Below are 141,689 nucleotides of genomic sequence, written 5' to 3' on the forward strand. Positions count from 1 at the left end.
TTCCAGGACACTGTACAGATGGCCTCTGGGAGCAACCCCTGCCTTATACGGCAGGGCCTGTCTGGAGAGCTAGCCTCTGAAAAAATACTGGGTACTGGGAATTGCTGGAACAAAAAAGATGAGTGCCAGACAAAGGTCTATGGGGACCTGCTTCAAATATTGAAGCTCTCTCCTGGAGAAAACAGAGGACAGGAGTGGCCAGGATGAATGACAGACTTCTCCACTGGAAAAGAAAGTGCTCAGAAGCTGGAGCCGAGGGCATAGCTAACGGGGTGAGTGGAGCGCCTGTGGTGGTATCAGGGTCTTCCTTCACAGGTTCACATCACCCCAGGGGTTTCAGGAAAAAGGTGTTGCCTGTGTCATCCATGTCCTGCAGTCCCTGCCTCCCCTGGCAGTTACCCTGGAGACCTGGGTTTCAGCTCAGGACCTCTCACTTTCCTCTCTGTGGGCCCTGCTTTCCTCACCTACACAAGAGTGGTCCTTGTCTGGGCTCTCTTCAGGTGCAAAGTCAGGTTGAAGCTGAAATTACCTTTAAAGAAATGTAAATCTCTGCCCCTTGTTCAGGCCCCAGCTATTTTCTGCAACACTGGAGGGCTCTTTATGCCCCCGCCCTCGCCCCCTGGTCCTTTCCTAGCCCTGACATGCACATTAGCAGCTGGCCAGCATTTACCTAAACACTACGTGCCCCGCACACCTAGGCTTCTTCCACAGGATGCCTCCAGCTCCAGAGAACCACACGCTCAGCCCTGAGCAGGTGTTAGTGGAAGGAGGCCCAGCAGGCTCAGCTAGGAGCTCCAAACCCGTGTCCAGGTGGAAGCCGGCCCAGCCAGCAGGAAGGGGCCTTGCCTAGGAGAGATGTGGGTTGTAGACCTGTGCTGACCACGGGACTGGGACAATATGCTCAGCCAGACGACTGTTAGTTCCTTCTAAAGCTGGGGACTGTCTTGTTCATCGTGCTCTCCCTCCAGTACATATCATGGTTGGGACCCAAAGTATCTTAGCTGAGTAAATTAATCAATGAATGGTACTGTGTCTGGACTTGCCTGAAGATAAGTATCACCTGGGGTGTATGTTAAACTACTGATTCCTGAGTACCAATCCAGGCCTTTAGCATTCGAATTTGGAGAGAGACCTTGGTAATCTACATATTTAACCAGTACCCCTGTGATTCTTATTAGACAACTTTGAGAACCTGGGTGAGCTAGGGTCTAGTTGCAGTTTGGAACCCACCTCTCTGCGTTCAGTTTCCTCATCTGTAAACCATGACTGGAGATACTTCCTTCCATGAAGATTAAATAAAACAAATGCTAAAATGCTTTGCAAGCGCTTAAAACCTGCTGTTTTTGTAAAGCCTTAAGCATACAGATTATTATGGGTGCTCTGTGGTTGTCATTCAACTTCCCTAGCCTGGGGGCTTGCAGCCTGGGGCTTGTCAGTCCCGGCCCTCTGCATCAGACCCCTCCCCAGAGGCAGAAGGTGCCCTCACCCAGGTTATGAATATATAAGTAAAAAACAATGAGAGATTGTGGTCAGACAGAGGTATAGGGGTCAGCCTTCCCCCAAACCTACAGGTCCTAGAATCCAGGGGGTCCCTGTTTAAACAGGGGCATTCAGAACGTAGTAGTCTTATCCACCAGGATTGGGGAAGGAACAAAACAGATGATCTCCTTTCCGTGCTGGACCAGAAGCTTCTTGAAATTCAGCTTTATTCATTCTGTGTCCCTCGTACTATGTGGCATATAGTAGGAGCTCAGTAAATATTGCAATTAAAATGACATAATAACGCTTATTGAGCACCTAATGCAGTAGGCATTCTGGTAATCACTGCATTGATTTTATTATCATCCCCACTTCGGGGATGAGAAAACAGAGGCTCAGAGGGAACCTGGTAACTTGCTCAAGGCCACACATTTACAAGTGAAAACAGCCAGGATGTGAAGGATACTGCTTGTTACCCAAACCCATGCCTATAGCCTTGTGGCTTCCCCATAGATGAGAGGGTCGACATGGGCCTTGTCCTAAGACTTAAAAAAAAACAACTCTCAAAGTCTTGCTTTTCCCAGGGTCCGGGAGCAGCAGACACAACTCATTTCTGATGTGTATTGGCCCAAAGCCCTGTGGGGACCTGCTCTCTGACCAGCAAGAGGGACTCTGTCAAAGCCCATTCATCACTGAACTTTCTCCAGCTGCGGCACTTTTCAGGACAGAGGCTAACAGTCATTCTTCTCATTTTTAAAAGGTACTTGTTCATACAGGATCTGTTTCCTGCAAGAAGGACCAGAAGTGCCTCTTCCCAGGAGGGGAATGACACCTTCTCGCTTCCCCTGCCCCAGACAGACTGACCGTGGGATTACCTGACCTGGGAGATAACCTTTCAGGGCCAACCCAGCTGGCTGGCGAGTGGGGAGCAAAGTCCCTCGAAGTTCTCGAATGCTTTCCATTGGGCCGATCTGGACCCGTCCTCCACGTGAGCAGCGATATGCAGGGTTAAGTGCTGGGGCTCTGAGGTCAGGCTGCTGGAAGGCAGACTCTGGATCCTTCTCTGTCGATACCTGGGCATATTAGATCACTTACCATCTTGAAGCATTTGCTCCCTCAGCTGTAAAATGGAGATAAAGAATAGTATCGGGCTTCCCTGGTGGCGCAGTGGTTGAGAGTCCGCCTGCCGATGCAGGGGACACGGGTTCGTGCCCCGGTCCGGGAAGATCCCACATGCCGCAGAGCGGCTGGGCCCGTGAGCCATGGCCGCTGAGCCTGCGCGTCCGGAGCCTGTGCTCCGCAACGGGAGAGGCCACAACAGTGAGAGGCCCGCGTACCGCAAAAAAAAAAAAAAAAAAAAATAGTATCTACTTGACAAGAATGCTGTAAGCAGTAAATGTGTGTAAAGTAGTGCTTGGTCATTTGTTTATTCATTCATCGAACAAACCTGCTTATCTAGGAGTCTAAGGCAGGTTACCGGCAAGTGCTAGATTCTCAGGAAGTCAGGGCAGGAAGGCATTTCAGTTCTGCACATATTTAATGAGCATTTCCTATATGCCAGTGTGACACTGGCTGTCTTCGCATATATGTTAGCCTATAGAAGCCTATGTAATCCTGTTCATCCCTCCCTGAAGCTCTGTAAGGTATGAAAGGCATTTTAGAGATGGGGAAACTGAGGAACAGAGGAATTAAATAGCATCATTATTTTGAAGGTGGAGGGCGTCTGCTTTATCATGCTCCTCCCATGCCTGGCACAGCTCCTGGCACACAGGAACTCAGTAAGGATTTGTCAGGTGATTGAATGAGGTCCATATTCCTGAACAGGTTCCCAGCACACCTCTGCCTTTCACATGCTGCTTCTCCATGCAGCCTCCTGCTGTTTCCTCTTAATCTCCCTGGAAAACTCCTTCTCACCTATCAAGACACAGCTTAAACACTGCCGCTTCCTCTACAAACCTGTCACTAGCTCCCTAGCAATTTGGCAGAGTCCTCTTCTAAGCAGAGTGCCGAGGAGCAGTTGTCCCAGCCCTCATGAGTAACTGCCGTCAGACTGTGAGCTCCCTGGAAGTGCGGACGACTCCTGTCTCCGAAGCACCAGCCCCCGCTTCCTAGCTGACCATTGCTTGCTCTGATTCCTCAGCTTGATGCAGTCCCGCAAATGGCAGAGGCGGGACTAAGCACAGGCTTCTGGCTTCCACCTCCAGTACTTGGTGCCCTTCCTGTACCCCTCACTGCTGGTCTTGGAGGGCCCATCTAGGTGCCTCTACCGGGCACACATGGCTCTCTCTGTGATCTGGAGATAGAGACCTCAGCCTTCCACTACAATCCCGTTGTACCCCAAAAGCACTCTGGCCCCATGGAAACACCCACCTGCTGCAAAGTTCAGAGCTGTTCTGGCTCTGCCCAGAATGATTTTTACCTCCTCTTCATTCACACAAAATACACCTATTTATCCACAGAATCCAGCTCAAGGGTCTCCTCTTCCACGTGGTCTCCTTCCCCCTTCAGGCTCTGGTCCCTGGAGCCCCTAGGAGTTTTCCACCAGGAGCCTGTTGCTGGCTGGCTCTGTATTCCGCAGTGTTCAGCAAAGGGCCTGGCCTTGGTAGGTAGAGCTTGCAAATCTGCCTGCAGACCACCTTGACTGATCCACAGTGCTTTGTCTGCTCCCAACAGCGTTTTGAAAGGTTTTTATTTAAATCACCAATACTGAAAGTTCATAAGATTTTGCAGAAAATAGTTTGTTTTCATCATTTAAGAAATGGAAAGGGCTAGGCCCTCATTTTAACAAAGCGAGCATTCCCTTAAGCCGAATAGGATCTGCTTCCTTTAGGCAGGGTCTGTTCTCTAAGGAGCGGCACAGTCCCCACCACTCCTTAACTTACTGCACCCATGTGCCTGGCCCTAAAGACAAATGAGTTTGAGACACTTGCTGTATATTGGATGAGAGTAAGACACTCCGGAATCAGTTTGGAAGTGCAGGCTCGAGATTAGCCCACCCCATTGTCCTTCTCCAACTAACCCATGGATTGTGGGTACCTGGCCCAGGCTGGATGAAATAGAAATAATCTATTATTTAATAAGAACTTACCATGGGAGTTCCCTGGTGGTCCAGTGGGTAAGACTCTGCGCTCCTGATGCAGGGGACCTGGGATCGATCCCTGGTCAGAGAACTAGATCCCGCATGCATGCCACAGCTAAGAGTCCTCATGCCACAACTAAAAAGAAGATCCCATGTGCTGCAACTAAGACCCAGCACAGCCTAAATAAATAAATAGTTCAAGTCACTTATTGGGCTTCCTTGGTGATGCAGTGGTTAAGAATCTGCCTGCCAATTCAGGGGACACAGGTTCCAGCCCTGGTCTGGGAAGATCCCACATGCCGTGAAGCAACTAAGCCCACGAGCCACAACTACTGAAGCCCGTGCGCCTAGAGGCCGTGCAGAGAGAGAAGCCACTGCAGTGAGAAGCCCGTGCACCACAACGAAGAGTAGCCCCCACTCACCTCAACTAAAGAAAGCCTGTGCGCAGACCCAACCCAGTTAAAAATAAATAAATAAAAATAAAATTTAAAAAGTCAGTTATTAATAAGTACTTACCATAATGTGCTTGAATTACCTAAGTTACCCTTCCTATCACTCCCATGAAGCAGACTGGATATTTACTTCCATTTTACAGGTGTGAAAACTGAGGCTCTGTGGAGTTAAGCCCCTTGTCCAGGATGGAATGCTTGCAAACGGTAAGGCTGTGATGGATACTCAGTCATTCTGACTCTGGAAGCCAGACTGGATATTGCCATGTCCCCACATGGTCGTTTATTACCTCCCTTACACGAGGGGCCTTTCCCCTGCCTAAATGGACCTCCTGCCCTCCATCAGGTCACCCTGTTCATTTCCTCCACAGCACTTCCCTGGTTGGAAATTAAGTTGTTTACTTTGGTACTGTTTGTTTATTTTTTGTCTGTTCCCCTTCCCCAGCACTGGGCTGTCAGCCAGACTCCTGTCTGTTCAGTTCACCACTGAACCCCCATTGCTTAGCACAGTTCTCAATTCTAGGACTCAGTACGTATATGTTGAAGGAATACATTTAACCCAGTCCCTGGACTGGGGGGCACAGAGGTAAGAAGGCGGGGATAGGGGAGTCCCTTCTCCTCCAGTGGCCACCAAAAGGGTATGAGCCCCGCAGGTCACCAGCTTCCTCCGGTTTCAAGTTCTTCACTCTCCTGCGCACATGTGGGATACATAGTAGGTGCCAGTAAGCGCTCGGTACACCTGCTTTGGCTTGCGGATGTCTCGACACCAGCAAGGAAATGCCTTCCTGGCCCTTGTGGCTCCTCGTGAACAAGATTCACGTTATTGCACCTTCTGCGTGCATCGCTCATGCTGCCCTCTCGCCTCCATCCTCTCCCCTGATCCTTGCAGGAGCTGAGGGACCTGAGCAGGGCTGGTCTCTCCCTCCCAGAGAGCGACTGGCCCGAGACGGTAGAATTGGTAAGGGCCAGGCCTGTCTGACTCTAAATCTCTTGCTCCCTCCAGCTCCCATGGCCAGACTCTCGTCCCAGCCCCTCCTGGGTGGAGCCGAGGCTCGACTTGTGCTTCCCACAGGGTCAGGAGGTGAAGGCTCAGCCTGCCCTGGGAAACAAACAGAGAGACCACCAGGAGGGTCCCTCTCTTCCCACCCAGAAGCTTCTCAGAGATTCCCGCAGCGCAGCCTGCCACCCCTGCCTTCGCCTTCCCACACCCCCACCATTTCCCTTCCACAGAGAGTCACCAGTCCTGGAGTTGAGGGGGAGTTTGATGACCCAGCTGAGTCTGGGACTGGGAGAAAGCTCTGTGCCTGTGTACATGCATGCACGCATGCGTGCTGTGTGTGTGTGTGTGTGTGTGTGTGGAGGGCAAGGAAAAGAATCACTACTAAGAACAAACCCTTAGGGGAGTGCTTCCTGTGGGGGTAAGGAGTGCTTGGGGAGCGCTTACAGTGGACCAGGCACTGACTATGCTAAGAGGTTTATGTGCACTTATTAGCTCAGTGTCTCCCCAAACTGCTTGACCACAATAATCCCCTGGAGCACTTATTAAAAGTAAAGGGAGTCCCAAAAGTCATAGTGTACTATTTTTAGTGCTCTTTTAAGCTCTAATAGCCTCAAAAATATAAATGATAGAAACTTACAAAAACCATCCTTTGATAGTTTAATTTTTTTAATTCCTTTTACACCTATTTAGTTTTGTGAATTTTAAATAAATAATTAATTAATTATTTTTTGGCTGCGTTGGGATTTCATTGCTGTGCGCTGTCTTTCTCTAGTTGCGGCCAGCAGGGGCTACTCTTCATTGCGGTGCGCAATCTTCTCACTGCGGTGGCTTCTTTTGTTGAGGAGCATGGGCTCTAGGCACATAGGCTTCAGTAGTTGTGGCTCATGGGCTCTAGAGTGCAGGCTCAGTAGCTGTGGCGCATGGGCTTAGTTGCTCCATGACATGTGGGATCTTTCTGGACAAGGGCTTGAACCCGTGTCCCCTGCATTGGCAGGCGGATTCTTAACCACTGCGCCCCCAGGGAAGTCCCTAGTTTTGTGAATTTTTAATAATACATTTTTAATTAAAATTTTTTGTTTTAGTAAACATTTGCTATTTTTAAAAAACATTAAAATTAAAATTTCATTATGCGAAATTCAAAACAGTGGATGATTGTATAAACAAATAATGGCATATATCTGTACATTGGAGTACTACCTGACAATAAAAAGGAATGCACTATTGATAAATATAACAAGGATGAATCTTAAATAATGATGCTGAGGTAAACAAGCAGACAAAAGACAGTATATACTCTATGATTCCAATCATATAAAATTCTAGAAAATGCAAACTAATGTTTGCAGACAAGCAGATCAGTTGCAGAATGTGGATCAGTGGTTGTCTGGGAGGAGAGGGGAGAGGGAGGATTCAGCAGGAGAATTTGGGGGGTGATAAATATGTTCATTATCTTTTTTTTTTTTTTTTCCAGTACACGGGCCTCTCACTGTTGTGGCCTCTCCCGTTGCGGAGCACAGGCTCCGGACGCGCAGGCTCAGCGGCCATGGCTCACGGGCCCAGCCGCTCCGCGGCACGTGGGATCCTCCCGGACCGGGGCACGAACCCGCGTCCCCTGCATCGGCAGGCGGACTCTCAACCACTGCACCACCAGGGAAGCCCTATGTTCATTATCTTGATTGTAGTGGCAGTTGTATACATGTGTCAAAGCTTACCAAAATGCACACTTTCTTTGCAGCTGTTGTGTGTCAGTTATACTTTACTAAAGCTGTAAAAATGAACATAAATACAATAAACTTTTAAAATATAAGAATTACTGTCAAAAATTCATATAACTAAATAAACAAAAGAAATTTATTTATTATTTATATATTTTTTATTTTCCCAAATTTCTTACCATTTAACAAAAGAAATTTAGATAAACTTTGTGTTCTTTGTAAGTTTGTAGCATTTATACTTCTGAAATAGAACTATACTTAATAGAATATTAAGTATATTCAACTAAATATTAAGTATATTCTAATAAATAGTATATTCTTCTGTACTTCTACTACAGCTTAAGAATGCACTAAACTTTAAGGACACCAAAGTCTCATAGGTCTATGGGCTCAGTAGGCCTGGAATGGGACCCAGGAATCCCTGCCCTTCTAGACAGCCTTGTCAGGTAAGATGGAAAACACAGCATCATCTCTTTCTCTTTTCTTCCCTCTCTTCTGTCTTTCCACAGGCATACAAGGTAGATGCTTCTGCTGGCTTCTTTCTACAGGTGAGGAGTCTGAGGCTCGGAGAGGCTGGGCAACTTACCGAAGGTCATGCAGTTAATTGATAGCAGGGCTGGGATTTGGGGCCAGGCAGTCTGACTCCAAAGCCTGCACGTGGGGTAAGTCACTCGCGGGACTTGTATTTCCAACTCTCCCACCCCCACCCCGGCGCAAGCCCTGTGCCCTGTTAGTCATTGACCTCAGGGCTAGAGGGATCCCAGGCTGGTGCATCCCCCATTCACATCAAAGAACCCCAGACTTCAAAGGCAGCTTGAAGGGAGATGCACATACCTGGCTGGGTATGCAGGGAAGCCCTGGAGAGCTAATATGATTAACCAGAGACCCAATGGGGCAGGAAGAGTTTTCATGGAGCAGATAACTCAGTGGAAGCAGTTTGAATCCATTCTCACCCACCATTCACCCTCCGAGCCTTTCATTCTATGGCTACTGGCAGAACCTCCAGACACCTGGGAATTGGGGGTGAGGGGAGGGCTGAGCCAAACCCGTGTCCATTTCATAGATGGAAAAACATGTTGAAAGCCAGCTGTTACCTTTGTGCCGGGCATAGTGCTGAGCGCTTTGGACACATGCCTTATGCACAGTTCTAAGGAGCTCCTTTCACACTGTATTCTATAGGTACAATGATTCCCGTTTTACCGATGAGAAAACTGAGGGCTGGATTGCTTAAACACTTGCCCAGGGTCAAGCTGGTGCTAAACAGCTAAGCTGGATTGGAGTCCAAGTCTGTTTTGACCCTAATCATTCTGACTATCTCCTCTGCTGTTTCAGAGCCAGAGGATCAGGGTTTTGAAGCTTGCAGGAGGCTGTGCTTCCTCAGCTCCAGTCTTGGCCACACTGGCTTCCCTCCCCGGGAGACTCCGCCCCAGCCCCCTTCCCAGCCTACTCCTGGCTCTCTTCATTCTTGCCTTCCCCACTCCCACCCCAGCCCTCAGCTCCCCTTTTCCATCCTCCCTGTGGACTACACCCCTAAGAACCGTGTTCCTCCCCCACTGGTAAGAGGGTGCTGCCCTGCTGGGGAGTCCAGTCAAGGAAATTCGCAAAGAGCAGGGTGGGGAGGAGGAGAAGGTATTGGTCTGAATTAGTATCAGTTAGATTGGCATGCGGGAGGGAAGGGGGCGAGGACATCTAGGGCCTCCTCTCAGCTCAACCCAGACCAGCATGTGACCTTGGCCAAGCCACATGGCCTCGTTGAGACTCAGTTTCTGCATCTGGGATTGTCCCCAGCTCTGTCCCCAACTTGGCTATCCTGGACTTGGTGGAGATCTGAGACCAGTGAGTGGAGGTGTTTCCTAGCATTCAGGTCCTGCACATGTGGGCTTTGCAGCTTCTTCCTCCTCTGTTCATCCCAACCAGTTGATGAAATGTTAACAAAATTTTTCCACTTAGTTCCTTGTATTGTGCTTTTCTGTGTACAGAATTAATGTATATTCACTGTAGAAAATTTACTGCATAACTGTACATAGAGGAAAAGAAAAATCCCCTCTAATTCTGCAATCCATATGTAACCGTGGTTAGCATTTTGGAGTATGTCCTTCCTATCCCCCTTCCCCCGGGGCATTTATGTGCACTTGCATCTTTTACTTAGAACAATCATACTGTGTGAACTGTTCTGTAAACTGCTTCTTTCATGTAACCTGAACATCTTTCCAGGCCAATAAGCACCCTTCACCACTATCTAAGAATAAATGTTGCTTATTTTAAGAGACCACCTCCTCCAGGAAGCCAGCTGAGATTTCTGCAGTCCAATCAGCCCTCTCTCAGGACCCTTATATCATGCCCCCTATTACCCACCTCCTCTTAGACTATGAGCTTTTAGGGGACAGAAGTCTCCTCTGCACCCCTGCACTGAGTGCCATGTGTACAATAGGTGCTAATTAAGGGGGATGAAAAAGTACGTTTCTTATAGAGCTTGCTTTTCCCAGGCAGGTTGATTGTTGTCAGCGGGAGGTGACGGAGGCAAAGGAAAGGAACACTCATGGAAGCTGTGCCCTTCAGCGTGCATGCCTGCCTCTGGCTTTGCTCTCTTGTTTGTGGAGAGGAGTCCTAAAGGGATGTATGCAGGGCGGTGCCCAGTCCCGACAGCCGCGTCAGGCCGCTGCGCCCGCCTTCTTGGGAAAGCGCTCGGAGGGCGACCCGGGCGACTCGGCCGCCAGCACGCAGAAGGAGCAGAGTTGGCTGTGGCGCCAGAAGAAACTGGAGGCGGCGGTGAGTGGCCTGGAGCCCCGTCGTGGGTCCCCAGCGCAGCGGCGGCGGGGCGTCTCCTCCCCAGGCCCCGGTGGGTGTGATCGCTGCAGGTCTTGCCCATGTGTCGCTGTGCCCACGACTTGGTGCTGCACCTCGGGCAGCTCCCCCGCCCTGGGGGTCTTGCCCCTTGGTCCCGGACTGGAGCCCCGAGAAAGAGGGACCCTCTGGAGTGAGCACCCGACCTGGACGTAGTGGTCAGGGATCTGGGTCAGCTGGATGTGTTCCCCTCCCGTCTATCCTGTCCCCACCCTGGGCCTACTCTGTAAGCTGGGGCCTCAGGAGGATGTTATGGCGCAGGGCCATCTGCAGAGCCCCGACTTGGTGCCAGGCTGGCTCTGGGGTACAGGTGGGATAGGTGGGGTGGGTGACCACCACCTTTTTGTGCTCCCCAGCGCTTCTGTCCCTGGACTTACAGAGGGCAGAGCCCCCCACCCCTACCCCCAGGGGAGCCCAGTCCGCAATAGCGACTGTCACAGTTTGTCAGAGCTCACCCGCGACCCTTTGCACGGTTATCTCATTTAGCGCTCGCAGCTCTGCACGGTGGGTGCTGAGAGCTGATGTCAGCTGCTTCAGGCGAGGGCAGCCACAGGTGGAGTTAGTTACCTTGAGGCTAATGAAGGGTAAGTTTCACGCCCCTCCAAGGTCCCCAGCTCTAATTTGTATTTGTATTTTTGTGTTCTTTCCTTCAAACCCCCTGTTCCAACAGTATGAGGCTCGGGCCCCATAACAAGTGATCTTTCCTGGGTACCTGGCCTCGTCTGCTGTCCCCTGCCACACTGCCCAGGGTGGGGGATTGCCGGAGCCGGGCAGTGCAGGCCTGGCAGGGAGGGAAGGGCGTGCACACCCGTCCGGGGCCCACATGACCTCTGCACCATTCTTGGCTTCCCATGACTCCAAACAGCCTGCCAACCACCCGGCTCCCCGCCCCCCTAAGGAGCCACTTGGGCAGAGCCCTAGTGTAACCTTGGGCGCCGCTCTGGGGCTCAGTTTCCCTCATCAGAGAAAGGGGTGGTTGTTACAGGGGTGACTACAGAAGCCAGGGTGAAAGTGGAAGGGCAGCAGAAGAAAGAGGCTCTGGAAAGCTGCGGGGTCCTGCAGCCCTGCCTGTGTCCTCCGTGCTCTCCCACCCCCCATGCTCCGGACCAGTTCCCAACAGAGCACTCCCACCATGCCCTGTAAAGACAGCCCGTCTTTACAGCCACACACCCCAGTCCCCTTCCAGCTGCTCATCTTCTCGAATTGTCATCGATGGTGCTGCCTTCCCACACTCCCTGCCTCCTGGTCACTCTTCACCTCTGAGAGCGTCTCCCCCGCACCCATCATGGACACTGCCCTGGCTTGGGTTGTGGGACACTCATGTTGCCAAATTGCTTTAGTCCTGCCTGACCTCAAGGCAGCTTTTGACACAGTTGAAACATTCTCCTACCCCTTGACTTTGATGCCACCAAGCTTCCCTCCCACCCCACCCCCTGGCCACGCCTGCTCAGTCCTCTGTCCTCTTGGCCTCCTTCCCGTTCTCTAGTGCCCCCCACCCACTCGGCACTGATGGCTCCCTCTCCTCCCTCTACATCCTTCTTCTGGAGGGTCTTGCCCTCCTAAGGCTTAAACCCCACCCGATGCAGATGGTGCCCTGCCTTTCTCTATGTCTGAGTCCAGGACCCACATCCACCACCCACCTGTGCATCTCCCTTGGGCTCCCTCATGGGCTTCTCCAGCTCCCTTCCCGTCCAGGACTGAGCTCTTCATGTGCTCCTCACGCAGTGCTCCCACGTCACTCAAGTCCCTACCTCTACTCAAGCCAGACACCCTCATTCCCTCCTCTCCCCGACATCCCAACATCCAATCCAACACTAGCCCCACCGATCCTGCTTTTAAAATCATTCTCTAGAATCCATCTGTCCCTCTCCATCTCCTCTGTCATCACCCTGGTCCCAGCCACCATTTGCTCTGCACTGGCCTCCTGGCTGGTCCCCACAATCCATTCCTCCCAGGAGCGGCAGCCGTGGGTGAGATTGCAGCACTTCCCTCGTTGAAACCCTCAGAGCTCCCCTGGCCTCGGGATCAAATGCAAGCTCCGGAAGCCCGGGCCCTGTGCCTCATGCCTCATGCCTCACTGCCCTCCACCTGCAGCAGGCTTCCACCTTCTTTCAGTTCCTGGAATCTGGTGAGCTTGTTCCCACCTCAGGGCCTTTGCCCTTGCCGTCCCCTCTGCCCAAATGCCCTTTCTCCCACTCTGCCTGGCAAACACCTACTAGCCTTCAAGTCTTTGCTTACATATAACCTCCTTGGAGAGACCTTCCCCCAGCACGCTGTTGGAAGGGGACCCCCTCACAGTCCCTCAGAGCACGTATTGTCAGCTGTGGTTACATCTTTGCTCGGGGGCTGTTGGTTCATGTTTGCCCCCCACCCCCAGCAGACTGTAAGTGCCACAAAGCCTGTTGGGTTTACTGTCTGTGTTGCTCTGCACCCCTGCACTGAGCACGGTGCTAGGCACACGGAGAGCACCCGGGAAACACCTGTTGTGAAGGAGAGGAGTGTCCGGCTGCCCGGGCTCTCCTGCTGCCATCTGTCCAGCAGGTGGCCTCCCAGGGCAGAACTTCATCAGTCCTCTGATTCCAGGACAGCTCCCACTGCGACCCCACAGCCCCCAGTTGGAGATCCAAGCAGCAGGTGCAGGAGTCAGGCTCCCCTCTCACGTCTTCCTGCCCCACAGAGCCCTCTGTACTCCGCTCTACTCTTTGAGACTTGGGGCTCCGCGTCGTGGTTATGTGTACCGGCATCTCCTGCAGGGGACTAGAGGCAATTTGAAGCCGGAGGCCAGATTACACCTGTTTCTTTTTCCTTGGTGCCTGTGCAGAGCTCAGAAAACTGAATGACCAGTGGGAAAACCAAATGACTCAGTCCCGTGGAGAGGCTCTGCTCCTTATCATTAAGGCTTTGGTGCCTGATTGCTTGGGTTCTAATCCTCACTCTACTGCTTACTCGTTGTGAGACTCTGGGCAAGTTACATAACCACTGTGTGCCTCATTTTCCTCCTCTGTAAAAGTGGGAATAGTTCCTGTCTCGTAGAGTTGTTGTGAGACTAGAATGAGGAAATACACAAGTATCTAGCATGGTACCTGGGTGTAGTAAATACTCAGTGAATGACAGCTTTTACTACTGAACAATTCTTTACCCACTATGGGAATCCCCATTCCAGATGTGGGAGAGACTGTCCGTGCTTGTGCATGGCACACACACACACACACACACACACACACACACACACAGAAAAACGCAGGAACAACACGTACCTCTCCCAGCTGTGGGCTCAGGCAGGCCAAGGTGCCTCCTTTGCCAGGACAAGGGAGGCCAGCAGATGCCCAATTGCCTTCCTGGCACTGTGTCTCCTGCATTCAGTGCCAGTGGCTTGGCAGGACAGTTGCCATGGCAGCAAGTGACCAGGCCTGCAGACAGGGACAGTGGCTGGCTTTTGCTGAGCTCTCTGTCTCTTTAGAAGGGGTGGTTTCCTGCCAAGGCACAGGCCCTCCTGCTGCCCAGACATTTAGCTGGCATGGGCAGCCTTGGCCACACCCAGAGCCCACCCGTCTCCCTACCCTGGGAACTGGGAGGCTGAGCCAGTCACTTACTCTGGGCGTTCCCTCAGAAGCCCTGGTGAGTTCAGATTGGGCCTGGCACCTCGTAGGCCTGTCTTGTTTGGTTTTGGGGTGAATGAAAGGACAAAAAATGAATTCCCTCTCACCACTTTGAAGAGTAAAATTTTGAGACATAATCTGACCTTCTCTAGAAATGGCCTGCTCATCCCACAAATATTTATTTAGTACCTACTGTGTGCCAGCCATTGCTCTAGGTGGAGCCAAGATTTGAACCCAGCTAGACACCTTCCTGCTCTCAGGGAACTGACATCCTAGTAGGGGGAGAAAGAAAATAAACAAACAAACAGCCAGAACAAAGAAAGTATCAGATAGTGATGGGTGCTGTGTAGAGAATTAGGGTGACGGAATAGTGAGAGAATGAGGGACTGCTTCAGGTGGAGGCAGCAGGGAAGGCCTCTCCGAGGAGGTGGCAGGTAAGCAAAGACCTAAGTGGAAGGAAGGAAGATCTGGAGGAAGAGCATCTTAGGAAGAGGGATCAGCAAGTGCAAACACCCCGAGGAGGGACCACACCTGGCAAGTTTGAGGAACTGAAAGAAGTTAGGCTGGAACTTAGTGGGCAAAGGGGATGATGAAAATAATGCATAAAGTGCACTGATTTTAAAGTCATAATCTGATGAATTTTCATAGCTGTATTTGTCTATGTAACATATCCAGATCAAGATGTAGAACATCCCCAGTGCCCCAGAAGGTTCCCTCAGGCCCCCTCCCAGTCAATGTCCCCCCTCACCCAGAGGTGACTACCCTTCTGCCCTCAATCCTCATAGGCTCGTTTTACCTGTCCTAGGAGTTTGTCTAAATGATGGAATCTTACACTAAATTTTCATTTGGATCTAGCTCTTTTTGTCCATGATGTTGGTGAATTGGTAGTTCATTCATTTTAGTTGCTAGGAAGTATTTCATTAAGACACTGCACCACAATTTGTTTTTGTTTTTTTGTAATAATTTTTTAATAGATTTATTTTTATTTATTTATTTTTGGCTGCATTGGGTCTTCGTTGCTGTGCACGGGCTTTCTCTAGTTGCGGTGCGCGGGCTTCTCATTGCGGTGGCTTCTCTTGTTGCTAACACTGCTCTAGGCATGCGGACTTCAGTAGTTGTGGCACGCGGACTCAGTAGTTGTGGCTCGCGGGCTTAGTTGCTCCGCGGCATGTGGGATCTTCCCGGACCAGGGATTGAACCCATATCCCCTGCATTGGCAGGCAGATTCTTAACCACTGCGCCACCAGCGAAGTCCCCTGTACCACAGTTTGTTCATCCATTCTTCTCTTGATGGCCCTTTGAGTTGTTCACATATTTTGGGCTATTCTGAATAATGCTGCTAGGAACATTCTTGTAGATAGCATGCCCGAAAAGGTATTATACATGCGCTTTTAGGTATGTTATATACACCAGTGAAGGATCAGCAAGCTCTACCCTTTCATTCTGCAGGTGGAGAAACAGGCCCAGAGAAGGGAATGGACTTGCCCCCAGGTTACCCAGGCAATCAGTGGGTGAGGGGGGATGCTGCTGACCATTTTTGCACCACTTGTGCTAAGCAGAAGGCCCTGGGTCCCTAGGAGGGAAGAGGAAAGAAAAGAAACTTTTTGAGCACCTACTACATTTCAGGCCCTTCACAGGTATTACATCATTTGTGCTAATCCTCAAAGAATACCACCAATTAGGCATTATTGTGCCCATTTTACAGATGGGGGGCCTAGTCTAAGAAGCATATTTATAGAGACGGAATCAGGACTCAGGCAGGCCTGTCTGATTCTAAAGCCTGACCCCTCCATGACATGCTGCCACCCAGGGGAGTGAAGGCTCCATGTGCCAGGACTGCAAAGGCCGAGTGTAGAACCTGCGGGGAAATGAGAAACTTGAGAGGCTCCTCACCTTAGCCGGTCCCCAGGCAGGATGGGAAGCAGCTGGGAGAAATAGCCTAGGTATTCTGTTTTAAACTGCCAGACCCCAACTGGCCTGCATTTCCCTTCTGTGGACAGCTCAGGGTCGGGTCTGCTCAGTGGGCCTTGTGGTTAACTTGCTCTGTGACCTTGGGCCAGGCACTGCCTCTCGGTGCCTCCGGTACCTTCTAGCTCTGACCTGGGGTTGGGACTGGGGGTCTCCAGGCCTTCACTGGCCTGGCAGGTGCCCTTTGCTCCAGGGCTGCCACTGGGGAGGCTGGCGGGGAGAGGCGGCTTTGGGACTCCCAGGACCACTCCATGGGGCTGGTGTGAGGTCTCCACCTCCCAGACAGTGGTCTTCTACTCAGGGCTGGCACTTTGGCCACTTAGGACTTCTTGGTGAGGTCTTTTGTGTCGGGGGGAGGGGCAATTATTTTCTCCCTTCTGTGGGGTGTTTTTTAAAATTAATTTTTATTGGAGCATAGTTGCTTTACAATGTTGTGTTAGTGTCTACTGCACAGCAAAATGAATCAGCCACGCACATACATACAACCCCTCCTTTTTGGATTTCCCTCCCATTTAGGTCGGGTTTTTTTTTTTTTATTATTGTGGTAAAATATACATAACAAAGAATTGACCATTTTAACCACTGTTAAGTATACAGTTCAGTGGCATTAGGTGCATTCACACTGTTGTACAGCCATCGCCACCATCCATCTCTAGGACTTTGTCATCTTCCCCAAATGAAACGCCATAGCCATTAAACACTAACTTTTTGAATAGTGGTTTTTGGAGGTGGGGGTAGGAGGTTGCTGTCCCTGAGTGACCAGGGGGAAGCTGTGAGAGGAAGTAAGAGAATGTGGAACAAACTAGTGAAGGAAGGCAGGGATTTGTGGCAGACACTGGGGCCCCTGAGCAGGGAGACTTAGCCCGCTCCCCTCCAAGACCCTGTCCTGGGCTGTCCTGATCCCCTGCTCCGGGCTCTGTATTTCCTTCCCACCGGCCTCTGGCTGCCTGCCCCAGCCCCGTCCTGGCCTCTCCCTCTCTCTCCCTACAGAATAGTGAGCATTTTTAACCGCTTCACTGCTTCACTGCCAGCAGCAGCTAGAGATTTGAAGGGGGGCGGCGACAGGCTGGGAGGTGCGTGTAGGCTGCAGAAGACTTGTCTGCAGGTTTCTGAATGTCACATGTCAGATAGGTGTGAAGTCAGAGCCGGGAGACCAGATCCCTGGGGGTGGGGAGGTGCTGAGTGGTGAGAGAGAAGGGTTTCATTCTCTTCTTGACCCCCTTGGGAAAGAGCTCCCTGGGGGACCTGGAGGTGGAATAACAGTTAAGGCCTTTTCCGGTCTTGGAAGTTCTCACGGGTCTTGGAAGCTCCCACGGGGCTTTGAAAGCCCAGGGGTTGTTTAGCTGGAGAAGTCTGCAGGCAGGGTAGGAGACGGTATTTCTCAAATATTTGAAAGGAAGAAGTATGTACCTGTGCGCTGGTGGTCCCAGGGTGGTGGGGACAGGACCAGCTGGGGACTGAGGAGAGTGGCTGGGAAGTGGAGGTCAGATTCATGTTAGGAGGAGGAAGACAGTTCTGCAGAGAAGTCTCCCTAGGGGGTGAGCTCTCATCCCGGGGGGATTAAAGTCAGCACTTTGGCTGCACTCAAGGGCTCTGAGGTCAGAGGTGGCTGAGGGACGTAGGGCAAGTTCCTCAACCTCTCTGTGCCTCGGTTTCTTCATTCAAAAAGTGAGGATAGTAGCAGAATATGCTTTTCAAAACTGAGGAATGGGATTATGGATCTGAAGTCTAATACAGTCCCTGGCACTTACAAAGCACCCAGTAAAGGATCGGACTACAGTGGGGAGCATTCTTGGGTGAGGTGGGGAGTTGGGTTAAATTCCCGCAAAGAGCCCCTCGGCCCTGAGGTTCCATGGAAGGAGAACCATGGGGTTCGTTCTGACAGTGCACCAGACTTGTCTGAAGTTTGTCACTTACTGCCAAATGGGCAGTCTGTCCACCTATCCACCATAGATGGGGTCTGAGAAGAGTACCTGTGTTTATGTGCAAGGCAAGAGTTATTTATCTCATTTTACAGATGGGGAGACTGAGGCCCAGAGAGTTTCCTTTAATTGCTCAGTGTAGACATGGTGAGGCAGGATCTAGATTAGGGCTTGAATCTCCAGAAGCCTGGTCAGGGGCTCTGTCCAAACAATCCGTCTGGTCATGGCCTTTATCAAGCCCATGGTCTCCTGGTTTTCTGCTCAGTTAGAGGAGTTGCCTGACTATCTTGATGGAAAAAAGGTGGGATGAGGGGTACCAGGCAAGGTTAAGGAAGCTTCTTTTCCCCAGGGCCTAAATGTGAACCCCCTTTCCCTGCTTTTGCCCCAGGAGGGGTCCATGCCCAGGGCTTCTTGTGGACCTGCTACAGTGAGCAGGGCACAGCAGGCTTTGGCGTCAGGAGAGCCTTTCGCAGAGGAGTGACATCACCACTCCAAGCCTCAGTGCTCTGGGATGTGGGAGTGGCACCTGCTTCTCAGGTTGGCTGAAGATAGCCAGCACAGTAATTTGGAGAAAGCCCTTTGTAATCCAAAAGCAGGCCTTGAGTCCGAGCTTGGTGTATGTAGGTACTCAGGACTTGAATTTCTTCCTTGTTTCCTCTGCCCGAGACCACCTCTTATGGTGGAAGCGGCTGTCCTGCAGCATTTGGAGGTTTGGCCTGGCCAATTATACAGGCATTTATTAAGCTCCTAGTATATGCTGTGCCCTCGGCTGGAGCACAGCAGTGAACAGTACGTATTTCCCTGCCTAGTGGTGGAGGGACACTCAAGCCAATGGATCATGCCAGGGGTGGCAGCCTTGAGGTGTGCTATTCTGAGCTCCCTTGCAGAGAACTTGTTGCGAGATGCAGTTAGCTGACTGCCCTCAGCTGCCTCACCTTTGGGATCCACTGCTGCGTTCACACGGAGGCCACCACCTCTCTGGGCTCCTGGCCAGTGGCTGAGCCCAGCGCGGGTACTAGAGCTGGGCCACATCTGCCAGACGCAGGACTCCTCTAGTGGGCAGTCTTTCTTCGGGTTTTCCGCTTGGCCTGGCTGAGATGTTCTCAGGGCTGCCCTGGGCCTGGGGCTCTTCCTCTCAACCCTCCTTCCTTCCCCATCCTTGCACAGGTGTCAGACCTGCAACATGGTGTGAAGGCTCTCCCCACTCATTCCTACCTCCTCGCCCCTTGTCTTTCACTGGCATTTCCCCCAATAAACCAACTGCACTGCTAACTTTGCCTTTCCAGAGAACATAACGGACACGCACTGTGGAGGGACACATAGCCTGACCCAGGCCTGGTTATGCAGAGCATAGTCTCGCTGACCACACTTTAGATGACAGATGTCTTGCTCGGTCGCTGGAGCACAGGGGCAGGCTGAGCTTTTGTTGTGGGTAGAAAAGCAGATCTTTGAAGTCAGGCTGCCTGGTGTGAATCCCAGCTTGGCCCCTTACCAGCTGTGTGCCCTGGGGTGGGTTAGTGCATCTCCCTGAGCCTCATTTTCCTCATCTGCTAAGGAGGATAAGACGGCTCCTGCCTCATGGGGCAGGGGTGAGGCTTCAGTGTGTTAATGCATGTGAAGTGTGGCACAGAGTAGACACTCAGTGTCTCCCTTCCCCTGCAGGAGGGAAGACCTTGCAGGGGAGGGGACGAGATGCCATTTCTGAATCTGTGCCTCTGGCCTCAGAAAGCACCCTGGATTTGGGGGGCTGTCTGTGCCCTTCTGAGCCTTGGCCAGCACACTCTTAAGAGGAGTTGGCATCACCTGGTCCCCTGCCAGCCGCAGGTGGGAACACTACACCCTGGGCTGGGCTGGGGGCAGGCCAGAATCTTGGTACAGAAGCAGGCTGCTAAGAGTCGCATTGGCCCTTTGCAGAAGAGGGCCTTGGAGTCACTTGGACCAGTGGTTCCCAAACACCAGATACTTGACTATTGCCTTAGAACCACCCAGGGGGCTTTCCCAGGCTCCAGCCCTGGAGATTCTGGCTTAGGAGGGCTGGAGTGGAGCCTGGGAATCTGTGGTCGAATCCCTCCTGCTGGTGATTCAAATGCACACATAGGCCAGCTGGGAAGAGTTGTCCAGTCCCGGCCCCAGGTTTACCCCTGACTGCCAGGACAGTGAATGCCTGTCTCAGACGGCCTGGGGAGGGGAGGCGCCGGGAGAGGCCTTCCCAGCCAGCAGGTCTTTAGTGGCCTGCAGTTTACGTGAACGTGCCTGGCGTGCCATTATGCTTCTGAGTTTGTTTTGGAAAGGAAGGGACTCTAATGAGCTGGGCTGTTTCTCTGTGGCTTTGAGCTGCTTCTGCCCATGGCTGGGTGCCTCCAAGACAACAAAGGGAATGGGGGGTGGTGTCTGTCCCTTCTGAGAAGCCTAGCTCTAGGCCATTAGGACAAAGAAGGAGACTGGGTCAGGAGTGAGTTCCTCGTCTCTGGGAACAGTCAAGCAGAGGCAGGGACCACTACCCCTCAGAGATTTCATACAGGGAATCCCTCTAGGTCTGCCAGGGTGCTCTGTCTGGCCTCTTAGACTTCATTTCTTTAAGATGTGTTTACTGCATCCATCACATTCTGATGGAGGTTGGGGTGAAATTGTGTAATGTCTGCGGGTTGCTTTGAAATACTCCAGAAAGAAAACCAAAAGAGAAAAAAAAGATAACAGTAGATGAAGCAAGAGTTGCAAAATCTTGATAATTGTCATATCTGATAATGGGTATATAGCGTCGATTATGCTATTCTCTACTTTTGTGCATATATAAAATGTTCAAAATAAAAATTAAAAATGACAGTTATTAGGAAATTCCCTGGCAGTCCAGTGCTTAGGACTCTTCGCTCTCACTGCCAAGGGCCAGGGTTCAATCCCTGGTCGGGCAACTAAGATCCCACATGCCTTGTGGCATGGCGAAAAAAAAAAAAAAAAAGACAGTTATTCGATTATATCATAGATGCATAGGGTAAAAAAAGCCAACTGTACAAAAGGATGGTGAGTGGAGGGCAAGCCCAATTCCCCTCCCCAAGCTTCCTGCTTCCCCTCCCCAGGCCTCATTTATCCTCTGAGGGCTAAGTCCTCTTCCCAGCATCTTCTGTAGCCTTCCAGAGACTGACCGTGTGTATACAAGCCTATTAGTTGATTATTATTATTTAAAAGTAGATAACACATCCACATGGAACAAAATTCAAATGCACAAGAAGGTATGCAGTCACTGCATAACTTCATTTCCTGGAGGCAACTAAAATCACTGGTTTCTTCCCTGTTTTTCAGAGACATTTAATGTACAGTTTACCCTTGAACATCGCGGGGGTTAGGGGTGCCCACCTCCGTGCAGTCAAAAATCTGCGTGTAATTTAATTTATAGCTGGCCCCTGGTGGTATCTCCCATTTCTGCATCCCCAGATTCAACCAACCGTGAATCTTGTAGTATTGTAGTAAAAAAAATTGCGTATAAGTCGCCCCCTGCAGTTCAAACCTGTGTTATTCAAGGGTCAACTGTATTCTGTGCATGTATGTATATATAAGCAACCTTCCACATCCAGTTTCCACATCAGCTGATACCCACTGTACGTACAGCTGATACAGCTGTACTATTATATAAGGGACTTGAGCATCTGCAGATTTTGGTATCCATGGGTGTCCTGGAACCAATCCCCCAGTGGATATTGAGGGACTATATCTATACAGCTCCTAAAGTGCTAGAATATTAGAGACTGTCCTGGAATTTCCTCTCCTCCCTCCCACCTTCCCTCCTTCTTTTTTACCTCAGCTGCAGTTGAGTAAATAATTTTCCTCCATCATCATCCATGTAGGTGAGGCCTTTCTCTTGCATTGTTCTCTTTGTTTCATTTCCCCTTCATCGCATTCCTTTTTCTCATAGGCACCCATGGTAGTGTGTTTGATCAGTGTTCTTGCATAACGCACATATCCTCATTTTTAAAAACTATGGTTATTTTTCTGTGTATGAGTGTTGTTACTTTACATCAATGGTGTTGTATGGCTAATCCAGCTCTATTAGTTTATCACAGGATAGTGTGTTTTCAAGCTCGCTCCACAACTTTGCACGTGCACCTGGACTGTTGGGTGTACCTGTTGGATGGGATTCTGTGGTTGGAATCCATGTGACTTATCTATTCCCCTAGAGACAGATGCCAAGGCTGGCTCCAGTGCCCACTGTCACAGACTACACTGCCCTGACCGTCTCTGTCCATGTCCACTCCTGGAGTTTGCTCCCAGCTCTAGAGATCATTTTCCATCAGCCCACATACATCTGCCTCGTGTTTTAAAATAGCTGTATGGCATTTCCAGTTTCTAGATGTTCCAGAGTTTATCTAGCCAATCATCTCTCTGTCCACAGACTTTTCGGCTGTTTCCAATCTTTCACCATTGCAAACGAGGAATAACGTTGCACAGTTGTCAATCTGTCCGTGTGCAGGCACACCTCTAGGCTAACTTCCTAGAAATGGAATTGCTGAGGCGAAGAGTCGGCATTTGTCATGTGGATAGATACTGTCAAAAAGTGTGAGACCACCCCGTTCCTATCCCTCTTCCTTTTTTTTCCTATCCCTCTTCTGGCACTAAGGTTCTTTGAGGCTCAGAGAGGTGGGTGACCTGGCTGGGATAACACAGCCAGTGAGTTTTGGCACCGAGACTAGAGCTCAGGAGGCTGAGCCTGTGCCAGTGATCTTTCCAAGGCACTTCGTTGGCTCCTGTGTGTCCCAAGCTTCGGGGAGTCTGGGATCTTCCCTGTAAGTCTGGGAGGTCTTGGCCTCTGCTGGAATGTTGTTGGTAAGCAAGCACTCCTCGCTGCCCACCCCTCTGGTGAGGGGTCAGCCCAGGAGCTCTGTTCCTGGGGACCAGGAACTCGCCATCTGAAGGCTTTGGGAAGGAGCTGTCAGGCCTCTGTAGCTCCCTTGATCCCCACCCCACCCCCTTTTCCCTTGCAGCATCTTCATAAATGGCGCTGTCAGAGTGAGACATCCTTGGGCGCCTGAGTAGTGTTGCTTAGATACAACTGGGCAACAGATCTGGGTTATTTAAGGGGGAAGGATAGTGGGAGGGAAGGGGTGACAGCCTGTTTATGCAGGGATGGATGGTCTTCCTGCTGCAGGGCTTGGCAGACCCCCTCTCAACACCCCTCATCCCACCCCGCCTCATTATTTTCAATGTCCAGGGCCTGGGGTTCTTCAGTGAGACCCAGCAGAAGGCCACTTGGAGCTCCTTTCTCATAGCAGTGGGAGCAGGGGATTCTCTGCACATTATGAGAGGGGAGGGAGAGGAGGGAGGAGGTGAGGGCAGACAGGGACCCCCTAGGAGGGGATCTTCTGATGATGCTAGCGGCCACAACTACTATTATGTTATTGAGCATCTTCTTGGACAGCTGTTTCTTAAGGGCTTTAAATTTGTTAGTTCATTTAATCTCAAAATCCTGTCAAAGTATGTGTGACTGTCCTCATTTTATAAGCACTTTTTAAAAATTTAATTTAACTTATTTTTTTGGCCAGGCTGTGTGGCATGTGGGATCTTAGTTCCCAGACTAGGAATCGAACCCACGTCCCTTGCAGTGGAAGCGCAGAGTCTCAATCACTGGACTGCCAGGGAGGTGCTAATCCTCATTTTATAGATGCGGAAACAGAGGCTCAGAGAAGCTCAGAAACTTGCCTGAGGTCATGTAGCTAAGAAGTGGCAGAAACTGAATTCAAACTCAGGTCCGTCTGATGCCAAAGCCGAAACAAATCGATGTACATCCCTGAGCTGGTAGGGCCCTCACAGGACATCCATTTCCACTCTGAGCTGACCTGGGAGGTGGTGTTGGTGTCCTCGTCACTGCCCTCCCAGCGCCCTGGTCCCCCCTCCACCCTGCAGGAAACACGTCTCTCTGAAAATTTACTGCTCTGCCTGCCTCACAGGTCTGGGAGCATCTAGGGCAGGGTGGGGTCTGCACCCTGAGACCTGGGTCAGGCACACAGTAGGTACTTAACGTTGCTGCTTGGAGCTCAGATGCTTGAGCAGCTCACCTGAGACAGGGATCCTCATTCACTTCCCGACAGCCCTGTGGGGACCAGAAGACAGTGTCCTGCCTCTGAGCCTTCTCTCCTCTAACTGAACAGACCCAGACCCTTCAGCATATCCTGGGGCTGGGCTCCAGATCTCCACCCTCTTGCTATCGTGCTGGGAGTCAGCACCCACGTTCCCGGGCAGGTGTCGTCTGATCAGCGGGAGTCCACAGAGGCGCAGGTGGGGTGGTGAAGGCTGCTGGTATCTGTCCCTGTGCAGCTCAGGACACCCACCAGAAGGAATTTAACTCTTCAGTGGCCCAGCTCTTGGAGAGGACTGGTCAAACTGGGCTGGGCTGAATTGTAGGGTGGGGTGGGAGTAGGGAGCTGTGGCTTGGGAAATGGGGAGAGACATGCCAGGTGAGCTGTGCAGAGGAAGAAGCCAATACGTGCGTGGATCCTGGACTTGTGCTGTAATCAGCGTGTCCCCTCATCATCCTCTGAACCCCAGTACAACCTTACACTTTGCGGAACTTTATCGCGACCTGCCTTCAGTCACGCTTATCCATCGAATAGCGATGACGGTAAAGGCCACTCTGCGCTACATACTTTGAAGTCATCACCCCGTTTAAGTCCCACAACCACCAGCTCAGGTAAGTGAGGTAAGTGTCTTGAGTTACCTGAGGCTCAGAGACCTCCACTGTTTCTAAAGTATCCCCACTTTTCTTTACCATTCTATTTTTTTCTTCATTGCATGAATCACTCAGGAATGATGTTGCCTCTGTTATTATTTACTTGTTTATTGTATCTTTTGCCCCACCCTATAAAATGTCAGCCCCATAAAGGGACATTGCCCCATGAGGGAACTTGTCTGCCTCATTCACTGCTCAAGGCCTAGAACAGGGCTTGGAAGATAGAAGGGGCTCTGTAAATGTTTGTTGATTGACTGACTGACAATGAATGAATGAAATATCTGTTGACTGAATGAACCAGGATTCCTTCTCCCTTTTCTCTCTTCTTCTTCTGATGGAGGGCTCTCCTTGTAGTACTTGAGGAATGTTCTGGAGATAGAATCACCCTCCTCCCACATGTCCTGGGCACTCTTCAGTCAGGCATTGAGAAGTGCTGGGGGACGGGTAGCTGGGACGTCCCCTTGCCCTCGGGGACTTCATTGTTCTTCAAGGCATTTTCAAACTGCAGGTCACAGGTAAAATCAGTTCTGTGCACTGCAATCAGTAAAAACAGAAAGAAATAGGATAGGGGCTTCCCTGGTGGTGCAGTGGTTAAGAATCCGCCCGCCAATGCAGGGGACATGGGTTCGAGCCCTGGTCCAGGAAGATTCCACATGCCGTGGAGCAACTAAGCCCATGTGCCACAACTACTGAGCCTGTGCGCCTAGAGCCCGTGCTCCACAACAAGAGAAGCCACCATGATGAGAAGCCCGCACACCACAACAAAAAGTAGGCACCGCAACTAGAGAAAGCCCACGTGCAGCAACGAAGACCCAACACAGCCAAAAGAATAAAAATTTAAAAAATATAAAAATAAATTTATTAAAAAAAAGAAAGAAGTAGGATAGGACAGATTAGAAAGTATCAGAGTGCATCACATGCAGTAAGGCTAAGCATTTTTTTTTTTTGTATATTTATGTCTCTGTGTAGCTGGCTGTCCCAAAGTAAAATATATATATATATATATATATATATATATATAATATAGTTGATTTACAATATTGTGTTAGTTTCAGGCCGTGATAATATTGTGTTAATACAGCCAAGTGATTCAGCTAATATATAGTTTGCAGATTCTATTCCATTATAGGTTATAAGATGTTGAATATAGTTCTCTGTGCTATGCAGTAAATCCTTATTGCTTATCTATTTTATGTATAGTAGTTTGAATCTGTTAAACCCATGTTCTTGATTTGTCTCTCCCTCCCTCCCCCTTTGGTAACCGTAAGTTTGTTTTCTATGTCTGTGATTCTGTTTCTTATATAGATTCATTTGAATCCTATTTCAGATTCCACATATAAGAGATATCATACAGTATTTGTCTTTCTCTGTCTGACTTCACTAATTATAATATTCTCGAGGTCCATTCATGTTGCTGCAAGTGGCAATATTTCTTTTTTTATGGCTGAGTAACATTCCATTGTATAAATATACCACATCTTCTTAAGCCAAATGTCTGTTAATAGGCACTTTGGTGGTTTCCACGTCTTGGCTATTGTAAATAGTGCTGTTGTGCACATTGGGGTGTATGTATTTTTTTGAATTAGAATTTTAATTTTTCCAGATATATACCCTAAAATATATTTCTTTTTTTTAAAATATTTAGTTATGGGACTTCCCTGGTGGCGCAGTGGTTAAGAATCTGCCTGCCAACACAGGAGACATGGGTTTGATCCCTGGTCTGAGAAGATCCCACATGCCGCGGAGCAGCTAAGCCCACGCGCCACTACTGAGCCTGTGCTCTAGAGCCTGCGAGCCACAACCACTGAGCCCATGCGCTGCAACTACTGAAGCCCAAGCGCCTAGAGACTGTGCTCCACAACATGAGAAGCCACCACAACGAGAAGTCCATGCACGCCGCAACTAGAGAAAAATCCCACACACAGCAATGAAGACCCAACTCAGCCAAAAAATAAATACATAAATAAATAAAATGACTAAAAATTTTATTTATTTATTTATTTGGTTGTGTGGGGTCTTTGTCGCAGCAGGCGTGTTCCTTAGTTGCAGCTTGCGAGCTCCTTAGTTGTGGCATGCAAAGTCTTAGTTGTGGCATGCATGTGGGATCTAGTTCTCTGACCAGGGATCGAACCCGGGCCCTCGGCATTAGGAAGCATGGAGTCTTATCCCCTGCACCACCAGGGAAGTTCCTAAAATGTATTTTTTACTTTGAGTTTCGTCAAAAAAGTTTGAACCTAGTGTGTGAATTTGGGAGGTGGGAGATGCTATCCTTGGACCTAGACCCAAAGGAGGGCCAACCAATGAAATTAATGATCCAGCTGATAATTATAACGTCAGTTATTGAACATGTATTCTGTGCCAGGCAGGAGTGCTCAAGTACTAGGGCCCTGCACAGAGGTGAGGGGGAAGGAGTCGAGGGCAGACAGAGATCCTTTGAGCAGGGCAGACTGCCTAGAGGCGGTAGAGCCTGAACTGAACTCAGCCTCGAAGAACCCCTCTGCCCCGGCAGGTTCAGGGCTGGGTGAGGGTGTGAGCTCAGGTGGCAATAATAGTAACAATAACGATAGCTTCGGTCAGTGAGCTCTGGCCAAGTGCCAGGCACTCCTTTAATCCTCCAGACATTTCCTGGAGGCATAAACTGCTCTTCATACCATTTTACGAATGAGGAAAAAAAGACTTGGAGAAATGTGGTGACTTTTAGGGTAAGGGTCACATAGTGGTAAAATTGCTGAGGTTAGATCCAGGGCAAGTTGGCCCTACTCAGAGCCCGTGTCTTTCAGCCCTGGGCTGCACACAGCAAGGCCTGACAAGCGAGGGCTGCTGGGTCCTGGTGGTGGGGTGGTGGGCCTGGAGGGGCAGACAGCCAGAACAGGACCCTGAGGCAGCTGGGGCAGGTGGGGACGGGTCTGTGTTGGGCCTCAGAGACCACCTGGCTCACAGGGAAGACTGCAGGCTCCAAGACACCCACCATGGAGGGCCCACGTGGGTCCCAGTCTTGGCAATAACGTGGCCACGGGAAACAGCGCCAGATCGGCTTCCTGCCCTGATGTCTATTCCCCGGGCTCAGTGTCCCCCAGCCTGTGGTGGGCTTGGCGTGCAACGAGGAGCAGAGAAGAGCAGTGGAGCCTGTTTCCCATCTTTTGTCAAGTCTCATCTTTGCTGGTTTGAGCCCAGCTCCTCTGCCTTCCGGCGAGTCGTTTCCACCTGTCAGGAAATAATTCTTGGCCTGAGCGTTCCCACGAGGGAACCGGGGATTCACACAGCTTATGGTTCTTCGCAGGGATTGAACTTGGGACTTGCTTGCCCGGGCAGAGGGGGCTGTGGATGGCCACTGGCAATTCTCTTGGAAGCGTGAGTAATGGGGTGGTTCACTACCCTTTGCAGTAGCGGCTCGCCTGATTTTGGACGGTGGTTGGTGGGTTAGTTTGTGTGTGTGCTACACATGCCCACATATACACACATGCTCACTCCTACATCCACACTCACACCCACTAGACACTCGCACAAACATGCACACTCTCATTCACCTCTGCAAACATACATGAGCAACACAAGCACATATGTGTACTTACACGTGTTCACACACGAGCACACAGTTGTACTGCAGGGCCACCCGCGGGGCCCTAGCATTCTCTAGATGATAAGGTGGCGTCTCGGGTGCTTGTGCAACTGGGATGTGGGGTGGTGGCGGTAGTTCTGGTGGAGGTGCTGGGTCAGTAGGGGTGGGTCCTGAGCCCTCTAGTTTCTGAGATCCTGTTCGGGGACCGCTGATCCTTTCTCAGTGGCTTTTGGGCTTCTGCTCTGAGCTTACAGACTTCTTGGGGAGCTTCTGCGGCAGTTTGCGCTGAGAGAGTTGGCCCAATTGATTCTTCCGTTCTGCCTGGGGTTGGAGAGAGAGGGCAGAGTGCCTTCTTTGGGGTATACCTAGGGCTGCTGTGTCCCTTCCTTCGTCTCTTCCTCAACATTCAGTCCCCTTCCCCCTTCCAGGCCGCTGGGTCCGGTGGGGGGCAGGATCTGGTCCTGCAGGTTTTCTTGTGGTGGGGGGAACCCCCAGCATTTGCTGCTCTGAGCAAGGACTTGGCAGAACTTCAGGGGCTAGGGGCGGGCTGGTGAGGCCTGACGCTGTGATCTGGATGCCATCTGTACCCTGTCTCTGAGATACCTCTAAACCCCCAACCCTCTACTTCTGGGGTCTACCAGCTGAGCCCCGAGGCTGTCTGTTGGAGCCAGAAGGGCAGTGATTCTGGTTCTTCTGGGGACATCTCTGCCCTGGGCTTTTCTGCTTGATTCAACAAGAACACCTACTGCGTGCATGGTGAACATGAATGAATGAATGAATGACCAATGTACCAGACACTGTGCTGGGGACCAAAAGACAGGTCAGACACGGACTTTTGTCCTCCAGGAGCTCAGTCTAGAGAGGCAGCTAGCCACAGATCCCAGGGAGAAAGAGTAGTGTGTGTGTGCATGTGTGTATGTGTGCATGTTTGTATATGTGTATATGTGTGTGCTCGAGCACAGTCTCAGTGCACATACGTACCCCCACCTTAGTCCTGGCTGCAAGGGGGCATTATCCTGGGTAATGCAGGATAACGAGGATGCATTCTCAGTATCCTCAGTATGGCAGGGGCTTCAGCTGGGGAATCTGACACGGGGTGGAGTGGTTTATGAGGTTGTACAAAGAGGAGGAAGGAAGGGAGCAGTACCCAAAGATGGTGCCTACCATGTGCCACATGCCCCGCCAAGGCATCCCATGCCCCAGCTTCCTGGCTTGTCAACACCTCTTTGAAGGAGGACAGGCCATATTCTGGCTGAGGCACTTGAATATCAGGCAGGTTATGTCAGAGACCACACAGGCAGTAAACTACGAGCCAACTTGAGCCTAGCTCTACTGGTCTCTGAATGTCAGGTCTGCTTCCCAAGGCCACTCCTGGGTCTTCTCCGCTCCTCTCCTCCTCGCACATCTTGGTTGTTACAGGAGGAGGCCTGGAGCTGAGGGCGAGTGTTCGCTGGGCCTCAGTTTCCTCATCCACTAAAAGAGGGATAATAAAAGTAGTTATCTCATAGAATCATCCAGTGAAGCACTTGAGACCTGGGTGCTGGAGACTTGGTAAGAGCACCACAGACAACAGCCATTCCGCTTGTCTTTATTTGTCCTTAGGGCTCCCATGGACTGCAGGGCCTGCCTGCCCCGCTCCTAGCCCAGCGCCTCTGGCCTGACTTTGGAGAGAGGCGAGGCCTGCGCTGCCTTCATCCTGGGGAGACTCGGACTTCACCGACTCCTGCTGCAGCCCTGATTGTCGGTGAGGCCGGTAGTGACAGGTGAGGAAGACCGATTTCCCCAGTGTGGAGCAGAGTGAAGGAAGAAGTGACTCACCAACCACAGCAAAGCCCATCTCCCCCAGAGGAAACAGTGGCGAGAGAGCGAATGCACTTGGGTGAGTTTGGGGGCACGCGCCAGCGGAGGGCTGGCATGGGCTGCTGGGGCATCGGGGTGCGCCTGGTTGGCCTACCGTGCCCGGTCAGTGGGATCAGTGGGAGGCGGGGATAGGGCCCCTTGAGGGTGGGGATTGTACGTATCACTGTAGGGAGCCATGGGGTGGGGGCAGAGGGACCCCTCCCCTTCCAAACTTTCTGCCTCATTCTTCCCTTTTCGCCTCTGGGGACTGAGGGTGTCTAGGGCTTGGGAGAAGCCCACGATTGAGTGGACAGTCTGCTTTTTTTTTTTTTTTGCGGTACGCGGGCCTCTCACTGTTGTAACAGGCCTCTCCCGTTGCGGAGCACAGGCTCCGGACGCGCAGGCTCAGCGGCCATGGCTCACGGGCCCAGCCGCTCCGCGGCATGTGGGATCTTCCCGGACTGGGGCACGAACCCGCGTCCTCTGCGTCGGCAGGCGGACTCTCAACCACTGTGCCACCAGGGAAGCCCGGACAGTCTGCTTTTTAAGGGCTCAACCGTTGACTCCTGTGGTGGCTGAGGTCCAGAGAGGGCAATCGCCTATCTCAGGTTGCACAGCACAGCGAGGACTCTTCCGGTGCCCAGCTGCTTGTCTCGGTCCCGCCGAGGCTTGGCCTGGCTTTAAAAAGCAGAGAGCGGCGAGGGCCAGCCGATTTCCCGGGGAGCTGGAGTCTGGGAGGGGGTGTGGCGCCGAGAGCTTTTGCTTCTTTCTCCTGCCAGGGAGGCTGGATGTAGGCTTTGGGCTTCTTCCAGAACTAGACGAACTAACGACAAGGGAAGAGAAGCTGGCTTCCCAGGCCGTCTCCCCTGTCCCAAACTTTTCCTCGCAGGCGGAGGGTGGATGGGCGAAGGGAGGAAGCGGGGCCGGGAAAGGTGGGGCCAGCCGTTCCCTCCCCGCCAGGCTGCCGCGGCTCTGGAATGCCAATCGGGACGCTGCTTGGTGAGTGTGTCTTTAAATCCGAGACCCCCGCCCCCTTGGCGGCTGGGGCCGGGGCTCGGGCTGGCAGGGCGGCGGCGGGCTCGGTGATTGGCGGCCTGGCCGGATCCGCCCCTCGGCTTGGGGGTCGTGGGGAACGCGGAGCCGAGCGGCGCGGCGCGCTCGGGCTGGGGCGGGCAGCTCTCTTCGCCGGCGAGCGGGGCTCCTTCTCTCGTGGCCTCGCCTCGTCGCGCCCGCCTTGCCAGCCTCCGGAGCTGCCTCTGCCCACGGATGGGCTGGGGAAGTTGGGAGGAGCCAGCCGGAGCCCGCGCCGGGCGCGACCCGCCGCTGCCTGACTCGGCGCCCGCCGTTCGGGCGCAGCGCGCCAGCCGCAGGAGCGCGGATGCCCCGGAGTCGCGGGCTGACAGGTACCGATGCGTCCGGACCCGGGCTGGCGAGGGAGGACTGATTCAGGAGTTCTCTGGGCACTCCCGGGCCGGGGCTTCTCCGACCACCCACTCCCCATCCCCCAGCTCGCACGCCTCCCTGGGCTCCGCGGAGAAGAGAGGTCCTGGGCCCCCACCCAAACCCGCGCGGGATTATTGCCTGGGAGAGAAGCGGAACCTCACATATTAAACAGTGAGGAGTTACTGAGTCGTTTTGTCTGTCCGGCTCTGGGCTACCGACTTCCTCGAGGAGGTTTCCCTCGGACTGGGGTAGATGTGAGCTGGCGACACCTCCACTCGTAATGGCTAGGCCTGGGGCAAGGCCCAAGTGCTGGGCTTCCTGTGCAGCTGCGGCGAGGCAGGACGCTTCATGATCCACACCTGGGGTCCCTGGGCTCGTCTTTAGGGGCTTGAGGCCCATGGCACCGGGAAGAGTCCAGAGAACCCAGTGGGTGCAAGCTTTGATGCTGGGCCTCATCTGGTCCTTTTCTTCTGTAGGCCTGGGTCTCCGAGGGGAGCCCCCTTTTCATCTTCAGTGGTTTTTCCTGAAGGGGCAAGAGGCCTGTCAGAAAGCAGAGTGCAGTGTGCGGGAGACTGTTGCCCTGGACTTTCGAAAGTGGCCAGGGTGGTTGGAACCTGTTCTTATCTCTTGGGGAGTCAGAAATGGAAGGAAAGCTCCCTGACTTAGGGAAGCTTCTCAGCTTCCCTACTCTCTCGACCAGAATTCCAGGCACCGACTCCTTGGCTTCCTGCAGAGCAACCTGGACCCATGACTGAGCATTTCTTAAAAGCCAGGGAGGGTAGGAGTGGTGCAAGGTGTTGGAGGGTTCTCCCCTTAGGTGGCTCAGCCCCACGGGGGGAGACAAGACATAAACACAAAGAAAGTTCACTAAGGCAGGGTTTCAGTCCCAGTCCCGGACTAATAGTAATACTAGTGGAAATACCAAGAGCATACACATGATTAATTGCTGAGTGAGTGATACGGTCTGCAGTTGCTAGGGGAGCTGGGATGCAGTTCTCAGGCAGCCGTGCAAATATGTTTAAAATGTTCTGTCTCCATACCCACCCTTTGTGATTACCGTGCTAGTGGTTAGGCCCTCTCACCACTTCCATGGACAGGGCGCAGCTGGAGCGTGCCCCAGCCCCACTCCCAGGTGTTTTTTGTTTTTCTGCTGGTGGATTTCTGAAGAAGCACATTTGGTTTCTGGGGTCAGGCTAACCATAGGACTCTCCCAGCCTCCTTGGGGCTGTTGAGGTTTAGGGTCTAGATCCAGCCTTACAGGAGGAAGTCCTCTCTTCCTTTCGGAAGAGCCTCTATCGCTGGGGGCTGGGGATGAGTTTGTCAGGCTGGAGGCCCTGAGCCAGACACTGTTTCCTGTGAGTGCAGACAGACAATCTTCCCCTCGCTGGCCATCGGGGGTTGGAGTTGGGGTGTTGGAGGTGGGCAGGCCTGGGAGGGCTGGTTTGAGGTGAGTGGTACCTGGGGCATCCTGACCTCACTTCTGAGGTTCTGCTTTGTCTAGGGCTCTGTCCTCTCCCGCATCATCCCTGGCAAGTTTCTGTTTTCTGGAACACTTTGCAGAGGTGGCAGTGTGCTCGTGCCTGTGGCCTTGGGAGCTGTTCTGGGGGTGGGTGTTGCTGAACTCACCCTTTAGCCCTTGGCCGGCACTGTGAGTACTTGGGTGAACACACCCACCTGCCTCCAAACAGGTGGCACACACAGGGTCACCTGGGCACAGGTGGGGAATGCTGGCATGAGGAGAGATGTGCGTGCGTGCTCAGGTTTATAACTGTGTGGGCAAGGGCAGTGAGGAACTGGATACAGATGGACACGAAGGCAGTGGAGGTGGGCAAGCAACCCAAGGCACACGCACGTGCAGGGGCAGACAGTGTGAACACACAAGTGTGGACCACGCACAGGCCGCAGATACTCTATAGATGGACCTACGCTATCATGGAGATTTGGCTGATGGAAGTGGACAGACATATGGGTGGGCTCACGGAAGCACAGACAGGGATGTGAGCTGACATTCACCAACGCGAGACATGGAGCCACATGGACGTGCCTTGAATCCTGGGCAGACATGGAGTTGGCTCTGGGCACCTGGGACACACACAGACACTTACACCTGCTGAATCTTCCGACAGCAGAGGGCAGAACACAGTCGGAGGTAGGTACCAAGATATAGTCCGAGGCAAGTGGTGCTCAGTTATCCCTGTGACTCTGCGTGGCAGCAGTGCCTGAAAGCTGACCTGTTTGGGGTGGAGGTGGTACAGGTGCTGTGTGGTGTGGCTTCATTTCTGGACTCCCGCTTTGGAGTTTGAAGACCCCAAAGGGCTCAGTATCCTCTGTTTCACCCTGAGAGTTCTTTGACCTCCCTCCTCCCTAAGTTACAGGGCTGGGTGCATGCCTTAAACACCATCAGGGACTTCTTGAACTTTGAGGCTCATCTCCCCTGGGTCTCCAGAGCTTCCTGAAGTGAGGTCGTGTGGTCAGGGTAGGGGAGGTACCTGGCTGGGGACTCTCCTTCTGAGCCCAAGCCTGAGGGTTTTTGGCAGGGAAGGGACAACCCCTGGGAAAGAGAAAGAGTAGATATGCAGTTGGGTCTTTGATGAGACCTTTGCTTTCTGGTATGGACTGCCCCTCCCCCTAACCCTTGGACAGGGAAGGCCCTCCTGCCCCCAATCTGGCTATGGCTCAACCTGGAGATTGGGAGATACAGCTCGACACTAACTCACCCTGTTACCTGGGCAAGTTACTTAATGTCTTAACTAACTCATCTTTAAAGTGAAACGTCTCGTCTTTAAAATGGTGCCAGTAACCCCTTGCCCTTGGGGTGTGGTGAGGGTTAAATGTGAGATAATCAGTGGAAAGTGTGTGGCCCAGGGTCTGGCACAGAGCGAGCACTGTCAGTGGAGCCTTGGTGACCAGCCTTCGCCTGTGGCCAGGACTCTCCAGAGCTGCTTCAGCAGCCAGGTGCCTGGCCCTGGGAAGGAAGGCTAGCAGGCCAGGCACCTCTGGTTTGAAACATGGAGGGCTTTGTCCTCACCTCCTGCCCACCAGTCGCTCCTTAGCCCTGTGGGACCTCTGCACGCCTGCAAGCAGGATGTATGAAGCTTGGGTCTGCCTCCTGCTGGGCCTCTGGGAGGGGAGCCAGTGGTTTGCTAAGAATAGCCCCAAATTATGGCTCTGCCTCCCAGCGGGCAGCCGTGCATCTTCCCAGCCTGGGCCAGGGGGCTTGCAGATGGGCCTTTTGTGTTTCCTGGAACTGGTGCTCAGCACCGGGATGAGCTTGGGAGCAGCAGGCCGGATCTGGGAGGAGGCCCTGCTGTTCTTCCTAGGTGTTTGGCTGGGACCTGGGGAAAGAGAAGGTCCGGGGAGAACTAGTCTTTAAAATCTCTGAGTTCCTCTTACACTTAGAGCTTGTCCTGACAAGTGACCCATCTTCCTACCCCTCAACAGACCTGTAGCGATTAAGAATACCGGAGGCTTCCCTGGTGGCGCAGTGGTTGAGAGTCCGCCTGCCGATGCAGGGGACACGGGTTCGTGCCCTGGTCCGGGAAGATCCCACATGCCGCGGAGCGGCTGGGCCCGTGAGCCATGGCCGCTGAGCCTGCGCGTCTGGAGCCTGTGCTCCGCAACAGGAGAGGCCACAACAGTGAGAGGCCCGCATACCGCAAAAAAAACGAATACCGGGCCCGGAACCAGACCACTATGGTCTGAATTTCGGCTTCCTCTCTTGCTAGCTGTATGGCACCAGACAATTCACTTAACCTCTCTGTGCCTGATTCCCTTGTGTAGCAGGATTAATAATAGTAACTCCCTTATGAGAATGTCACAAGGGTGAAAGGAGGTGGCACATGGAGAGCCCTTGGGGTAGTGTGTGGCTCATAGTAGGTGCTCAGTAAACATTAGGTGCTTCTATTACCATGGTTCCAGTTAATCTCAGCAGAGGGAGAGACCTGTGAGGCCCCAGAGGCCAGGCTGTTTGCACAGTGCCTCATGGTGGAAAGGCAACAGGATGGCTTCGTGGTTCCAATTCCTGGGCTTTCCTGCCCCCAGGTTCAGTATGAGGTGCAGGGGACCAAAGGTGAGTGAGACTCAGTCGCTGCCAGATGAGAGAGGCACATGTCTACCTTCTCCCACTGGTACCTTCCCAGGGCCTGTGGCAGCTGTGATTGGAGCCAGAGGGAGGGAAGGGCTTGCCTGGGGATGGGGTCGTGCTTCAGGTGGGCTTTGAAGGATGGCCAAGAGTTTGCAAGGATGAGAAAGGCTTCCCAAGCAGAATGAGCAGCCCATGCAGAGATGTGACAGCTTGGCGTGTTTAGGGAACGTGAGAAGATCCACGGACCTGGGGTGGGACCCACGCTCAGCACTCCTGGCCTGTCAGGAGAGACCTTTCTGCGACCTGCTGTCCCTCCCACACTGGGCTCAGAGGTAGCCCTGGTGTGCCTCTTAGGACATAAGCTAGAGGTCCCCCGGAATTTTGACCTCCCCCTTTCCTTTAAAGAATCACATTCACTGTCCCCCCATTCTCCAGGGGACCTTCCCACCCTCTTATAAATGCCTGCCAGCCCTTCCTGGGACCCCTCATTATTGAGCTGGGGACTCCAGACTGCTCTCACCCCAGCATCAACATGCCTGTTTTTGCTCTTAGCTGAGATGCCTATAGGTTAACAGGTCCCCTTCCTCAGGAATGAACTGAAGCCTTTGAAACCTCTCCTAAGGAGTGAATGTCTAATAGTAGAATTAGAAGGTGTTTTATTTCCTGTAACTGACATGTGGACTGGCTTTAGCTCTGAAGGATGCCCCTGCTTGGGCTGGAGCTGGGGCACACTGATGAGGGAGAGACATGGGGCATCTGGGGTTACCTCCATGCCCATGGCAGGCAGTAGAAAGCATCTTGGAACTGGGTGTGCCGCTCCTGACCCTGCGGGCTCCCAGGGAGCTGGGCTTTCAGAAATTCCAGGAGGAGGGAGGGTGTGGTGCTGGGACAGCTGTGGGTGCACGGCTTGGCTTCTCTCCCTCGCCCATGAGAAACAGCCCCACTGCCAAGAGGCTGGGTCGGGGGCATGTCGGGGGGCGGGGGAGGAGAGAAGTGAGTGCCCTCAGGTGACCTTGGGCTTTGCCGGACTCTGCATCCTGCTGAGCCCCAGGCTCTGCCTATCTGCAGGCGGTGTGTCTTCTGTCCTGGCCCTCCCCAGAGTGGAGGACCGGGACACTGGGCATTTTTGAAGATTCTGTTTAGAAAGCACAGAGGGGAACTTCTCCCCTTTTCCTTTTCCTTTTCTTGGAACTGCAGACCCCAGAAAGGAGTTCACCCCTCTCCTGCCCGTCACAAAGTGGCTGGTGGACGTGTCCACTTTGACTGCTGCCCTCTAGTTACTGAGTCCTTCTCCTGGGTCCCTGACGTTGGTGCCGACCCCTCAACTCCCCAGGGCCCTGACTGGCAGGACCTAGAAGACCTCATCCACCCTGGATCTGATCGGAACCCTCCCTACCCCCATCCTTGCTTTAGCCTTCGTTAGACCACCTGCTTGGTGGTGCTCACTCCCTGCCCCCGTGGCAGCCCCGTCTGTTGGTGGAGCTCGCAGACTTTGGGAGTCTCCTGCAGGTGCTGTGCTGGCTTGCTCCGAGGCCTGTCGGGAAGCTCTGGTTTTCAAATGCCCCAGAGCCAAGGGCCTCTCTGGAGATCGCCCCGGTGCCGCAGAGCCTTCCGGGGAAGTGCAGAGCAGGTCTCTCTCTTCTGCTGGGTGTAGATGCTCTGAACTGGGTCTGAGGCATTGGTGGATAAGCCCGGGACCAGCAGTTGACTGCTTCCTCTGAGCCCAGTTTTCTCATCTGCAAAATGGGCGTAATAAATTTTTACGTCTACTTAAAATTAAAAAAAAAAAATTGAGGTGAAAGTCACTTGACGTAAAATTGACCATGTTGAAGTACACAGTCGAGTGGCATTGAGTACATTCGCAGTGTTGTGGGACCACCACTTCCATCAAGTTCCAAAACATTTTCATCACCCCAAAGGAAGACCCCTTTCTCATTAAGCACTGACTCCATTCCTTCTACCTCACTTAGAAAGGAAGTTTTATTGAGGTACACATACCATAACAGTCACCCAGCCTAGGGGGCAGCTGGCTGAGTGTCGGTGAAGGTCATGGGCGTGCAGCCCCACTCCAGTCGAGTGTGTGAACGCTTCCATCACCCAGAAGCTTTCCTGGGGCTCCCCTGCCGTCAGTAGCCACTCCCACGCCTGGTCCCAGGCCGCTTATCTCCTGTCACTCTGGTTTTGCTTTTTTCTAGATTTTCACATAAGTAGACTCAGGCAGATAATAGGTATATTTTATTTCTGCCTATTCAACTAAGCGTAATGTTCTCGAGTCTCGTCCACGTTGTCCTGTGTTCCAGGAGTGCCTTCCTTTTTCATCCCAATGTGTGCGGGGAGCATAGCTTGTTTACCGAGTTTCCAGTTGATGGATGTCTACCCTGCTTTTGAAAATGTTTTCAGTTAAAAGAAAATTAAGTAGTTATCTTTATGAAGGATTCAGGTAGTAGCTTCAGAGAGAGAGAGAGAAAGTAAAATCTGAAAGCCACTTCCCCCTCTTGACTGACTCTCTTCCCCCGAGGCATCCCTCTGAGCAATTTGTGAATATCCCACCGTCTTCTTTTCTGTGCCTCTGTGTGAGTTTGTATAGTTTCGATTTGGGGATATAGATGGGATGGCACTTGGGCCACGGTTCTGGGGCCCGCTTCTTCACTTAGCCCTTGGTCTTGGGGGTGTTCCCAGCACAGCCGTCTGAGTTCTCCGTGTTCCCTGGGAGCCAGCCCTGAGCTGAGGGCCCAGAGGTGGGGGCCTGGGCCAGATGAACAGGTGTCCACTCCCTCCCCCTCCTCCGGCTCCGAGCTGGGGCTCAGTGAACCTTTGGGGAGACAGAAGGCGGCTTCCTGGAGGTGGTCAGTTCCAAGAGGTTTGTGGAGGGAGGGAGGCATTGGGACAAAAGGGGTCCGTCTGTCAGGGGTGGACGTGCACTCCTGCTGGCTTCAGCAGCGCCTCCCACCCAGCAGCTGCCGGCAGGGGCTTCCTCTTCCTGTCTCTGTAAAGTGCCGCTGGAAGGAATAGGCCCAAGGAGAGGGAGATTTGCTGGGTCGACAGAAGATGGGCCCTTGAGGCCTCCCTTCTTCTTGCCGCGGACTTGCCCTTGCTGAGGCTGGAGGCAAGCAGCGTGCTTGGATAGGGACCCTGTCCTGCGGGCAGGCTGTGCCGGGTGAGTGTGGGTGAAGGGTGGGGATGTTGGCTGCCTCCCCTGGATGGGGACTGCCTGTGCTCAGATGTGCTGGCTCCTGGCTCTACGCCATCCCCAGCCAGCTGGGTCACTGAGGTGCTGAATCTTTATTGTCATGCTTCTTTCCTTGAGGCTGCCTCTGATGTATACTGAATCACATTCCCTGCATACTTACTGACATTGGTTGTTTTCATTGTTTTTAAGTTTTTCCGAATTTAATAATTCAAATAGTGCCTTAATGCTGTTGTATGAAGTGGATTCCAAGAGATAGGAATCCTGTGTTGTGGTGTCTGAGGGCAGCCACCTGCTCACCCAGGGTGGGCTTGGCTTGTGACTTAGGGTTTCATCTTAGCCTCTGTCTCCTGAGCCCTTGGCCACAGTGTAGGGGGAGGAAGAGTAGAGTAGGCCTGAAAGGGAAGCGGTGAATAGGTGGGTTTGTTGATTTCCCTGTGATTTTTCCAGCGCAGTGCAGCTCAAACCTGGGTAATAGGTCGACCCATCCCCCGCTTTTAAAAATAGCTTTATTGAGATTTAACTCACAAGCCATACAGTTCAGTGATGTAAAGTGTACAGTTCAATAGCTTTTAGTGTATTCAAAGAGTTGTACATCTGTCCCTATAGTCTAATTTTACAACATTTTCATTAAACCAGAAAAATACCCTGTACTCATTAGTCATCAGTCCCCACCCCACAAGTCTGCTTTCTGTCTCTATAGATTTGCTTGTTCTGGACATTTCATATGAATGGAATCATAAGTATGTCTGGACTCCCTTTTCAAGGAAAGAAAAAGCCTCACCTGTTGATTTAAATTTTCTTATTAGAATATAACTTAAATGTACAAATATAAAACTAGGTGTAAGTGCCTCAGACTTACATAGTTTTTACATAAGTATAAAGCAAACATGAAATAAAGCCAGAAAAAAACTAATAAAACCAGAAAGCCGGCCCATTTCAAATGAGCAATGTTAATTTAATTGGAAGGACGTGAACTGAAATGAAATTGCCGTTGTTGGGTTGATAGCAGAGAGCTGGCCCCTTCTGTTTCCCCTGCTTCTGTCACTTGTGCCTGCTGGGCTGGCTGGCTGGTTTGGGGTGATTCTGATTACAGTTGTCCCTCGGCAGCATCCTGGGTGGGGGAATTGGTTTCAGGACCCTCACGGATTCCAAAGTCAAGATGCTCAAGTCCCTTGTATAAAAACGGCACAGTATTTGCATATAACCTATACACATCCTCCCCTATCTTTTAAATCATCTCTAGATTACTTATAATACCTAGTATAATGTAAATGTTATGTTGATCGTTGTAAATACAATGTAAATGCTATGTAAATAGTTGCCAGCACACAGCAAATTCAAGTTTTGCTTTTTGGAACTTTCTGGAATTTTTTTTTTTTTCCAAATTTTTTCAATCTGAGGTTGGTTGAATCCGAGGATTACAGAACCCAAAGATGTGGCTGGCCGACTATACCCACCTTTGAGCCTGAACTGCCAATGAGTAATCCCCAAATGGCTGTTTTAATAGTACACTTGATAACCTGGAAAGCTGGCTCATTTGATCAAAGATACGGGTGTAATCATGGCGTTATTGAAATCTACATATAGTGGCTGTTAAGCCCACTTCTCGTGGGAATCCGGAATTTGGCACAGAGATGGGCTTTGCTCTATTCACGTGGATGCTCTCAACATGAACACAGTCCTGACTGCTAAGAGATTGGGCCTTTGAACTGGGCACATCCAGGCTGCCATGGGCTACAGGGTGGCTCAGTTCTCCACCCCACCCCTTCTCTTCTTTGAAGCACGACCTTTGTTTGTGTTGTGCGCAGTGATGTCATTTGGCCTTCACAAAGAAGGAACTGAATCATAAACACAGGAGCAGGCCGGAGCCCCAAATTGCACAGCAGCACTTGCTTGTGAGATGGTCATTTGGATGTCCCAGGGCATGCTCTCATTATTTTAAAAAATTTTATTATTATTATTTTTTATTTTTTAACATTTTTATTGGAGACTTTTTAAAGTTGAGGTGAAATTCATATAACATAAAATTAACTGTTTCAAAGTGTGCAATTCAGTGGTATTTAGCACATTCACAAAATTGTGCAACCATCACGTCTACCTAATTCCAAAACATGGAAAAAATTTTTATTTTATTGTGGTAAGAACACTTAACATGAGAACTACCCTCTTAACAAATTTTTTTTTTTTTTTTGCGGTACGCGGGCCTCACACTGTTGTGGCCTCTCCCGTTGCGGAGCACAGGCTCCGACGCGCAGGCTCAGCAGCCATGGCTCACGGGCCCAGCCGCTCCGCGGCATGTGGGATCTTCCCAGACCAGGGCATGAACCCGTGTCCCCTGCATCGGCAGGCGGACTCTCAACCACTGCGCCACCAGGGAAGCCCATAATATCTTACTTTTGACTATAAGGACAATGCTGTACAGCAGATCTCTAGAGCTGATTCACCTTGCTTAACCGAAACTTTGTGCCTGTTGATTAGGAACTCCCCATTTCTCCCTTCGCCCAGCCCCTGGCAACCACCATTCCATTTATGAATTTGACTACTTTAGATCCCTCATGTAAGTGGAAGCACGCAGTATTTGTCTTTCTGTGACTGGCTTATTTCACTTAGCGTAATGTCCTCAAGGTTTGTCCATGTGCTCGCATACTGCAAAATTTCCTTCTTTTTAAAGACTGAATAATATTCCATCGTGTGTATGTACCATTCATCCATCGATGGACGTTTGGGTTGCTTCCCCCTCTTGGCTGTTGTGTCTCATGCTGTAGTGAACGTGGGTACGCTAATACCTCTTTTGAGATCCTGATTTCAGTTCTTTTGGATAAATACCCAGAAGTGGGATTGCTGGATCATCTGGAAGTTCTATTTTTAATTTTTAGGAACCTGTGTGCAGTTTTCCACAGTGGCTGCACCATACTACGTTCCCACCAACAGCGTGCAAGGGTTCCAATTTCTCCACATCCTTGCCAACACTTGTCTTTTGTTTTTTTGATAATAGCCATCCTGACAGGTGTGAGGTGATATCTCATTGTGCTTTTGATCTGCATTTCCTTGATGATTAGTAACGTTCAGTATCCAAAACATACTCATCACCCCAAAGGAAACTCTGTATCTATAAAGCCGTCACTCCTGATTCCCCCTCTCCCCAGCCCCTGGCACCACTAATCTACGCTCTTGTCTCTGTGGATTTACCTCTTTTGGGTATTTCATAGAAATGGAATCATACGATACGTGACTTTTTGTGTCTGGGCTTCTTTCACTTGGTGTAATGTTAGCAAAGTTCGACTACATTGTAGTGTGTATCGGTGCTTCATTTCTTTTTGTGGCTGAATAATAATCCACTGTGTGAATATACCACGTTTTGTTTATCCATTTATCATTTGACGGACATTTGGATTGTTCCTACCTTTTGGCTGTTGTGACTAGAACATTCATGTACCTGTTTTCAGTTCTCTTGGGTATGTACCTAGGAATGGAATTGCTGGGTCATATGATAATTCCATGGTTAACTGTTTGGATTTGATATTCTGGAATTAGGTAATAGTGATGGTTGTACAACAATGTGAATGTATTAAATGCCACCGAATTGTGTATTTTATAAGGGTGAACTTCATGGTTATGTGAATTAAATCCCAGTGGTGAGGGGGACAGGGGAGAGCTCACGGATCCCGAAGCAGACATCCTTGGAGTCTGGATCGAGTCATATTCTCAGCTCTGGGCAACCCAGAGTCCTCGTCACCTCTTGGGATCCTGTGGGCTTCCTGGGTGGTGAGGACACTGGGCTTCAGCCCCATTGTCCCTGTTTGGGGTGGTAGGTGGGAGCTGTCTGCCTCCCAGCCTTAAATCGCCCTGGCCCTTTCTGGCTTCTAAATGAGAGGTGCTCACTGTAGAACTCAGTGCCCTCAGTTTCTCCACCTGTGATGTGGGCCCGTGAGCAGCCAGCCGTGGCCGTGGCCCGGGCTCTGTGGGCAGCAAGGCCTGTAGTGGGTCAGACGTGTGGCAGGTCAGACCTCCGATGCCACCTTCCCCTCTCTGGCTTTCGTATTGCTTTCCAGAGGGAGCCGCACAGGCCTCAGGACTGGCTCCTCTTTCTTTTCAGGTCTCCAGGGCCTGCTGCTTCCTTCTGAGCTTGCATGGAATGGAGACCATGGCTGCCCTGTCTGTCTGCTCAGCCCTCACTGCACATGCTTCCCCCTTTGTCCCATCTCAGTGAGTGGCAGCCCCGTCCCTTAGTTGTTCAGGCCAAACCTGAAGTCATCTGTAGTTCCTCTGTGTCTCTCACACCTCAGAAACGCGTCAGCAGGTCCTCTTGGCTTACCTTCAAAATGGGTCCAGGACGAGCCATGCTGCGGGCCCAAGCCGCTAGCATCACTTGCGCGGTTGCGGAAGACTCCTAACAGGCTGTTGGCTTTCGTGCTCGGCCCCCGACAGCCTCTTCTAGCACAGCAGCAGGGTGACCTTGTTGGAATGTGAAAGTCAGCCCAGGGCACTTCTCTGCCCAAGCCCCCCCTAGTAGTTCCACATTTACCTACAGAGAAGGCCAGTGTCCTTACTGTGGCCTCCATCTAGTACCCACCCGCTCGCTCTCACCCTGCTCCAGCCAAACCGGCTGCCTCACGGCTCCTGCAAAACATTGGGAACACCCCACCTCAGGGCATTTGCACGACTGGTCCCTTGACCAGGGATGCTTTTCCTCCCCAGAGCCACATAGCTTGCCATGTAACTTCCTTCAGGTCTTTACTCACATGTGAAGCCTCCCTTGGATACCCTACAATTCCATGCCTCGTCTCCATAACCCTTTTCTTTCTTATCAGTTATCACCTCCTGATATACCATATATTTTACTAATTTATCTAGTTTATTTCTGTGTCTCCAGCTAGCATGTATGAGGCAGGAAGTTTTATTCTGTACTGTTAGCTCCTAGAACAATGCCCTGCACATAGCAGATGCCCCAGAAACGTTTGTAGAAGGGCTGCATCAAGAGGGAGTGAATTGGGCCATTTTATAGATGAGGAAGCTGAGTCTCAGAAAGGTTCACTTGAACCTAGTCTCTTGACTCCCAGTGCCCTTTTGCTGAGCCATAGTTCCACCTCCTTCTCCCTATGGCCCTGTGTCTAGGGACAGCCATGCTAACCCTCGTGGGTGTGAGGCTTCCCAGCTCCCCTTAGGAAGCTCCCTTTGTTAAAATGGTAACTACGGAGTTGGCGTTCATGCAGGTGATGGGACAGCCTGCCCCGTTTGTTGAGCGCTCACTCTGTGCTAGGCGCTGGGCTCAGCAGCTTAGATGGATTTGTTTCTCAGTTAAACCTCGCCGCATCCTGAGGAGGAAGAGCTGTCATTTACCCCATTCTGTGAATTGGGTGTGGAGAGCTTTTGTGTGGAAACTGAGAGCTTTCATGTGGGCAAAAATGGAAAGGATCCATAACTTCTTGAACCAATGAGGATGTGTCTTAAGCAATTCTGGTTGCTGTAGGATGTGCTACAACCGTTTGGAAAAGTAACATGGCACTTAGTTACTCTAGTTTTTAAAACGCACGTGCCTTTTCATCTAAGTAGTCCAAATTTTGGGGGCCTGTCCTAAAGAAGTCAGACTATCAGGACGTAAGGCTTTGTGCACAGGGATTGAGTGGCCGTGCCCCAGAGACCACACTGTCTCCTTTCACTTCTGCATTCTCCCCACGCAGGACCCTGGCATGGGCTGTGTTCCTCTTCCTGGCCTGCTTTTCACGTGGCCCAAACCTTCCTGTTCTTTAGATGTCAGCGTAGGCCTTCCGTGACCATCATATCTACAATATAGACGGTCCCCAACTTACAGTGGTTCGACTTATGACTTTTTGATTTTAAGATGGCGTGAAAGAGACATGCAGTCAGTAGGAACCGTACTTGGAATTTTGCATTTGGATCGTTTCTTGGGCTAGTGATGTGTGGTGCGCTCCTCTCCCGTGATGCTGGGCAGCAGTAGCCACAGCTCTGTCAGCAACGCGGTCACGAGGGTAAACAACCGATACACATATAACCATTCTGCACCCATACAACCGTTCTTTTCACTTTTGGTATAGTATTCAATAAATTACACGAGGGATTCAACACTGTGTTATAAAATAGGTTTCGTGCTAGATGATTTTGCCCAACCGTAGGCTAATGTAAGTGTTCTGAGAATGTTTAAGGTGGGCTAGCTAAGTTGTTCAGTAGGTGAGGTGTGTTAAATGCATTTTTGACTTGTGATATGTTCAATTTATGATGGGTTTATTAGGAGGTAACCCCGTCATAAGTTGAAGATCTGTATGTCCTTTTCCTGCCTTCCTCATTTTCTATCTCAGCATCTCAGCCCTTGGGGCCCTCATCAGAGTGTATGCAATGTGTCACTGTTGTATTTCTTTTTTTAAAAATAAATTTATTTATTTTATTTTTGGCTGCCTTGGGTCTTTGTTGCTGCGTGTGGGCTTTCTCTAGTTGTGACGAGCAGGGGCTACTCTTCGTTGCGGTGCACGGGTTTCTCATTGCTGTGGCTTCTCGTTGTGGAGCACGGGCTCTAGGCAGGCGGGCTTCAGTAGTTGTGGCACGTGGGCTCAGTAGTTGGAGCTCACGGGCTCTAGAGCGCAGGCTTAGTAGTTGTGGTGCACGGGCTTAGTTGCTCCGTGGCATGTGGGATCTTCCTGGACCAGGGCTTAAACCCGTGTCCCCTGCATTGGCAGGCGGATTCTTAACCACTGCACCACCAGGGAAGCCCCACTATTGTATTTGTTTGTTGACTCCCTCCCTCTCTTCCTCTCTGTTGTGGGAACGTCTGCTCCCAGGTTCCTATCTGGTTGACATGGTTAATACTTAGTAGCTCTTTGTTGAATGAGTAGTGATACAATGAAATGACACACCACCATTTAACAGGGTTGGAGTTATATGTAATTAACTGGGAGGGGCTGTTTGTGTTGTCTTGCTAAGGAGAAAAAGCTTGTTGTAGAAGGAAGCTTAACAGGTGGGCTTGGAGGGGAATGGAACAGGCATAAACTTTTTCTTTATACATCCTTGTTTGACTTGTGGCATTAAGTACAAATTTCGTAATAAAAAATGTGGCCAACAGCAACAAAAAAAATCACAGAAGAAAAGATCATATCCAGTCAGAGGGAGCATGAGGACTTGAGCCCTGGTCCTTGTGACTCCCAGCCTGTGTTCTTACCCACCACCCAACACCTTCCATAACCTTTCCACATCTAGCTTCGCAGTGTCGCCTCACTGCAGCCCTCAGAGGAGGACAGAGTATGAGTTATTAGCTGTTTGTATTTTATTTTGTAAATTGAGGTAGAATTTTCAGACAGTAAACCAGGGCGTGGTTTGATGAATTGTTACAGGTATATCACCTGTGTAACCCATACCCAGGTCAAGATATAGAACATTATCAGTGGGCTGAGAGATTCCCTGGGGTCCTTTCCCAGTCAGTTACCAGACTCTCCCATCCTCTCAAGTGGCTGTGCTGCTGAGTGCCTTTCAAGGATGAGTCTTGCCTGTTCTTGATTGGATGTGATTGGAACCATATGGTATGAGCTATTTTTATCTGGCTTCTTCTGGCTTCTTCCTCTCAACATGAACTCTGTGATTCATATGTGATGCTACAGCCTGTCTTTTTCATTGCTGTGTAGTATTCCATTGTGTGGATATATCACTATATATATATATATATATATATATTTTTTTTTTTCCCCCCTATAGATGGACTTTTGCCTAGTTTCCAGTTTTGGGGGTATTATGAGAAAAGCCGCTGAACACTCTTGCCTGTGGACACAAACACTCACTTCTCTAGGATGTAGATCCAGGGGTGCTTGCTGGGTGCTGGGATGGAACCCAGAAGGGGAAGTACTTGCTCAAGGTCACATGATGACTCATGGGTGAAATCAGCCTGTCTACCCCACCCCCAAGCCCTCTCACCCTGCTCTTACCAACACTTTTCCATCCCTGGCCTGCTTCTTTTCACCCCAGCCTTGTGGAGGGTCAGACCCGTCCTCGTACCCGAAAGAGCCTCACCGAGCGGCTTTGTCTGGGGCTGGCGCATGCCTGGCTGGGACCACCTTCTCTAGCAGGCCCTCCCAGGCCGCAGAGGCAGCCTCGTGTCTCTTTCCTCAGCTCCCTCCACTCAGTTCTGTGGCACCAGCTCCTCGGGAGGTGGTGCCTTTAGCTATTTACATACCTGTCCCACCTCTCCACCCTGAACTCTCCAAGGGTGGGGACAGAAAGGAATATGGGCGTTTTTTTTTTTTATTGGAGTAAAATTGCTTTACAGTGTTGTGTTAGTTTCTGCTGTACAATGAAGTGAATGAACTATATGTATACCTATATCTCCTCCCTCTTGGATCTCCCTCCCTCCCCCTATCTAGGTCATCACAGAGCACTGAGCTGAGCTCCCTGTGCTTATTGAGGTAAAATATACATACCACACAATTTACCCTTTTAACCATTTTTTTTTTTTTGCGGTACGCGGGCCTCTCACTGTTGTGGCCTCTTCCGTTGCGGAGCACAAGCTCCGGACGCGCAGGCTCAGCGGCCATGGCTTACGGGCCCAGCCGCTCCGCGGCATGTGGGATCTTCCCGGACCGGAGCACGAACCCGTGTCCCCTGCATCGGCAGGCAGACTCTCAACCACTGCGCCGCCAGGGAAGCCCAACCATTTTAAATTGTACAACTAAGTGGCATTAAGTACATTCACATTGTTGTGCAACCATCACCACCATCCAGCTCCAGAACTTTAAAATTTTCCCAAACGGAAACTTTGTGCTTATCAAATGCTAACTCCCCATCACCCCCAGCCCCTGGTAATCCCCCTTCTTCTTTCTGTCTCCGTGAATTTGACTACTCTAGGTACCTCATATAAGTGGAATCATTGTGATTGTCCTTTTGTGTCTGGCTTATGTAAACACTTAGCATAATGTCTTCAAGGTTCATCCAGGTCGTAGCATGTGTCAGAATTTCATTGCTTTTGAAGGCTGTAATTGTTCTTTGGAGTACATTTTAAAGGAACCTCAAATCTACAGGATTGAGTGAGGGGATCAACTTGTCTGTGGGAGTGGGAAATAAATAACATTTAGTCACATCTCCTAGGTGCCAGCCCTTCCCCTATGTTGTCTCATGTAATCCTCACCACCTCCTTATGAAGTAGGTACTAACATTACCCTCATTTTACCGATAAGGGTACTAGGCTCAGTAACTTGGCCAAGGTCACACAGCAAGTCATTGGTCAGCCAGGATTGGACGCTGGGTCTGCCTGCCTGCACAGCCTGTGATCCGAGTCGCCACTGCCACCCAGGGCAGTGCCCCGCTCAGGCTGAGAGTCATTTCCTCGAATTCTTCTCATCAGCTGATTGGAGCTGAGTGTGGAGCCGATGGGTGCCAGCTGGCTCCGAGGAGACAAGGGCAGTGGCTCCTCCTCCCTGGCCCAGGTCCCCCTTCCTGGGCCGTGGTTTCTGTTGAAAGCCCCTTTGTGAAGCAGCCTCCTTGGGCCGGGCAGGGGTCTGCAGGGATGTGGGCCTCAGTGCCCCCACCCCCACCCCCACCAGCACAGGCTGGCAGGGCAGGCAGCAGCAGGATGTCACTCTTGGCAGAACTTTCTCTGAACAAATAACTACCAGGAGTTTTGGGATTGAGAGGATAGATAAACAGGAAGAGGGAGAAGTTAGAAATATTTTTCTTTCCCTCCTGTGCCCTGGAGATTTCTCCCTGCTCTCCCCTTGGCCACTGGAGGTTTGAGGTGGTGGAGCGCTTTGCCTGTCAGAAACCGCCCTGAGGCCTGGGGAGCCATGGCTGGCGAGTTTTAGGTTTTAGGGTTTCAGGCTTTGTTTTGCCTGATGGGCTGGGGTAAGCCTGGGCCCTGGGGCCACAGAGGCCCCAGTTTGAATCTTGGCTCCGCTGTTTCTTTGCCGTGTGATCTAAGCTAATTAATTCAGCCTCAGTGTGGGTCAGAATGGAGAAATAATGTAGTGACTATTCATTGAATACTGGCTGTGGGTGCTCAAGTGGGCATATACAAGGATTATCATGTCAGTTAATCCTCACAGCCCTCAAAGGTGGGCAGGGTTTTTGTCTTTATTTGACAGCTGTTGAAACACAGAGAGGTTAAGTGTTTCTGTCAAGGTCACGCAGCTGGTGGTGGTGGAGCTTGGGCTTGGACCTAGGCAGCTGGGTACTTAGTGCCCTTCTATTTTATCAGTTTGGCATCTGGCAGAGACCTTGGCACACTGGACTGTTGGTACTCTTAATTCCTTTCCCTTCTCTTTTACAGAGAAACCAAGTTTAGTTGGGGGTAATGTCATGGTGGGGTGAGGCCTGCTGAGCTCTGGGCCCCAGCAGTCCCAGAGCAATATTTAGCCCTTTCTGAGTTGGCTTCCCACAGGCTGCCTCCTCCATGCAGCCATCTTAGGTTGACACAGGGTGTTGTCATGACTCTCTCCAATTGCCCCGGCCTGGACAGCACATCTCACCCCACAGAGCAACATCCTAACTCTCTGACATGGTCCCCAAGGCACTTGGGGCTTAAACCAACCTTACCCCATCCTGTATTCTAGCCTCACAATGCCATAATAATAATACTTCCTAGGAGGCTTTGCACAGTACCAAGCATCTCTCTCTCTCTATGCTGTTTGCTCTGTTCAGAATGACTTTCTTTCTTTTTTTTTTTTAATTTATTTTATTTACTTTATTTATTTATTTATTGGCTGTGTTGGGTCTTTGTTGCTGCGCACGGGCTTTCTCTTGTTGCGGTGAGCGGGGGCTACTCTTCGTTGTGGTGCGCGGGCTTCTCATTGCAGTGGCTTCTCTTGTTGCAGAGCACGGACTCTAGGGCGCATGGGCTTCAGTGGTTGTAGCACGTGGGCTCTAGAGCGCAGGCTCAGTAGTTGTGGCGCATGGGCTTGGTTGCTTCGCGGCATGTGGGATCTTCCTGGACCAGGGCTCGAACCCGTGTCCCCTGCATTGGCAGGCAGATTCTTAACCACTGTGCCACTAGGGAAGCCCCCAGAATGACTTTCTTGTCTGTCAAATGTTGCTCATCGTACAAGGCCCAGCTCAGTGGCCTCCTCTTCCAGGAAAAGTTCAGTGGCCTCCTCTTCCAGGAAGCCTTCTTGGAGTTCCCAACCCTGAATTAGCATCTACCTCCTCTCTGCAGCTCAGGGTAATGGGAAAAGTCCTGGAGTTCCTGCCGTGTTGTCAGCCTCTCTAAGCCTCAGTTTCCTCATCTGTGGATTGGGGATCATTGGACGAGGGAGAGGAGAAAGCCTGGATTCTCAGGCCCTGGCCTGTGTAGACTTCGCCAGGGCTGGTGAAGCTTGGCCCCTTCAGGGTTAACTCCCTGCCATGCCAGGGGCGGAAGCGAGGAGGACAGTGTGAAATGAAGTCACTTCCCTGCCTGGGGGTCTGCCATGTGCCTGGCCTTCTGCAGTAAATCCTGTTTCCTCCTTGGCCACTGTGTGCCCACCCACTCCTGGCTCCCATGACCCTGAAGGTCACCAGCAGGTGGGGCTCCCCATGGAATGTTGGCCTGTCGTTCATCCGGCGAGGTCACTTCCTGTCTGGATAAGCTGGCCACCTTTCCTGCCACAGCCTTCCACGTGCGGGTTTCATGGGAATCATGGGTGTGGGGTCCAAGGGAGGCTTCCCGAGGTCAAGTTCAATGCCCAGCTGACACCTTTTATTCTGGGGGCACTGGGGCCCAGGGAGGGCAGGGCACTTCTCGAGGTCAGGCCTCTGGACCACACTGCAATTGTGGGGCCTCTGTGGGTGTCCCCTGGGGTCGCAGGCCTGTAGGGTAAGGTGAGGAGGTCGTTCAGCCTCCCTGGGCCTCCTTTTCTTCTTCTGTGGAACCTGGGGCAGCCTGTGTGTCAGATCTGCCTCAAGAACTGAGCTGGTCAGCCCAGGACATCCTTGACCTCATTGAATCCTCACTTCACTGCAGGGACCCTGAGGCTCATAGAAGCTCAGGAACTGACCTGGGTCTCTGGTGGGGGGATGGTGCTGGGAGCCTACCCAGGCCTCTCTGACCCCAGTGTCCTGGTTTATTCCCCCGGAAGGTATTTAGCTTTTCCTCAGTGGCAACTCAGGAACATCCCCACTCCTCTGCTCTTTTCCTGTGGGATCAGGGTCTCCTTGGGCTGTAAAGTTGATGTAGAACCCTGGTCCCTGGCATCAGTGTAGTGTGCATACTGTGTCGTTCCTTTTTCCCCCTTCTTTTTTCTATAAATAGTATATATTTATATAGGAAAATCAGAGTAAATAAAGATATGCAGGAAGATTAGAAAAATCATCTGTGATCCCACTTCTCAGTGATAATCACAGTTTATCATTAATGTTTTGAGATTTGTCCTTCCAGGCATTTTTTGTGGTGTGTGTGTGTGATTGTGTGTGAGTGTTTGTGCTTGTGTACAGGAACCCTCTCTCCTTTTCAATGGGATGAAGCTGTAAATTACTGTTTAGTGTCTTTTTTTTTTTTCAAACTCAACATACAATAGATATTTTCCTATGTCAGTAAATAAACTGCTCCTTGCTTCTTTTGAAGGAAACTTTTTTTGGAAACTTTTAAGTTGAAATTTAACACACATCACAAGTATACAGCTCGATGATTGTACGAAGTGAGCACAGCCTTCGGAGCCTCACCAAGTCAAGAAACAGAATTCCTCCAGCACCCCGACCCTGTACCCCATCACTGTCCCTACCTCCTTCCTGCTCCAGACGTGACTTTGTGCCTGATTTCCAACACCATACACTACTTTGGCCTGATTTTGAGTTTTAGATAAATGCTATCATATAGTGCTTGCTTATGTTGGCGTCTTTGGCTCCACATTCTGTTAGGGACGGTCATCTGATGCTCTGTCCATTTTAATGACGATGTGATGATGTCCATGATACGTTCAACTTTGAGCACTGTTGATGTGAAAGATGTTTCCAGTCTTTGACTAATATAAACAAAGCTGTACCCAACACCTTCGTGGCCGTATCTTTGATTATTTCCTTTGACTCAGCTGATGAATTGCTGGATCAAAGTGTTGTAAATTGTTAAGATATTTTAGGAGTATTGCCAGATTGTCCTCCAGGGAGCTGTGCCAATTTACATCCTGCCAGGTAGGAGGGAGCGCATCCCTGGCACCCATGCAGAGACCTGTTGTTTTCATCCTGCTGTGCTTATGATGCCATGAAAGGCAACACGTGGCAGCTCCTTGTTCCCAATTTTTAAATTAGGTGAATATCTTTTCTCACAGTCATGGTCATTTGTATTTCTTCTTTGTTGAGTTTTTGGTTTTGTTTTTTTGGTATGCTTTACTTTAAAAAAATTTCTTTTTAAAGTTTTTGTCCACGCTGCGCGGCATGCGAGATCTTAGTTCCCTGACCAGGGATCGAACCCGCGCCCCCTGCATTGGAAGCTCGGAGTCTTAACCACTGGACTGCCAGGGAAGTCCCTGGTATGCTTTACTTTTAAGACATACTTGTTTTCTCATTTAAAAAAACCCCTCTATATTAAATATGATAAATAATAAAAATAGGTTGAATTTTTTTTTTTTTTTTGCGTTACGCGGGCCTCTCACTGTTGTGGCCTCTCCCGTTGCGGAGCACAGGCTCCGCACGCGCAGGCTCAGCGGCCATGGCTCACGGGCCTAGCTGCTCCGTGGCATGTGGGATCTTCCCAGACCGGGGCACGAACCCGTGTCCCCTGCATTGGCAGGCGGACTCAACCACTGCGCCACCAGGGAAGCCCTGTTGAAAATATTTTTATCCAATTTGTCATTTGCCTTATAAGTTTGTGGTTTTTCTGTGTTGGTTAAAAGCTGACCATTTTTTAATGTAGTCTGGTCTATTGATATACAACTTTATGTTTCCTCTAGCATTTGCATAGAAAGTTCTGTTATGCCCCAAGATTATATAAATATTTACTTATGTTCTTTAGCTTCTCTGGTTCCCATTGTAGTGTGTCATTGTTCATCCTTCTGTACTTACCTTGGGAGCATGATGTTAGGTGAGGGACAGCTTAGAGGTTTAGAGCATGCACTCAGAGGCTTTGAGCCACCAGTGTACCCTTGAGCAGATTACAGAGACCCTCTGTGCCTCAGTGTCTGTAGCTGCAAAATGGGAATAATGCTAGGACACAATAACCAAGGGCTTATGGTGGGGGTTAAATCACGGCTATTTGCCAACTTTTTAGTCTCAATACTCCTTCCTTTACACTCTTAAAAATTGAAGACCCCAAAGAGCTCTTGTTTATGTGGGTGATATATTTATAACTTGATATTTACAATATTAGAAATTAAAACAGTATATTTAAAAGCATATATTTATACATTCATTTAAAAAATAATGATAGCAAACCCATTATATGTTAAAATAAATAAATTTTTTCCTGAAAAATAACTATGTTTTAAATACGGTAGGAAGAGTAGCATTGTTTTGCCATTTTGCAGATCTCTTTAATGTCTGGTTTAATAGAAGACAGCTAGATTCTCATATCTGTTCCTGCGTTCAATCTGTTGTGATATGTTGTTTCAATTGAAGTATAGGAAGAAAATCCAGCTTCACACAGGTAGGTTTTTGGAAAAGGGAGGAGTATTTTGTTAGTCTGTAGATACTTTCCTTTGATACTACATAAAAGTTCAACAAGTGACAGTTTCTTAAAGGGAATGTAGACTCTGAAAACATATTAATGAACTTTTCATATTTTGTTACATTAAAATTCATTGGACTCTCTTCTCCTATGAATGGCTCTTTGACCAGGTGTGATTTTGTAACACCATATATCAGTCATTGGGAAAATATTGGTTCACTGAGTTGTTCGGATGTTCCAGATATGGCACAGTTCATTTCATCATATCCAAAAATTACATGTGTTAACCATATCATTGCAAAACCTTTGTGTTTTACGAAGCTTTTAAATTCCTGGTGGCTGATGCAAGTTTTCGAGAATTCTAATTTTTCCTTAAAAGTTCAAACTTTATCACTGACAATAAATGCTCTCAGTTGTTTTCCTTGAAGGGACAGGCTCACTTTGTTCATTTTTGAGAAAACGTCTAGCAAATATCCAATTGTGAATAACCATCATTTGTTTGTCAGCCATTCTTTCACATGAAAGTGGTGCTGCACGGACAAAGAGGCTGGTTCTGCAGACAGCGCAGAGCAGCTCCCAAGGGCTTGTCCTGCAGACATCTGTCGTATGCCAGCAACTAGCCCACGTGCTCTTCCCAGGTCAGCACACAGAATGTTGAAGAGACATGTACTCAAGGGCTGAGAGTCAGTGAAATTAATCGGTTTCACTGCTCCATCAAGGACATTCTTAAGTGACACTGGTGTATTTTGTCACCGCAAGTGATGACCAGCCCAGTTCCGGGCCACTGCTGGGCCTCCTGCTGAGCCTCTAGCAGTTTCACCCACCGTGGCCTTTGCTCCTCATGGTGAGAAAGGCAATGGTGTCTTCTTACTGTCCTGAGAACACTTTGACCTTGTGCTTCGTTCTCTGGAGCAAGAGAGCTCTTCCTGGTCAGGGTCTTCCCTGCTCAGTAAAGTGAAGCAGAACAGCAGGGAGGTGCAGGGAGAGGGGTAGGAGGCCCCCGGTCCTGGCCCTGCTGGCCACTGTCTCTGTGACTGGGCAGGTCTCTGGCCTACTCTATACCTTAGTTTCCTCTTCTATAGAATGAGAGGGACAGACTAGGGTCTCAGAGGTGGCTATGACTCTAAGATACACGTTGGTGCCTAAGGGGAATTTAGACCCCGTCTTGTGTTTGCGAGTGTGTGTGTGTGTGTGTGTGTGTGTGTGTGTGCGCGCGCGCGCGCGTGTGTTGGGTGTTGGGGGATGAGGCCCAGGGCTGGCAGTGGGCTGGTCTGAGCCCCTACCCTGGGTACAGACTGAAAGTGTGATGCCCCCTTCCTCTCTAACCTCCTCCCCCAGCTCTCCCCTGGCCCCGGGGCAGGGGAGCCCTGGAGCATGGTGACTTCCTCTGCGTTTGTTCTGCAGCTGAGGCAGATGTTTCCTGCAGCTGGCCACTCAGCCTCCTGCCCTATTTTTAGCTCCATTGTTACCCACCCCAGGCATCTGGCTGCCAGGGGTGTGTGAGAGGCTGTGGCCCTGGAAGGGGCACTCTTCCCTGGGTTCGGCTTGTTCCCTGCCTTCTGCTGGGTCCCTGGGTTAAGCTTCCCGGTGTCTTTTGGGAACGTGAGGGTGGCTACGGGAAAAATGGAAGAGTAGATGGACGCGTGGATGATGCAGTACAAGGGGCCCAGGCTGCGAACCAGAGGCCTGGCTGTGTTGTTATGACATGTAATAAACGCTCCATGCCTCAGTTTTTCCATCTGCTAAATGGCATAATAGCTTGCACGTCTGCCTTTCTCATCGGGTCGTTCTGAAGCTGAAATGAGATAGTGGATGTGAAATTTGTTTAGTAAAATGACATTAGGAACATACAACTATTGTGGGTTCAACCCTGTGGAGGCCCCGAAGGAGCATCAGATCCAGAGTGGGGAGATGAGGCATGTACTTTCCAAACACTGGGCCAGTGGGCGCAAGGTCAGGGTTGTGCGGGGTACAGGCTGCGTTTTGGAAGGTTTGGAGGGGACGGGGACATTTCCACTGGACGTTGATGGATGGGGTGAGGGTGGGGATGGTGTTCCTGGTTGTTGGACCAGGAGGCCAGAGACATGGAGGCAGGGAAGGGCCGGATGTGTCCTGGGAGATCCAAGCAGTAAAGGGCCTTGAGCGTTTCTGGCCGGCAGCTCTGGAGCTGCTCCCCTAGGAAAGGGCCCCACGGTGGGTCTGGGGGCAAGAAGCCCAGCAACCCCCTTCCTGAGCTGGCAGCACAGCAGCTCTGCTTCTGGCTGTTTTACACACTGGACTTCCATGAAGGATTGATTTTGTGCGAAGGATTGAGCTGCTCAAATGTTGTCCTACCCATCTTGTCCAGCTCCCTCACTTTCCAGGTGGAAATATCAAGTGTGGCCCAGAGAGGGCTGTGTTGAACTTGAGGCCTCTCAGAGAGCCTGTGTGGAGGGAAACATCTCCTGGGGCTTTTCCTACTCCACACCGTAGGGCAGCTGCGACCTGGCTTTGCCTGGAATGTCAGAGGTGTGCTGGGTAAATAGGGGGATGATGAGGGTGGGAACGGGGGTCTTGAAGGCCAGGCAAGGGAGTCTGGACTGGAGGCCGCAGGGGTGGGAGGGATGGGGACAAATCCCAGAATTGGGTCATGGTTCTTCCCAGCTCCTTAAAATGATACTTTGGGTCCCTGTGGCGTTGCTGGAGGTCAGAATTGGGGTTCAAGTGCAAGTTCCCACTGGCCTTTTGGGGCCCAGTCCCTGGAAGCAGCCAGGAGAGTGTCAGCAGGGTCAGGGTCCTGGGCGTGGTGTCAGGAGGCGCTAGGTTTCTGCTGACCTTGAAAATGCCCAAATGCCCAGCTTCGTTGAGCACCCTCACTGAGCACGTGAGCATGTCCATATACTTTGAACCCTGCTCTCCCCAGGGCCCTCCGCCTACTCCCAATCTGAGATGGACACGGGCTTTGGGCTCTTTCAGGCGCAGGATGAATGTCCTGCCCAGAGTTGACTGGCGCCTCCCTGGGGGTTTCTCCACCCCCCTCCTGCTCATCCTTGAAAGAACCTACAGGCAGGGTCCCTCCGAGCCAGATAATGCCTTCTTGTTTTCTAGGGAGTTCCCCTGCTCAGAAAGGCCCCCGGGAGGGACACAGAGAGACTCCAGATGGGGAGACTCCTGCGATTTCTCTCTACCTTTTTGGAGGAATGGAGCCCAAGGGTCTACCTACACTGGAGAACAAACATTTAGCAGCTTGGAACCTTCTAGATTTATACAGCTGACTCGGGGAAAGCTCCCGCACCACACGGCCCGTCAGTTGATGATCCTGTGACGCGTGGGCGTCTCCTCAGCCGCACCCGTGGGCCCTGGCGGCCAGGGGTAGCGTCTTCTGTATTCGTGAGCTGCCGTGGCCCCAGCAAGGGCTGGGCTCACTGGATCCTGGCATCGAGCTGCTTGAGCATGATCAGCAGGGAACCCAGTGTTCTGCCGTGAAAGGGGAAAGAAGGAGGTTGTGCCTTGCGGTGTATGGTCATTGAGGGCCAACCCTAAATATGACGGAGTGCATTAGTCAGGATTAGATTTGCCTGTGAATAATAGGAAGAGCCAAATAACAGTGGTTTACACGAGATGGAAGTTCATTCCTCTGTCCTGTCCGAGCCCAGAGTCTCGCGGTCCAGGCCTGGTGTGGTGGTTCGGCTCCACAGATTCCCGGGGTGTGGCTTCACATGCTGGCAGTTCAAGACAGCTCTGAACCGTCAGCCATCGCACCGATGTTCCAGGCAGCGGGATGGAGGAAGGGGGCAAAGGGGGCTCATGAGGAAGGATCTGGAATTTGCCAAGGGCACGTACTGCCCCTTATGTCCCATCGGCTAGAATTAGTCACCTGGCCCCAGGTAGCTGCAAGGGAGATAAGGAGTGTGGTCCTGGCCGTGGGCAGCCATGTGCTCAGCTAGCTGCCCTGTCCCTCTTCTGGTTTGTTTAGTGGAGACGGAGGGAGGGAGGGGATGAAGGCATTGTGGGCATTTTGATCAAACCTGAGGATGTTCCCAGGCTGAGAAACTGGGCCAGCGGTTCAGGGGCAGCAGAGTCTCACCCAGGGAGATTCCTCAGGAGGAGGCCAGTCCAGCCTTGGGACCAGAAAGCCACACGCCTCAGGCCAGGAAGGGAAGCAGGGGCTGAGCCTGAGGGAGAAAGGCTTTCAGGGGACTGGAGCCAGCCCCGTGGCATGGTCAGAATGAGGGAGGTGGGCCACCCTCTTCTCAGAGGGTCGGGGTGTGCTGAGAAAGTGCTGTCCCCAGTCCAAGATCCCATATAAGCAGGGCTTCCTATCAGGCACAGCTGACCCACCATGGGGAGCTCCAGAGATGGGGGGTTCCCCAGGCCTGGAAGCAGGTAACTAGGGGTGCTGGAAAGGGCCCTTTTATTTCCCGAGGGTCCTGAATTCCAGGAACCCCCAGCCCCACTGGAGCACCTGGTAACAAGTTCCAGGGTCTTTGCTGGCCGCGGAGCAGGCAGGAGCCCCCTCTCTGCCCTCCGCCTGTCAGGTGAGCTGAGAGGGAGGCTTGTTGCCCCTTCACTGAGGGCGGGGCCTGCTGCGCCACCTGCAGCTTCTCCCAGCCCAGGGGTCCATCTGCAGGGTGATCCCCTGGCTCTGCTGCTGCCCCACACTGGCCCCCACTCTCCACAGCTCCTCGGCTGGCCGCCCGGTCACTCTGCCCACCTTCGTTCCACCTCCAGAGGCTCCCCCTGGTTTGCAGGCTGAAGCCCGGAACACAAGGCCCAGCTCACGGAGGCAGCCCACCTGATGAGCATATGGCACTATTTCCAAACATTCATCCACCTTCTGTTTTTAATTTTTAACCTTTTTTGTTTGTTTGTTTTAGAAAAACTAAAAACACTTCAGAAACATATAATGTAGGTCGTGAAGGTCTCCTGTAATGTCAGACCCCAGACAGCTTTATTTTTAAAAAATTGATCTTGTCCTAATTTTAAAAAGAAGGAGGCTAAGGGGCAGCGGTTGCAAAGGGATTGGTCTGGGTGACCACCAGAGACATGAGGTGAGGGGCTACGCGCAGAAACCAGAACTCTGCTTCTACTAAGCCAGGTAGCCTGGGGAAATTCACGTTATTGACCCTGCTTAGCTGTTTCCTCTCTGCAAAGTGGGAGCCGTAAACCCTGTCTTGCCTCCCTTGAAGGTGGTTGTCAGCAGCAAAGACAGAGAAACCACAAAGACACAAAAAGCGCCACCAGGCTGCAGGAATGGAATGATTATCATGGGAACATGGATGACCACAGGCAGAGGGTGGCCAAGGCACTGAGCCGAGGGAGCACAGGGGGACTTGGGGGAGGGTCAGGTGGGGGATGCACTGGGTGAAGAGCTGTGACCTTTGTCCAGCTTTGAAACTATTACACATAACCTCACTTAAAAACATTCCCAAAATAATCATGTTCGTTGTAGGAAATTTAGAAGTGATGGATAAGCAAAAAAGAAGATAAATACCGTACTCAGTCCCCCAGTCAGGAATGAGTACCATTATGTTTAAACATCTTCCCCCTTTTGTACCTGCTTGTTGTTGGGTGCCATCCTTGGTCCCATCAAAAAGGAGCCGGGCAGGGTGGGAAGGTGAAGTGATGGAGCTGATTTGTTCCATCAGCAATTGTGTGTCTGGGTCGCTCAGTGGGACAGAGCCAGGAAGGACACAGCATGGCCCCTGCTGGGAACAGCATGCAGTGGAAGGGAATGGAATGTCCCATTTTGTGATGCTCACAATGCGCTGTGGGAGTTGAGGGATGGGGGTGGGTGTGTAGTCAGTCAGGGAGAGCTTCCTGGAGGAGCTGGGCTTTAACTTCCAAGGGTGGGTAGAATGTGGGGGAGGAGGGCAGTCCAGGTGAGAAAGTGCAGGGTGGGAGCATCTTCCCCCCACCCTCTCGTGTGCACTGAGACCTGCTCCTTGATGCCGGGTGCTTGCTCTTCTGTGAGTCCTGAAAGCTGCAGATGCCCCCAGGTTGTCATCTGTTCATCTCAGAAATATTTCCTGAGCATCTACTGGGACCCGGTCACTGTTCTGGTGCTGGGGCCGTGGCGTGGACAAATTAGGCGCCGTCCTGCTCTTGGGGAGTCAGGGAGGCTGCTGCTACAGACATAATCCCATCAATGAGGCAACTGAAAAATAAAAGGAGGTCATAAGCTGGAGAAGAATTGAGGGGTGTGTGTGGACAGACTGCATCGCCAGGACCTCAGAGAGGCTTCTGGGGAAGGACGTTTGAGCCAAGACTAGGGGAAGGGGCAGCCACGTGAGCAAGCTGCAGAGTGCTCCAGGGGGAGGGGTGGTGGGTAAGAAGCTTTCATGAGTAGGAGAGGGTCTGGGGCGTTGGAAGGAGGAGGAGGACGTGGCCAGTGGCTGGGGCATCATAGCAAAGGGAGGGGTGGGGGCCTGTCCGCTGGGCTGAGGGGTTTGCATGTTACAGTGTGATGGAAGGAAATGACATGACCTCCACCTGAGTGCCCTCTGCCCGTGATCGTCCGTGTTCCCGTTATAATCCTTCCATTCCTACAGCCTGGTGGGGCTTTTTGTGTCTTTGTGGTTTTTCCGTCTCTGCAACTGACAACAGCCCTCGAGGGAGGCGAGACAGGGTTTATGGCTTCCACTTTGCAGAAGAGGAAACAACTAAGCAGGGCCAGCGATGTGATTTAGGACTTCAGAGATGCTTCTGGCTGCTGCATGGAGGATGGATTGCAGGGGTCATCCATCCTTCTGGAGGGAAGGAGAGAGACTCCTGGAGGCTGCTGCAGTCACTCTAGGCAGGGGCCAGTGACCAGTGGTGGCAGAGCAGTTGGACCGACTAGGGGTGCGAACCCGTTCATCTGTGGGTGGGCTTTCATAGCAGGCAGAGGACTTGCCCAAGGCCCCAGAGCAGAGCTAGGCTCTCTTGGTTCTTGATTAAGACCAGAAGCAGACGGAAATCTCCCTAGGTGGCTCACCGGGCAGAGTGAAACGGAGGGACTTGGAATTCTGTGTTACTACAGTAGGACAGCTGCTGCGGCCCAGCCCCACTCGGCCCTGTTGTTTGCCCGGGATGAGAGCCAGGGGATTGCTGAGCCCACTTATTCCCTCAGACCATTCCTTTTATAGGCAGTGTCTGGGCACGGCCCTGGCCCTGGCCTGGGAGTGTCTGGGAGGTTTAGATCTGGTACCAGTCCGTGGTTGCAGGGGGGGGATGTGGAGAAGGTGGGGAGAGAGTGCAGGCAGAGTGGGGCCTGGGGGGATATGAAGGGCTGCTGGTGAGTCGCGCCCTCGCTGTGTTTGGGCTGGGTGGGTGTTGCCTTAAACACACATTCACTTGTTTCATTCCTGTACGATCCAATTAGGAAGGTAGATTTATGGTCCCCAGTTTATAGTTGGGGAAACCGAGACTCAGAGAAGTTAAGCATGTGCCACAGGACTAATACGTGGTAGAGATGAGAAGATCGGGATCAGCCAGATTTCGGCCCCAGAGTCCATGAAACCACTGGATCCCCCAGCTAGGTGTGAGGGTGTTGGGGAGTTCTCACTTTCTATCTGTTAAATGGAAATGCTGCCACTGCCTTCCTGGGGTCTCCTCACTCCTCAAACAGAGGGTTTTAAGTTCTTGCCTGCAGCAGGCATTGGGCTCAGCTCTGAGGACCCTGAGCTGCCGAGAGCGGCCCTCAAGGACCACGGAGGACTTGAGACTCAGCATCACCGTCTGACAGGAGTACAGGTCTCCCCGCTATCCGAAGGTAGAGCATTCCTGGGGAAGCTGTTAGCTGAAATGGCATCCAGTGGAGAAACGGTTACCTTAGGACAAGTGCACTTGCTAACAATGCACAAAATAAGTTGGATAAAGCACAGATGCTCACCGACGCGGTTCAAGCCTCTGGGCTTGCTGCTGAGATGTTGAGAGTGGTTCCTGGGAAGGAGCTTGGCGAGGGGTGCGTGGCCCCTGTAACGGCTCCTGCAAAACAAACGCTCAACACTAGTTTTTTTTCCCCCCCTTTTTTTTTTTGTGGTAAAAGCAAAATCCTCTTCAGATTTCTCTTGGTTAGCAGAAACAGTTACTAATGTAGGTCTTTCATAAAAGCAAAGTGGCATAAAGCGAACTTTCAAAAAATGGGGGATGCCTGTATAAAGTGAGCCACGTGTTTTTTTTAATTGAAGTATAGTTGGTTTGCAATGTTGTGTTAGTTTCACCACGTGTCATTTTAACTGGCCACATAAAAAAGTAAAAAAGAAATGGGTGAACTTAATTTTAGTAACACATATTATTTAATCCCAGTATATCAAAATATGATCATTTTGACATATAATCAACATAATAAATTGTTAATGAGATATTTCACTTTGTTTTGTACTACGTCTTTGAATCCAGTGTGTGTTTTACACTTGCAGCACACCCCAGTGTGGATCAGCCACGTTGCACGGGCTCAGCAGCCAGTGCAGTGGTGGTTACTGTATCGCACAGCCCAGCTCCAGAGTCTGATTGATCCCTGCCCCCACCTCTGCAGTGCATGATAACAGCTGAATTTTAAGGAGGACTCACTGATCAGGCCCTGTTCTGAGGACTTTTATAGTTACACAGTGGACCCTTGAACAACACAGGTTTGAACTGTGCGGGTCCACTTATACGTGATTGTTTTTCAATAGACAGCTACTGCATGATCTGTGGTTGGTTGGATCCAGGTACATGGAACTGCGGGTACGGATCTTAGACTCCCCGGAGGGTCAACGCCCCTAACCCGTGTTGTTGAAGGGTCAACTGTGTTGTTGAACCTTCGTAGCAACCCCTCAGGGGAGGTACTCCTGTTGTCCCCATTTCATTGATGTGGCAGCTGAAGTCCAGAGAGGTAGCTTGGCTGAGGTTGCACAGTGGGTGAGTTGTGGAGCTAAGGAGGAAGGTGTGATGAGGGGGGCGAGCTCCTTTTGTTTTTAACAGATTTATTTAGGCCAACTTCATACGACAGAATTCACCCTTTTTTTTTTTTTTTTTTTTTTGCGGTACGCGGGCCTCTCATTGTTGTGGCCTCTCACGTTGCGGAGCACAAGCTCCGGACGCACAGACTCAGCGGCCATGGCTCATGGGCCCAGCCGCTCTGCGACATGTGGGATCCTCCCGGATCGGGGCACGAACCCGTGTCCTCTGCATCGGCAGGGGGACTCTCAACCACTGCGCCACCAGGGAAGCCCAGAATTCACCCATTTTAAGTGTACGGTTCACCACTGGCAAATGTATGTAGTTGTGTAATCACCACATTCAATACATAGAGCAATTCTGTCCCCTAAAGGTGCCCTCGAGCCCCTGTGCGGTCCACTCCCTGTCCCTGACAGCCATTGATCTATTTTCTGCCCCTGTAGTTTTGCCTTTTCTCAGATGTCATACAAATGGAGCCATACAGTTTGAAGTGTCCGGGGCCTGCTTGTTTCTCTTACTGTGATGTTTCAGAGGTTCATCCCATGTCATGTGTATATCAGTAACTTGTTCCTTTTTTATTGCCGAGTAGTATTTCATTGTATAAATGTGCACGTTTTTCACATTGTTTTCATCTGTTCACCAGTTGATGGACATGTGAGTTGATTTCAGTTTGGGGCCACAATGAATAATGCTGCTGTGTACAAGCCTTTTTCTGGACATGGTTTCATTTCTCTTGGGTAGTTAGTTGCCTGAGAGTAGAATTGCTGAGTCATATGGTAATTGTATTTAAATTTGTAAGAAACTACAAAGCTGCCTTCCAAAGTGGCTGTGCGATGTTACACGTAAGCACCGGGTCTCCAGTTCCTCCACAACCTTACCAACACTTGATGTTGTTGGTCTTTTAAAATTTGTCATTCTATGGGACTTTCCTGGCAGTCTAGTGATTAAGACTCCGTGCTTCTATTGCAGGGGGTACGGGTTCAATCCCTGGTCAGGGAACTAAGATCCCATATGCTGCGCGGTGCAGCCAGAAAGAGAAAGACAAAATTGTCGTTCTAGTGCATTTTGCTGATGACATAAGATGCTGAACATCTTTTATATGCTTATTTGGCATCCGTATGTACCTTTAAATCTTTTGCCATTGTAAATTGGATTTTTGGTTAACTTAATATTGAGTTGTAAGAGTTGGCATCTCTTTTTTTGGTCGGGATTAAATGAGATAATATACGTCAAATGCTTTGCAATCAGAGGTCCACCCACTGGCCCTCCTGGCGTCCCTCTGGGTCAACACTCAGGGTCACTGGCTATCTCAGGCATCCTGTTTAGACTCTCCCCTTCCTGCTCACCCAAGGTAGGCATAGGAATCACATACTTGACCAACACCCCCTGATTTGGCCAGCGGTACAATGTCTGCTCAAATCAATCTTCCTGCGCTCTCAGCAAAAGCTTCCCCTTGCCTCAGGCCAGAGTCAGCATGGCCCAGCCAGGGGGCGTGGAGTTGGGAGGCAGGAGCTCTGCGTCCCAGTTTCGTCCTTATGACCTCTTCCCTTATGACTTGGAGCTCATCACTTTCCCTCTCTGGACCTCAGTTTCCTCATCTGTAGAAAGAGAAGGTTGGACTAGGTGACCTCCAGGGGTGTAGCCAGCTTCAAATCTCTGCTTTTGGGGGCCTTGGTGACGGCCATTTGTGGAAGTTCCTGTGATCACAGCATTCCCTAAGGCAGGACTTGGGATTTTGCAAGAGGGTCTGGCAGGCAGGAATGGCTGGAGAAGGGGATGGGGCAGGGTGGTGGCTGGGTCAGGAGCAGATGTCCAGCTTTCTGCTTCAGTTGGAGGAACCAGACTCTGCTTTGGAAAAGCCACCATTCATCGTTTCCAAGTCCATAGGGTTTGACAAGATGGAGGCCATGGCTGCTGTTCCATGACCAGGACAGAAGACATGGGAGAGGGGGGACTGTGAGCTTTGGATCAGAGATGGGGAAACTGACACCAGCATGGTGATGGAATCATCACTCACTTCTACCAAGAATCATCTGAAAAGAAATGGACTTGGGCTCCTGCGATGTTTAGGTCCAGGGCCTTAGGAGTCAGCTGTTGAACCTCTTGTCTGTCATCCCCACTCTAGGACCCAGAATGCTTGTCTGCAGCATCCCCTTGGCTTGAATACAGCCATTGACGAGAGGCTCACTGCTCCGGCAAGCTGGACGTTTGTGCTGTAGCATCGGGCAGTTAGTTGATGACTTGGAGCTAAGATTCCAGCTCCTGAAGTTTGGTTCTTCCTGGAGAAATGAGGTCACCTCTCTGTGAAAGATTCCATAGGGTGGTTGCTTTTCTCTCGGGACTGGCTGCTGTGTGATTGCCCAGAGGCAGGAGGGTGGCATGTTCATGTGTGGAACTTTCTCACATGCTGTTGTAACTGCAGCCCAGATGATTCTGTGGCTTCTTAGCTGGTCACTGAGGCCTTTTGTGGGTGAAATGGAGTCTGCAGTCCTCGCTCCCTGCATGGGAGACTGTGCGTCTCTCTTCCCCTCTAGGAGGTCGTGTCTGGGTGCCCTGGCAGAGGATGGAGTGGATGGGGGTCCCTAAGGTCCCTGAGTGGCGGTCAAGCAGGTTCAAGAGGGAGAGAAGAGTGTGTGGGGTGTTCTTGCTGTCAGGGTCAGCTGTGAAGAGGCAGGGAGGCAAGCTTATGCTGCCACTTAGCAAAGGCCAGTTGTCCTCACCTGAAATGGACACAGTGAGGCCTGAACCTTATAGGGTTGTGTGTAGGGGGCACCATATGTTGTAAAGCACCCAGCATGGTGCCTGGCACTTAGTAGGTGCTTTGAAATGTTAACAAACAGAGGCAAAGGAGAGACTTGGAAGGGGCCTGTATTTGGTGGGGCTTTGGTTCCCTTTTTTATTTGCCAAGAGCCCCTGTAGCAGAATGGCAGAAGCTCCCAGATCCCTTCTCGGAATGATGTTTTTAAATGCACAAATTAAATAGTTGGGATTACAGAGGGAGTAAATTTTATTGAGAGTGCTATCAAAATACTAAAACACAAACTTGTGATGTAGTAATACGTGTCCTTAGATACTCTTGCGTTAACAAGATAATCCATTAGGTGAGTTAAGGTTAAATTTTATTTTTTTAAAGACACACCAGCGTCAAGGCTGCTGTCGCTTGGCTTTGATGGGGACATTCATCTGGGGTGTGCCTTTGAGGGCATGTGGCCAGCATGATGGACATGCAGGCATTTGCGATTGGTTCGATGGTCCCAAGTGTGGAGAACCCCGTTTTGCAAATGGCACGGCAGCTTCTTTCCAGCTGGCTTCGTAAGGTGAGGCTGGACTTCTCGCTGGGATCGTCACATTCTCCACGCTTGTTGAGTGAAAGGCGGTTGTGAGAATCTGGGTCCCGCTCTGGGGGATCAAGACCACGAGGCGCAGAGTTGCCCAGCGTTGGCCGGTCCTGTCACCCGAGACCTGGGGGGCAGGGGACCCAGGTCTGATAATTACAGTGGTGTGAAGGGAGCGATGAGCGCAAGCCACGTTTCCAGATACCTGCACGGCTGCTGTGTGATGTGAACACGTCTCTGAGCTTAGTGGTGAGTATGTCCTGGGCTTTGCGACACAGCAGGAGTGGTCTTCACTTGTGGTTAAGGAGATGATAGCTTTTAGTTAGAAGTTAGGAAAATAAGGCCTAATTGTTTGCAAAACCATCCAGGCTCATAGACACCTCCCCCCCCATCTTACTATCTAGCCTCATCCTAGTCTACCCCGATTCTCCCCCCAGTGGAGGTTTGAGCACTAGGGATCCCACCTACATGTGTGCCCTTGCTGACCCCTGGCCCTGGCAGTGGACAGCAGTGGTATCACCACTAGGACTGCCAATCTTAGGAGCCAGATCCATGTGGAAGGGGCCTTCCGACTGTTCCATCCTTTGCCGTCACTCTGTGGCTGGGGCTGCTAAGCCCAGACGGGAGAAGTAAGGTGCCCAAGGCCCCACAGCATGTGGCTAACAGGATGAAGGGTCCTTTGCTGGCGAGGCTCACTCTAGGTGGGGTGGAGAGGCTTCAGGGGGAGAGTTGCAGAGTGAGAAGCCTGGGAATCCCAGGGTTTCCCCCTCCTCTAGACATTTTGGAGACAGGTCAACTTTCAGACGATACGGTCTTTCCCCCAAGCCTGCAGCTGTGCACATCTGTATTGTCTCCAGGCTGTCCTTATAGGGACCGGCTGGGGCCTGTCACCGCCTGTGGAGCCCTCGAGAGAGGAAGAAGGCAGGAGCTGGAGCTTTGGGGGAGGCGAGGGGCAGGCGAGATGGAGGTGCCAGGCCTGGCCCAGCCCCGTGGGAGCAGGGCCCGGCCTTGGCCTGGCAGCTGTAGCCAGCTGTTGCCTCCTGCAGGCCCTTCCCATGTCCTGTCCGTCACTCCCTCCTTTGGGACAGCCTCCCGAGTCCTGTTCTTGGAGGAGGCTGTTCCCACCCATGCCTCCTTGGCCCAGGCTGCTGAAGAGGGGTCTAGGGAAAGTTGGTGGGCCATGTTGGGGGCCTGCTGTGGCAGGCGAAGCGGAGAGAAGGTTCTGGCTCTGCTGATGGTCAGCTGGGGGTCCACTGTGGAGCCCCTCACCCGCTCTGAGCGCCTCTGTTTCTGTTTGGAAACAGAGGCTCATTCCTTCCACCTTCTACCAAGAAGAAAAAAAAAGAAAGTGAGAGATTGGACTGGGTGTGGAGAGTCATGATGAGGCTCTTACAAAAACATTCGGTTAGCGTGTTAGCAGAGCTGTCACACAGCTGCTGGGAGTTGTCAAGCGTGACACGGCTGGGCGGGAGAGAGGTGGGGAACCCTTTCCAGACTGCAGAGGGAGAGGGGGTGGTTTGGCGTGCTGGGAGGGATGGAATGAGTAGCCATTCTGTCTAGGTGGCTCTGGGAAGGCAGAGCCTGAGGGCACAGCCGGGGGAGGCCCTGGGAGCGCCCACCTTGGGACCAGGAGCTCTGACTCGGGATCTGGGAGGGGAGAGGGCGCAGTGAGCTCAGCCTTCAGACTGACCTGCTGCTCCGGTTTCATGCTGACCCCTGACCCCACCATCCACTGCCTGAGGTGCCGCTGCTGCTTATGAGAGGGCATGGGCGGAGCATGGATGGTGGGGGACAGGTAGTCCCCGCTGCCTGAGGGGGGACAGCCCATGCCAGACTGAGGGCAGCTTGGGGAGCGGAGGGGAGTCGTCAGGTTCTAAAGTCTGCTTATGGCCTCTGTGTTCTCAGAGGGGAAGTATCTCAGGGTGCGGGTCGGGGGTGCGGGCTGGCCGGGCAGGTCTCTCCCTCCCCCTCCAGATCCTGGTCCGTCAGCGCCACATGGGGCCAGCTGCTGCTGGGCTCTCAGAAAGTTCTTTGAGCCTCTGTCTCCCATGTCTGTCGCCCCCTCTCTTGGGTCTGTGTGGAATTCCCAGCCCCTTCCCTTCCCAGCGGGCCTGGTTCTTGGACGCCTGAGCCAGTCCTCCCCACACCCTCTACCAGCTCTTAGCAGCTCTCCTGGCCTGCTTCCCCAGCCATTCTTTTTATTTGTTTTAAATAGATGTTATTACCCAGTGTTCAGAGGAGAAAAATCAGAAAACGCAGATAAGGAAAAAGGAGAAAATAAAAATTGTCTATGATCTCATCACCAGGTGTTGACTCGGTTAGCATCTTCATGTGCCTCCTCCCGGATTTTTCTCCTGCTACATGTTCATGCATTAAAATTAGATTATAGCCTGTACTTGCTTTGCAGCCTGCTCCTTCCATTCCTGGTTCCTAGATATCTTTCCACAGCAGTCAATAAGGTATTTTTAAGGCTGTTTAACATTCCACCTTAGAGATACCCCGTAATTTATTCAGCAGATCCCGTTGCAGGCTGTTTCCAGTGTTTTGTTACTATAAGTAACATTGCGATCAACAAAACACCCTTGTAGCCCACTCAGTTATGTGCATCCTTAACTATCAACATTTCCCTAGGAGAGAGCCCTGTGAGGGGAATTGGGGGTCCACGAGGATGCCTGGCATGCCGGATGTTGGGCAAAAGCTTCGGCTGTTGCGATGTTGATGGTGTTGAGGTTATTGATGGAGAGTTCAGGGGCCTGGTGCTTTTGTTGAACCCTTGATCTTCTGAGAACTCACCCAATCTGGACTTCCCTGGCCTCGTTTTGTGACATTCACGACTAGAATATCCTCCTGCGTCCTGTTCCCATCCAAATCCTTCAAATCTGTCTCCAGACTTCCCTCTGCCTCTGGTTCTGGTTCTGGTTCTGGTTCTGGTTCTCCCTCTGGTGAAGGCCTCCTCCCTCTCCCAGTCTAGAGGGCGTGGCCTCCACGTGGCCTGACTCAGTTACTTGGAGCCCTAGGTCCTGCCCTGATGGGGATGGTTAACCCCTTCCTAACTGTCTTATCTTCACTAGGGGAGTATAAGCTGTAAGGGGTCAGGGGGCTACATCTTCTTGACTCCCCATGTCCATAACTCCCCCAAGGCAGCAGCAGGGGGCCAGGCACACAGTAGGTGCTCCGCGAACGTGTGCTTTGCTGGGCACCGGCTTGGAGGCAGCAAACTCACCCTGTGTCTCCAGCTGCAGGGTGAGCTGGCCCTCTCATGGGCCTCAGACTGTGTATCTGTTCACAGGGTAGGGATGGCGGGTGGGCTGGGTCCCTTCCTGCTGTGGCTTTTCCTACCCCCTCCTTGACCTCTTACCCCACAGGTCTTGGGTCCTGAGGCTGCCGGCAGACTATGGGTACAACGGCCAGCACAGCCCAGCAGACAGTCTCAGCCAGCGCCCCCTTTGAGGGCCTCCAGAACGGTGGCACGATGGATGGTCGGCACTCACTCACTGTCCACTCCTTCCAGACCACGGGCTTGCACAACAGTAAGGCCAAGTCCATCATCCCCAACAAGGTGGCCCCCGTCGTGATCACGTGAGTGGCAGGACGAGTGTGACCGTGTCCCCGGAAGACATGTCTGGGGGGAGCTGCCTGGAGGGGTGGTGGCATACAGCGCTTCAGAGTCTCCAAACTGCTTTCGTAGATGAAGATACTGAGGCCCAGAGAGGTTAAGCAGTTTGTCTGGAGTCACACAGGAAGTGGGTGGCAGAGCCAGCGTCTGTCGCGGGTCTCTTAGCCCATATTACTTGCCATGTCACGGTGCCGGGTAGTGTGGAGAGGGAAGAGTGGCTGGGGGAGGGGGGACACCCTTTTGAGAGTAATTTTTGGCTGATGTTTTCAAAGGAAGTTTATATTCTTAGATGCATAAAATGTCGATTTTTTTCACCCCCCACAACCTGTAATTATGGTTCGAAACTGAGGTTAACACCGGGCCATTAAAGGGCCTTGGGCTGAAAAAGCTGGAAGCTGTTGGTCAACTCTCCTAATTAGGCCCTTCAAGGACATTCCCAGAGGGGGCTGAGGGTTTGTTCTGGCCCCATATTTTGAGAGACCTGGACACACTGCATGCGTCATGTGGGCCCAGGGAAGGAGTGGGTGCTGGGAGCCTGAGGCCAGGGAGACAGAAGGGGCATTGGATGCGTCTCCTGGTGAGTCAGGAAGCCTTGTCTTACATCATATCTGCCCACCGAGCTTCCCTGTCTCTGGACCCCTCCAGGATGGAGGAAGTGGGACATGATGAGCTAAGAATTAAATGTGTTCCACACAGAGATGTTTGGCAGAGAGTTTGCAGATGGGGCCTTCTGTATAAGGAAACCTGAGGAGTGGGAATGATAAATCCGGCCTGTTGCCTTTGGGGCCTGACAGGAAAATTGTAGTCATAATACGTTACTGTGCTCATGATAAGGGGAGGAAAAGAGATGTTAAATAAAAGGGACTTGAGGGCTTTCCTGGTGGCTCAGTGGTTAAGAATCTGCCTGCCAATGCAGGGGACATGGGTTCGAGTCCTGGTCCGGCAAGATCCCACATGCCGCGGAGCAACTAAGCCCGTGCGCCACAGCTACTGAGCCTGCGCTCTAGAGCCCACGAGCCACAAGTACTGAAGCCCATGTGCCACAACTACTGAAGCCCGCGTGCCTGGAGCTTGTGCTCCATAACAAGAGAAGCCACCGCAGTGAGAAGCCCGCGGACCACAACGAAGAGCAGCCCCCCGCTCGCCACAAGGAGAGAAAGTCTGCACGAAGCAATGAAGACCCAACACAGCCAGCAATAAAAAAAAAGAAAAGAAATTTATTAAAAAAAGAAAAAAGGGACTTGATATATAGTCTTTTGACTAGCAGATGACAAAACTAGGTTCGGGTCTTGAGCACAGTGTTGGAACCTCGTGTCCTGGGCCTGGCTCTGCCTCTGTCCTGCTCTGTGACCGTGGGCAGATACTTTTCCCTCTTGGGGCCTCAGTTTCCTTATCAGGATATGTGGGGATGACATTCAAAATATTTAAGTGTGGTGTGGCTCAGGACAGTCACCGGTCTGCTGCAAAACTCCTCTGTAGTGAGACTGTGTGCTCCCTGGAGCCAGCCGTGACCCAGTGATCCTTGGGTTGTAGCTTGTTTGAGGTTCAAGGGACCTTAGAAGATCATCCAGTACAGCCGCTGGCAAACCATATCCTTCAGGCCCATCTCCTGTTTCGGTAAATAAGAGTTCAATAAGTGTTCCTTGGGACACTGCCACTCCCGCTCATTTGCATATTGTCAGCAGACGCTTAAGGCTGCAACGGCAGAGTTGAGTAGTTGCAGCTGACTGCGTGGCCCACAAAGCCTAAAGTATTTACTGTCTGGTCCTTTATAGGAAAGGTTTGCTCACCCCTGATCTGATAGCTATTAGATCAGATGTGAAAACTGATCCTGACACAGAAACTGAGTCTCGGGAGGCAGAAGGGTTTGCTCGCCACGGGTCCCGTGTGATGGAGGCAGAGCTGGCCGAGGGAGCCCAGGTCTCTGGACTCCTGTCTAGTGCTCCCCACCCCAGTCATTCCCCCACCCTGCCTTTCCTTTTGTAAAGAGGCTCAGACCCCAGATCATGAGCTCTGGGAGGCTGTGTCTTATTCATTGCTATAATCAGCACAGAACCTTGTTGGGTCTTGAGTGCACAGCGCTCCGCCTGGTTTAGCATCTACAGAAAGCTGTGGGTTTTGTTTGAAATGGCCCTGTGTGGAGGCAGAACTACTGCTAATAATTGTAGTTAGATTACTAAATGATCACAGTCTTCGAGGCACTGGGCTAAGCACTTACTTCTTTAGCGCATTGTCTTCTCACAGCAGCCCTTAGGAGGTTGCAATTACTGGAAACGGAGCTATAGAGCAAGTAATCCCAAAGCCATGGAGTTACTGAGCGGTGGAGTTGGAGTCATACCCAGGCCACGTGGCCCCAAAGCCTGGGTCCTGAACCACTGCACTGTGCTAGGGGGTTGTCAGTGTGGGGTTGTTCTCAGAGACAATCTGATGGAGGGACCATCTGGGATGGTCCTTGTTAAGCCTTGTTTAAGGAGGCCTTAAACAAGACAGAAGCTTCTGTCTACACAAAAGTCCAGGAGGTGCTCCAGGCTGACGTGGCTGCTCCATGATCAGTCAGGCTCCTCTTCTCTTGTTGCCCCACCATCATCAGCATCTGCTTCCTGCCATCATTTCTGGATGCTAGACAGGGAGAAGGAGGGAAGGGTAGAGGGCACACATCTTCTCTTTAAGGGGACGGCCCAGAAGTTGCACACATCACTTCTCCTCACATCCCATTGGCCCAAACTGAATCACATGATCACACTAGCTGCAAGGGAGGCTGGGACATGTAGTCTTCAGCTGGATGTCCCAGTCACAATTCCAGGGTACTATTGCTGAGGAAGAAGGAGAGAGTGGCTATTGGGGGACAGTGGGCAGCCTCTATCATAAATGCGTGGGTGGGACGGGGTGGCCCTGCCGTAGGCCTGATGAGGGTGGAGTGGATACTGGCTGCGGAGGTTGCCTGACTCAGTCTCCATTCTGCCCCTGGCAGGTACAACTGCAAGGAGGAGTTCCAGATCCACGATGAGCTGCTCAAAGCCCATTACACGCTGGGCCGGCTCTCAGATGCCACCCCAGAGCACTACCTGGTGCAGGTGAGGTTGGGCCTGTCCCTCTCTCCGCCTTGCAGCCTCTCCTACCCTCTTGCCCTCCTTCCTCACAGGCTCCCTCCCTAATCTCCTCCTGCTTTCCACACTGTCCCCCTTCTCTGCTTCACTGCCTCACCCCACCCTCTGGGGTCCTGATCCCACTTCCTCTCACCCCCTGGTTTCCTGGGCCCTGTTCCTCCTGCCCTGTGGAGCCCCCTGCTCTTCTGTCCCCATCTGTCCCCTGCCTGGCCCCCAGCCTGCCCACACCTCTCTCTCAGAGCACCAGGGAGAACAGAGAAGGGGGCCTGAAGGACCTGGGACCCCAGACGGCTCCCTGCAGGCTCTCCATCCCATTCTCTTTTGAAGTTTCAGAACTGCTCTGGAATGTAGAGAGATGTAGATGTACATGTACATCTATCTATCTGTCTTTGTATCTTTTTTTTTTTTTTGCCTTAAATATCCCCTGGAAAGTAAAGTCTACAAGGGCAGATGACTTTTCATGTGTCTTGTTCACTGCTGTAGCCCCAGGCCCTAGAACAGTGCTTGGGTATAATGTAGGTGCTCAATAAATAGTGAATGAATGAATGAATGAATGAATGATAATCATGATGATTAAACTGTATTTGTTGAAAAAGGGTCCGGGTAGGAGGTGGCAGTGGACGGGTAGATGGGTGAACAGGTGGATGAGATGACCTCATGGTTCCTTTTTGCCCAGGAATGTGTCTTCTGGTTCCTCCTGCTTTCACCTGATCCCTGAGTAGTGTTTTCCTCTTTTCTCTGTAGTCACTGCCTCCCCAGCTGGGGAGGGGAGAAACCTGCCCATTCCCAGAGCCGCAGGCCTCTAGGAAGTGGCTAGCAGTTCTCTCCTGGTTGATTCTTGGTGCCCCAGCTGTGACTCCCTACTCGAGCCCCTTTTCCATGAGCTTCCTCTGGGTATGAGAGATGTTTGCTGTGTGCCCGGGGAGCTGCAGGCCCATCCTAGAGGCAGCTTTGGTCTTCTGTTTCATGTCCCTGGAGTACCTCTCCCTGCTCTCCTTCTTCAAGGCCAGGCTCAGATGCCACTTCCTGCATGAAGCCTTTTTGGATTCCCCCTCAGGAGGAGTTGCCTTTCCTTTTCCCACACTGTACGACACTCCTCCTGGCATCACGGATAGTCACGTATTTTGTCTGCTTTTTCCACGAGTCAGCAGACAACTTGAGGACCATGTCCCCCACCCCCTCTCCCTGCTCCCCATCCCCTGGGGCCTGGGACAGAGCCCTGTTTGTAGAAGACGTCCCAGAGTCATCTGAGTGACCCCCCTGTGGCTCTCCCCCTGCCAGGGCCGCTACTTCCTGGTGCGGGATGTTGCAGAGAAGATGGACGTGCTGGGCACTTTGCAGAGCTGTGGGGCCCCCAACTTCCGGCAGGTGCGGGGCGGGCTCACCGTGTTCGGCATGGGGCAGCCCAGCCTCTCAGGATTCAGGCGGGTTCTTCAGAAACTCCAGAAGGACGGACACAGGGTAAGCATGGCCATTTCCCATGCAGGGGCTAGCCCCCAAATCTGGGGAAACGGGTTCCAGGAGGGGCAACTTCAGAGGCTCTGGAGGGGCCTGGCCGTATCATAAGGAGGGTGACTGGTGACCAGGACCAGGCCCTGCCAGGCCTGCAGTGCCATTATGGTCACTGTGGTCAGCGTGACTGGGAAATTCTGGGTGAATGTTTATTGCACTGTCCTGTGTGGACATGGGAGCCCCAAGGTCAGAAGCCCCTTATACACCGTACAGGATGATGATCACAGCTAACACTTACGTCCTCATGTCAATCCTATGAGGCAGTTATTCACCCATTTTACAGAGGAGGAAACTGAGGCCCAGAGAGGATAAGTGACACAGCCCCTGAGTGGTGTCCCAAGACACAAACCTAGACCCCTGGACTCCACGCGCCTGCTTTACATGCCTCCTCTCTCCTGCCTGATGTGGAGGTGGGGTTTTGAGTGTCTCCAGGACAGAGGATGAGTGTCCACTGTGATTGCAGGCTTATGGCGGGCAGCCGAGTGTGATTTGACCTGGGTTAAGATGGAGAGTCCTTAGTGAACCAGAGTGGGGAGGGGGTGTTAGCTGAGCACGGATCCCACCTTCCCAGCAAGTTCTGCAGGGCGGGGCCTGCCCACACATCTCCCTCTGTCTGTACGGTGCTCAGTGAATGCATGATTACATGGTGGTGGTGGGCATTCACTTCTTCAGCTGATGTTTATCAAGCACTTGATTTACCTAGGGCTCTGCGCTAGGAATTGTGGGGACACGAAAATGACAAGGACATGATTCTGCCCGCAAGGAGCCTGTAGTCCACAAAGGGAGAAAGATGTATTCACTGATAACGTTAATCCAGGGCAGGAGTTAACACCACAAGATTCAGATCAAGGGCTCTTGGCCCTGAGAGGAGGGAGGTCAGGAGCCGGTGGCCTTGGGACTGAGCTTTGCTTCTGGGGTAGGATTCAGGTTGCAGGGGCAGAGTGGGATGATGGGCCCGGGATGAGGGGGAGCGGCTAGCTTGGAGGCCCCGAGGTGGGGGAGCGGTGACGCTTCCCTCCTTCTTGGGTTCCCGGCAGGAGTGCGTCATCTTCTGTGTGCGGGAGGAGCCCGTGCTGTTTCTGCGTGCTGATGAGGACTTTGTGCCCTACACGCCTCGAGACAAGCAGAGTCTTCACGAGAACCTCCAGGGCCTCGGACCCGGGGTCCAGGTGGAGCGCTTGGAGCTGGCCATCCGGAAGGAGGTGAGGGCCAGCGGTGTGGGTGGGAGGCCGCCCCCCGGTAGGCCTTGGACAGCTGGGTTGAGCCCAGCCCCGCTTTGCTCTCACTGGTACACACTCGCTCACTTTTCTGCCCTGCTTGGGTGAATGGCTGCTGCAACACTGGCCCCGGGCAGCCTGGGGAAGGACTTCTCTTCTCGGCTCTGCTTGCCTCTGCCCCTTTCCCACCCTGCTTTTCTCCTCCAAACTCAGCACCATTATTTAGAAAAGGGTCTGGTGGAGGGGAAAGAGCACTAGACTGAAAGCCCCAGGACAAGTTCAGCCTCCTGTGAGCTGTGAGGCCTGGGCTGGGTCACTTCTCTCCATGCGCCTCTTTCTGAGGTTCCTCTGTCCTCCTCCTTCACAGCTGGGAGGTTTGTCAGGGTCTCTGAGGCTGTTGAGGCACCCAGAGGTGTGTAAAGAGTGTGTGGGGGTCATGGCGTCCCCTACCTCCCTGGGACATCCCGGGCAGGAACGGAGGCCGCAGCTCAGGCTTTCTCCCCTCTAGCTCCCAGCTGACCGAGCTTCCTCCTGTCCTTCAGTCTGGCGGTTTAGCCAATTCCTGCTGCCCACCGGGCCAAGCCCTTCCAGCCTGGCCCCAGTGTGGGCCATGTCAACTCAGGCATGGGTGGCTGCCCTCGGGCCAGCGGCCACCCTGGTCCCGTCAGGGCTCCCAGGGCACAGAGAGGACCTCTGGTGTGTAGTTCTCCCTGGAGGGAAAGCAGCCTGTCCATGGCCTCGGTGTGGCCTAGGCACTCCAGAGCTCAGCCAGGAATGTCCATCATGGCCCTCTGACCCCCTACCTCCTCTAGATCCACGACTTCGCCCAGCTGAGCGAGAACAAGTACTACGTGTACCACAACACCGAAGACCTGCGGGGGGAGCCCCACGCCGTGGCCGTCAAGGGCGAGGACGATGTGCACGTGACCCAGGAGGTGTACAAGCGGCCCCTCTTCCTGCGGCCCACCTACAGGTACCGAGGGCCTGCACAGGCCCCCAGTGTGCCGGGTGTGGGTGCTCTCTGGGCCTGCTCTCCAGCTGCGGCCTCAGTCTTACCATCTGCAGGTTGGGCTGAGTTCCCCACGCCTGTGTCTCCCATGGGAATATGGGGGTGAGGGGATGTCCGGCGTGTGTGGCCTGCCTGATGGGCCGCTCCCCCTCACCCGGCAGGTACCACCGTCTGCCCCTGCCAGAGCAAGGAGCTCCCCTGGAAGCCCAGTTTGATGCCTTTATCAGTATCCTCCGGGTAAGTGGGGGCAAGAGGGGTGCTGGGAGCATGGAGGGTGGGCAGGTGCTTGGAGAGTGGGTCTGTGTCAAGGCCCCGTCTCCATGGAGATGCCCTGGTGGGTGTGGCTTCTGGAGGAAGGCTGAGGGTGTGAGTGTGTGGGCTGTGTGTGTGTCTGGTGTGGGTGTGTATTTGTACATTCTCTAATGACAGAGCCCAGCACTGACCGTCTGGAGGACTGGACTCTGGCTGTGGCTTGGCTGCTAACTTGCTGTGTGATCCTGGACAGATCTCCTAACTTCTAGGCCTCAAGTTCCTCATTTCTATATCGGAACTAAAAATTCTTACCTTCCAGGCTTCAGCTGATATCTCCTGAGTACCGGTGTTTCTGTCCCAACCCCCTTGGGAGGTCACCTTATATAATTTGCCTCTCACAGCAGAGTAACTGTGGCCCTGTCCCCTCTGAGTAGTTCTTAGCTCTAGGGCCCTGGGAAGGAGGCAGGGCCTGTGCTCCTGGGGCAGGTGGAGCAGATCGGGCCGTGGGGCTGGGCGGCCCATGTCACGATCCCCCAGCCCCAATTTGGTCCTCAGCCGCGGGCCTTCTGGTCCCACTGTTACCTGCTCTCCGTGGCCCCTCCCCAGGAGACCCCCAGCCTGCTGCTGCTCCGAGAGGCCCACGGCCCTCCCCCTGCTCTCCTCTTCAGCTGCCAGACGGGCGTGGGCAGGACCAACCTGGGCATGGTTCTGGGCACCCTCATCCTGCTTCACCACAGTGGGACTGCCTTGAGGCCGGAGTGAGTGGCTCGTGGGACCCAGTGCCCCAGGGGACTGTGGGGATAAGGAGAGGGGAGGGCAGGGCTGCGCCACGTTGCCGGGGACACATCAGAAGCCCAGAGCTACAGCTGGAAGTTGGGCAGCTGGGGTTCACTTCCCAGTTTGCTGCAGACTTCACTGGCTGACCTGGAGAAAGTCCCTTGGCCTTTCTGGGCCCCAGTTTCCCCAGTGGAACAAACGCCTCTTGTCTCCCCAACTGATTTGGAAGGAAAACTTGGAGCATGTAGTCCGGTGCCTCTCATCGGCCAGGTGAACGGGAGGGTGTCGACAGCGGGGCGTCCTCCAGGCCTGTGGGAGCGCTGATGAGGGTACTGCCCCTCCCTGTCAGGGCTGCCCCTACGAAGACCAAGCCACTGCCCATGGAGCAGCTCCAGGTGGTCCAGAGCTTTCTCCACGTGGTGCCCCAGGGGAGGAGGATGGTGGAGGAGGTGAGCGAGGGGGCTGGGCAAGGAGTTGGGGGCGGGGCCGTGGAGGGGCACTCGCTCCCCTCACTGGGGGGCGTCTTCCTCCCCTGCCCGCTCCTTCCCTTCCCGGCCAGTCATTCTCTTTCCCCCTCTCTTCTCTTCTACCTCTTGCCATCTTTCCATGGCCCTGCTCCATCCCTGCTGCCGTCCCCTCTTCCCTGCCCTGGTCTCTGGCACCAGGTGGACAGAGCCATCACCGCCTGTGCAGAGTTGCACGACCTGAAGGAAGTAGTCTTGGAACACCGGAGGGAGCTGGAAGGCAGCCCGCCGGAGACCCCGGCTCAGGTGAGGCACTGAGAGCCGCTGCTTTTGCCTGAGCCCGGCAGCCTTGTTTGGTTGGGCCTGTTGACTGGCCCCCTTCAGACTGGCTTTTCCTAATTGCTGCTTCTCCCATGAGCAGAGCAGTTTTCAGAGGAAGGGGAGATGGGGAGCTGGGCCTGCAGGAAGAGAGGAAGTTTACTTTCCCTGACCAGGACCCCTTGCTGCAGAATAAACAGGATGGAGGAAGGGGCTGCTGGCAAGGTGCTGGGGGCCTCTGGCTCCAGATACTTCCCAGGCTGCTCCCGGCTCCCCCTGCAAATAAAAACCCTCGCTGTTCTTTGGGAAGGCCAAGGTTTGGTCCAGCCGCTGATTCTGCAAGAGTGACGGGCTCTGGGCTGTCTCAGCGGGCCTGTCCCTGTGCTCTGGGGAGAGGAGGTTGGCTTGTTCGCACACAGCGCATGGAAAGAATCTAAAGCCCGCAGAGTCCTTTTCTTCTTTAACGCTTAGAAAAGTGTTTTAAAAGCAATATTATATCACAGAAGACTGAGGAATTAGAGAAGGAATAAAACTGCCTGTCGTCCAAGCCCAGCTGCCGTGAGCATTTTGGCTGCCTTCCTTCAGTTGTCATATCTCTGATGTTCTTTTGTAGGTTGCCTAGGGCACGTCTATGTCCTGCTTATTTCATGTAACCCCGTCTCTTCCATGTCATACCTGCTTATCGTTGTTGAGTTTTATGGCTGTGGAACCAAAGCCATCGCGAGGCTCAGCCATCATTGGCCCGATAGGTCAGGAGCAGAGCTCTGGCCCGATTGCCTGAGTTCTTTCTGTTCCTGGCTCTGCCACCTAGAGGCGTGTGGACCTGGGCAACCTGCTTCACTGCTCTGTGCCTCAGTTTCCCCACTCGTAAAACGAGGCCACTCACAATAACTACCCCATAGGGTTGTTGTGAGGATTAGGTGAGCTCAGGTCATAAGGCCTCAGAAGGGCGCCTGGCAGAGCAGGTGTTCCTCCTGGCCGTCACCTGCTGTGATCCTCAGGCCCCCTCTAGTTGCGCAGTGGGGTCAAAGTAAGCACTTCGCATGGAACTACTTCGTGAAGATGAGGCTTTTGTGTATTTAGGATTTTTCCCCTTATAAGGTCTAGATTAGGGGTTGACAGACGATGGCCCACGGGCCAAATCCAACCCACCACCTGTTTTGATAAATAAGTTTTGTTGGAACGAGGTCTTGCCCATCCATTTATGTACCGTCTCTGGCTCTCTTATGTTGCCGTGGCAGAGTCCAGCTGTTGCAAGGCAGATCGTGTAGCCCACAAGCCTAGAAAATTTACTGTCTGGCCTTTTATAGAAATAAAAGTTTGCTGACCTCTGGCCTGGATTCCCAAAGATGGGGTTAAATTTCATCCAAGGGCATGACCTTTTTTTCGGGCCTGTACGAATGTCACTTGCCCTCCAGAAGGTGGTGCTGACTCAGCAGGAGAAGCCTGAGATCCGAAGGTGAAGAGAGGGAATTTGGAATTTTCTGTGACAGCCCCCTGCCCAGAGGACGCTGGGGTGGGGAGGGTCGCAGCTCTTAAGCGAGGGCCTCTGGTTCAGGGAAGGGTGTTTATACACTTGCTGCTTCAACACGGATTGTGGGCGACCCTGCATGGTGGGTGGCATTGGAGCAAAGCGGCGAGGCCCAGCCTGTCTCTGGGCACAGAGCCTCACCGAGAGCTGTAGTGCCTCCTGGGGTCACCAGTAGCTCTTCCTGCACCATGGGTAAACCACAGCAAATGGGATAGGGTTGGAAGAACTTCCAACCTGGCGAAACAGGGTTATGAAGGGTGGGGGTAGATTGTCTAATGGGAGTTTCTGAGGCTTAACTCCTGCCTTCTGGGGATGGGGATGGGTGGCTTAGCAGCCCCATCTTTACTGCCCGCCCTCCTTCCTGGTCCCTTCCTCTCAGGAAAGCGGCAGCCAGCGCGGTGTCCGGCAGAGGGCGCTGCGGAGCCTGGAGCGATACTTCTACCTGGTCCTGTTTAACTACTATCTCCATGAGCAGGTGGGGTAGGGGGATGAGCGGACCCATCCCCCTTTCTCCTGGGGCCCCTCCAGACTCCCCACCCAGTGACTGGCATGGGGTTGATGGGGACCCCTGTGGAGCCGGGGAGGGGAGTGGGGACATGTGTGTTGGTTCCAGAGGAAGGCGGGTTTGGGGGAGGCAAGGAGAGACCCAGATAGAGGGATGGTCCCCGAGCAGGTCAGGCAAAGGGAGGCCCCACGTCTCTTTCCTCTGGGCCCATCTCTGTACCCTTAGCCAGGGCATCGGGGCCTGGAGGGATCTCGCTTCGGATATCCTGGTCCCCTCTCCCCAGCCCCTCATCCCTGCCCTGGGCCGTGATGGGTATCCCTTGGGGTCCCCCGACCAGAGGGCAGGCAGGGAGAGTTTGGGATGGCCATGTGACCCTGAACTCCCGTCTCTCCCTGCCTCGGGCTGCAGTACCCGTTGGCTTTTGCCCTCAGTTTCAGCCGCTGGCTGTGTGCCCGTCCCGAACTGTACCGCCTGCCTGTGACACTAAGCTCAGCGGGGCCTGTGGCCCCTGGGGACCTCATCACCACCGGCTCCCTGGTGAGTGTGCCTGGCTGGCTGGGGAAGTGGGCGTGGGTGTGGGCTGGCCCCGGGGTTGATTACAGCCTTGGTTCCTGTGGGGTTGGGCTAAGCATTGCCCTCACAGGAAGCAAAGGGTGGATGGCCCGTGCGTTGATGGGATCCTCCTGTGAACAGAATGGGGCCATTCTCAGGCCCTAAGAAGCATTTGCAGCTCTGGCTACGTTCCAGTACCCACTCCTCATTCTCAACGCCAAGCGCTCTGGGCTGGGAGCCAGGAGGCCTGGTTCTGGTATCTTTGCCACCAGCCTCTCATCTTTGAGCCTCAGCTTCCTAATCCGGAGAGTGGGCACCATTGCACTTGCCCTTGCCAGGGTGGTTATGAGGCTCCAAGTGTGCAAAAGTGCTTTCTGAACTGTCAAGTGCTGGTCTCACCCCCCGCTCCCCATGCCCACCTGGGGCCAGGTTCTGAACCTCAGTCGGCCGCTGAGGGTCCCAGGCTTGCTTCTCTCCCAACAGGGGGCAGATGACCTCGTCTCCCCGGACGCACTCAGCACCGTCAGAGAGATGGACGTGGCCAACTTTCGGCGGGTGCCCCGTTTGCCCATCTATGGCACGGCCCAGCCCAGTGCCAAGGTGACCAGCCAGGGGGCCCACGTGTGGGGTGAGGAGAAGGGGGTTTGAGCTCTTTCACTGACGGCCATCTGTCCCCCCAGGCCCTGGGGAGTATCTTGGCCTACTTGACCGACACTAAGAGGAAGCTGCAGCAGGTCGTGTGGGTCAACCTGAGAGAGGAGGCTGTGCTGGAGTGTGACGGGCGCACCCACAGCCTGCGGTGGCCTGGGCCCCCCACGGCCCCTAGCCAGGTGGAGGTGAGGCCCTCCTGCCTTGTACGCACCCCTGCCTTGGAGGCCTTCTGGGGACTTGGCCTGAAAGGGTCGAAAGGGTCTTCAGAAGCTTCTGTGCTCCTTTTGTACAGATGAAGAAACTGAGGCCCCGAGAGGAGCGGTCTCAGGGAGTGGCTGACTCAGGACTCCCTTGCAGCCCCGGGTCTGGTTATAAACCTTGAGGCTTGAGAAGGGGGAGGGATGGGCCCGGAAGCCAGGACTATCCTGGCTGCAGAGGTGCTGGTCTTTCAGGGCTGGCCTGGGGGCTGCCGCGTGGCCTGAGCCCTCCGTCCCACCCTCCCCTAGAACCTGGAGACCCAGCTGAAGGCCCACCTGAGCATGCCTCCCGCAGGCACCCAGGGCCCGCGGACCCGCAGGTTCCAGACATGCCTCACGACGCAGGAGGTCTTCAGCCAGCACCGTGGGACCTGCCCCGGCCTTACCTACCACCGCGTCCCCATGCCAGACTTCTGTGCCCCCCGCGAGGAGGTGAGGGGGCTGCGTGGCTGAGGCCTCTGGGGAGGGAGAGGATGCCCCCCCGCCTCCCTCGGGCCTGGGCCTTGGCTGTGGGCACAGCTCCCCAGAGGGACTAAGAGCTTGTTCTGCAGGGTTTCAGGTCGGCCTAGGTGGTTTATTCACACGCCTGCCGAGCTTCGTGTTTGCGTGTGCGCGCGTGCCTGTTTGTGTGTGTATTATGTGTTGTAGGTACGTGTGGGGTGGGTGAGCATGTCTGTGTGTGTTCAGAGTGGGTGTGGTTGTGGAGAGTGTGTGTGGTGTGTCTGTGTCTATGGAGGCTGTACTGTGCCACTTGTCTTTGCTGGGGGACGCGTGGAGAGCGTGTCTGGTGGGGAGCTGTGTGGTGTGTGTGTAGGGGGTTTGTGGAGGAGGGTGCTGGGGAATGCTGTGTGTGACTGAGGGAGTTCTGTGTGCATGTGGTATCTGTAGGTTTATGCTTGTGAATGTCTGTACGGTCTGTGGGTCTTTAAGGTTTGTGTGGTGTGTGTGCCTGGCCTGTGTTGTGTGGGGGTCACTGTGTGCCTGTGTGATGTGTCAGTTCTTTGGGTGATGCGCCTGTGTCTGTCTGTGAGACGGGTGGTGACGGGGCTTGTATGGCCCCCTCACTTTGCTCTGTGGGTCTGGCTGCCCGTAGTTTGTTGCCCTCTGGTGGTCTCACGCTGCAGTGATTGGCTGAGGTTGGGACTGCCCTCAAACTGGGATCTGGGTTGGGTCCACCTCAGGTGGGCAGTAGGGCGGTGGGGGGGGGGGTCCACGTGCAGCCCGGGGGCGCAGCACATAGGAGTGTGCTTGTTCTACCTGGCAGATGGTGGGCACCAGGAACCTCAGGTGTGTGCCCGTGTCTGCTCATACGTCCAGTGCCTGGTTACATGGGAGTGTGGCTGTTTACGTGCACGTGGTCTTGTGTGTACTGCAGTGAGCTGAGTGTATGTGCATACAAGGTTGTGAGCCTGACACAGCCAGGCTCCGGGCAAACACTCCCAGGACAGCTGCCAGGGTTGCCATTTGGAGGGATGGGCCATCTTGGGAGTCTGTGCAGCTGGGAGTACCCACTGACTCAGACCTCGGTCTCCCTGTGCAGGATTTTGACCGGCTGCTGGGGACCCTGCAGGCTGCCCTCGCCAAGGACCCGGGTTCCGGCTTCGTGTTCAGCTGCCTCAGCGGCCAGGGCCGGACCACGACCGCCATGGTGGTGGCCGTGCTTGCCTTCTGGCACATCCGAGTATGTGTGGCCTCCTGTGTGAGGACAGGGCTCTGCCCAGGCAGGGTGGGCATTTGGTCCCTGGGGACCCTGGCTGTGGCAGGAAGGTGTGGTCCCAGAGCCCCCTCTCATCAGCCCTGGGCAGACGGTGCGTGGGCTGGCAGACCCCTGGCACGGGCTCCAGCTGTGGGCAGAGCTGGGGGAGGGTGCGGTCTGGTAGCCATGCTTCCGGTCCCAGCGGCTGTCCTCCCTTAGGGCTTCCCCGAGGTGGGCGAGGAGGAGCTCGTGAGCGTGCCCGATGCCAAGTTCACCAAGGGCGAGTTTGAGGTGAGCACGCCCCGTGGGGTCCCCAGGGGACACCTGGGGGAGGGGAGGGGTGAGTCTTGCTGGCAGGTTGGGGGGAGATCTTCAAAGCTCCTCCTAAGGCCATTACCTTATTCTACCTCATCGTATCAGTCCTTCCCTGTCCCCATTTCACAGATGAGCAAACAGGGCACAGGGTAGCTTGGCTCTGGGCCCTGGCAGATGGTGTTTGGAGAAGAGGGGGCGGATCCCCTCCACTCCTCCTGGCCCTGCTGCTGGGCTCCTGGCCACCATCTTGTCTGGGTAACACTGACGACCACCTCACGGGCACCTGGGACCCAGCTGCGGTTGGTGACCCTGGTGCCGAGCCCCGGACCACCCCACCCCACCCCCATTTCAATTCAGGGCACTGGATGGACAGTGCTAACGTCTCACATTTAGCCATCCATGTATTGCACCTCATGTGCCTCATGTCATGTTCCCTGACACCCTGTAAGTAGGTGGCAGTGTCCCCGTCTTACACATGGGGCAAGTGGAACTCAGAGTTGGCACGTGGCTGCCCGGTGTCGGTGTTGTGGTCGGCTCCTGCCTACCTGGCCGGCCTGGCCAGTGCCCCTTCCCTGCCCTCCCTACTGTCCTGACACCCTGGCCTCCATGCAGCTCCTCAAACTCACCAAGTGCTTTCAGCTTCTGGGCCTTTGCATGTGCTTTTCCCTTGCCCTGGACCACTTCTCTCTTCCTTCTTCTGGCTGATTCACTGATTCTTTTCTTTTTAATTTCTTATTGTGGTAAAACGTACATAACACAAAATTTACCATTTTAACCATTTTTCAGTGTACAGCTCTGTGGCATTAAGTACATTCACATTATTGTGCAACCATCACCACCATCTCCAGAACTTTTTCCTTAGGCCAAATTGACCCTATCCATTAAACACTAACTGCCCATCTCCCCTCGCCCAGCCCCTGGCAGCCACCATTCCACTTTCTATCTCTATGAATTTGACTATTTTACATACCTCATGTGAGGAGAATCATACAGTATTTGTCCTTTTGTGACTGGCTTATTGCACTTAGCATCATAGCATCCAGTTTCATCCGTGGTGTAGCATGTGTCACAATTTGCATTTTTAAAAGGCTGAGTAGCATTCCGTTGTAAGTATCGACCACATTTTGTTTATCCATTCATCTGTCCGTGGGCACTTACGTTGTCTTCACCTTTGGGCTACTGTGAATCACGCTGCTGTGAACATGGGTGTACACATATCTGTTTGAGTCTTTGCTGTCAATTCCAGAAGTGGAATCACTGGATCAACTGGTAATTCACTGTTTAAATTTTGAGGAACTGCCATATTGTTTTCCACAGCAGCTGCACGATATACATTCCTGCCAGCAAAGCACAAGGGTTCCAGTTCCTCCACATTCTTGCCAACACTTGTTGTTTTCTGTTTTTTTTTTTTTTTTTTTTTGATAATAGCCTTCCTAGTAGGTATGAAGTGACCTGGTGTGGTGTTGATTTGAATTTCCCCACCGACTAGTGATGTTGAACATTGTTTCATTTGTTTTATGGCCATTTTTGTATCTTTCTTGGAGAAATTCCTATCTGAATTCTTTGCCCATTTTTGATTTGGGTTGTTTTGTTATTGTTGAGTTGTAGGAACTCTTTATATATTCTGGATATCAATCCCTTGTTAGATATGTGGTAGTTCGGTGGGTTGCCTTTTTACTCTATTGATAGTGTCCTTTCATGCAAAAATTTTTAATTTTGATGAAAATCAATTTGTCTGTTTTTCTTGTTTCCTGTGCTTTTGGTGTCATATCCAAGAAGTCATTGCTAAATGCAATGTTATGAAGCTTTTCTTCTAAGAATTTTATGGTTTTAGTTCTTACATTGAGGTCTTTGATCCATTTTGAATTAATTTTATTTTTTTAGTTTAATTTTTTTATATAGCAGGTTCTTATTAGTTATCCATTTTATACATATTAGTGTATATATGTCAATCCTAATCTCCCAATTAATCACACCACCACCCCACCGCCACCACTTTCCCCCCTTGGTGTCCATACGTTTGTTCTCTCCATCTGTGTCTCTATGTCTGCCCTGCAAACCGGTTCATCTGTGCCATTTTTCTAGGTTCCACATATATGTGTTAATATTACAATATTTGTTTTTCTCTTTCTGACTTACTTCACCCTGTATGACAGTCTCTAGATCCATCCACGTCTCTACAAATGACCCAATTTCGGTCCTTTCTATGGCTGAGTAATATTCCATTGAATATATGTACCACATCTTCTTTATCCATTTGTCTGTCGGTGGGCATTTAGGTTGCTTCCATGACCTGGCTATTGTAAATAGTGCTGCAGTGAACATTGGGGTGCATGTGTCTTTTTCTTTTTTTTTTTTTTATTTGCAGTACGTGGGCCTCTCCTGTTGTGGAGCACAGGCTCTGGACACGCAGGCTCAGCGGCCATGGCTCATGGGCCCAGCCGCTCCATGGCATGTGGGATCTTCCTGGACCGGGGCACGAACCCATGTCCCCTGCATCAGCAGGCGGACTCTCAACCACTGCGCCACCAGGGAAGCCCCCATGTGTCTTTTTGAATTATGGTTTTCTCTGGGTATATGCCCAGTGGTGGGATTGCTAGGTCATATGTTAATTCTATTTTTAGTTTTTTAAGGAACCTCCATACTGTTCTCCATAGCGGCGGTATCAATTTACATTCCCACCAACAGTGCAAGAGGGTTCCCTTTTGTTCACACCCTCTCCAGCATTTATTGTTTGTAGATTTTCTGATGTTGCCCATTCTAACTGGTGTGAGGTGATACCTCATTGTAGTTTTGATTTGCATTTCTCTAATAATTAGTGATGTTGAGCAGCTTTTCATGTGCTTCTTGGCCACCTGTATGTCTTCTTTGGAGAAATGTCTATTTAGGTCTTCTGCCCATTTTTGGATTGGGTTGTTTGTTTTCTTAATATTGAGCTGCGTGAGCTATTTATATATTTTGGAGATTAATCCTTTGTCTGTTGATTCATTTGCAAATATTTTCTCCCATTCTGAGGGTTGTCTTTTCATCTTGTTTGCAGTTTCCGTTGCTTTGCAAAAGCTTTTAAGTTTCATTAGGTCCCATTTGTTTATTTTTGTTTTTATTTCCATTACTCTAGGAGGTGGATCAAAAAAGATCTTGCTGTGATTTATGTCACAGAGTGTTCTTACTGTGTTTTCCTCTAAGACTTTTATAGTGTTCAGTCTTAACATTTAGGTCCATTTTGAGTTTATTTTTGTGTATGGTATTAGGGAGTGTTCTAATTTCATTCTTTTACATGTAGCTGTCCAGTTTTCCCAGCACCAGTTATTGAAGAGACTGTCTTTTCTCCATGGTACATCCTTGCCTCCTTTGTCATAGATTAGTTGACCATAGGTGCATGGATTTATCTCTGGGCTTTCTATCCCATTCCATTGATCTATAGTTCTGTTTTTGTGCCATACCATTATTGTCTTGATTAGTGTAGCTTTGTAGTATAGTCTGAAGTCAGGGAGTCTGATTCCTCCAGCTCCGTTTTTTTCCCTCAAGACTGCTTTGGCTATTTGGGGTCTTTTGTGTCTCCATACAGATTTTAAGATTTTTTGTTCTAGTTCTGTAAACAAATGCCATTGGTAATTTGACAGGGATTGCATTGAATCTATAGATTGCTTTGGGTAGTATAGTCATTTTCACAATATTGACTCTTCCAATCCAGAAACATGGTATATCTCTCCCTCTATTTGTATCATCTTTACTTTCTTTCATCAGTGTCTTATAGTTTTCTGCATACAGGTCTTTTGTTTCCTTAGGTAGGTTTACTTCTAGGTATTCTTTTCCTTTTGCTGCAACGGTATATGAGAGTGTTTCTTTAATTTCTCTTTCAGATTTTTCATCATTAGTGTACAGGAATGCACGAGATTTCTGTGCGTTAATTTTGTATCCTGCAACCTTACCAAATTCATTGATTGGGTCTAGTAGTTTTCTGGTGGCATCTTTAGGATTCTCTATGTATAGTATCATGTCATCTGCAAACAGTGACAGTTTTACTTCTTCTTTTCCACTTGTATTCCTTTTGTTTCTTTTTCTTCTCTGATTGCCATGGCTAGGATTTCTAAAACTATGTTGAGTAATAGCGGCGAGAATGGACATCCTTGTCTTGTTCCTGATCTTAGAGGAGATGCTTTCAGGTTTTCACCATTGAGAATGATGTTTGCTGTGGGTTTGTCGTATATGGCCTTTATTATGTTGAGGTAGGTTCCCTCTATGCCCACTTTCTGGAGAGCTTTTATCGTAAATGAGTGTTGAATTTTGTCAAAAGCTTTTTCTGCATCTACTGAGATGATCATATGGTTTTTATTCTTCAGTTTGTTAATATGGTGTATCACATTGATTGATTTGCATATATTGAAGAGTCCTTGCATCCCTGGGATAAATCCCACTTGATCATGGTGTATGATCCTTTTAATATGTTGTTGGATTCTGTTTGCTAGTATTTTGTTGAGGATTTTTGCGTCTATATTCATCAGTGATATTGGTCTGTAATTTTTTTGTATTATCTTTGTCTGGTTTTGGTATCAGGGTGATGGTGGCCTCATAGAATGAGTTTGGGAGTGTTCCTTCCTCTGCAATTTTTTGAAAGAGTTTGAGAAGGACGGGTGTTAGCGCTTCTCTAAATGTTTGACAGAATTCGCCTGTGAAGCTATCTGGTCCTGGGCTCTTGTTTGTTGGAAGATTTTTAATCACAGTTTCAATTTCAGTGTTTGTGATTGGCCTGTTCATATTTTCTGTCTCTTCCTGGTTCAGTCTCAGAACGTTGTGCTTTTCTAAGAATTTGCCCATTTCTTCCAGGTTGTCCATTTTGTTGGCATAGGGTCGCTTGTAGTAGTCTCTTAGGATGCTTTGTATTTCTCTGGTGTCTGTTTTAACTTCTCCTATTTCATTTCTAATTTTATTGATTTGAGTCCTCTCCCTCCTTTTCTTGATGAGTCTGGCTAATGGTTTATCAATTTTGTTTATCTTCTCAAAGAACCAGCTTTTAGTTTTATTGATCTTTGCTATTGTTTTCTTTGTTTCTATTTCATTTATTTCTGTTCTGATCTTTATGATTTCTTTCCTTCTACTAACTTTGAGTTTTATTTGTTCTTCTTTCTCTAGTTCCTTTAGGTGTAAGGTTAGGTTGTTTATTTGAGATTTTTCTTGTTTCTTTTTCCCTCTTAGAACTGCTTTTGCTGCATCCCATAGGTCCCGTAGGTTTTGGATCATCATGTTTTCGTTGTAGTTTGTCTCTAGGTGTTTTTTGATTTCCTGTTTGATTTCTTCAGTGATCCTATTTAGTAATGTATTGTTTAGCCTCTATGTGTTTGTGTTTTTTATGTTTTTTTCCCTGTAATTGATTTCTAATCTCATAGCATTGTGGTCAGAAAAGATGCTTGATATGATTTCAATTTTCTTAAATTTACTGAGGCTTGATTTGTGACCCAAGATGTGATCTATCTTGGAGAATGTTCCATGTGCACTTGAGAAGAAAGTGTAATCTGTTTTTGGATGGAATGTCCTATAAATATCAATTAAATCTATCTGGTCTGTTGTGTCATTTAAAGCTTGTGTTTCCTTATTAATTTTCTGTTTGGATGATCTGTCCATTGGTGTAAGTGAGGTGTTAAAGTCCCCCACTATTATTGTGTTACTGTCGATTTCCTCTTTTAGAGCTGTTAACAGTTGCCTTATGTATTGAGGTGCTCCTATGTTGGGTGCATATATATTCATAATTGTTATATCTTCTTCTTGGATTGATCCCTTGATCATTATGTAGTGTCCTTCCTTGCCTCTTGTAACGTTATTTTTTTTAAAGTCTTTTATCTGATATGAGTATTGCTACTCCAGCTCTCTTTTGATTTCCATTTGCATGGAATATCTTTTTCCATCCTCTCACTTTCAGTGTGTATGTGTCCCTAGGTCTGAAGTGGGTCTCTTGTAGACAGTATATATATGGGTCATGTTTTTGTATCCATTCAGTGAGCCTGTGGCTTTTGGTTGGACATTTAATCCATTCACGTTTAAGGTAATTATCGATATGTATGTTCCTATTACCATTTTCTTAATTGTTTTGGGTTTTTTTTTTTTTTTTTGTGGTACGTGGGCCTCTCACCTCTGTGGCCTCTCCTGTTGTGGGGCACAGGCTCCGGATGCGCAGGCTCAGCGGCCGTGGCTCACGGGCCCAGCCTCTCCGCGGCATGTGGGATCCTCCCAGACCGGGGCATGAACCCGCGTCCCCTGCATCGGCAGGCGGACTCTCAACCACTGCGCCACCAGGGAAGCCCATTGGGTTTGTTTTTGTAGGTCCTTTTCTTCTCCGTGTTTCCCACTTAGAGAAGTTCCTTTAGCATTTGTTGTAGAGCTGGTTTGGTGGTGCTGAATTCTCTTAGCTTTTGCTTATCTGTAAAGTTTTTGATTTCTCCATTGAATCTGAATGAGATCCTTGCCGGGTAGAGTAATCTTGTTTGTAGGTTCTTCCCTTTCATCACTTTAAATGTGTCATGCCACTCCCTTCTGGCTTGTAGAGTTTCTGCTGAGAAATCAGCTGTTAACCTTATGGGAGTTCCCTTGTATGTTATTTGTCTTTTTCCCTTGCTCCTTTCAATAATTTTTCTTTATCTTTAATTTTTGTCAGTTTGATTACTACTGTGTGTCTCCGTGTGTTTCTCGGTGTGTTTCTCCTTATCCTGCCTGGGACTCTCTGTGCTTTGTGGATTTGGGTGGCTATTTCCTTTCCCATGTTAGGCACGTTTTTGACTATAATCTCTTCAAATATTTTCTCAGGTCCTTTCTCTCTCTCTTCTCTTCCTGGGACCCCTATAATGCGAATATTGTTGTGTTTAATGTCTTAGAGGTCTCTTAGGCTGTCTTCATTTCTTTTGATTCTTTTTTCTTTATTCTGTTCCACGGCAGTGAATTCCACCATTCTGTCTTCCAGGTCACTTGTCCGTTCTTCTGCCTCAGTTATTCTGCTATTGATTCCTTCTAGTGTATTTTTCATTTCAGTTATTGTATTTTCATCTCTGTTTGTTTGTTCTTTAATTCTTCTAGGTCTTTGTTAAACATTTCTTGCATCTTCTTGATCTTTGCCTCCGTTCTTTTTCCGAGGTCCTGGATCATCTTCACTATCATTATTCTGAATACTTTTTCTGGAAGGTTGCCTATCTCCACTTCATTTAGTTGTTTTTCTGGGGTTTTATCTTGTTCCTTCATCTGGTATGCAGCCCTCTGCCTTTTGTTCTTGTCTATCTTTCTGTCTGAATTAATTTTTGTATATGGTATAAGGTAAGGGTCCAAGTTCATTCTTTTGCATGTGGATATCCAGTTTTCCCAGCACCGTTTGTTGAAAAGAATGTCCCTTCCCCATCGAATGGTTTTGCAAAAATCATTTGACTGTATACACGAGGGTTTATTTCCAAGTCTACACGTCGGTCCCTCAGATGTGATAGTTAGAACTCTCTCTACTCACACCCAGTCCTGTGCCAGGAGCTCTGTGTGTGCTCCCTTCTTCACCCTTCACAGCTCCCAAGGGTTAGGTGCCCTTACTACTCCCAGTTGATAGATGAGGAAACTGAGGTGCTGGGAACCAAGCTCATCACCCCAGAACCACGTCAGAGAGGTGATGGGGTCAGGGCACAAGCCAGGTAGTTGACCTCTGAATCTGTGTTCTAAAGTTACATCATGTGACCCAAGGATGCCCCTGTATCCCCATCCTTAGCCACCCCAAGACATGCTCATGTCTAGACCAGCTTCCTTTGTAATTATTTCAGGCCTGTGGAGCCCACAGTCCAGTGGGGAACATTCAATAGACTGTGAAGAGTGCTGAAATAGACATTGGTTCTGAGCGCCAAAGGTGCAGCTGGGGGAGCCCAAGAGGGCTTCGTGGAGGAGGTGACATTTGAGTGCATTTTAGAAAGATGAGTGAGTCTCCTGGGGCTGGGGGGAGGGATAGTGTGCAGAGGGGATCAAACGTGCAAAGGAGGGAGTCTGGAAGGGGCAGGACCTGTGGAAGGCTGCAGTTGGCCAGAATGGAAGGAGGCAGGGCTGAGGTGGGGGCCCTGACTGTGAGGACCACACTGTGTGTTTGACCTTAACCTTGGGGCCAGCAGAGAAGTAGGGGAGGTCGTGATCAGATTCTCATTCTGGAGGCCAGTGTGTGGAGGAGGGTGTGGAGAGGAGAGCCTGGGGCCTGAGTGAGGCGGGGGCCGCCTGGTGAACAAGAGTCCAGTCACTATTGGCTGGTCTTGGGGGCCATTGGTTGTGAGGCAAAGAGGGAGGACACCCAGGATGACCTCAGGTTTCTGGCTGGTGCTGGTGACAGCCAAGGAGATGAAGAATTCAAGGGGAGGAGCAATTTAGAGGGAGAGGCTAGGAGTTTGGTTTGTTGCATTTGAAAAAGCTGTAGCCCTCTGCCTGGGGAACTGCCCCTGGGCCATCCTGGGGACCTACCTGTGGTCACACTCCTCTCAAATGAGATGTCCGACCCAGAGCTTGGGATCCGGGTGTGGCCTGAGCCGGATTAGCCGAGGGTCCTCCCAGGTGATGGATCCTCTTTTCCCACTGGGCTGTAGCTCCACCCCTGCCGGTGTGCCGGCCCTGGGCCAGTTCCTTCTGAGAAACGCAGGGGTGAGGGAGCACCCTGCCTGCCACGATCCCGCTAGGGCCCAGTTGTGGAGATGGGTCAGATTGAGAGAAGAGCTGAGTTGGGTAGGGTTTTGGTCTCTTCTTCTTATAGCATCGTCTGCGGGGCACCTCCTAGGTGGAAAAGCTATTGCTCTCGGGGATTAGGGAGCTTCTTGTCTGGTGGGGAGCAGATGTGAACAAGTGGGGACACAGATGGGTGGGATGGATGAGTAGGTGGAGGTCGACTTCGGGGCTGTGAAAGGACCGAGCGGGCTGTTGGGGTGACTGAGGGGGCTCCAGGAAGGCGTTGGAGCCCTGGGGGGGTGGGTTATGAGGGAGGCTGGGAGGCAGGTGGGGTCAGGCACTGGGGGACCTTGTAGACGTGGGGAAGCTTTCGGTTTTTATGTTGAGTGCCAGGGAGCCAGGAAGAGACTGAAGCCCAGGAATTACACAAACAGGACGTGCTCACACTTACACTTTCCTATGGCCTCTCTGGCTACCAGCGAGGAGAAGGAGGGGCTGCTGCAGTGGGGGTGGGAGGTGCTGGAGGCTTGGGTTGGTGCTGGCGCAGGGGTTGCAGGGTAGGCACATCCAGAGGGGGGTCCGCAGGGGTGTGGTCGGGAGGGTGACTGTGGGGAGAAGCCCTGCCCTGCGGAGTGATCTTAACGGGCCTCAGTTTCCCCAAGTAAAGGGGGGCTTACTTCAGATGAGCGGTGTCCACACTGGGTTCCCCAGAGCTGGGTGTTTCCGAGGTGTCTGGGGGCTGCTGCCGGGTGGAGGGAGAGCCAGCGAGGGCCCAGCTTAGGCCTGTCCTGTATCCCCGCCTCGCCCCGCCAGCCCCAGTTACATGACAGCTATCTGTTTTATGGGTTAGAGTCCTGGATAAGGCTTCGTTTGAAGCAAGCTTCCTGCTGCTTAAAAAATAAGCACCTCTGGAGCTCTGGCCTCAGAAATACGGAGGAATGCCCTTGTTCCCTGCCCCCATCTGAGAAGCAAGGAGTGGTCAGGGCCTGGGCCTTGAGGCCAGTGCGGCCCTTGGTGTGGGTGAACCTGTTGCCGGGGCTAGAGGGCCCCCCCCCACCTTGGTCTTCTCTCTGCTCATTCCCCTCCTCTGGTCCCAGGTGGTGATGAAGGTGGTGCAGCTGCTGCCTGATGGGCACCGTGTGAAGAAGGAGGTGGACGCGGCCCTGGACACGGTCAGTGAGACCATGACGCCCATGCACTACCACCTGCGGGAGATCATCATCTGCACCTACCGCCAGGTGAGCCTCGGCCCTGGCCCGGGTGCCGTCCCCACGTGCACAGCCCAGGAGGCGGCCACCGTGGGTGTGAGGGCTGGGGGCCCCACGGGACCCGCAGGGGCTCTCGGTCACCTCTTTACCTTCTGGAAGCGGAGGTGATCCCTGACATGGAAGTACGGCCAGCCCCGGCTCGTCCCGGCTGCGCTCTAGAGCGCTCGGTGGGGTGTGTGTGGGGGTGAGGTTCAGGGTATTTAGCAGCTGCTGCGGCTCTGGGACCCGTCAAGGATGTGACCGGTCAGAGGCGCACCCTGTCCTAGATCCCTGTGGTGCCAGGCATTCACTCTCTGGCTTCTGGGCCCTGGAGGCCCTGGGGACCCTGGGCAAGAGGCAGGTTGGTAGATGGGTCCTGGAGAGTGGCTGTTTAATATCCGACGGGGAAGCCGTTCAGTGTTTTCACAGCTGATGCTGCCTGAGGGACCGGGCATTCAATAATACAAACCGAAAGTTTTCTAAAGAAGTCCAGATTTCATATAAACATTCAGAGTTTTAGCCTATCTAGAAAAAATGTGCCCTCCAGTCGGCTGTGGTTCCCCGTGCTCTGTCACATGGGGCCCAGCTGGTGCGGCCATGTAACCCGCCGGGCTGCTCTGGGCATCAGACTCTGTGGCCTCTGGCCTCTGTGTGGAGCACGCTGACCTGTTCTTGTTCTTCTCTGGCCCAGTGAACTTGCTTGGCTGCTGGAGAAGAAGAGGGTGCTGGAGTGGGAGGGAGCAGCTGTGGGGGGAGCCGAGGAGACTGAGCCTGAAGTGAGGGAGCACCCCTCTGGGTGCCGACCTTGTGCTCTCTGCTGTGGGCAGCAGTCCCCAAGGTCAGCTTCTGCCTGTGGCCCCTGCAGGGAAGAGGCAACTCCAAGCCAGCCCCACGCGCAGCCTGCATCTGGCACATGTGAATGGCTGATCCAGGCCAACCTTTGCTTAGGGTCATCGATCAGACCATGGTTGGGAAAAAGGGTGTTGGGCTAGAGACAGGCCATCTGGGGTCAGGCTGTGCCCAAGGTTAGAGGTCACTTGGAAGGGCCGCCAAATTTGGGGCGGGGAAAGGGGTTAAGGAGTTTCAGAAAATGGACTTTGCTGAGCTTTGGAAGATGGGCTCATTTTCCCCAGGGCCAGCAGCTCCATTGTATATCCCCTTTGGAGTTGCCTGTGGGTGTCACTCATGGTGGTCTCGTATTCTGCCACCAGGTGGCAGCAGTGAACTGAGAGCCTGAGCTCCTCCTTTCAGGACACCCTGAGAGGGCGGAGAACTGACGCTTCCATTTCTCTCTGTAGCTGGAGACCCAAGTAGTTGAAAAAGGATGCCTAGCCCTGCTTCAGAGCACCCATAGGCCCTCTCCCCACACTGACCACACTCTGTCAGAGTCCCCTTCTCCACAGCCCCTTCCTTCCGGCCCTGCTAGCTCTTCACTGCCTTTAGGCGATTTAGGGACCGCCCCCGCCAAAGGTGATAGGCCCTCCCCTCCTCTGAGCTCTGCAGCCATGGATGTTCACTGTGGGGCACACCGAGGGTGCAGCAGGGAGCATCATGGGGACGTGAGCCTTGGGAAGAGAGGAGAGGTCCCACAGAGCTGGCCGTGAACAATCCCGAGGTAATGAGAGCCAGGCGAAGGCACTTCAGGCGGGAGGGAGCGCCTGGGCGAAGGCCAGGAGGCTGAAAGGTGCGAAGCGAGTTCAGAAGCAGTGAAGGTGCTTCGGTGCCCACGAACACAGTTGTGTTGGAAGTTGTCAGAGATGAGGCTGGGTGGGTGAGTTAGCTGTACTCTGCTGGCAGCGGGAGGGAAGGGTGGTGTGGTTGGGGCTATGTTCAGCTGTAGATGCTCTGGCTGCCTTTGGGGTGTGGGGTGTTTTAATGGAAGCAGAGCCAGCGGAGGACACTCGCCCCCTCCCCCCCAGGCCAGCCCCCTCATCTCCGTTCCAAAGGCTAGGATGGTGCTAACCTCTGCAGTGGGAGGAGGGGAATCCCTGAGCCCCATTCCTGGGCTTCCTGGTGTTGATGATGGAGGGATAAGGGTCCGGGGCAGAAGCAAGATGTAAAGTCATTCCCCAATGTGGCCACCAGGTGGCACCAGCGAGCTGGGGTCAAACTCTCAAAAGAGCTGAAGAGGAGGGGGGCCTGAGACACCCTCTAATCCAGTTCTTCTCACCCTGGCTGCACAGTCGATTCACCTCGGACCTTTAAAACAGGCCCATGCCTGAGCTCCATCCGCAGAGAGTCTGATTTAGTTGGTCTGTTATGGGGGCCGGGGCATGGAGTTTTCCTTAAAGTAACTTAGGTGATTCCAAAGTACAGTCAGGGTTAAGTACCACGTACTCTAAGCAGGGGTCCCCAACTTTAGTGAGGTTCAGGATCACCTGGAGGACTTGTTAAAATGCATATTGCTGGGCCCACCCCCCAGCTTTTGATTCTGTAGGTCTGGGCGTCTAGCAAGCTCCTACATGATGCTGGTGCCCCTGGGCGGGGCCCGCACTGCGGGTTCTGCCGCTGGAGTGTCTGGCCCTCTTGCTCGCTCCTTTTATAGCAGCTTTATTGAGATGTAACTCACACACCACACAAGTCACTTATTTAAAGTGTGCAAGGCAATGGTTTTTAGTATATTCACAGAGTTGTGTAACCATCGTTACCACATCAACTTTAGAACATTTTCATCATCCCAAAAAGAAACCTCTTGTACCCACTGGTAGTCGTTCCCCATCTCCCCCTCTCCAAGCCCTGGGCAACCGCCGACCTACTTCCGGTCTCTGGGGATTCGCCTATTCTGGACGTTTCATATAAATGGAATTATACAATATTTGGACCTTTGTGACGGGCTTCTTTCACTTAGCACAGTATTTTTGAGGTTTATCCACTTTGTAGCGTGTATCAGTATTTCACTCCTTTTTATGACTGAATACTATTCTGTTGTGTGGATATGTCACATTTTGCTTATCTCTTCCTCAGTTGACAGACATTGGGTTGTTTCCGTTTTCTCGCTATTATGAATATAGAGCTGCTATGAGCATTCATGTATAAGTATTTGTGTGTACGTGTTTTCAGTATACACAGGAGTGGAATTGCTGGGTCATATTATAACTTTAGGTTTAATCTTTTGGGGAACTGCCAGACTGTTTTCCAAAGTGGCCGCGCCATTTTATATTCCCATCAGCAGTGTGTGAAGATTCCAATTTCTCCACATCCTCGCTAACACTGGTGATTGTCCTTTTTAAAAAATGTTGTTTATTTTTTTGGCCAGGCTGCGTGGCTTGTTGGATCTTAGGTCCCTGACCAGGGATTGAACCCACACCCTCGGCAGTGAAAGTGCAGAGTCCTAACCACTGGACCGCCAGGGAAGTCCCTGGTGGTTGTCCTTTTTGATTTTAGCCATCCATTATAGCTGTAGCCCGGATGATTCTGTGGCTTCTTAGCTGGTCACTGAGAACTTTTGTGGGTGAAATGGGGCCTGGAGTCCTCGCTCCCTGCATGGGAGACTGTGCATCTCTCTGCCCCTCTAGGAGGTTGTGTCTGGGTGCCCTGGCAGAGAGTGGAGTGGATGGGGGTCCCTAAGGTCCCTGAGTGGGGGTCAAGCAGATCCAAGAGGGAGGGGAGAGTGTGCGGGGCGCTCTTGCTGTCAGAGTCAGCTATGAATAGGCAGGGAATCAGTTTGGGGATTGCCATTTTTAAAAAAAAATTTAATTAATTTATTTTTGGCTGCATTGGGTCTTCGTTGCTGCGCAGGTGCTTGCTCTAGGTGCGGCGAGCGGGGGCCACTCCTCGCTGTGGTGCGCGGGCTTCTCATTGCAGTGGCTTCTCTTGTTGTGGAGCACGGGCTCTAGGCATGCGGGCTTCAGTAGTTGTGGCATGCGGTCTTCAGTAGTTGTGGCTTGTGGGCTCTAGAGCTCAGGCTCAGTAGTTGTGGCGCATGGGCTTAGTTGCTCCGCGGCATGTGGGATCTTCCCGGACCAGGGCTCGAACCCATGTCCCCTGCATTGGCAGGAGGGTTCTTAACCACTCTGCCACCAGGGAGGTCCCAGGGATTGCCATCTTAACAATAGTCACTCTTCTGATCCATGAAGAAATGAGGTATGTTTCCATTTATATTGGTCTTCTTTAATTTCTTACATGATGTTTTGTAGTTTCTGGAGTGTAAGTTTTGTACTTGTCTTATTAAATTTATTCCTAAGTATTTTGTTATTTTTATGCTATTACAAATGGAATTGATTTCTTAGTTTTATTTTTTTAGTTTGTTCATTGCTGCTGTATAGAAATACAACTGATATTTGTATGTGGGTCTTCTATCTTGCAACCTTGTAGAACTCGTTTATTAGTTCTAATACTTTTACTTTTTTAGTGAATTCCTTAGAATTTTCTGTATACAAGGTCATGTCATCTGCAAGTAGAGATATTTTATTTTTGTCTTTCCAATATGCATGTCTTTTATTTGATTTTCTTGTCTGATTGCCCTGGCAAAGTCTTCCTGTACAATGTCGACTAGAAGTGGCAAGAGCAGACATCTTTGTCTTGTTCCTGATCTTAAGAGGAAAGCTTTCAGTCTCTCACCGTTAAGTGTGATATCAGCTGTGGGTTTGTCACAGATATCCTTTGAGGAAGTTCTCTTCCATTCTTGGTTTATTATGTTTTTTAATGAAGAGATGTTAAATATTGTCAAATGCTTTTTCTCTATCCATTGAGATGGTTCTCTGGTTTTTGCCCTTTATTCTATTGGTATAGTATATTGTTGGAATTGATTTTTGGAAATTAAACCAAGTTTGCATCCCTGGGATAAATCCTACTTGGTCTTGGTGTACGATCTTCTTTACATGTTGCTACGTTTGGTTTGTGGAGGATTTTTGCATCAAATTCATAAAAGCTATTGATCTGTAGAGTTCTTTTCTTATGATGTGTTTGGTTTGGCATCAGGGTAATATTGGCCTCATACAGTGTTACCCTGTCACGGGGAGACAGAAACCTAGGGAGGGAGAGAGGGTATCACAAGTGTGTTAGTCAGCTTGGGCTGGCATACCAGACCACCACAGACTGCGTGGCTTAACCAACAGAACTTTATTTTCTCACAGTTCTGGAGGCTGGCAAGTCCAAGATCAAGGTTCTGGCTGATTGAGTTTCTAGTGAGGGCTCTCATCCTGGCTTATATACAGCCGCCTTCTCACTGTGTCCTCTCATGGCCTCTGTGTGTGTGTGTGTGTGTGTGTGTGTGTGTGTGTGTGTGTGTGTGTGTGTTTTGTGTGTATGGAAGGGAGGGAGGGGGCTCTCTGGTATTTCTTCTTATAAGGACACTAATCTCAGGTCATCTAATCATAGACGCCTTCCAGCCTGGAGGTGCTGTTAGAGAACAAAGAAAGAATCCAAAGACCGTATTCCTAGCCCAGGTTTCACAGACCAGTGTTAACAAAGGGAAGGATCTTTCAAGGGTTGCCAACATGTAGCCTTGTTAAATGTGTTCATTTTAAAGGAAGGAAGGAAGTAAAGAAGCAAAAATTAAAAAAACCCAACTACCGTCTAACATGGTTGGCATTTTAGAAAAGAAAGGTTATTTTAGTACCAGAAAAGTAGGGTGGGTGTTCTCAGAATAGAGGACAGTCCTTGAAAAGATTTATATTTCTAAATTCCTGCGGAGTTGTGAGACTGGTCATAGACCTAGATTTGGGAATTGCGACGAGGCCACTGTTTACTTTAGTCAGAAAGGCAGAATGCCTCCTTCAGGGTCACCCTGCACTCGCCCCGGCCTGACTGGACCCAGAGCCCCTGTCCTGCCTGAGGTCAGGGTGATCTGAGCTGTCCCAGCTGCCTCCAGATTTGAAGGGGCATCTGGCCAGCTAGGTGTGTGTGTGTGTGGACCCTGGAATGGATTTAATTATGACCGTCAATCCCCGTGTGGATGGGAAGGAAGCAGGTTAGATTGTCCTGGGTTGACTGGTGGAAGGAACGAGGATGTGGGCGCTGGAAGGCGCTGGGTTCCTACAGGGCCATCTTCATCCTCTCTGACTACCTTTGTCCCCGCGCTTACAGGCTGGATTAACGGTGCTTCCTCGCAGCGCTGTGTATGGGAAGGACACAGTAAATGTTCGAAAATGGGAGGTCCCAAGGATCATTGTAGGGCACAGGGTCCTGTGATGTTCTTCCTAGCTGCAAACCCCCTGAACAGACTCTCAGATTTTAGTGCCAAGGGGACTTAGAGAGCATGTGACCTCTCTGTTTACAGATGAGCAGGAGAGCGGACTGCCCAGGGCCCCACGTGAGTTGATGGCAGATCAGGGATGAGAGGCAAAGATCCTCACTCCCAGCCCCGAGCCCCTCCCCTGACCACGATGCCCTTGACCCCAGGTCTCAGTCCACGTTGCCCTGGTGGGCTGTGGTGGGCTTGCTGAGGCTCCAGAGGCAGCTGCTTCCTCTACCCTTTCCCTCTGATGGACTGACTCCTCTGGAAATTGGCAGCCGTGTCTCACCCCTGGTACCTGGCTGTTTATTTAGACCCCTGCCCTCTGGTTTCAAGCCGGAAGCCCCTGGGTGCTCTCCGGTGGAGCCTGCAGTTGTCTGCTCAGAGCAGGCCAGATGCTGCATGTGCAGTGACTCTCGTTCGCCTGGTTGGACACCCAGGACCTCTGAATGGAAGTGGACCTGAGCCCAGGCTCCGGTTGGGGGTGTATCGCCTACATGGGCTCCATTTGCCTGGGAACATTCCAGGTCCTGTCCACATTCTGCCCATCAGAAGGTTTCCTCCCAGGATCCCACAGCCTTGGGGTTCTGAGACTGTCAGCAGCACGCGCTCCTCAGCTTCCTGCCCTGCACCCCAGATCCCCCAAACAGTGCATTTCCCTTCCCTGGCCCCGCCAGGTCCAGCAGTCAGCTTACACCTTAATCACAAGCAATTAAGAAAATGGCTCCTGGAACCTGGTGAGTGCACTTCTGCCAGCAGTAAACCTATTTCAGGGCCCTTGGTGGAGAAGAGCGGGAGAATGTGGGGGTTGCTGCTCTGTCGTGGAGCAGAAAGGAGGGCTCAGGGTGTGTGTAAGTATCTGTCTGCACGGCGAAGTCACACAACAGCGATGAGGACTCTTTGTAGCTTGTTTGTGGTTTTGGAAATGATATTAGCCCATTACCCAGCCTCCCAGGGACGGTTTCAGTTTTGCCTTCTCTTTCTGGTCTTTGTGCCTGTGCGCTCACTTCCTCTCACAGGGGTGATCGCGCTGTGTACACAAGCTGGCCTGCTCATTCACCTGGATGACGTTCTTCCATTTAAACATGTGCTCCGTCAGCACATGCCTACTGAGCGCCTGTCCTGTGTCTGGGGATGGAGCAGTGAGTGAAGCTTCACTGAGCTTAGATTCTAGTAGAATGAGGAGAGGCTCATTAATACATGGCTTGAGCTCGTGGACCCTTCAGCCTGTCTGTTGAAGAGCCTCTACATCATCCTGTGTAATGTCGGCATGATACCTGGTTGAGTGGATGTACTGCGGCATCGCCTGCTCTTCCTGTGGAGGTGGCCCGTGAGATCACTTCCTGTTGTTCTCTGGGCAGGTGATGATACCGTGAGCCTCACAGCACGTGCTGCTCTTCCATCCATGTGGCTTGTTTCTGAGGCTGATTCTTAGAAGTAGGATTATTGACTGAGTTGAAAAATAGGAACTTATTTTTTCAAATTATTTTGGAAAATTTCAAACAGAACAACTCAAGGTAGGGAGAATAATTTCCACAGACCCTTGTGTGCCCACCTCCCAGCTTCAGGAATCGGGGCCAGTCTTATTTCATCTGAAGCCCTACCAGTGCCACCCACTACCGCAACTGGATTATTTTGAAACAAGTCCCAGACCTCATATTACTTCCTCTATAAATATTTCAGCATATCCATCAAAGAAGGGATCTTTTAAAAAAAAGACCATCATAAGGACTTCCCTGGTGGTCCAGGGGTTAGGACGCTGTGCTTCCACTGCAGGGGTCACGGGTTCGATCCCTGGTTGGGCAACTAAGATCCCGCAAGCTGCGGCGTGGCCAAAAAAAAAAAAAATAAAGACCATCATAACGCCATTATCACACCTAAAACGACAGTGATTTCTCATCCTCCAATACCTAGTCAGTGTTAGATTTTCTTACTGATCTCACGATGTATTTCTGCAGTTGGAGCAGGACCCAAACAAGATCCACGGGTGGCATTTGGCTCATGAGGCCCTTACGTCTCAATGAATCTAGAACATTTCTCCTCCTTTCCTCCCCTGAAGTGAACGTGACGAGGTAACCAGGTTATCTTCCCGCGCGTCCCACAGTCTGGAGCTTGCCGATTGCACCTGTGGGTTTAGTTGAGCCTGTGTTGCAGTTCCCGTGCTTCCTGTAAATGGGTAGAGCAGAGGCTTGATCGGACTTGGCTTGGTGTTTGGCCGGCACAGTCGCGGGTGGTGCCGTGTGCTGCCGCGGGGGCCTGGAAGGTCCTGTGGCCTCTGCTGTGACCTGGCGGCTGCTGGTGGTCATCCCCTGGATTCCTTATTTCCTTGGGGGTTTGCAAAATGCTGATACACCGGCTCCCTCGTTCCCTCTGCATTAATTAACTGCTGTACTTCCAGAAAGAGCCGTCCCCGAGATGCAGTGAGGGCAGGAAGGCAGGCCCTTGGATTTACCCGGCCCCAGGGGAGGTTTGGGAGACACTTCTCTATAGCCGAGTGGAGGTACTCAGTAAGCCCTAACGTTCCTCCAGACTCGGATGGCACTGGAGTCTGTGATGAGGGCCTGGGGGTGACTGGGTGGGGTGGGCCGGGAGAGGGCAGAGGGAGGGGCTCATGAGGGGAGGCTGGGAGTCGCTGGAGGCCAGGGGGCCAAGGACACATGGGGCCTGCGTGGTGTCCACGCCAGGCTCAGAACCAGCCTGGGAGGTGTCCACGCCAGGCTGACTGTATACATTTTCACATCCACAGTCTGGCTCGGTCCTCCCTGTGTGCCTGTGCCTGACCAAGTCAGCTTGTAACGTTACCTCCATTTGAGGAAGGGAGGCCCTGGGCTTGTCCGAGGGCACACAGCTGGTAGATGATGGCAGGAGGAGAGCACGACTCCAGCCCCCGACTCCCAGATCAGACCCTCTCCACTGTGCCACACTGCCGCCCAAGGAAGAGGGGGCAGTTTCACCTCCCTTGCCCATCTGCGGCCCCACTGGGGGAAAGCATAAGGCCTGGAAGCCATGGTCCTTGTCCTTGTATTCCCCGCCTAAGTAAGGGGAGGAGCCCAGCGGACAAGAAGACATCCCACACTTGGGTCTTGGCTGTAGAAGGGCATGGGGCCAAACCTGTGCACACATTTTCCGTGGAGACAGACCTTCCCCGGTGTAGCAGTCTGGACGCCTCTCTTTGCCGAGGCCTGTCTCAGGCTGCCTGGCCTCTGGGGGCTGCAGCCCGTGATGCCTCCTCCATTCCTATAGAGGCAGTGAGTTTGGCTCAGGGCCTGATCACCCCATGTGTGTGAGGGGGCCACAGTGCTCAGGGTATTTTTAAAAATGCCTCAATAGGAAAAAAGAAAGAGAAAATCCTTTGAACTAAGCCACTCCATGAGTTTGGAATAGAGGTGAGAAGACTGGGCCCCCGACTGAGGAGAATCCAGGGGGCCCCCAGCCCACAGGGGTGACACCATCGGGTGAATGAGTGTGTTTCTTGCTGGGCCTGGAAAGGGAAAATATTTGTGACAGAAACCAAGGTCAGGGCTCCTGAAGGAAGTCCTGTTAGAATCATTAATGCCAAGGGCATTTTTCCTTAGCCTTGGCTAGTGACATTAATTCTGTGTTAGTTCTGTGTTTGAGACAGTCTGATGTGTCTCCCGTCTGTCCCTTCGGAGGAGTTTGAGGAAAATCTGAGGTGAAGGTACCACACGGAGAGAAGTAAAACGTCCTTTGGTCTCAAATCGAGATTTATTTTATAGACTGTGATGCTTTAACTTTGAGCCGCGCTTTTTGAGTTTTCTAAGAACTTCCCTCTCTTTCCTCTGATCCTCAGAGCAGCTGGTGAGGAGGCGAGGGTGTGTTTTATTAGACCCATTTTCCTGAGGAAGACACTGAGGCCTAATGAAGTTTTGTGACCAGCTGGAGGCAGGGTTAGCACCAGTCTCTAACTCCTTGGCCTGCATTCCTTTCCTTCACTGTGATGGCCATGACCCAGGGGACAGTTCTCTTGTGGCAGAAAAAAAAGGGCTGGCAAGGAAGCCACCAGCCCTTCCTGGTTGCACTGCCCTGGGTTGGTGCAGAGTTGCTAAGAGGTCAGAGAGATCCAGCTCAGCACCGCAAGGGCGAAGATTATTTCTTCTTTTAAAATAAATTTATTTATTTATTTATTTTTGGCTGCATTGGGTCTTCGTTGCTGTGCGGGCTTTCTCTAGTTGCAGCGAGTGGGGGCTACTCTTCATTGCAGTGCGCGGGCTTCTCACCGTGGTGGCTTCTCTTGTTGTGGAGCACGGGCTCTAGGTGCGCGGGCTTCAGTAGTTGTGGCACGCAGTCTCAGTAATTGTGGCTCGCGGGCTCTAGAGCACAGGCTCAGTAGTTGTGGCGCACGGGCTTAGTTGCTCTGCGGCATGTGGGATCTTCCCGGTGCAGGGATTGAACACGTGTCCCCTGCATTGGGAGGTAGATTCTTAACCACTGCACCACCAGGGAAGTCCCGAAGAGTATTTCTTAAGAGAAATGTAGAGAGAGAGAGCTCTGGCCCTGAGCCCCAAGTCGGTCTCTCTCTGTCTCTCCAAGACTCCGGCATGGCCAAAGTTGTTCCCTGGAGACCTCATCCTGGTAGGTAAAGTGTCTCAGGCCCTGCAATTAGAGCAACCCTGGAATGCTGTGAGCTGTCGCGTAAAATATGATGGAAGGAAAGGGTTGCTTCCCAAGGCTCTTTCACACCAGGCCAAAATAGAGCCAGTGGATTGGTGAGCAGCTTTCATTCAGATGGAGTGTGTGGGTGTGGGTCTGTGTGTGTAAGTGTGAGTGTGAGAGTGTGTGAGTGTGTGAGTAGGCTCATGTTCTCAGTAGTTGAGACCTCCCTTGCTTTCCCTTCGTTCCCATCAGACGGCTGAGCTGGAACCACTTCCACCCTCCGGGGGACTGTGCTGGTTTGTGCAACGGCATCCGTCAGGGGAACGCTGACAGGGTGCCGGGCGTGGTTTCTGAATGTGCGCCATCAGGCTTGGGATTTTCAGTGGTTTGGGAGGGGTTCAGATCTCAACCCCACCGTCTCCCTGCCTCCCCCCTCCCCCCCGCACCCTCTCCGTCTCCTGAGACCCTGCCTCTGTGCTCATTGCTGTCATTGTCAAGTTCGTGGTTGTCACTAAAGGCGCCTCTTTCTGCTGCTCATCTCTGTTCCACGTACAAGGGCTCATCCCTGAAACCCTGACTCAGACCCTGCCTGGCACAAGTAGGGCTTCACAGATGTCTGCCTGTGAGCGGATGGAAAGCGGACAGTTGCGTAAGTCATTGTGTGATTAAATAGGAAGGCCGCCCCCTCTACCACCTCTGTATCTTTTGGTTCTTTGTCCACATCGTTGGTCTCCAGGAGAGGGCGCTCTTCTCCAGCAACCAGAAGAGCCCTGGGAGGGGGTCGGAAACCCTGGTTCTAGCCCAGGCTCTGCTAGTAACTTCTGGCACAACCTTGGGCAAATCACTTTGACCTGCCTGGGCCTCTGCTTTTCCATCTGTCACCCGGGGTCACTACTGCTGCCCCACCTGCCTTGAGGGGTGGCGGTGAGCACCTGCCTGGGTACCGGCGAGGTGGGAGTGGGGTGTACAGTGGCCGGGACACCAGGCTGACTACCTTGGTTATGTGTAGGGACAGTGGGATCCTGAGGCCAGGACCGTGTCTGGTCAGCACTGAATCCCAGAACCTGGTCTAAGGGTGACTGGTGTTTGTTGAACGAACATCAGAGAAGCACATGGTGCCAGGTTTAGCCCCTTCATGCTTTGAAAGTGCTGATCAAAATATGACATCTTTGGAAAATCAGTTACCCGCCTCTGGGGCAAGGGCCTCTTTCTCCCTTCTGGAGACTAGGCGTGGAAAGCATCCTTGGGCGTGAGGCCCTTCAAGCCCACGCAGGCCTGAGGATGGAGTCTGCAGGGACTCATGCAAAGCCCCCAAGGAGAGGGGTGGCGTTCAATTTTGAGAAGAAGGGTGGGGTCTGAGCTCTGGGGCCCTGCCCCTTAGAAACTGACCATCTTTGAGGGCTTTGGGCCGCCCGCCCAGTCTGGACCCCGCCTCAGCTGGAGGGCGGTGGTCGCCAGGCCATGCTTGTTCCTGGGGAGCGGGTGGGGAGAGGGCAGCAGGGAGGTTCCAGTAATGACTGCAGGGTCACTCTGGTGCCGCACGGGGAATAGACAGCAGGGGCGGGGTTGAGGGCGGTGGCAGGGAGGCCAGTCAGATGCCGTCACTGAGATGAGGTGGCTTGACTGGGGCGTGAGAGGGGGCAGCTTCTGGGGGTGTGTTGACATAGAGTTGACAGGATTCCCTGATTGGCTGGATGTGGGGCTGAGAAAGGGAGAAGTGGAGGAGGGATGTCGGTTTGGGCCTTAGCAGCAGGAGTCGCCTGTGAGATGGCGAGCTTGTGGGCAGGGCAGGTTTGGGGAGCGGTCCCGAGGCCCGTGTGGAGTGTGCTGTGGAATTTGAGGAGCCCGAACCTTGTCCACGTGGAGCTCTTGAGCAGTGGTTACACGTCTGAGTCCGGAGCCCCCGGCACAGGTGCACACGTGGGGGTCCCCAGGGAATCTGGAAGCTCAGTCCTAGATGACACTGAGAGTATGACACTGAAAGGGCGACATGACCCAGGGAGTGAGTGCCCGTTGACCAGCTGAGCACCCTCTGCACGCTGGGTCCTAGTCAGACGCTCAGGGCAGCAGGAGGGAGGCGGAGATGGAAACCTGGCTGTAATCTGGTGCCTGCCGCCCCGGCGTATCGCTGTCTTGAGGAGGCCAGTCATGCCTTGGAGAAGCAATTAGAAGCCTTCGCGATGGAACGTAATGCAGTAGTTAGTGAACTGGTGCAGAGCAGAGGAGGCTGGGAAGCGCGCGGTGGGGCTGGATGCTTCAGAGCCTCGGGAGGCAGTGGCTTGTCCAGGGCCTGGAGGGACAGCTGAACGCGGCCAGCCCCGGCGGAGGGGAGGGCATTCCAGGTAGGAGGAAGAGAGAGGGTAAAGGTACGGAAGCAAGAGTGAGGCAGGGAGCACTTGGACTTGACTGTGGTGGAAAGGCCTAGGGTGTTAGGAGAGCTGGGGTTTTGGAGTTCATGTCCCAGCTTGGAGCTCTGTGACCTTGCTGAGCCCCATCTGCACCATGAAGTGTCCCTCTTGCTTCATGGGTTTGCTGGAGGGCATATTAGAATCTCCTCATCAGATCTGCGTGCGTTGTGCTCAGCCTGGCACCTGCATGCAGGGGGCCTGGGCACACCCGGGGAGGCTTTCCAGCCCTGCCTCCACGGGCCTCTCCCACGTGGCCCAGCAAGGAGCAGCGCACCTCGGGGCCCACGTTGATGCTGGGCAGACTGGAGGCTTGAGAGGCCTGACGAACCCAGGGCCCTGGCCACTTTCCCTGGGCCCCGTCTGTTTTAGCGCTTAGCCCCCAGTGGACGAGGAAGCCCTGTCCGCTCCACCACAGCTAATGACAGCCTGGCCTGCCAGGCCATCTAAAAACAGCTCCACTATTTTTATCTACTGGAGGTGGCTGGCCTGTCCTCTTCCCCAGACAGTGCCAACCTGGGGTGACTTTAAGGAAACCAGGGCTTTGCTAGGAAGATGGGTCATTGTCTCAAATCATAGACTGCGGTCGGGCAGGAAGCGCCCACGGAACCTTCCGGTGGGTGTCCGGCGTCACCTTGACCCAGTGGTCTGAATTTAGAGATAATTCCACCCTACCTTGCCAGTAGGGTCTCGGAAGGAATCACTTGACCTCTCCACCCAAGGTGTTCCTCAGAATCCTTGCTGGAATCTCTGGGGGCAGCAGGCTTCTGTCCCCTCTGGAGCAGGGGCACCAAGAGGATAGAGCCGCCGCGGCTCTGCGCCCGGGGCCAAGTCCCGAGCTGAGGCCTCTTCACACCCAACAGGAAGTTACTTCTGAGCTCTTGAAAGTAGTTTAAAATGACTCTGCCTGGTGGCACTGTGGGTGAATTCCTTTCTTTCTTTCTAAGAAAATGTGTTTAACTAGGCTCCCAGCCTTTGGATGGAGACTGGGGAGCAGCGTAAGGGATCGGGTGGTGAATGCCCAGCGCCGCGCGGCATGAAATAGTCACCCTTAGAGACAGGCAGAGTCATGCTGTATTGGCCGCAGTTTGTATTTAGGTAAAATCTTCTTTTTTTTTTTTTTTGGTCCACTGCCTAATTTCTAAGCAAAACTGCTTTTCTTTGAGCAGTTGGTTGGTTGAGCCATCCTTAAAACAGTAGACGTCCTGCCCCTACCGGCCCCAGTCAACTTCCCGCACCCGTGGCCTTGGGGCCATTCCTACCCTCACATCTAGAAGCCCTCGCTGGCCCCTTTGTCTGTAGGGTCAGGGCTTTCCTGGCTCTGGGCCCCCTGCTGCTACAAGCCCCTCCCCCTCTGCCTCACTCTTTGACCCTTTCCTCCCCCTCTCAGGGCACCTCAAATCCTCCTCGTCTTGGAGGCCCTCCCTCGTCCACTACCTGCCTTGCCTCGATCCCGTGGTCCGGCTGCACTGGGTGCTTGGCAGTTGTCCCCTGTCTCCCCCAGACCACGAGTGTCTGCGGGCAGGGCCTGTGTGTGCCCCACCTTTGTGCCATGGCTGTGGCCCCCGTTCTGTGAATGGCTGGACCCGTGTGGCCCCCCAGGGTTTATAGGTGCTTCCTCATGCCATACTTTACTGAGCGATGTGACCTCCAGCAACGTGGGGCTGAGAGTTTAAATGGCAGAGCTGGGACCAGAGCCCAGTCTTGTCTCCCAGGGAGTCAGGGTGCTGGCTGTGGTCCCCTTGCCCCAGCTGGGCCCTGTTCGCTGTCCCCAAGGTTCCAGAGCTCCTTCTGGACGGGGTGGTGGGCCAACCGCCCACTCCCACGACCCTGGGGGCAAAGACGGCAGAGGCCTCAGAGGCTGAGTCACCCGAGGCAGAAGTGGGAGGTGCGAGACTCCAGGTCCCACAAGCAAGCCCGCTCCAGCTCGCGGTTCTTAGGGCTGTGGGTCGTGTCGTGTCTGGGGCGGGGGCCTACCCAGGAGCCTTCCTGAAGCGGCCTGGAGGAGACTCGTGTAGGCTGACGTGTGCCTACGTGGGAGGGCTTCCAGCTGTGGCCCAGTTGTTGGGAGGCTGCCCTTCCTGGTTCCCAGAGGCCCGGGGGCTGGCTGTCCCTCCCCTGGGTGTTCCCGCTGCCTGAAGGTATGGCCGCTATGCCACATCCTCTTCTTGGAGCAGAGAGAGCTGCCGTGGGCTCTGGCTGGAGGCCAGGGTGGGGGTGGTGTGGGTGAGCAGGGGGAGGGTGCAAGTGCAAGGTGAGGTGTGGCGTTCAGTCCCCCGGGCTCCCCGCTAGGGTGACGGTCCCTCTGCGGTGGGTTGGAGGAGCACGCTCAGATATGGTGGCAGCCACCCGGCAGGGGGAGAGCTGGCTCTGTGTGTCCTGGGCCTTGTCCCCCCGCCTTCCCACTGGGCCCGACACGGAGGAGGACCTGGAGGGGACCCCATGTAAGGCCTCTTCCTTCTGAGCGTTAGTCTCCCGCGAGTCTTCCGTTAACAGGTCCCTCCTATTCTCAAAGCTTCAGTGGCTCCCCGGTGCGAAAGCCACAGAGCTCAACCCTGGCTCCCTAGAATGGCCCCGGGGACTTTTCACTGTCCCTGTGCCCAGGCCCACCCCCTGGAGGTTCCCGTCTGATTGGTCTGGGGTGGGGCCCAGGCATCTGCACGCCAGGGTTGGGAAGCTGGCTTAGAGGGTAGACTTCTTGGCGCCAGGGTGGCTTCCACAGTTGGGGGCCAACCCAGTTCCCGTCTTGTCCCTTCACACCCTTGTTCCAGCCAGGCCAGCCCCTTCCCGGTCCCCCTACCTGCTGGGCACCATCCTCACCTCTGGCCGCCCCGTCTGGTGTTCACTGTCTTTATCCGAGTCCACGCAGGCCCTCAAGGCCCAGCTGCATCCTGTGCTCTCTGGGAAGCTACCTTTAGTCACTCGGCTGTTCCTTCCCTCCCTAGCATGGCCTGTTCTCCTAGAAGGTGCTCAGGATTGCCATTCAAAAGACCGATGCCCCACCCTCCATCCCAGCCTGTCCCTCCCTGAGCTCCCGTCCCTGTTGCTGACCCTGCTTCTGTGGTCTTTCTGTGTCTGTCCCCAGCCTTGGAGAGTGTGTGTGTTGTGTGGGAGTGTGTCTGTATGTGTGTAAGTATGTCGGTGTGTGTGTGTATGGTTTGTGTGTGAGTGTGTGTATGCAGTGTGTGTGTGTGTATGTGACTGTGTTGTGTGTGGGGTGTGTGTGACCGAGGGCATGTGGTGTGTGAGGTGTGTGTGAGTGTGTATATGTGTGTGTGGGGGGGGGCTGTGTACGATTGTGAGAGTCTGTGAGTGTGTGAGTCGGGTGTATGTGTGTAGAGCGTGTGTGGAGTGTCCCCGGCTGGGGGTGAGCACCCACTCTGACTCCCGCCCCGTGCCGTCCGTCCTCTAGGCGAAAGCGGCCAAGTCAGAGCGGGAGGCCCGGAGGCTGCAGCTGCGGAGCCTGCAGTACCTGGAACGCTACGTCTGCCTGGTGCTCTTCAACGCATACCTCCACCTGGAGAAGGCCGGCTCCTGGCAGAGGCCCTTCAGCACCTGGATGCGGGAGGTGAGGGCGGGGGCGGGGGCCGGGACCGCCCTGTGCGTCTTCCCCGGGCCCAGGGACAGGCGGGCAGGGTTGAGCGGGCAGAGTTCTCATCTCACTGTACAGGACGCTTCCCTGTGCCTGAGATCGTGTCTCGTTCAGCTCTGGGTTCCCAGCACGGCCTCCGCGCTCAGCAGGCAGTGAGTGGATGGGTGAGGCGGGGGAGGGAGGAGACGAGGCGCCTGGGGACACAGCAGGGCGGGTGCTGGGCTGAGCCCCTGCTCCCTGCCTGCGTCCCCCAGGCCAGCGTCACCTGGGTGCTACACGCCTGCCCACTGTTGTGCCCTTCTGGCTTCCCGCTGTGGCTCGGCCCCTGCTGCCTTGCAACCGTGGCCTCGGACAAGTTAGTTAGCCCCTCTGAGCTGCTGTCCTCGGCGTTACAACGTCAGCACCACCTCAGGAGGCTGTGGTGGGGATTCCGTGAGATGCATACAGTGCCATCTGCCAGAGCTCGTGTGAGCGGGTCTGCCTTACGTGGCGACTGTATGCTCCCATTCTACAGAGGAGGAGACTGAGCGCAGAGAGGTTAGGTGCCGTGTTCACGGTCAGCGTTAGAGCAGGTTGTTTGGCGCCAAAGCCCACCATATCTGGCCTGAGACGCTGCCCTCTCTTGCCGCCTCCACCCTCCCTCTCTGCTTGCCTCTTCCTGTTTCTTCCCCCAGCTCGGCTGCTTTTAGAGGAAGAGCCGCTGCCTCGGCACCTCTAGGGCAGGAGAAAGGCCTCCTTCCCTCCTTGGCAGAGGGGCCTGTAATTACCTCTCCGCCGGGACACTGGCCCCTACTGACCTCACCAGACTGTCCTGGCAGTTCTAATCTGGACTCAGGGCTGGAATTAGCTCCCGTGGGGCAGGTGTGCAGGAGGATGGGCGGCTGTGCTGGGTATAGGAAGGGTAGGGGGGCTTAGGTCTGTGTGCACGTGGGGTCAGAGCTGTGAGGGAACAGAGGCAGGGAGGCCACCACGGGGCCTGGTGGCGGGAGTGGTGGCTGCCGGGCGTTTCTGCTGAAGGTGAGCCTTCTGGGTGGTCCTGATAGGGCATGGGTCACACCAAGGCCACCTTGGGGCTACCCTCTTGAGCAGGCCTTGGGCTCAGCTTCCTCTTGGAGGTGGAGGTGAAGGTGGTGGGGGACCTAGGACACTTCTGCTTGGGTTCTGCTCAGAGAGCTGAAATCAGGGGGACCAGGGGCTGGGGAGCTCGCTGGCTGAACCTGGGTAGTGGGTGTTTGGGGACATCAAGGAGGGCGAGAACTGCTGGTCCAGCCCCTAGCGTGGGTTCCAGCCTCGGGATGAACAGAGGGCAGGGGCCTCTGTTTGGAGTGGAGCCTGCATCCTCTCCATCCCCCGGGGCGGTGGGGAGAGAAGGAGGCTGGTCGTTGAGTGGTTTGAGTCTAGTGCCAGGGTCTGGGTCATAGGGCTGTGTGGAGAGTGTCCAGGGAGGCCCCAGTTAACCCGCCTGAGCTGAGGCCCTTGGTGGGCCTGCCTGCTCCACAGCTGGAACTCACGGCCAAAGGGCCCCTGCTGGCTGCTGCACCCACACTGCCTTCCCCAGCGCGCCCTGAGGGCCTGGCTGTAATACCGGGAGCAGCTGGCCTCTGCTCCCGAGGTCCCTATGGGAGCGTCGGGGCTACGCAGGCGTGGGGCGTGCTTGGCCTCCCGTGCTGCTCTCCGCTTGTTCACTACCTGCCGGGCGCTTTCTGTGCAGTGCCGCCCTCCACACTGTGCAGTCCTATTATAAGGGAGTGGAAGCACAGAGCAGTTAATAGTAATCGAGACGCAAACTTGTGCAGGTCACTGAGCTGGGGGGAGGCAGCGCTGGGCCCCAGACTCGCCTGTATCTGTGGAGCCCAGTGAGGGGAGGATGGTGTGACAGAGGGGGATGGGGGACCTGAATGATTACCCCCCTTCCCTGGAGCTCTGCCCCCATCTCTGCTGTCCTCCCCAGGTGGCAGCACAGGCCGGCATCTACGAGATCCTCAACCAGCTGGGCTTCCCCGAGCTTGAGAGCGTGGAGGACCAGCCCTTCTCGAGGCTGCGCTGCCGGTGGCAGGAGCAGAGCCACAGCCCTGAGCCCTCCTCTGCAGGGGACGTCCTGTAGGAATGGGACTTCCTGTAGGACGCGCTCCCCCTGCCCCTGCTACCGTCGCCTCCCACGGGGCCACCTCCTACCCTCGCAGGCTGGGGGTGCTGGTGCTGCTCACTGACAGCGGCCCTGAGAAATGATTCCTCAGCTTAGCAGAGAGACCGGCATGGGTGGGGACCCCTTTTCTGAAAGAGTTTTTATAGGACAGTTGGTGCACAGTGATACTTTGTGAATGGCAGGCGCGGGGAGGGTCTGCAGGAAGGCCGGTGTGGCATCACGTCTGCAAGGAGCTCACTCCCCAAGTTGCCAAGCGAAGCCCCTCGCCGCTTCGCCCTCCCCTCTCCCCCGAGCGGCTCTGACGGGCCCTGGCGGAGCGGCCCTGGCCAGTGTTGGCTTCCCTCTTGCCCTCTCTCTTGGCTTTCCCACGCAGCTTCTCCCGTTTCGCTGCCTGAGCACCGCCCTGGGGGCCCCGGGCTCCCTGGGGAGTGGACTGTGTGCGGGCTGATTTGTTAGCTTAAAGGCAGCTTTACCCAGTTTTCTTGCCTCTCATGCCTTGTCTCAACCTGGAGACTTGAAGGACAACCACATGCCCGGTGTGTCCCGCAGGGGCCTCTGCCTCTCCTTCCTTTGCCCTCTCCCCTCCTCTGGGCTGGCAGGACTTTGGAGGTTTCCAGGGAGCTGAAAATGAAATGGAGTCCCTCTCGGGGGAAGAAGGAGCTTCCAGAAGGTGCATGCAGCCCTGTGGAAGAGGCCAGCTCCATTTCTCTGGAACCATGGGCGGGAGGTCTAGGGAAGCACTGCCTCCCTGCCCCGCCATCCAGAGTGGCCTGTGCCCCGACCTGCTGTGGCAGGAGCCCCGGAGACTGCCGGGTGGCCCTGAGTGAGCAGTGGGGCATGTGAGAGTGGGCCAAGGATGGCGTGAGGCGGCACGTGGATTCCAGGCCATCATTGCTGAGCATCCTTCCAGTGGGGGCAGAAGGGGCCAAGTGCTGCTGAGTTAGCAGCTGCCGGGACCAGCTCTGTGCAGACAGTGGGAGGGTTGCTCGGAGAGGCAGGCGGTGTTGAGCTGAGTCTGCGGCTCTCCCTCTTGGGGCTGGTGTCCCCCGAAGCACAGGGGCTGAGTGGTGTGGACGCTGTCCTCCTGGCCTGGCTCGTTGGGGCCAGGGAGGTCTCTCTTGGTTGGACACCGGCACTTGTGCAGAGAAACAGGTGATGTGTCACCGGTCATGGTGTTTTGAAAAGGGGGAAGAGGCCAGAGTTGTTCACATCTACCTAGTGTTGGAAAATTTATGACCATTTTGGCTGAATTCTTTTGCAAATCTACTGTATGTCTGTTCACTACCTTTCCAGATTTGTTGTTGTTTTTGGTTTTATTTTTGCATGTAGTAAAAAGTGTTCATTTTGTTGCAGACAAGGTCTAGATGAGGGGTCAGAGATCAGGGCTGAACTGGGAGGGATCCTTTGCATTCTCACGGTTGGCCCTGACTTTCAGCTGTGCTGGGACTACTGGCTGGTCACATCACCTCTCTGCCTCAGTTTCCCTATCTGTAAAATGGGAGAATAATACTTGCCTACCTACCTCACAGGGGTGTTGTGAGGATTCATTCGTGATTTTTTTTTTTTTTGTACAGAGCTTTTGAGCATTAAAAGTGGCTACATGTGAAGTGCGCTCGGCCGCCTGTGTCTTCAGCGTGGGTCAGCTGTTGCAGAACTGATGCGAGCTGGGGCCCCTGCTACTTCAGAGTAAGGGTGGGAGGGCAGGGAGAGCCAAGAGCACCTGCCCGTAGTGCACCTGATTCTCAGAGAAGGTGGATTTTCCTGGATGTCTCTCTTCTTCCTTCACATCCCCAACTATGTTTGACCATCTCACTCTGGATGCCCACGGCTGACGTGCTGAGCCCCTTCTTGAAGAAGGCAACATAACAGACTAATTCACGCTAAAGTGTGAAGGACTGTTATATCCAGGGAAATGGAACAAAATGGAATTTCAAGGGCTATGAAGGAGGGTGGTCCTCCACCTCTATTTCCTTTTCTTATCCCTGCAGGCTCCCCTTGGTCCCTTTAGGCCCCTGAAGGCTTGAACACACTTGTGTTGAGAAATTGGCGTGTAAAGAGGCAGTAGGGAGAGTGAGGCAGAGAGAGTGCTGACCTGAGCCTTCTCTCTAAGCTCTTCCAGGATTAGGGGAATCAGACCCTCTGGGTTGTAGTTCCAAGGTCAGCTGGGGGTGGTGAGAATGGAACCCAGAGCTCCGACCGCATAGGGTTGGTGACCTCCCCAGCCTTGGAGGGGAGGCCTCCTGGGGTTATTTCCCAGCACAGCAGAGTCCAGGCATGCTCTGTGTGGCTTCTGGATGTGAGTGCAGTGGTGTATACACCAGTGTGCACGTGTGTCCGTATGTGCGGTGGTTCAGCACTTCTCTGCCAGGGATGAGGGCATTGTAAAACTATGATCAGTAGAAGGATCTCCTGGGACCCTGATGGAGGTGCGGCAGGGTCTTGGGACGACCAGGACTGGAAACTGGAATCCTGTCCAGCGAGCCCTGGATGCCCTCGGCAGCATCACCGGGGGTGCGCCGCTCCAATCCCCCCTCAGGAGAACCCGCTGCAAGAGCAGATGGCACAACTCCAGCCACTGCAGCTTCGATCCAACACACACCAAGGCCGCGCTCTGTCTCCAGCCCTTTCCCCGCTCGGGCTCTCCCAGACGATGACTGAGGCCGGCAGGGCTCTCGAGCCACTAGCCACGCTGTTTCTACCCGTGGCAGCCTTGCCCGGGGCCTCCCCATTGGTCTGGCTGGGGGTTCCCCAGACCCACCCTGCAGCGTGGGGCTCTCGCTCCCTCTCTCCTTTCACGGGCGTCAGACCCGCATCGTGGTCTTCCTGCCTTCTGCCACCTCCTCCTTTATCCTTCACGGGTTTCCACAAATCTCTTGCACATCTGATCCCATCGTGGTGTCTGCCACTCTGAGGACCTGAATGACACACCCTCACCCTCTCCTTGGCCTCTCTGGGCAGCTTCCTTGTCCCTCTTGCTGGTTAAGGCGGCCTTCTCTGGCACTGCGTAGGGACACCATCAGCCCGGTTTCCAGCTTCATATGTTACAGTTCCAGCCAGACTCAGTTGTCTTTCTCTCTCTCGCACCGCCCTGCCCTTCCATCTCGAGTGTGGGGCTGCGGGGCCTGTGGACTGGGGCCCGTGTGGAAGGAAATCGTTGCCCACCTTCTCTGTGGATGGGGTGGGGTGGGGAAGGCAGGGCTGAGGCGCTTGGAGTTATCTGGGTGGACACCCTTAAATCTGCGAATGGCAGTGTCAACCTCTGATTATTTCCTAAATAAAGGGAATATTTCCTAAGTAAACGGTTATAAAGGTTTTCAGTTTGTCCTCCAGAAACGTCCTACTGGATAGTCTCAAATAGCAATTAATGAGCTCACTGTTTATCATGCCTGGCCAGCGCCGCCTAGTCCACTTTTTAAAAACTTCTCGCTACTTTTGTGGCTCACAATAGAATCTCATATGTGTTTAATGTTATTTACTTATTTTTTATTGAAGTATAGTTGCTGTACAGTATATGTTACAGGTATGTAATATACTGATTCACAATTTTTAAAGGTAATACTCCATTTATAGTTCTTATAAAATATTAGCTATATTCTCCATGTTGTACAGTATATCCTTGTAGCTTATTTTACACCTAATAGTTTGTACCTTTTACTTCCCTACCCCTGTATTACCCATCCCCCCTTCCCTCTCCCCACTGGTAACCAATAACTTGTTCTCTGTATCTGTGAGTCCGCTTCTTTTTGGTTGTATTCACTGGTTGGTTGTATTTTTCAGAGTCCACATATAAGTGATATCCTATAGTATTTGTCTTTCTCTGACTTATTTCACAAAGCATGATATTCTCTAGGTCCATTCTTGTTTCTGCAAATGGCAGAATTTCATTCTTTTTTTAAGGCTGAGTAATATTTGTGTGTGTGTGTGTGTGTGTGTATACACACACACACACACACACACATATATAATACCACATCTTCTTTATCTGTGTGTCTGCTGATGGGCAATGGGTTGCTTCCATGTCTTGGCTATTGTAAATAGTGCTGCTGTGAACATTGGGGTGCATTTTTTGAATTAGTGTTTTTGTTTTTTCTGGATATACCGGAGTGGAATTGCTGGATCATATGACAGTTCTCTTTCTAGTTTTTTGAGGACCCTCCATACTGTTACTGAAGAGACTGTCTTTTCTCCGTTGTATATTCTTGCCTCCGTTGTCAAAGATTAATTGACCATAAGTGCATGGGTTTATTTCTGGGCTCTCTATTCTGTTCCATTGATCTATGTGCCAAGAGAGTGTCTGACTCCAAGCCCGTGCTCATTTCAAAGGTGGATGTCGGTGCCAGCTCTGGGTACTGGAATCCTCTGACATTTTCAGTGATGGGGAGAGAGATGTCAGTCCTTCTGGAAGTGTGCCTTTGCTGGGGTGGGTTGGGAGCGGGGTGAGGGGAAAGCATGATTACTTTGAAAACCCTCCTACAAGGTCTTGTGGTTCTTACACTCAACGCTTTTCAAACCCCTGTGTTCTTTCAAGAGGTTCCCCTCAACACCCACAAGAAGTACGTGTTTCCTATGCATCACTCTGGTAGATTATCTATGATGGGGGCTTTTGAGTTTCATTTTGCGCCTCCCCTTAGTATATTCTTTCTTTTCCTACCATCTGCCCACCTCACCCTGAATTAAAACATCAATAGTTTATGAAAACACACATTTCCCCATTCCCACTCCAACATTTGAAGTCACCAGTCTTTTAATTTTTGCCCATCTGATTAGGAAAGAGTCTTTTGTTTTTATTTTAATATGATTTTCCCAATTACTAATGAGATGAAACATCTTTTTATAGGTTTATTGGCCATTTGGATTTGCTCTCTTATATGTTTGCTTATTTTTCTACTGGGTTGTCTCTTTTAAACTAATAGGTGTAAAAATTTTAATACAGTCTGTTTCATTTGTAGGTAGATAGATATACAGCCAGTTCTTTCTTCCAGTTTATCCGTAATTGTTTTGGAGTTTATTTTGTCAGATTTTTGCCTTTTATATTTTGTGTCTTGTGTCAGCAGACCTTCTCTACCCAAGGTTACTTATCTACTTCCTGGTTTTTTTTGATTGCTTGTACAGTATTGTCCTTTATGTTTCTTTCTTTAATTCACCTGGAATAAATGTTTGTGAATGACATGTGGTAGAGAATATAATTTATTTTTTTCCAAATGCGGATCCAGTTGGCTTATGTTATTTATCGAGTAGCCAAGTTTCTCTACTTCTTGAACTGCAACCCTTGTCATATGTTAGGTCCCTGTGTGTACATGGGTCCGTACAGTAGACATGTGATTGCCATTGCCTCTAGCATCCATTCATCTTCCAACAACCATCTCTGACTTTCCATCCTAAGTTTAAAAACTCTCGAGTGGATTTTTAATTTTTTAAATCTTTATTACTCTTTTCTGGACTTTTAGTTTTCCTTGGGTCAATTTTGGTAAAATACCAACATTTTCCCAGGATAACACATGGGCATCTGTCAAGATTTTCAAATTTATTAATGTAAAATCATATGTAATATTCTCTCTTTTCTTTTGGCCGCACCCAGCGGCATGCAGGATCTTAGTTCCCCGACCAGGGATCAAACCCACACACCCACTGCATTGGAAAGGCGGAGTCCTAACCACTGGGACTCCAGGGAAAACCTTGTAATATTCTCTTTAAGTATGTAGAAGGTTCCTGTGCATCTGTGCCTGTCTTCTTTCTCCATCTTAATGAATATCTTACATGTTTTCCTTGGTCACATTTGCAAGTTTTTCTGTTTGTTATCTTCAGATAACCTATTTTTGTTCTTATAAATGTAAACATTGAGAATCTGTGATCACATAAACTAGTAGAGGTGACTTTTTGCTATAGTACTGCTGTTTGATTCTATGAACCTCTTCTGAGTAATATGCCAAAAATCACATCATGATCTCTCATCAAAGCATTAAAAAAATTTTTTTCTATTAGCTGTCAGTCAAATGGGTACTCGTGTAATTTTGTTATAAGCTTTGAGAATTGGAAAACACTGGAATTGCAAAAGGATGTATTACCTGGATATTGGAGTCATTAACTCTCTCACTTTCTGGAAAATATGCCCCCAAATGTTTGTTAAGATTTGTCAAGTGACTACTAATTATATCTCTTACTCTTTCACTCAGAGGTACCCTGTAAAAACTAACATGCACAAAAATAGATGAGGAAAATATTGTTCATTTTAACTCTCCTTTTCCAATACAAACTTTTCTTTTTTTTTACAGTTCCAAAAAGTTTTTTAAAAACAACTTTATTGAGGTATAATTGATATACAATAAACTGTACATATTTGAAGTGTATAATTTGTTAAGTTTTGACATAGGTATACACCTGTGAAATTATCGTAATCAAGATAATGACCATATCCATCATCTCTGAAAGTTTGCTTATATCGCTTTATAATTGCTCCTTCCTGACCTTCCCTCCCCCATCCCTCTCCGCAGGGACACTTTGATCTGCTTTTTGTCATCCTAGATTCGTTTGCATTTTCTAGGGTTTTATATAAATGTAACCATCAGTGTGTACTCTTTATTTTCTGGCTTCTTTCACTCAGCATATTTATTTCCAGGTCATCCATGTTTAACGTACATCAGTTGGTCATTCCTTTGTATTGCCGAGTGGTATTCCATCGTACGGCTGTACCCTCCGTTGGTTAATCCAAATTGTTACTGGATATTTGGGTTGTTTCCAAGTTTTGGCTATTCCAAACAAAACTGTTATGAACATGTACAAGTCTTCGTATGGACATATGTTTTCATTTCTTTTGGATAAATACCTAGGAGGAGAATGGCTGCACGGTGTGGTATGTGTGTGTTTAAAATTTTAAGAAACTGCCCAACTATTTTCCAGATGGTTTCATCCCCACCAGCAGCTTACGGGAGTTCTAGTCCCTCCACATTCTTACCAGCCTTGGAATTGTCGATCTTTTTTGACTTTAGCCATTCTAATTGGTGTGTAGTGGATGTATTTCCTACCACCACCCTCCCAGGTCACATTTTTAATTGATAAGATTTCCAATTCAATATTTTTTAGGGCAAGCCTAAAAGTGTTAGAAGGCTCATCTCTTTGAAGATATTAATTATTTGAGGGCTTATTCAGTTCTGTTTCCGTGGATGTTAGTTTAGTTCTTCTCTTTACTGAATTTGGTGTTGTTTCTCATGTTGTTGGTTCTCCTCAGTGGTTGGTGAATTTGGTTGTGCGCTCAACTTTGTCGTGAGATTTCAGGTTATCCTGTTGGTAAGGCTTGTGACTATTGCACATAGCCTGGACTGGTGACTCCTGGGAAGGGATGGGACCTGCTGGCGACAGCGTGTGCCGGTGGCTGCCCTTCTGGATGAGGGTGCCCCCTCGCCGCTAGGTGGATAGCAGCCCTAGGATGCTGCCCCGAGTGCCCCACTCGCTGCTACTACCTGGCAGACTCCACTGCTACCCAGACTTGACCTGTGCTGCTGAGGGGGGCACGGGGAGAGCCAAATTCTCCAGCTGCTTCTGCTGGAATTCTCCAGCCTTGTCCTGATAGGGGTCCAGGCTTCCTCCTGCCTCCTGGCTTGGCATCTGTGAGCTGAAAGCTTCCTTAAAGCTGGTCCCTCCTCTCTCAGAGGCTTTCAGCTGCGTGGCTTGTGGGCTGTCATTTCCCCTGTCCATCCAGTTCCATCAGTCTCTGTCTTTCAGGGATTCCTCACAATTTCTGACCTCTTGTTTTTCTAGCTCTGGCATAGAATTTAAAAAATAAATACTTTTAATGACATTTTGAGGGCTGTGGGTTGGGAAGGGGAAACTAGAGCATATGCTTAATCATAATTTGTATATGAAAATAGCTCATACTATGCACTAGGCCCTGTAGCAGTTAGGATCCTGGCAAAGAATGGATGGCAGCCTTAGCTCCAAGTTCAAAGACAATTTAATGAAAGGACCATTTGCAGAGGTGTGGGCAGGGTTAAGGGAACCAGCTTGGAATGGTGAGAGGCACTCAGGAACTAGTTACAGGGGGAAGCAGTAACCTCCCCTAGATTTGAGGGGGCAAGGGGACAGCACAGTGTTACCTGAGCCTGCCACAGGTATCTTCAGGGGACTCTGGGGACCATCCAGCAGAAACTGAGTTGAGAAGGGGGTAACTGTGGCCAGAGCAGCATCACTGAGCCTGGGGCTGAGGGAGGAGGAGCAAATGCCTTGACTCCTCCCTCGTCTTGTCCTCTGATCTCCCGTCAGTGCCTCCCTTTGATTGCAGGAGGTGCCAGCAACATGGTCCACGGGGTGGGTCCACCTCTGGAGATGGGGAACGGAGAGAGGGACAGACGGGATAACCAGCACAGCCTTCTCCCAGGCGCTGCACGGATGCCATCACCTCCAGTAGTTCCACGACAGCCCGACGAGGTAGGCCTGTTCTTACTTTACAAAGGAGGAAGCCCAGGTACCTTGATCCAGTGACACCTCCAGAATTTCCCTCTGTTCCTCCCTCTGCCTGGCATGCCTTCCCTCCCTTCCTAGCCCACTGCTCCTGTGCTTCAAGTTCAGCTTGATTCAGGTCTCCTCACCACTGCGATCTAAGTGTCCTGAAGATACTTAGAGAAAGGGTTCTGACTTCTCAAGATGCTGTGCCCACATGTCCTCCAGCATTTCATTATGAAAATTTCAAAACTACGGGAAGGTTGGAAGTATTGTATGAAGAACAGCCCCATACTCTGGGGTCCACTTCTCAAAAACACTTTCACACTGTTGTCCATCGACTTCTCTAGACCTCCACTAACTTGTAATTCCTTAAAGGAAGGGCTACCAGTGATCAGTCTTTGCATCTCAGGGTCTGTGGTGGCCTGGCACACAGAATGCAGTCAGTAAATGTTTGATGACTTGATAATTCACAAGGCATTTGGTGTTTCCCAGGAGAGGGGAAGGAGAGTTTGATTTCTTGAGTGCCTGTGGGTGGTTTTCGTACATTGTGTGGGGCGTTGCGTTCATTATTTCACCAAAGCCTTGCAAGTCAGATGAGGCTGGGATTATGATCTCTCTTTTACAAGACCAAGAGAAGTTTCACAATTTACTCAAGGCTCACATTGTATCCCTAAGGGATCTGGGATTCAGATCGTCAAGCTGCCCTCAAACCCATGCTGGTGACCCAGTGCCTTCTCTGTAGACTGGAGGCTACTGGGTGCTGGGGACTGTGCTTTATGCATTTCTGAATGTCCCAGGATCTCGAAACTAGCAGGTACAGTAAATATTTTTGGCAAGAATGAATGAATGAGCCTTTAGTGAGTATTTCCATACTACTGGAATATGGCATTCACTGCTGGAAATTCATTCACTACGGGCATATGATACCCGAAGGGAGCTCGTACACCTCTGCACTAAGCAAAGGAGGGATCTGAGGCTGGAAGGGCAGTGACATCCAAGGTCGTGCAGGGAGCCAAGGGCAGACTCCGTGTGCTGACTTCCTGCCCAGCGCTCTTTCTTTTCCCTTCCTCCTCAGATCCATCCGAGCATCCGGATTGGTACCAGTCACTAACCCAGAGCCTGGAGACCCACACAAACCGCGTTTCCTAAGGCTGTGTGGGTGGGTGCCTGCCCAGGCACTAGCTCGTGGTGCCCGTCTTCCTTCTTCTTCACTGAGGGTGCCATGGGCTTCAGACGCTTGAAGTTGTGTGTGAAATTGTGTTTATATACTCTGCTCAGGAGAGCATCCAGTGTTTGCATCAGGCTCTCAAAACAAATAGAAAAACTGTGACCCCCCCCCCAAAGCGGGTGAGGGCTCCTTTACGTGTTCTCTCCAGTGGTTCCCCAAATTCTTGATTGTGCAGACAGACAGAATTTCTTTTTTTTTTTTTTTTTGGTGGTACGCGGGCCTCTCACTGCTGTGGCCTCTCCCACTGCGGAGCACAGGCTCCGGACGCGTAGGCTCAGCGGCCGTGGCTCACGGGCCCAGCCGCTCCGCGGCATGTGGGATCCTCCCGGACCGGGGCACGAATCCGTGTCCCCTGCGTCGGCAGGTGGACTCCCAACCACTGCACCACCAGGGAAGCCCACAAGCAGAATTTTTAAAAGAATATTAGGATGCAGATTTTTGCGAAGTTGGCCCATTAAAAAGAAATGAACCCCCCTTAACCCCCCTTACAATGCTATCGTATCATAAAAGGATATTTTTAACCCCTCCAAACAAGAAGGACAAATTCTCTGGGGGATAAAAGTGACAGGCTTTCCAGTTAGGTGAAATAGCTTTAACATGCTACACGGTCCTTATTTTGCTCACTTTGCTCTCGACTGAAAATGTTAGTGTGGACCAGCCCTTGGGAGCCTTGCTCTCCACGGAGAAGCTTCTGCTTAGAGCTGTGTCCTGTGTGAGAACTCTCTGTGGAGAGCTCTCTTGAAAGGTGCCCCCTGTGGAGGTGGCTGCGCGTGGGTTCTGTTGGATCCCTGGGTGCCATTTCCACCAGGGTGGCTGCCAGTAACTGGGCATGAACTTTGGTCACATGGGGAGGTTATACCATTGTCCACTGGCTTAAGTTTCCTCACGAGGGTTTTGGGCGAGAATCTGAAGAATCCAGGCTCTGAGTGGCCAAAGCAGCCTGCCGTCCCCAACTCCCATGGAAAGGAAGCACTGCGTGGTGGGCGTCTGTGGGAGCCCTGGGGGTGCAGGGCTGTGGGGACCATGAAGGCACTGGGTGGAGGGGAGCTGTGGCCGTGTGAGATGACCCCACTCCCTTTGCGTTGCCCGGATCCCTGCGTCCCTCTCTCCTGCCAATGCAGGAGACAGGCCCTTGTCCTTCCTGCCTTGGCTTCCCCCGTCAGGGCACTGGCTGGCATCCTCTCTGGCTAGACCCACCCTCTCCTTGCCTGAGGACAGGAGGATCGCAGCTCTGTAAAGAGGTTTGCCAGGGAAGGTTTACTGAGGAGGGGCATTGGCCCCAGCAGGGAGTGGGTCTCTGGGTGGGGAGGTGAGAGCAGCAGACCAGCACAGCAGGCTGTGGCTAGCGTGTCTTTGTGGTTCTGCACACAGTAACATCTCCTTGAGTGTTTCTTGAGTGACAAGTACTTCTGGGCATCTAACATGTGCCTGACAAATTCCTGCAACTCTCCCAGCCCCAGTTTCTACATCTCTAAAAGGAGCTGACAATGCTCTCCCGCCCCAGACCCCATCCTGCAGTGCAGGCAGGATTCCCCAGCTGTCTACGGGATCTGGGGCAAGACAGGCATCAACCCATTAAGTGGGGCCCCTTCCCGATGCCGTTACACCTGATGTGTTTGTAGGTGCTTCCGCATCCGGTCCTTTACCACAGAGGAGCCCATGTGTGATCTTAAACTCTGAGGTGTTAGTGTGTCCAGGCGATGTGAGGAACAGAGGACTCGGAGGGGAACCCATTTGCTCTAGGTCACGTAGCAAACAAGGGCATAGCCCACTGCACACATCTGGTCTGGGAGGGCTGTGGGAATGCTCTTCACTCCAGATGGTACCAATAAAGGCCCTTTTGCTCAGTTTGTTGATACAACAAAACAATAAACAAACAACTGCTTTTTGGAAACAGTTGGGGGACATAATTATGGAAGAATTGACCAGAACGTCTACATCACTGAACCTTTTCAAGGAAAGCCCTAGTATTATTTTCAGATACACTATAGATGAAAACCAGGAGTAAGGCACCTTCTGGGCCCAGTGGCGGCGCCTGCAGCACCTGCTTACATACCAGATCAGAAGCATGAGGGATTGCTCATGGTTTATAAGCTAATTTGCACGGTTTGCTTAATAAGCACATTTGCGTGGTCTTAATGGTTTCCAAAGGACTTGAAAGCAGTTTGGGTTCTTCACAAAGTTATAGAATCCCCTGCCATGTCATTTACCCTGTGAACTGGTTCAGCAAGCCATACTTCTGTTTTGTTTTTGAAATGAGAAACAGATGTTTATGTTTAGGCTGCCGGCTCCAGCTTAAACACAGGCTTTCTGTCTCTCCTCTTCCCAGTTTGCTCTTTAAGGGGCAGGGAGGGGTTCTGGCCAGGCTGGAGTCCTGTCCCCGGGCCCCTCCCCTGAGCTGCCTCCAGCAACGGGCTGCTCCCCTAGCAGCCGGCCTCCTGAGAGAGGAGAGGGCCCTTGGGGACGGAAGGGAGCGGCTGCTAAGGAGTGGGTCCTTCGGGGCCAGTCTGCATGGCCTTGAGCCAGTGCCCCTCCTGTCCTGCCTGTGGGGTCCTTGCCTGGCAGCTGAGGGGGTTAGAGTGACAGAGAAGCGTGCTGCCTGACACCAGTAAATGTGTCAGGGATGCCCAGTAAATGTGTGCCCTCTACTTTCCCTTCAGGCTCCCTGGAATTCCCAGCCAGCCTTCCCCACCCTCTTCTGGTCCAGAGGGTGGGCATGGGAGCTGGGCTCAGTGAGTGTTCCAGGGAGGGGAACCAAGTGCACCCCTCATTGTAGCCCCTGGAGAACGATGTACAACCTGCAGGAGTCATTTCCCAATGTTGAGGAGGACAGAGCGGGACAGCCAGGGTGGGCTAGGAGCCTCCAGTGCAAGGTGGACCAGAGTGGAGGAGCGAGGAACCAGAGGGGAGGGAGCCCTAGTGAGAGCCCTGTGGCCTGGCCAGGACAGGAAGAGTGACTGAGGGCGTCTGGGCACTGCCCCAGTTCTGCAGTAGCTGAGGGGTGGATGCCCAGGGAAGACAGGTGGGGTGGGGTGTGGACTGGAGGCAGGAGCAGGACATACCCGGGGCCATTGGCAGCAGAACCCCTGGTTCGAATCTTACCTTTCCCAGCACTGAGTAACTGGGAGACTTTGGACTAGTCATCAAACCTTTCTTAGCCTCAGTTTCCTCACTTACAAAGTAGGGCTCTTAGGAAAAGTAAATGAAATCATGCATATTTACACAGGGTATGTCTCACAGTAGGCACTTAAGAAATGGGTGATAAAGGTAAAAACAAACTAGAAACCTTGAGATCTCATCCTCCTTTTGGCATCTATCATGAGTTTGTGCACCTGTGCCTGAGGGCAGGGCCACCTTGGTTGGCTCTGGTTGGAAGTCCCTTCCTCCCAAATAGTGGCTCCCCACACTGGGTCTCAAACTGTTTCAAGGTGAAAGGGGGAAGAGTTGGCCTTTCTGGGTGGGGGCAGGGCCGTGGGGGGCAGTGGGGAGGCAGGAGCTGAGGCCTTCCCTGCAGCCTAGCCTCGGCTCTTCTTCCCAGCTCCAGTGCTTGCTCTCCCACCGTCCCCAGTCTCCTTGTCTCCCCCTCACCCAACAAGCTCATCGTCCTGTGAGGCAGGGAGAAATGCATGCCAACATTCATTCATTCAACAGTGTTTCTGGAGCACCTGCTACGTGCCAGGTCTTGCTAGGGGCATGGAGGCCGTGATGATCAAGACAGAATGGGACAGTTCCAGGCAAGAGAATCCTGAGGCCTAGTGACGGTGCCCACCTATTTGGCTTTCTTCACTGCCCCCCACCCCACCCCAGGGCCACTGCTGTAGCGGGGAGCTCTAGGGGGAGGGCGGAGTGGTGGGCAGGGCTAGTTCCTTGGGGCCTAGAGGGCTTGGAGTTGCCATGGCCCTGTCATAAGTGTGAGGTTGGTCTCTCCAGTTCTGGAGAGCTGGGCTGCATCTTGTTTAAGTCCTGATTTGACAGGTAGGAAGATAGGCACAGGAAGGTCAAGGCAGAGGCTAGCCTAGAAGCCAGTGGCAGGCTGCAGGAAACAATTTAGTGGTTTCTCAAGAGGTTATACATAGAACTACCGTATGACCCAGAAATTCCACTCCTCGGTGTTTATCTAAAAGAAGTGCAAGCAGGGACTCAAGCAGAAACGTGTGCCCCAATGTTCATAGCAGCATTATTTACCATAGTCAAAAGGTAGAAACAATGCAAGTGTCCATCTATGGACGAATGGATAAACAAAGTGATATATCCATACAGTGGAATATTATTCAGCCATAGAATGAATAAAGTCCTGACACATCTGACAACATGAATGGACCGTGAAAACATTATGTGGAGTGAAAGAAGCGAGACACATAGGACAAATACTGTTACGATTCCACTCTCCTACCTAGAGTAGGCAAATTCAGAGACAGAAAATAGAATAGAGGTTACCAGAGGCTGGGTGGGGGGTGTTTATTGTTAATGGGTACAGAGTTTTTGTTGGAGAAGATGAAAAAGATTCAGGTGTAGTTAGGGGTGATGCTTACACAACACTGTGAATGTATTTAATATTACTGAGCTGTATGCTTTCAAATGGTTAAAATGATAAATATTATGCTCTGTATGTTTTTATCAAATTAAAAAAAAGGCGAGTGGCAGATGACATGAGGAGATTGCTCTTCCTGAGAACACCCCCCTAAAGCGGGTCCTCTTCAGCCACTTGAGGGCTTTGTGTTGAGATGGCTGGGGAGACTATGCAGACAAGACACTAGGGGAGAAGGTGCAAAATACACTCTCGACACCTCAGGTGTCACCCCGTGGGACGGCTGGAGAAACAAGCTCCTCGGCTTTTTGGGAGACCTCATTTCTAAAGCAGGGATGAGTACATCCCCCACATAGGGCTGCTGGGATGACGCATGTAAAGCCTTCCAAACACTGCAGTAAGCACTCAAGAAATGTTATTTCTTAGTATTTCACTTGTGATGTTAGTGAGAGAAAAGTAAGGGGAGTGAAGAGACAAAGGAGAGGCAGTGAGGTCTCTGAATTACTGCAACTTGGAAAAATGCCTTATGAAATGAAGTCTCATGAAGCCCCACATTCCCGAGAGACAGGGATCTGGTGGAGGTGGGAATGACGTCCTCACTGACTGCCTCCCAGTGGAGGCAGGACCTTGGGTGAAGGTCCCAGCCCTCCAGGCGATGACTCCTGTGAATAAAAAGGACAGGGAGATGGGGGGACCTTCAAGATGGCGGAGGAGTGAGGCATGGAGATCGCCTTCCTCCCCACAGATATATCAGAAATACGTCTACATGTGGAACAACAACTACAGAACACCTAGTGAACGCTGGCAGAAGACCTCAGACCTCCCAAAAGGCAAGAAACTCCCCACGTACCTGGGTAGGGCAAAAGAAAAAAGAAAAAACAGAGACAAAAGAATAGGGATGGGACCTGCACCAGTGGGAGGGAGCTGTGAAGGAGGAAAAGTTTCCACACACTAGGAAGGCCCTTCACTGATGGAGACGGGGTGGTGAGAGGGGAAGCTTCGGAGCCGCGGAGGAGAGCACAGCAACAGTGGTGCAGAGGGCAGAGTGGAGAGCTTCCTGCACAGAGGATCGGTGCCGACCAGCACTCACCAGCCCGAGAGGCTTGTCTGCTCACCCGCCGGGGGGGGGGGGGGCGGGGCTGGGAGCTGAGGCTCGGGCTTCGGAGGTCAGATCCCAGGGAGGGGCCTGGGGTTGGCCACGTGAACACAGCCTGAAGGGGGCTAGTGCACCCCAGCTAGCCAGGAGGGAGTCTGGGAAAAAGTCTGCACCTGCCTAAGAGATGCACGAGGAGAGGTTTTAGGGTGCACGAGGAGAGGTGATTCCTTCCCTGTCTGCCCACAGAAGGCAGAGCACCGCCTAAAAGAGCTTCAGAGACAGGCGCGAGCCGCAGCTATCAGTGCAGACACAAGAGATGGGCATGAAACGCTAAGGCTGCTGCTTCAGCCAAGAAGCCTGTGTGTAAGCACAGGTCACTATCCACACCTTCCCTCCTGGGAGCCTGTGCAGCCCGCCACTGACAGGGTCCTGTGATCCAGGGACAACTTCCCCGGGAGAACACACGGCGTGCCTCAGGCTGTTGCAATGTCACACTGGCCTCTCGCACCACAGGCTGGCCCCGCATTCCGAACCCCTCCCGCCCCCTGGCCTGAGTGAGCCAGAGCCCCCTAATCAGCTGCTCCTTCAACCCCTCCTGTCTGAGCGAAGAACAGACACCGGAGGGCAACCTGCATGCAGAGGCGGGGCCAAATCCAAAGCTGGGACCTGGGAGCTGTGCAAACAAAGAAGAGAAAGGGAAACTTCTTCCAGCAGCCTCAGGAGCAGTGGATTAAATCTCCACAATCAACTTGATGTACCCTGCGTCTGTGGAATACCTGAATAGACAACAAATCATCCCAAAACTGAGGTGGTAGACTTTGGAAGCAACTGTAGACTTGGAGTTCGCTGTCTGCGACGGACTAGTTTCTGATTTGTGTGTGTGTGTGTGTGGTATGCAGGCCTCTCACTGTTGCAGCCTCTCCCGTTGCAGAGCACAGGCTCTGGCCGCGCAGGCTCAGCGGCCATGGCTCACGGGACCAGCCGCTCCGCGGCATGTGGGATCTTCCCGGACCAGGGCACGAACCCGTATCCCCTGCATCGGCAGGCAGACTCTCAACCACTGCACCACCAGGGAAACCCTAGTTTCTGATTTTTATGTTTATCGTAGTATAGTTTTTAGTGCTTGTTATCACTGGTGGATTTGTTTATTGGTTTGGTTGCTCTTTTTTTTTATTTTTAAATTTTTTTATTTTAATAATATATTTTAAATTTTTATTTTAATAACTTTATTTCATTTTATTTTATTTTTTCTTCCTTTTCTTCTGAACTGTGTGGCTGACAGGGTCTTGGTACTCCAGCCAGGTGTCAGGCCTGAGCCTCAGAGGTGGGAGAGCCCAGTTCAGGACACTGGTCCACCAGTGACCTCCCGGCCCCACGTAATATCAATCAACAAGAGCTGTCCCAGAGATCTCTGTCTCAACGCTAAGGCCCAGCTCCACTCAACAGCCAGAAAGCTCCAGAGCTGGACACCCCGTGCCAAACAACTAGCAAGACAGGAACACAACCCCACCCATTAGCAGACAGGCTGCCTAAAATCATACTAAGTTCACAGACACCCCGAAACACACCACTGGACGCATTCCTGCCTACCAGAAAGACAAGATCCAGCCTCATCCACCACAACACAAGCACCAGTCCCCTCCACCAGGAAGCCTACACAAGCCACTGAACCAATGTTACCCACTGGGGACAGACACCATAAACTATGGGAATTATGAACCTGCAGCCTGCGAAAAGGAGACCCCAAACACAGTAAATTAAGCCAAATGAGAAGACAGAGAAATACGCAGCAGAAGAAGGAGCAAGGCAAACAAATGAAGAGGAAATAGGCAGTCTACTCGAAAAAGAATTCAGAGTAATGATAGAAAAGATGATCCAAATCTTGGAAATAGAATGGAGAAAATACAAGAAGCATTAAACAAGGACCTAGAGGAACTAAAGAGCAAATAAACAATGACAAACAACACAATAAATGAAATTAAAAATTCTCTAGAAAGAATCAATAGCAGAATAACTGAGGCAGAAGAACGGATAAGTGACCTGGAAGATAAAATAGTGGAAATAACTACTGCAGAGCAGAATAAAGAAAAAAGAATGAAAAGAATTGAGGACAGTCTCAGAGACCTCAGGGACAACATTAAACACACCAACATTCAATTATAGGGGTCCCAGAAGAAGAAGACAAAAAGAAAGGGACTGAGAAAATATTTGAAGAGATTATAGCTGAAAACTTCCCTAATATGGGAAAGGAAATAGTTAATCAAGTCCAGGAAGCACAGAGAGTCCCATACAGGATAAATCCAAGGAGAAACACGCCAAGACACATAGTAATCAAACTAACAAAAATTAAATACAAAGAAAAAGTATTAAAAGCAGCAAGGGAAAACAAACAAATAACATAGAAGGGAAACCCCATAAGGTTAACAGCTGATCTTTCAGCAGATACTCTGCAAGCCAGAAGGGAGAGTCATTTAAAGTGATGAAAGGGAAAAACCTACAATGAAGATTATGCTATCCAGCACGGATCTCATTCAGATTCGATGGAGAAATTAAAACCTTTACAGACAAGCAAAAGCTAAGAGAATTCAGCACCACCAAACCAGCTTTACAATAAATGCTAAAGGAACTTCTCTAGGCAGGAAACACAAGAGAAGGAAGAGACCTACAAAAACAAACCCAAAACAATTAAGAAAATGGTAATAGTAGCATACATATCAATAATTACCTTAAATGTAAATGGATTAAATACTCCAACCAAATGACACAGACTGGCTGAATGGATACAAAAACAAGATCCATATATATGCTGTCTACAAGAGACCCACTTCAGACCTAGGGACACACACAGACTAAAAGTGAGGGGATGGAAAAAGATATTCCATGCAAATGGAAATCAAAAGAAAGCTGGAGTAGCAATTCTCATATCAGACAAAATAGACTTTAAAATGAAGACTATTACAAGAGGCAAAGAAGGATACTACATACGGATCAAGGGGTGAATCCAAGAACATATAACAATTGTAAATATTTACGCACCCAACATAGGAGCACCTCAATACATACGGCAAATGCTAACAGCCATAAAAGGGGAAATCGACAGTAACACAAGCATAGTAGGGGACTTTAACACCCCTCTTTCACCAATGCACAGATCATCAAGATGAAAATAAACAGGGAAACACAAGCATTAACTGACACATTAAACAAGATGTACTTAATTGATATTTATAGGACATTCCATCTGAAAACAACAGAATACACTTTCTTCTCAAGTGCTGATGGAACATTCTCCAGGATAGATCACATGTTGGGTCACAAATCAAGCCTTGGTAAATTTAAGGAAATGAAATCGTATCAAGTATCTTTTCCGACCACAATGCTATGAGACTAGATATCAATTACAGGAAAAAATCTGTAAAAAATACAAATACATGGAGGTTAAACAATACAATACTTAATAACCAAGAGACCACTGAAGAAATCAAAGAGGAAATCAAAAAATACCTAGAAACAAATGACAGCGAAAATACGACAAACCAAAACCTACGGGATGCAGCAAAAGCAGTTCTAAGAAGGAAGTTTATAGCAATACAATCCTACCTCAAGAAACAAGAAAAAAATAAACAACCTAACCTTACACCTAAACCAATTAGAGAAAGAAGGACAAAAAAGCCCCAAAGTTAGCAGAAGGAAAGAAATCATAAAGATCAGATCAGAAATAAATAAAAAGAAATGAAACAATAGCAAAGATCAATAAAACTAAAAGCTGGTTCTTTGAGAAGATAAACAAAATTGATAAACCATTAGCGAGACTCATCAAGAAAAAAATGGAGAAGACTCAAATCAACAGAATTAGAAATGAAAAAGGAGATGTAACAACTGACACTGCAGAAATACAAAGGATCATGAGAGATTACTACAAGCAAATATGTACCAATAAAATGGACAACCTGGAAGAAATGGACACATTCTCAGAGAAGCGTAACCTTCCGAGACTTAAGCAGGAAGAAATAGAAAATATAAGCAGACCAATCACAAGCATTGAAATTGAGACTGTTTTAAAAATCTTCCAAAAAACAAAAGCCCAGGACCAGATGGCTTCACAGGCAAATTCTATCAAACATTTAGAGAAGACCTAACACCTATCATTCTCAAATTCTTCCAAAATATAGCAGAGGGAGGACCACTCCCAAACTCATTCTACGAGGCCACCATCACCCTGATACCAAAACCAGACAAAGATGTCACAAAGAAAGAAAACTACAGGCCAATATCACTGATGAAAATACATGCAAAAATCCTCAACAAAATACTAGCAAACAGAATCCAACAGCACATTAAAAGGATCATACACCATGATCAAGTGGGGATTATCCCAGGAATGCAAAGATTCTTCAATATATACAAGTCAGTCAATGTGATACACCGTATTAATAAATTGAAGGGTAAAAACCATATGATCATCTCAATAGATGCAGAAAAAGCTTTCGACAAGATTCAACACCCACTTTTGACAAAAACCCTCCAGAAAGTAGGCATGGAGGGAACTTACCTCAACATAATAAAGGCCGTATATGACAAACCCACAACCAACATCGTTCTCAATGGTGAAAAACTGAAACCATTTCCACTAAGATCAGGCACAAGACAAGGTTACCCACTCTCACCGCTGTTATTCAACATAGTTTTGGAAGTTTTAGCCACAGCAATCAGAGAAGAAAAATAAATAAAAGGAATCCAAATTGGAAAAGAAGAAGTAAAGCTGTCACTGTTTGCAGATGACATGATACTATACATAGAGAATCCTAAAGAGGCTACCAGAAAACTACTAGAGCTAATCAATGAATCTGGTAAAGTGGCAGGATACGAAATTAATGCACAGAAGTCTCTTGCATTCCTATACACTAATGATGAAAAATCTGAAAGAGAAATTAAGGAAACAGTCCCATATACCACTGCAAGAAAAAGAATAAAATACCTAGGAATAAACCTACCTAAGGAGACAAAAGGCCTATTTGCAGAAAAGTATAAGACACTGATGAAAGAAATTAAAGATGATACAAACAGATGGAGAAATATACCACGTTTCTGGATTAGAAGAATCAACATTGTGAAAAGGAGTATAATACCCAAAGCAGTGTACAGATTCATGCAATCCCTATCAAACTACCAATGGCATTTTTCACAGAACTAGAACAAGAAATTTCACAATCTGTATGGAAACAGAAAAGACCCCGAATAGCCAAAGCAATCTAGAGAAAGAAAAACAGAACTGGAGGAATCAGGGTCCCTGACTTCAGACTAACGTAATCTGTACTGTGCTAAAAAGCTACAGTAATCAAGGCAATATGGTACTGGCACAAAAACAGAAATATAGATCAGTGGAACAGGATAGAAACAGAACAGGATAGAAAGCCCAGAGATGAGCCCATGCACATATGGTCACCTTATAAAGGAGGTCACCTGATAAAGGAGGCAAGAATATACAATGGAGAAAAGACAGCCTCTTCCATAAGTAGTGCTGGGAAAACTGGACAGCTACATGGAAAAGAATGAAGTTAGAACACTCCCTAACACCATACCCAAAAATAAGCTCAAAATGGATTAAAGACCTAAATGTAAGGCCAGACACTATAAAACTCTTAGAGGAAAACATAGGCAGAACACTCTATGACATAAATCACAGCAAGAGCTTTTTTGACCCACCTCCTAGAGAAATGGAAATAGAAACAAAAGTAAACAAAGGGAACTTAATGAAACTTAAAAGCTTTTGCACAGCGAAGGAAACCGTAAATGAGACAAAAACACAGCCCTCAGAATGGGAGGAAATGTTTGCAAACGAAGCAACTGACAAAGGCTTAACGTATAAAATATACTAGTAGCTCATGCAGCTCAATGTGAAACAAACAAACAACCCACTCCAAAAATGGGCAGAAGACGTAAATAGATATTTCTCCAAAGAAGATATACAGATTGCCAAGAAACACGTGAAAGGATGCTGAACATCACTGATCTTTAGAGAAATGCAAATGAAAACTACAATGAGGTATCACCTCACACCGGTCAGAATGGCCATCATCAAAAAATCTACAAACAATAAATGCTGGAGAGGGTGTGGAGAAAAGGGAACCCTCTTGCACTGTTGGTGGGAATGTAAATTGATACAGCCACTATGGAGAACAGTATGGAGGTTCCTTAAAAAACTAAAAATAGAACTACCATATGACCCAGCAATCCCAGTACTGGGCATATACCCAGAGAAAACCATAATTCAAAAAGAGTCATGTACCACAATGTTCATTGTGCCTCTATTTACAATAGCCAGGTCATGGAAGCAACCTAAATGCCCATAGGCAGACAAATGGATGAAGAAGATGTGGTACATATATACCAATGGAATATTACTCAGCCATAAAAAGGAACGAAATTGGGTCATTTGTAGAGACATGGATGAATCTAGAGACTGTCATACAGAGTGAAGTAAGTCAGAAAGAGAAAAACAAATATTGTATATTAACGCATATATGTGGAACCTAGAAAAATGGTACAGATGGACCTGTTTGCAGAGCAGAAATTGAGACACAGATGTAGAGAACAATGCCATGGACACCAAGAGGGGAAAGTGGTGGGGGGCGGGTGGTGGTGTGATGAACTGGGAGATTGGGATTGACATATACACACTAATATGTATAAAAGGGATAACTAATAAGAACCTGCTGTATAAAAAAATAAGTAAAATAAAATTCAAAACTTCGAAAAAAAGGTATGCATGTATGCAATGGAGTATTACTAAGCCATAAAATGAAATGAAATTGAGTTATTTGTAGTGAGGTTGGTGGACCTAGAGTGTGTCATACAGAGTGAAGTATGTCAGAAAGAGAAAAACAAATACTGTACGCTAACACATATATATATGGAATCTAAAACAAAATAATAATGGTTCTGAAGAACCTAGGGGCAGGAGAGCAATAAAGATGCAGATGTAGAGAATGGACTTGAGGACATGTGGAGGGGCAAGGGGAAGCTGGGACGAAGTGAGAGAGTGGCATGGACATACATACACTACCAGGTGTAAAATAGCTAGCTAGTGGAAGCAGCCGCATAGCACAGGGAGATGAGCTCGGTGCTTTGTGACCACCTAGAGGGGTGGGATAGGGAGGGTGGGAGGGAGATGCAAGAGGGAGGGGATATGGGGATATATATATACATATAGCTGATTCACTTTGTTATACAGAAGAAACTAACACATTATAAAGCAATTATACTCCAATAAAGATGTTTAAAAAAAAGGAGATGGAGACAAAGATGTTTTCCTTTCATGCTGGTTGATCTCATGGGGTGTTTGGGTTTCCCAGGGGAAAAGTCAGTGTCCTGCCAGCAGGTTGACGTCATGGCCCTTTTCAGAAGAAGCAGGGAACCAGCTGTTGTGGAGACTAACTGTGAGCCCAGATGTGCAGTTGAGCCCCAGAGTAAACAAATTGCCGTTATAGCCTGTAAAGCAATAGCAGCTGTTCTAGTTCTGGCCAGCCGGCGTTGCGTATCTGGCTTTTGGGAAGAGAAGGGCTCATGGAGCAGGACGTCTTCCAGCATTGGGAGGGTGGTGCTTCTGGGGTTTGCCCACCCAGCAGATTCGGGATGACAGGGCTGTCGGATCCTTCGGCCGTGTCCATCCACTGAGTGTCAGGGACCAGCCGGCTTGAGGAATCAGGGCCCAGTCCCTCTCAGCTGAAAGAGCATGCAGACGTCATTGTTCTAGCTCCTCCTTTTACAGCCCGGGGTCTGCAGGGAGTTTTATGTGATTGTGATGTACTAAAGAGAACTGGTTGGGGTTTGAGCTCAGTCTTGGATCAAAGTCAAGGTTCATGTGGTAAGTCTCTGTGGCTAGTCTGGGGTGAGCGTGTGGCCATGGTCATTTCATCTGCTGCCTGGGTTGGCCGTCAGTCCTTAGCTGCTCTTGAGAGTCCTATCTGTGACGGAGGTTGGTCTCTTTCCGTGTGGCAGTAACCCTAACCACCCCATGAGAATCTCACCAGTGACCCTGGTCTTAGCTGTACCAGACCAACCTGCCACCCCATCACCCCCTCCCTAAAAGATAAAAGCCAGGCAGATGCCCAGTCTGCCCCTGCCTGGTGTTTGGCCGCCTGGGCTGTGGAAGTCTTGGCTGGAAAGGACCTTGTCTGGCAGGTGGTAGTGGTAGGGGGGGGAGCCCCATGAGCAGATTAGGGTGGTAGGCCTGGCCCTTTTGGGGTCACAACTTGCCTAGGCCAAGTGGATACCAGCTGTGCCCAGAGAAAGAGCTGCCCCAGCTGGAACTGATTCAGTTGGTGACTGAGCCCATTGTGAAACAAGAGGGCTTTCAGATTTACTCATTTATTTATTCATTCATTTAGCAAACAGATTTTTATTAATTAATTAATTAATTTATGGCTGTGTTGGGTCTTCGTTGCTGTGCGCGGGCTTTCTCTAGTTGCAGCGAGTGGGGGCTACTCTTCATTGTGGTGCACGGGCTTCTCATTGACGTGGCTTCTCTTGTTGCGGAGCATGGGCTCTAGGCTCTCAGGCTTCAGTAGTTGTGGCACATGGGCTCAGTAGTTGTGGCACACAGGCTTAGTTACTCCACGGCATGTGGGAATCTTCCCGGACCAGGGCTCAAACCCGTGTCCCCTGCATTGGCAGGCGGATTCTTAACCACTGTGCCACCAGGGAAGCCCTAGCAAACAGATTTTTTTTAAAAAAATTATTTATTTATTTATTTTTGAATGTGTTGGGTCTTCGTTTCTGTGTGTGGGCTTTCTCTAGTTGCGGCGAGCGGGGCCCACTCTTCATCGTGGCGCGGGCCTCTTACTGTCACGGCCTCTACTGTTGCGGAGCACAAGCTCCAGGCGCGCAGGCTCCGTAGTTGTGGCTCACGGGTTGCTCCGCGGCACGTGGGATCTTCCCAGACCAGGGCTTGAACCCGTGTCCCCTGCATTGGCAGGCAGATTCTCAACCACTGCGGCACCAGGGAAGCCCATAGCAAACAGATTTTGATTGAGTTTCTGCTGTGGTCATAGCACAGGCTACAAACACATTTCAACAACTCTTATAAGAAATTATCTTTGGTTTCTGGTTTATAATTTTAGATGTATACACTTAAACTGAAATTATACTACTTAAATTGGTCAAATAGATCTTCAAACTAAAGAACAACAGCAGAATAATTTGGAACTGTCGGGGAGAAAGAATCAGGCAGTTTGAAAACTAAGAGTTACAGACATTCCACTGGAACCCTGAAAACTGAACATGTTAATTTATCAATTATTTATTCATTTGATTGAACTGCTAAATTATATTAGACTATAATTTACATACTTAAAGTCTTCACAGTAAGAAATACTTGGGATTTAGAAATCCATTATTATGCATAAATGCATATTGAGAAGATTTCAATTATACTGAAACTGTTTGACCCTCAAGTCAAAGTGTTCTAATGGTATTTTGCAAATTGAATCCCCGTATAAAGCTCAGTAGTTTGTTGTTATCTGAGTTTGAATATACAGCTTTAGATACATCATATGTTCATTCTACTTTCCCATTGTTTTTTTTTTTTTTTTTGCGGTACGCGTGCCTCTCACTGCTGTGGCCTCTCCCGTTGCGGGGCACAGGCTCCGGAAGTGAAGGCCCAGCAGCCATGGCCCATGGGCCCAATCCTCCCAGACCAGGGCACGAACCCGCGTCCCCTGCATCGGCAGGCGGACTCTCAACCACTGCGCCACCAGGGAAGCCCAGTATTTTTTTTAAAAACATCTTTATTGGAGTATAATTGCTTTACAATGGTGTGTTAGTTTCTGCTTTATAGCAAAATGAATTAGCTATACATATACATACATCCCCATATCTCCTCCCTCCTGCGTCTCCCTCCCACCCTCCCTATCCCACCCCTCTAGGTGGTCACAAAGCACCGAGCTCATCTCCCTGTGCTATGCGGCTGCTTCCCACTATCTATTTTACATTTGGTAGTGTATGTATGTCCATGGCACTCTCACACTTCGTCCCAGCTTACCCTTCCCCCTCCCCCTGTCCTCAAGTCCATTCTCTACATCTGCGTCTTTATTCCTGTCCTGCCCCTAGGTTCTTCATAACCATTTAAAAATTTTTTTTAGATTCCATATATAGGTGTTAGCATGCGGTATTTGTTTTTCTCTTTCTGATTTACTTCACTCTGTATGACACACTCTAGGTCTATCCACCTCACTACAAATAACTCAATTTCGTTTCTTTTTATGGCTGAGTAATATTCCATTGTATATATGTGCCACATCTTCTTTATCCATTCATCTGTCTGTGGACACCTAGGTTGCTTCCATGTCCTGGCTATTGTAAATAGAGCTGCAGTGAACATTGGGGTACATGACTCTTTTTGAATTATGGTTTTCTTAGGGTATATGCCCAGTAGTGGGATTGCTGGGTCGTATGGTAGTTCTATTTTTAGTTTTTTAAGGAACCTCCATACTGTTCTCCATAGTGGCTGTATCAATTTACATTCCCACCAACAGTGCAAGAGGGTTCCCTTTTCTCCACACCCTCTCCAGCATTTATTGTTTGTAGATTTTTTGATGATGGCCATTCTGACTGGTGTGAGGTGATACCTCATTGTAGTTTTGGTTTGAATTTCTCTAACGATCAGTGATGTTGAGCATCCTTTCATGTGTTTGTTGGCAATCTGTATATCTTCTTTGGAGAAATGTCTATTTAGGTCTTCTGCCCATTTTTGGATTGGGTTGTTTGTTTTTTTGATGTTGAGCTGCATGAGCTACTTGTATATTTTGGAGATTAATCCTTTGTCAGTTGCTCCTTTTGAAAATACTTTCTCCTATTATGAGGGTTGTCTTTTCATCTCGTTTATGGTTTCCTTTGCTGAGCAAAAGCTTTTAAGTTTCATTAGGTCCCACTTGTTTATTTTTGTTTTTATTTCCATTTCTCTAAAGGTGGTCAAAAGAATCTTGCTGTGATTTATGTCATAGAGTGTTCTGCCTATGTTTTCCTCTAAGGGTTTTATAGTGTCTGGCCTTACATTTAGGTCTTTAATCCATTTTGAGTTTATTTTTGTGTATGGTGTTAGGGAGTGTTCTAATTTCATTCTTTTACATGTAGCTGTCCAGTTTTCCCAGTACCACTTATTGAAGAGGCTGTCTTTTCTCCATTGTATATTCTTGCCTCCTTTATCAAAGATAAGGTGACCATATGTGCATGGGTTTATCTCTGGGCCATCTATCCTTCTCCATTGATCTATATTTCTCTTTTTGTACCAGTACCATACTGTCTTAATTACTGTAGATTTTTAGTATAGTCTGAAGTCCAGGAGCCTGATTTCTCCAGCTCCATCTTTCTTTCTCAAGATTGCTTTGGCTATTCGGGGTCTTTTCTGTTTCCATACAAATTGTGAAATTTTTTGTTCTAGTTCTGTGAAAAATGCCATTGGTACTTTGATAGGGACTTCATGAATCTGTAGATTGCTTTGGGTAGTATAGTCCTTTTCACAATATTGATTCTTCCAATCCAAGAACGTGGTATATTTCTCCATCTGTTTGTATCATCTTTAATTTCTTTCATCAGTGTCATACTTTTCTGCATATAGGCCTTCTGTCTCCTTAGGTAGGTTTATTCCTAGGTATTTTATTCTTTTTCTTGCAGTGGTATATGGGACTGTTTCCTTAATTTCTCTTTCAGATTTTTCATCATTAGTGTATAGGAATGCAAGAGATTTCTGTGCATTAATTTTGTATCCTGCTACTTTACCAGATTCATTGATTAGCTCTAGTAGTTTTCTGGTAGCATCTTTAGGATTCTGTATGTATAGTATCATGTCATCTGCAAACAGTGACAGCTTTACTTCTTCTTTTCCGATTTGGATTCCTTTTATTTATTTTTCTTCTCTGATTGCTGTGGCTAAAATTTCCAAAACTATGTTGAATAAGAGTGGTGAGAGTGGGCAAACTTGTCTTGTTCCTGATCTTAGTGGAAGTGGTTTCAGTTTTTCACCACTGAGAACAATGTTGGCTGTGGGATTGTCATATATGGCCTTTATCATGTTGAGGGAAGTTCCCTCTATGCCTACTTTCTGGAGGGTTTTTGTCATAAATGGATGTTGAATCTTGTCGAAAGCTTTTTCTGCAACTACTGAGATGATCATATGGTTTTTACCCTTCAATTTATTAATACGGTGTATCACATTGACTGACTTGTATATATTGAAGAATCCTTGCATTCCTGGGATAAATCCTACTTGATCATGGTGTATGATCCTTTTAATGTGCTGTTGGATTCTGTTTGCTAGTATTTTGTTGAGGATTTTTGCATGTATTTTCATCAGTGATATTGGCCTGTAGTTTTCTGTTTTTGTGACATCTTTGTCTGGTTTTGGTATCAGGGTGATGGTGGCCTTGTAGAATGAGTTTGGGAGTGGTCCTCCCTCTGCTATATTTTGGAAGGTTTGAGAATGATAGGTGTTAGGTCTTCTCTAAATGTTTGATAGAATTTGCTTGTGAAGCCATCTGGTCCTGGGGTTTTGTCTGTTGGGAGATTTTTAATCACAGTCTCAATTTCAGTGCTTGTAATTGGTCTGTTTATATTTTCTATTTCTTCCTGCTTCAGTCTCAGAAGGTTGTGCTTCTCTGAGAATGTGTCCATTTCTTCCAGGTGGTCCATTTTATTGGCATATAGTTGCTTGTAGTAATCTCTCATGATCCTTTGTATTTCTGCAGTGTGAGTTGTTACTTCTCTTTTATATTTCTAATTCTGTTGATTTGAGTCTTCTCCATTTTTTTCTTGATGAGTCTCGCTAATGGCTTATCAATTTTTATGTCTTCTCAAAGAACCAGCTTTTAGTTTTATTGATCTTTGCTATTGTTTCCTTCATTTCTTTTTATTTATTTCTGATCTGATCTTTATGATTTCTTTCCTTCTGCTAACTTTGGGGCTTTTTTGTCCTTCTTTCTCTAATTGGTTTAGGTGTAAGGTTAGGTTGTTTATTTGAGATTTTTCTTGTTTCTTGAGGTAGGATTGTATTACTATAAACTTCCTTCTTAGAACTGCTTTTGCTGCATCCCATAGGTTTTGGTTCATCATGTTTTCGTTGTCATTTGTTTCTAGATATTTTTTGATTTCCTCTTTGATTTCTTCAGTGGTCTCTTGGTTATTAAGTATTGTATTGTTTAACCTCCATGTATTTGTATTTTTTACAGATTTTTTCCTGTAATTGATGTCTAGTCTCATAGCATTGTGGTCGGAAAAGATACTTGATACGATTTCATTTTCTTAAATTTACCAAGGCTTGATTTGTGACCCAACATGTGATCTATCCTGGAGAATGTTCCATGAGCACTTGAGAAGAAAGTGTATTCTGTTGTTTTCAGATGGAATGTCCTATAATTATCATTTAAGTACATCTTGTTTAATGTGTCAGTTAATGCTTGTGTTTCCTTATTTATTTTCATCTTGATGATCTGTGCATTGGTGAAAGTGGGGTGTTAAAGTCCCCTACTATTATTGTGTTACTGTCGATTTCCCCTTTTATGGCTGTTAGCATTTGCCGTATGTATTGAGGTGCTCCTATGTTGGGTGCGTAAATATTTACAATTGTTATATGTTCTTGGATTCACCCCTTGATCCGTATGTAGTATCCTTCTTTGCCTCTTGTAATAGTTTTTAAAGTCTATTTTGTCTGATATGAGAATTGCTACTCCAGCTTTCTTTTGATTTCCATTTGCATGGAATATCTTTTTCCATCCCCTCACTTTTAGTCTGTGTGTGTCCCTAGGTCTGAAGTGGGTCTCTTGTAGACAGCATATATATGGATCTTGTTTTTGTATCCATTCAGCCAGTCTGTGTCATTTGGTTGGAGTATTTAATCCATTTACATTTAAGGTAATTATTGATATGTATGCTACTATTACCATTTTCTTAATTGTTTTGGGTTTGTTTTTGTAGGTCTCTTCCTTCTCTTGTGTTTCCTGCCTAGAGAAGTTCCTTTAGCATTTATTGTAAAGCTGGTTTGGTGGTGCTGAATTCTCTTAGCTTTTGCTTGTCTGTAAAGGTTTTAATTTCTCCATCGAATCTG

General features: G+C 50.8%; 1 protein-coding gene across 3 annotated transcripts; it reads left to right on the plus strand.

Moving 5' to 3' along the window:
- The first annotated feature begins 31,481 nt into the window (after positions 1-31,481).
- Positions 31,482-120,718, plus strand: PALD1 (phosphatase domain containing paladin 1). Of its 3 annotated transcripts, none has more exons than XM_082673745.1 (20): positions 31,482-31,571; positions 69,050-69,263; positions 72,272-72,374; positions 73,689-73,868; positions 74,957-75,121; positions 75,949-76,109; positions 76,307-76,382; positions 77,004-77,155; positions 77,524-77,623; positions 77,840-77,944; positions 79,867-79,962; positions 80,401-80,529; positions 81,028-81,144; positions 81,225-81,380; positions 81,702-81,884; positions 82,993-83,133; positions 83,368-83,439; positions 93,222-93,362; positions 109,978-110,133; positions 112,109-113,904. In XM_082673745.1, the coding sequence occupies exons 2-20, from the start codon at positions 69,079-69,081 to the stop codon at positions 112,259-112,261; spliced, it is 2,571 nt and encodes an 856-aa protein (XP_082529871.1). In that variant the 5' UTR covers positions 31,482-31,571; positions 69,050-69,078; the 3' UTR covers positions 112,262-113,904. The 3 variants fall into 3 exon arrangements, with proteins under 3 accessions (XP_082529871.1, XP_082529873.1, XP_082529872.1); XM_082673746.1 differs by lacking the exon at positions 31,482-31,571 and adding an exon at positions 38,519-38,555; XM_082673747.1 differs by lacking the exons at positions 109,978-110,133; positions 112,109-113,904 and adding an exon at positions 120,579-120,718.
- The last annotated feature ends 20,971 nt before the right edge of the window (positions 120,719-141,689 follow it).

This window comes from Grampus griseus (genome assembly GCF_964374135.1).
Source record: "Grampus griseus genome assembly, chromosome: 16".
Taxonomy (NCBI): Eukaryota; Metazoa; Chordata; class Mammalia; order Artiodactyla; family Delphinidae; genus Grampus; species Grampus griseus.

Coding starts and splice junctions, on each gene's coding strand:
- PALD1 (XM_082673745.1), top strand. CDS start 69,079: ATGGGTACAACGGCCAGCACAGCCCAGCAGACAGTCTCAGCCAGCGCC. Junction 73,869..74,956: donor TCCAGAAGGACGGACACAGG/GTAAGCATGGCC, acceptor GGTTCCCGGCAG/GAGTGCGTCATCTTCTGTGT. Junction 81,381..81,701: donor CGGCCCCTAGCCAGGTGGAG/GTGAGGCCCTCC, acceptor ACCCTCCCCTAG/AACCTGGAGACCCAGCTGAA.